At 46.4% G+C, this 140224-nt stretch overlaps 2 protein-coding genes and 1 long non-coding RNA gene across 3 annotated transcripts; 1 reads left to right on the forward strand and 2 right to left on the reverse strand.

The window, feature by feature from the left end:
* Window positions 1-23221: 23221 nt before the first annotated feature.
* Window positions 23222-33816, reverse strand: LOC123357440. The gene is made up of 5 exons (XM_045000675.1): window positions 33637-33816; window positions 28025-28073; window positions 27726-27780; window positions 26863-26952; window positions 23222-25258 (listed from the first exon to the last, which is right to left on the reverse strand). Exons 1-5 carry the CDS (start codon window positions 33781-33783, stop codon window positions 23323-23325), a joined length of 2277 nt encoding a protein of 758 aa, XP_044856610.1. The 5' UTR covers window positions 33784-33816; the 3' UTR covers window positions 23222-23322.
* Window positions 33817-48159: 14343 nt separating this feature from the next.
* Window positions 48160-94061, reverse strand: LOC123357439 (F-box only protein 16-like). The gene is made up of 9 exons (XM_045000674.1): window positions 93958-94061; window positions 82822-82965; window positions 80391-80426; window positions 73640-73846; window positions 72003-72167; window positions 70996-71228; window positions 64996-65101; window positions 51628-51853; window positions 48160-49168 (listed from the first exon to the last, which is right to left on the reverse strand). The coding sequence occupies exons 2-9, from the start codon at window positions 82915-82917 to the stop codon at window positions 49101-49103; spliced, it is 1137 nt and encodes a 378-aa protein (XP_044856609.1). The 5' UTR covers window positions 82918-82965; window positions 93958-94061; the 3' UTR covers window positions 48160-49100.
* Window positions 94062-94311: 250 nt separating this feature from the next.
* Window positions 94312-107837, forward strand: LOC123357441. The gene is made up of 3 exons (XR_006575554.1): window positions 94312-94391; window positions 100877-101398; window positions 107708-107837. It is a non-coding gene; the product is annotated as an uncharacterized LOC123357441 (long non-coding RNA).
* Window positions 107838-140224: the final 32387 nt, after the last annotated feature.

Here is a 140224-nt window from a genome sequence, read left to right on the forward strand (position 1 = left end):
CGTCCCACCCTCCCTTCCATGGGGCTGTGTCCAGGCAAGCTCTGCTGAGAGCGCAGGACGGCTAAATGTTGGGAATCACAAATTTACTTCTAACATAAACCTTAAGTTATAAAGTAACAATTAACAATAAATCAATAAATCATTTTTCATATAAACCATGTTTAATATAAACCTTTTTTAATATCCCTACATTGGCACTCTCAGTTGGGTCCCGCCAGAACCAGCATCGTTACAGTTCCTCATAGACTTTAAGGCCAGGCGGGACCATTGGGATCATCTAGTCTGAGCTCCTTCACCTTGTAGGCCAAAGAACCTCACCCATCCCCTCCTGTAATAGACCCATAACCTTCCCGGGCCTTTATGGCTTGGGGCAAACCAAGCAGTACTTGGTGGTGTTATAAATTGATCTCATCAGGTTCCTTGGGCTAGATACCTCAATAATTCCCAGGCTTGAGAAGCTCCTTGTAGAGGTATCAGCTACAACACCTTCCCTGGACCCTAGTGCCACCCCATCCAGCCTCTCCCTCCGCCCAGTGATGCTGGGAATGGCTAGCCAATGGGTTGCTTGTGCTTGAGGCTGCTGTCCCTTTAAGGCCGGAGAGTCCTGCTGTAACAGTACCTGCCTCTCGAAGGGGGTTAGGAGAACCTTCTCTCCAGCCACTCAGTAGATGGCTCATGTTCTGCTCTCCAGACCTCGGCCTTGCTCCGTTCCTGGGCTGCAGGTACTCGAGCCCAGGAAGCTCAGCTAATATGTGGAATGCAGGTGCAGTGGACCGGGGTTTAAGTTGCAGGGCACCTCAGCTATCCATGCCTCAGGTCTTGCGATCTGTTTTCCACAGCCTGGCTGTGGCCATTCATTATACTAAAGCCTCCTTTAATTATTAGCAACTTCCTCCCCTGCTCCGACACCCCAGCCCCATGACATCTCAGCTCTTGGATGGTGTGCTGGAGAGAGGGGAAATGGGGGTCACAGTTGTTGGTGTCACTAGGCATAAATCTAGGTAACTCAGGAGCATAGGCGGCAGATTTGTATAATTTTTGGTGGGTCCCAAAATGGTGGTGCCCCCCCGCTCCCGCCCTGTAAGCCGATATAAAATGAAGCTACAACGCGTCAGTGCCACAAGATTACAAGGGTCAATTAAAAGTGGAAAGTCAGAAGCAGCACTTGCCTACTTCAATATACAGTATTATATTTTGTTGCACCTGTTGTGATGAAGTGGGAATGTTCTTTGTCTGAATTAGCTGGGGGTTCGTTCAAGCTTGGTATTGAGTGAGGAAAAGACAGGCAGGACCAGGGTAACACTGAAAAGCCAAGTGGCTGCGTTTATTTAGGGATTTTTACAACTTGGGCTGGGGGAATAGGCAACTTTGGCTGGGATGGTATCAAAAGTACAAACACACCCCAAAACACAGTAATAATACACTTTATACTGCTCACCACACCACACCAAATAGGCAGACACACCAATCACACAGATAGGAATCGGGTTCGTCAGGGCGGTGCCCGGTGCAAACACAGAAAAGAGACCCACAGGCCACTGCCTCAGCCACCCTTGCTTTCACACAGAGGGTAAACCCAGAGTGTGGTGCAGCTGCAGCTGGGCAGATTCCACTCACTCAGACCGCGGGGACTGGACCCCCTTGGTCAGCCACCCTCTAAGTAGAGGCAGCTCCCCAGTTAAACACACACACACTGGACACAGACAGAGCAGTGATTCAAACACATAAAGCAGTTTGCAATTAACAATTCAATAACAAGTATACAATTATACAAGCTAGCTAAGCAATTGTGCAATTCTGAGCTCACTAATACAATCCTGATATTCTGAGTAGATATTTGGTACCAAGTTAGGGAAGGAAACAAATAAGAGGCTAAATAAGCTAACTGTCAGATATCAAAAAGCAAATACTGCACTCCAGGCGCAGCTGACCAGCAGAGCAGACACCAGGAGCATGACGAGCTGACGGAAATGGATCCAAAACGACACGACACGAGCTAGCAATACCGGGAGGAGACCCTGGCTGAAAGGTTGATCCGGTCCTTCAGCTGACACGCGGATACTCCACACGAACACGAGCTAGCTATTACCGGGAGGAGACCCTGGCCAAAAGGTTGATCAGGTCCTTCGGCTAACACGCGGATACTCCACCAAAAAGAAAATGGTCAAGACAAGATTTTCTGGGGGGAAACCTAGTTTTATTGAAAGGTCTCACTCCCTCGTGTCAGCATCTGATTGGCTCCCTGGTCCCTCCTCCCTTCAGGATTTGAGCTGTTGCCACCCCACGTCGGAAGGATTTGCACACGGCACACTGGAGTATCTGGGCAGAATCAGGTCTCTGTATACAGTACTCTGGAGTTGCTGGGCAGAACCAGCCTGACCTCCAGACGACCGGGCCCAAAAAGAGCGGGAAAAATGCACACAGCACCAAAATGTTGCACACGACACTACAAGTTGCTGGGCAGGATCAGGTCTCTGCACACGGCACTAGCCTGACCCTTAGATGACCCAGTAAAAAAAAAGGAAAAAGCATACACAACCAGTGTTGCTGGGCAGGATAGCATCTCTGCCCTTCAACAAGAACTTGGTCCAACATGGAGGCTGTCTTGTCCTTTGAACAGGTTCAAGATGGCCGTGGACCGACAAGTGGCCATACATAGCCATAACTATGAATCGGATTGCGACATGCCCCCATGGCCGATTGGCGGTCCATCACGGGAGGGTCAGCTCACCTAGGAGGGAACGAACCTAGGGAATATAAGGGAAAAACCAAATTCAAACAGAAAGCTCAGAGTCTGACTGGTTGTCAGCTGACGTGAAGGCGGTATAGTGCACAGTCTGGATAGGAAGTGCTGACACAGCTCTGTTAATCGGGGCTTTAGTGCAGGCAAGGCTTAAGCAGAAAATAACAATAACTACTGCTGCTGCAATTAACCAATATTTTAAGGATTGTGCCCATTGTCCAAGTCCCCAGCCTGACAAGGTAGTTTGCCACCAGTCCCAGGATTCACGGTCCTCACGGATACGGACAGCCAGGGACGACAGCTGCTGGGTGATGGCAGAGATGTTGTTCCACCCAGGACGCAGGCGCAGGCAACATTGTCCCTCAAAACGAGAATCAAGGTTCTCCAGGGCTTCGCAAAAGTCCTGATGCAGCAGAGTCTGTATCATCAGGCGATTCTGCTCAGCATACTCAGCTAGGATAGTAAGGGAATTGTCTACCTGTTGGAAACCAAGGGCTGTGAGATTAGTAAGGGTTTCTAAATTCCTAGATAGGCTACGGATCTGACCAAGAGTGAAAGCATAACTATAAGGGTTAAACTGTACATAGCCCCAAAAGAGGGTTTCAGTGGCAGATTTGAGACGAGTCCACCAGGTGAGTTCACGCTTCTGTGGACCAAATATGGGGGGAGGCCTGTGGAAAACACCTCCTCCTTTAATGTAAACCTGACCAAGGGCGCAGATGCCCTTGGGGAGGCGGAGATGATTATACGCTATGCCATTGCCACAGAACCAATAAATTCCAGGAGGGGAATGCAGGCTAAGGGTATTGCTTTCATTTACAGCTGTGGGGTCGTGGGCAACTGCAATCCAATAACGATGTGCCCAATCGACAGCCCTAATGCCAACCGTTTCCTGTCTAGTACCAAATGCACGGCTGGGAGTGCCAAATACCCGGCTGGGAGAGGATAACCACGAAATAGCATCAAATATAATAACAGGGAGCTTAAGTTGTTGAAGAGTGACTAAAGTGGACTCAAATGCCTGGCAATACCAATTAGGGGAAGTAGGTAGCTGCCAATTGTGTTCCTCACTGCATTTATAGTGGTTACCACACCACTGACAAGGGGCTGGGGGCATATAAAAATGGGAACAGTTAGGATATGACCCCCAGGAACGGAGAGATTCAGGGCCCAAGAACACAAAACAGGGACCAGCTGGTGGCCTGGGGTGAAACACAGAGATAGGGGCACTAGGGGTAGTAAAGCGGTCTGATCGTATGGAGTTACAGGTGAACAGGTGCCGCCAAGGCCAGCTGGGATCATTACATTGAGAAGCAGGCTCCTCATGAGTCACATTATGAATGGGAAGGAATTTGAAGAAATAAGGAGGTTTCTTGGGGTCTAATAGGGACCCTGAGCATACTACACAGTGGTGGTCTGGAGGAATGGAGGACACATCACTCGAATTGGCAGCCAGAAGTTCCTGACGAGCGTAAGCCAAAGTCCAGTTGACCAGAGGGTTTGGATGGGGATGGCGTCGCTGTGAAAAAACCTGCAATGACAAAGGGAGAGGATAGGACGAGCCCTAGGGCAGGTCCTGTTAGGATCTCCGGCTAAGCCAGTTATGGTGGACCAGCCGACTCTCTGACTGGCCATTGCACACGACATGGTATGTGTTAGGAAAATGACCAGGCTTGGACACAATGGCTGGAAGGGGTTGTGGATGCCCAGATGCCACTGGAGCAGATAGCCATACTAGCTCCTGGGGGGAGAACACTGGTTTCCAGACGGGAAGAGGCTCTGGATCTATATCTGGCCATCGGCTGTAGGCTGCATTCAGGGTAATTAAAGCTTTGGATAATACCAGATGCCAACCCTTGTAGTCTGGCTTTCCAAGAATGGCACGGAGCTGTGTCTTGAGGATTCCAATGCGATGCTCCACAACACCGTTGCTATGGGGCTGATAAGGGAGGTGAACATGGAGTTGAACACCCCACTTAGTAACCAAGGTCTCAAAACTCTGGCTGGTAAATGGAGGACCTCCATCTGTTTGCACCTCAGAGGGAATGCCCCAAGCAGCAAAAACCTGAAGCAAGGCTTTATTAACATCTGAAGCTGTGGTTCGCTTCAGGGGGGTACAGTGGACTTGACGGGAACCTAAATCCACAACCACTAAACCTTTGGGGAAAAATTTAGCCCCAGCTAAAGGACCGATTAAATCTAACTGCCAGTGGTGTCCGGGTCTGAACAGTTGGGGCCGTAGAGCTCCGTGGAAAACAAAGGGTCGGGACGTAAGACGGGTCGCCTGGCACTGCTGGCAGGCGCGCAAGATATTAACGCAGTGCTGACGGGTCAATTCCGGTTTCCCGTGCCCGCGTACCTTAAGAACCCGGTAAAGGGCCTTTCCAGGCAAATGCCCCCACTCCTCATGCATCCAAGTCAGGAAAGGATCCTGAGGACCAGGAGGAGCGGCAACAGATACCTCAGGCCTATCACAGGTCTCAACCTCAAAGGCACAAAGGCGTCGGTCAAGGGTAGTGTGAAGTGAATTGCTGTCAGGCCGGTGAGAAGGACAATGAGTAACAAACCAAGGGAGTTTAGTTTTGGACATGAGAGCGAAAATTTGCTCCCACAAATCCTCATGGGCTCGTGGCTGTCCCTCACGAGTGAGGACTGATACCCCATAGGCAGAATCGATGCCAAGGACAACCCGGGTACGAGGATGGGCACGGGCAAGGTGAGAAGCGGCTAGGAATATTCCCTGAACTTCAGCTAACTGAGCTGAAGTGTGGCTTGGGAGAAATTCAGCATGAAACAGGTCACACCGCTGACAAAGGATACCAGCTCGAGGGGAGGGGGCCGTGCCCCCGTCAGATACAATCCAGGGATTAAATGCACTGAGCTCAGCTAAATTAGGATCCTCTTCCTCAACTACAGAACTCGAACATAACTTCCACTGACCAAAAGCTTCCTGAGCTATGAACACTAACTTTTCCCAGGTAGCCACTGAGCCATGAAACTGTGGAGCTGGAGTAAAGGATAACCAGGAAATGAGCTGTACATGGGGACCTTGGAGTGTACCATAAGCTAACCGAGCCCAAGGGGAAGCTAGCTTAACTCCAAGGAGCATGTGTCCCACTGATCCATACCTGTATTCTGGACCATTAAAGGTGTGGGCACTGTGGTACACTGGGTGATCTGCCTGACTAACAGAAATGCTTACACTATGAGCCATGACAGATAACACAATAAGGATGGGATTACTGGGATCCCACCGATAGAGAACAGGGTTGGAATGGAGCCATCCTGCTAAACTATTTGCAGCTTGATCAGCGTCCTCAGTCCAAAGCAGTTTTTTGCTTTTTGCAAACTGCTGGACTGTGGACAAAGCATCAAGCAAACTAGCTGGAAGGAAAGCTCGATGATAGTTAACAATCCCAAGTACCCTTTGGATTTGTTTGCGGGGGGGGGCACACTCCCACCTTAAACTGAAGCTGCAGGGAATGGTATGAGGAGTGCTGGAGAACTCCCTCCTCAACATCAAACCCCAGAAACTGAAATGAGGTGGATGGGGACAAACCGCTTTTTGCCTTATTGACTTCCCACCCATCTTTGTCTAGGGTTTGAAGGACCTGATCAGTAAGGGTTTGGACAGAGTCAGGATCGGGACCACAGATAAGGATATCATCCACATAGTGAACAACCTTAGCCTCCGAGTGGGGTGTAACAACTTGCAGGGTTCGAGTCAAGGCTTCAGTGGCACAAGCAGGTGAATTCCGGTACCCCTGGGGACATACCCGCCACTGATATTGGGCACCCTCATATGCAAAGTTTAAGAGCCCCTGTGGGTCATGGAGGGGTATTTGGAAAAACATGTCCTTGAGGTCAAGGGTACATGCCCACTTGGCCTGTTTGTTAAGTAAAAGGCGTTCAATTGTGGGTAGGTCCCACTGGCTGGCAAAGACAACTGCTTCAATATGCTTATTAGCTGATCTATAATCAATTACCATACGGTAGTCGTTAGGCTTGTGAGGCTTTGGGATGCCCCATGCACTGGACAGGTATTTACTGGTAGCCACACGACAAATTCGCTGGGCTATTTCAAGCTGCTTTATGAGCTGGCTGATTGAAGCTTTTCCCTGGGGAGGAGTAGGGATCGGTTGGTACCTCCAGGGGGTAGGATTACTCGCTTGGGGCTCATGGGGTTTTTTATTCAGAATGACTGGCAAAACGGAAGCAATAACAGAGGCCAATTTAAAAGCTTTTAGTTCACGGACTCCAAGGAGTGCCTGGCCTCCCAGGAGGGCTGTAAACTGAATGGGAACGCCCCGAAGGGTGGCCTTAACCCTAACTTCAGGCCGAGGTTCAATACTATTGAGCCCCTGGATGTAAATAATGCGGCCTGTGCGTTTATGGGGGACAGATGGGGGAATAATAGATACCTGGGCCCCAGTATCTAACAAAAACGGAACCTTTTCACCATCAGGAGTGACTAAAGAAAAATACGGCCTGGCATCATCGGACCGGGTGTTGGCCGTCATTACACACTCGGTCCTATCGCATTTCCCTGGTTCGAGTTCCTTGACTGTTCCTTCCACCCTAGAGCTATTGCTAGCTCTTTCTGCTGTGCAGGGCTTAATTTGCGGATAATGTCTCTACTGAGTGCTCCCTTATTAAGTAAAAACCCAAAGATCTTCCGCTCTATATAGGAGCGCTCAGGGAATTTGGACTTGGGCGCGGGGGGTACATCGCCCGCAGCTACGGCAGGTGGTTGAGGGGCCGGCCACTTCAGGCGATCCATAGCCTGAAACAACGACGTTACCGGCCGCCCCTGGAACCCCCGCATCCACAGCAGCGTGCTAGTGTCCCCCAGAGGGCTGCTATCAAGGGCCACGTCTATCCCCTGCTCTTGGATGGGAATAGCAGCTGGATCAGTAACATAGCAATAAGCTTCAAATGACCGAAGCTGTTGCTGCGCCAGTGTTAAGCCTAGGGGGTTTTGTGCAGGCTCCCACCAAATAAGAGATGCTCCCGCGATGGTAAAAATGAGATCGCGTGGGGTAGTGATCCCACTGGGAGGTAGCTGAAAGGCTACAGCACTATTTTGAATCTGAAGGAAAGCAGCTGCTGGCACGGAGATTGGCCAGACAGGAGCAGCTAACAGTACCCCTCGGCCCGTTCCCCTTGACCAGGCAGCACTCCGGGAAATAAGGGTTGCCTCCTCCTGATCAATAAGTTCCTGACCATATTCTAAAATAAGCCGTCCTAACCAGGTGAATACAGGTTCATTTGGTCCCCGCCCTGTGTCCTTGATAAACTCCTTCATCTCTGCCTTGCTACGTGTACGCCACTCAAAAACGACATTCTGTGCCCCTGTGGGGTCCACCTTAGTCCAAGTGATTTGTACTGGCATAGCTGCGGCAGGATTAAGAGCTACCTTTTCGGGGGTCAATGATGGCAGGGTCGGGTACAAGCTAGGCGCTGTTGGATATGGTGGAGGGAAGGGTTCGGGGGTTTTAGGAGTTGGCAGAGAGGGAGGAGATGGGGTTGCAGGTAGGGGTTGGGTTGTACCGGGATCATCAGGGGTATCAGCCATCTCCCGAGCAGTGGACGCCAGAGCCCCCATAACAACGGTCAATTTGTCCAGAGCCAGACCTAAAATCTTGTGATAGGTACTGGCAACGATCTTAGATTTGTACTGGTCAGGGAGGAGCTTTCTGGACTTTTTCCCTTCCTCTAACTCCTGCACTAGCTGGACTACCAATTCATGTGCAGGGCCCCCACTTGGGAGTCTCGGGGGAGTAACAGTTGATGGACAAGTGCCCCCGGCTGCTTTTAAAATCTTTCGGGCACCTTTCCACAGCTGGACTGGATCAGTCCCAGCGCCGGCTTCCCCCGCCTTAATGCACGCTGGCCGGTCACTGGCTTCCGTGGGGGTTAACCGCAGACCCATATGGCATGTCAGAAGACAGCCTGCAGCACCAACAGTTAAGCTGGCAGCATAGGTTCGGCTCAAGTGGCCCTCCCCAATAATACAATTCCAGCCAATTGCCTCTGACTGCCCCCTATCAAGGAGAACGTGGTATTGAAAATGATTAAGTTCGTCCTCTGGGGTCTTGTCAGTGACCCTGGTACGCCATGGACAGACAGACTGTACAGATGACCGGGAAGGATTTTCCTCACTCAATCCTGTTCGTGACGCCATGTCTGAATTAGCTGGGGGTTCGTTCAAGCTTGGTATTGAGTGAGGAAAAGACAGGCAGGACCAGGGTAACACTGAAAAGCCAAGTGGCTGCGTTTATTTAGGGATTTTTACAACTTGGGCTGGGGGAATAGGCAACTTTGGCTGGGATGGTATCAAAAGTACAAACACACCCCAAAACACAGTAATAATACACTTTATACTGCTCACCACACCACACCAAATAGGCAGACACACCAATCACACAGATAGGAATCGGGTTCGTCAGGGCGGTGCCCGGTGCAAACACAGAAAAGAGACCCACGGGCCACTGCCTCAGCCACCCTTGCTTTCACACAGAGGGTAAACCCAGAGTGTGGTGCGGCTGCAGCTGGGCAGATTCCACTCACTCAGACCGCGGGGACTGGACCCCCTTGGTCAGCCACCCTCTAAGTAGAGGCAGCTCCCCAGTTAAACACACACACACTGGACACAGACAGAGCAGTGATTCAAACACATAAAGCAGTTTGCAATTAACAATTCAATAACAAGTATACAATTATACAAGCTAGCTAAGCAATTGTGCAATTCTGAGCTCACTAATACAATCCTGATATTCTGAGTAGATATTTGGTACCAAGTTAGGGAAGGAAACAAATAAGAGGCTAAATAAGCTAACTGTCAGATATCAAAAAGCAAATACCGCACTCCAGGCGCAGCTGACCAGCAGAGCAGACACCAGGAGCATGACGAGCTGACGGAAATGGATCCAAAACGACACGGCACGAGCTAGCAATACCGGGAGGAGACCCTGGCTGAAAGGTTGATCCGGTCCTTCAGCTGACACGCGGATACTCCACACGAACACGAGCTAGCTATTACCGGGAGGAGACCCTGGCCAAAAGGTTGATCAGGTCCTTCGGCTAACACGCGGATACTCCACCAAAAAGAAAATGGTCAAGACAAGATTTTCTGGGGGGAAACCTAGTTTTATTGAAAGGTCTCACTCCCTCGTGTCAGCATCTGATTGGCTCCCTGGTCCCTCCTCCCTTCAGGATTTGAGCTGTTGCCACCCCACGTCGGAAGGATTTGCACACGGCACACTGGAGTATCTGGGCAGAATCAGGTCTCTGTATACAGTACTCTGGAGTTGCTGGGCAGAACCAGCCTGACCTCCAGACGACCGGGCCCAAAAAGAGCGGGAAAAATGCACACAGCACCAAAATGTTGCACACGACACTACAAGTTGCTGGGCAGGATCAGGTCTCTGCACACGGCACTAGCCTGACCCTTAGATGACCCAGTAAAAAAAAAGGAAAAAGCATACACAACCAGTGTTGCTGGGCAGGATAGCATCTCTGCCCTTCAACAAGAACTTGGTCCAACATGGAGGCTGTCTTGTCCTTTGAACAGGTTCAAGATGGCCGTGGACCGACAAGTGGCCATACATAGCCATAACTATGAATCGGATTGCGACATTCTTAATATTTTCTCTGAATACTGTGTGGGTGCCTCAGTTTCCCCTGCAAGATGCCAACTGAAGGTGTTGGGGACAAAGAGATCAGGTGGCCTCCTTGTCCGGAAGAGACACAGAGGCCAGAGGAGGGAGTGTCAGTTTGGAGCTGGCTGGGTAAATGGGGAGAGACCCAGAACTTGGTTCTGGGCTCCCCACCCCCCAAGATGGACCTGACAGAGGGGTTCTGTTTTCTGTACCAACAAGCTCTGTTTAAACTGTGTTCCCGTCATCTAATAAACCTTCTGTTTTACTGCCTGGCTGAGAGTCACATCTGACTGCGGAGTTGGGGTGCAGGGACCTCTGGTTGCCCCAGGACCAGCCTGGGCAGACTCACTTTGGAAAGTGCATGACGTGGAAGGGCATGCTGCATGCTCCGAGGTCAGACCCAGGAAGGTGTAAGCTTCTTGCCCTGGAGACAGTATGCTCCAAGAGAGGAGGCTCCCCCAGAGTCCTTACTGGTTTTGTATGGAGTTGTTCCAAAGCATCCCAGCATTCCGTTCCACACCGTGCACTTCCCAGAAGTCCACACAGGCACTGACACTCCCTCCTCCGGCCTTTGTCTCTTTTCCAGGCATTAGGAGGCCACCCGATCTCTCTGTTCTCCAACACCTTCAGTTGGCACCTTGCAGGGGAAACTAATTTGGGAGAAATGAAGTAAAAGCTGCCCAAACCGAGCTTGAGCACTCCTGAATTTTGAGGTGTTCAAATCTGGAAGGCAGGTGCTGGGGGTGGGAAAGGGCTGTGGGCTCCATGGGGGAGCATGGCAGCAACTGACTGGAGCTGCACGGAGCCAGACACGCTGGTCTGAATGGCACAGTAAGCGGTTTGGGGGTTGGAGAAGAGGTAGGGAGTTCCGGGGGGCAGTCAAGGGACAAGGAGCAGGGGGGGTTGGATGGGGCAGAGGTTCGAATGGGCAGTCAGGGGACAGGCAGCAATTGGATAGGCATGGGAGTCCAGGGGGTTTATCAAGGGACAGGTAGGAGGGTCCTGGGGGGAAGTTGGGTGGGGTCTCAGGAGGGGGCAGTTGGGACAAGGAGAAGGGAGGCTTAGATAGGGGCTGAGGTCCCAAGGGGCAGTTAGGGGCAGGGGTCTCAGGAGGGGGTAATCGGGGAACAAGGACCAGTGGTGCTTAGATAGGGGGTGGAGGTCCTGATGGGCAGTTGGGGCAGGGGTCTGGGGAGGGGGCAATCAGCGGCCAGGGGCTGGGATTCAAAGGGCTCTGGGCTGCTGGCAGCCGCGGGGATCCCTTTAAATCCCAGCCCCGGCTGGGAGTCAGAGGGCTCTCAGCTGCCTGCAACAGCGGGGAGCCCAGAGCCTTTTAAACCCAGCCGCAGCTGGGAATCAGAGGGCTCTGCGCTGCCCGCTGCAGCGGGGAGCCCAGAGCCCTTTAAATCTCAGCTGCGGCTGGGATTTAAAGGGCTCTGGGCTGCCTGCAACCGCGGGGAGCCCGCAGCCCTTAAAATCTCAGCCGTGGCTGGGATTTAAAGGGCTCTGGGCTGCCTGCAACCGCGGGGAGCCCACAGCCCTTAAAATCTCAGCCGTGGCTGGGATTTAAAGGGCTCTGGGCTGCCCACTGTGGCAGGGAGCCCAGAGCCTTTTAAATCCCATCCGCGGCTGGGAATCAGAGGGCTCTGGGCTGCCCGCTGCAGCGGGGAGCCCAGAGCCCTTTAAATCTCAGCCGCGGGTGGGATTTAAAGGGCTCTGGGCTGCCCGCAACCACGGGGAGCCCAGAGCCTTTTAAATCCCAGCCGCGGCCGGGGATCAGAGGGCTCTGCGCTGCCCACTGCGGCGGGGAGCCCAGAGCCCTCTGATTCCCTGCCGCGGCCTGGATTTAAAAGGCTCTGGGCTGCCGGCAGCGCAGAGCAGGGGAGAAACCTAGCCCCAAATATTGCTGGAGCGGAGCCCCTGTCTGTGTATATTCCTGGGGCTAAAGCCCCAGGAGCCCATATAAGTTGGCGCCCATGCTCGGGAGGATGAAAGACCACGAGTGTCGATGAAGTCTTCTTGCTCTAGGCCTGAGTGAACCAAAGTTCTTCCATGTTGTGAACTTTAACCAGCCGAAACTGCTAACAGCCAAAAAGCAAAAATTTGTAACTGTCAGCTTTCTTAGCTCGCAGCTGCAGTACAGCTCGAAACAGCAAAAAGCGGTAGTGATACGGGGGAAAAGGGTGGGGGGAAAGTCTGCATGCGTCTGTGTCGTAAAGGCCAGAGATAAACATGCGTATGGGAAGGTTTCTAACAAGCTACAATTTATTGCTTAATGTATCTGCTGCAAGGGGAGGGAGGAAGGGGGAGACAGGGAGAAACAAAGGCCAGTACAGACAACTTGGAATATAAAAAGGGGAACTTGTTTTTATCAGTGCGCTTGATTTGAGATATTGCTTCTCCTAGTGCCTTTTCAAGATCTTGCATAAACTTGGTTTGCTTCTCCACCCTGGTGTGTTAATTAGTGCGACGCACACCGGGCAACGAACCCTGCTGTTGCCCCCTCGGGCCCTCTGGGCCGGCAACACACATACTCCAATTGGATGGCACTCCCCTCGGGTCTGTGGCAGATCTCGCCTTCTTTCGCTCTTTGGCTCTTCCTTCCTGCCCCAGCCCCTTCCTCGGGTCTTGTGTCTGCCAACTTGGAAATGCCAAACTCCATCTTTCCATCACCCCAGGAAAGCCCTGCCCCTTATCTCCTAGGAAGTTTCTCTTCTGAGCCCTGTGCAAACCAAGTGCCCCATGGAGTCCCCTGCTTTCCATCCGCTAGTATAAACATCTCTGGGGCATTTCACCCCACTGCTGCCTCCCTTCGATGCCTAACAGCAGGTCAGCTTCTGAAAACTTAGAGGGTTTGCTGTTCTCCTCCTCCATGGATTGTTGGCTTTTATTCACACATGTAGCCAAAACATCTGTAAGGAAGAGACTTTGGCCATGCATCTGCCTAGGAAGGATTGATTCTTGAACCAGAGGAGGTCAAGTAGCAAATCCAGTGAGCAGTTCACACCATCAGTCTCGTCCAAGCCCCAGGCCCCGCTTTCATCTTGGAATCCGGGGTTAAACGTCACACCCCAAGGAGAGTCTCTTATACGTCAGTCTCTGTGTCCCAGGACAACACGCCATTGTTCTCAGCCACTTTGGCCCATGCTTACCAGGCCCGCTGGATGGTAGGGAGATGGTGGAATTTGTGGGCCCTTCTGTTAGTGGGCCTGCTGGCAGGGTGGGATTCAGTAGCATGGGAACCGGAGGGAGTATAAGGGCCCTTCCATCAATCAAACCCTAACCCTGTCCCTTGGCCCCTAAACCCTGCCCCTTGACCTCTTAAGCCCCGACCATCTGTCACCGGAAGTCCCACCCATGGGGGATATTACTTCCGGGGTCGAGGCGGACACATGACCAGAAGCAAAGTGTGTCATGTGACCTCTCTAAGAACTCCTCCCACTGCCCTCTACCAATCAGGATGGGCTTTGCCCCGTAGGCCCGCCCTGAGAGGAGATTTGACCAATCAGGGGTGTTCTGGGGTGGGGTGACTCATGCGGAAGTGGTTCGTGTGACCTCTCTAAGAACTCCTCCCACTGCCCTCTACCAATCGCAATGGGTTTCAGCCACATAGGAGCACCCCGAGAGCAGGTTTGACCAATCGGGGGTGTTCTGGGTTGGGGTGACCCACCCAGAAGAGGGTCGTGTGACACCTCTAAGAATTCCTCCCAGCGCCCTCTGCCAATCAGAGTGCAGCACCATCACCCCATAAGTCCCAGCGCCGGGGCAGAAGAGGGCCTCTTTTACCCAGAACGTGTGCTCTGGAGATCATGGAGATATGGACTCCTTCACCACCCCCGTGAGAACGTCAGACTTTGTTTTAGCCCCGAGGCCTTTGGACTTGTGTGGGAAAAGCGCTACATCAGCAAGAGTTGGGACGAGGGCCCTTTGACTCAGCCGTTGATAGATACACCGGAACCCGAAACCCAGACCCTCGTGAAGCACCCCAATGAGCGTGACCACCTCTCATTGTCTGCCCCTCTAGAGGGGGAAGGCGAATGCAGCTCGGGGGAGTCTCTGGAGGACAAGGTGAACGGAAAAGATGTCACTCAGGTAAATGAATGAATAAGAAGTGATGGTTGATGATGGGGTCATAGGCGGCAGGTTTGTATAATTTTTGGTGGGGCCCAAAATGGTGGTGCCCCCCCGCTCCCGCCCTGTAAGCCGATATAAAATGAAGCTACAACGCGTCAGTGCCACAAGATTACAAGGGTCAATTAAAAGTGGAAAGTCAGAAGCAGCACTTGCCTACTTCAATATAAAGTATTATATTTTGTTGCACCTGTTGTGATGAAGTGGGAATGTTCTTAATATTTTCTCTGAATACTGTGTGGGTGCCTCAGTTTCCCCTGCAAGATGCCAACTGAAGGTGTTGGGGACAAAGAGATCAGGTGGCCTCCCTGTCTGGAAGAGACACAGAGGCTAGAGGAGGGAGTGTCAGTTTGGAGCTGGCTGGGGAAATGGGGAGAGACCCAGAACTTGATTCTGGGCTCCCCACCCCTCAAGATGGACCTGACAGAGGGGTTCTGTTTTCTGTACCAACAAGCTCTGTTTAAACTGTGTTCCCGTCATGTAATAAACCTTCTGTTTTACTGTCTGGCTGAGAGTCACATCTGACTGTGGAGTTGGGGTGCAGGGACCTCTGGTTGCCCCAGGACCAGCCTGGGCAGACTCGCTGTGGAAAGTGCATGATGTGGAAGGGCATGCTGAATGCTCCGAGGTCAGACCCAGGATGGTGTAAGCTTCTTGCCCTGGAGACAGTATGCTCCGAGAGAGGAGGCTCCCCTAGAGTCCTGACTGGCTTTGTATGGAGTTGTTCCAAAGCATCCCAGCATCCCCTTCCACACCGTGCACTTCCCAGAAGTCCGTACAGGCACTGACACTCCCTCCTCTGGCCTTTGTCTCTTTTCCAGGCATTAGGAGGCCACCCGATCTCTCTGTTCTCCAACACCTTCAGTTGGCACCTTGCAGGGGAAACTGATTTGGGAGAAATGAAGTAAGAGCTGCCCAAACCGAGCTTGAGCACTCCTGAATTTTGAGGTGTTCAAATCTGGAAGGCAGGTGCTGGGGGTGGGAGAGGGCTGTGGGCTCCATGGGGGAGCATGGAAGCAACTGTCTGGAGCTGCACGGAGCCAGACACGCTGGTCTGAATGGCACAGTAAGCGGTTTGGGGGTTGGAGAAGAGGTAGGGAGTTCCGGGGGGCAGTCAAGGGACAAGGAGCAGGGGGGGTTGGATGGGGCAGAGGTTCGGAGGGGCAGTCAGGGGACAGGCAGCAATTGGATAGGCATGGGAGTCCAGGAGGTTTATCAGGGGACAGGTAGGAGGGTCCTGGGGGGAAGTTGGGTGGGGTCTCAGGATGGGGCAGTTTGGGACAAGGAGAAGGGAGGCTTAGATAGAGGCTGAGGTCCCAAGGGGCAGTTAGGGGGAGGGGTCTCGGGAGGGGGTAATTGGGGGACAAGGACCAGTGGTGCTTAGATAGGGGGTGGGAGTCCTAGGGGGCAGTTGGGGCAGCGGTCTGGGGAGGGGGCAATCAGCGGCCAGGGGCTGGGATTCAAAGGGCTCTGGGCTGCTGGGAGCCGCGGGGAGCCCAGAGCCCTTTAAATCCCAGCCACGGCCGGGAGTCAGAGGGCTCTGGGCTGCCTGCAACCGCGGGGAGCCCAGAGCCTTTTAAATCCCAGCCGCGGCGGGGAGTTAGAGGGCTCTTGGTTGCCCGCTGCGGCGGGGAGCCCAGAGCCCTTTAAATCCCAGCTGCGGCCGGGAGTTAGAGGGCTCTGGGCTGCCCGCTGCGGCAGGGAGCCCAGAGCCCTCTGATTCCCGGCAGCGGCTGGGATTTAAAAGGCTCTGGGCTCCCGGCGGCTGCTGGCAGTCCAGAGCAGGGGAGAAACCTAGCTCCAAATATTGCTGGAGCAGAGCCCCTCACTGTGAATATTCCTGGGGCTAAAGCCCCAGGGGCCCATATAAGTTGGCGCCCATGGATGGGGTGTAATGGGTTAGGAACCGTGGGGTTGCGTAAATCTAAAAACAAGCAGTGGAGGGCTTACACTGTTTCTTTTTCTGAAAATCTCTCAACAGCTCGATGTCTTTCTAGAGGCCTTTGAGAACTTACAGATCGGTAGCCCCGTGGGAGTAAATATATCATGCATCAGCTGTTTTTGCTCATGTCTGAGACACAGATCTCAAGAGGAAAATCCGGAAAAGGATAAAATGGAAGAATGAACCAGCTCAGACTCCCTTATGGCAGGGGTCGTGGTGTCCGTTTTTACAGGCAGGCGGCTCTAAAAGTTCGTGTTAAACCAGGCGATTAATAAAACGTATTTAAATATGTCAATATGAATGTGTCCCCCTTCATATTTGTGTTAGTAAAAGACGGTGCCAGTAACAGTCATGTCTACACCGGCAGCTCTGTTAAAGAAAATATATTACACCCCCTGGGAAGTTGGGAGCTTCGGCGGGTGAACCTTCTTATTCAAGTGGGCAAAAAGCCTTGTCAAATGCTTACACTTTACATAAACCGGCTCAAATACATTTTAAAAGAAACAAGACCATTGGGTCAGATGTGGATGCGCAATGGCAGGCAGATTCGGTGAAGATGCATCGGTTCTCCAAATGCAACCTAGGTTTTAAGTCCATCTTAACAGTGATAGACATTCTATCCAAATCTGCCTGGGCCTTAGGCCTAAAAGACCAGACACGTGGTGAGGTATCCAAGGCCTTTAAAGCTATTTTCAGCAAAGGTCGCATGCCTCAAAAATTACAGACCGATCGGGGGAAAGAATTTTTAAACAAACCTTTAAGCAGATTGTTAAAGCGGCATGGAGTTCACCAGTTTGTTACTAATAAGGAAGTCAAAGCAGGGGTTGTAGAGGATGTGGAGATATTTTACAGCCCATATCACCCTTTGCTACATTGACGTGTTACCTGAGTTTATAAAGAGTTACAACCAGTGTTTTCACAGAACTCTACGTACCAGACCCGCTGATGTTAGCCCTTCAAATTCTCTGAAGGTATGGAAAACGGTTTACAGAGATGGTTTTAAAATAAAACCGGTTGTTGCCTCTTTTAGAAAAGGCGACCATGTGAGACTATTTAAAACCAAAGGAGCTTTTCAAAAAGTTATGAACAGACGTTTACCGATGAGCTATTCCTTGGGCATGCCTAGCCTTGCTCAACACGTGCTTCAACAAGCCCAGACGTGTATTTTGCAATGATTTTCATAGCCCTATTACCCAATAAAGCCCCCCAGGGGAGGGGATTAAAGACAATTGATGTTTGGGGTTTGTTTTTAAAAAATAAAAATGACCAATTCAGAAAAAAGGACACAGATTATTATTTTTTTAATAAAAATAATCGCTTGTGAGGTCCCCTAAATAATCCTCCAGTCAGTGTCGTGGTACAGGCACCGCTCTTGCAACCTGTCTAGGAGGTTGTATAGTTCTAAGCGGGCATAAGCGGTGGTGAAACAGGCTATGAAGACGTTGGTATTGCCAGAGACAGAGTACTGGTCTTTTGCGAGCTTCCAAGACACACACGCGGTTTCATCGTTGATAAACTCGCACGATGAAACCTCGTAACTGGGGGAAAACAGGTACTGAAAGAGTATCAGAGGGGTAGCCTTGTTAGTCTGGCTCTGTAAAAGCAGCAAAGAGTCCTGTGGCACCTGATAGACTAACAGACGTATTGGAGCATGAGCTTTCGTGGGTGAATACCCACTTCGTACCACTTTCAGGTACTGAAAGCGTTCATCAGGGTCTCTCACCATGCAGCTGTTGGGTAGGTTTGTTCTTTGGCCAAATTTACCCCACAGAGAATTTAAAAACAGTTTAGCCATTTGGCGTTTAGGGTTTGTCAGTTGGACCGTGTGCTTGATTGTTTGTTTGAACAGTGTGAATTGGGAGGCTTTGTTCCAGGTGGGACCTGACCCATGGGTGAACCTTAAGGACTGGTTAGGAAGATATGTAAATTAATAGAGCTTTGAAATGCAAGTCTGCATTGTTAGCGGTAAAAGGGTAGATGTTTGCTCCGGGCTTGTGATGTGAGCAAACAAGTCTTGTCTATTGCTATAGTTTGAATTCAAAGATCAAAAAAGGAATATTAACATTTAGGAAGATACTTGAGTGAAATAGTCTTATTGTCTATGTGTCTCTTTGAAGGTTGTGGTAACCTGTATCTGAACTGTTTAATGGATAAATTACCCTGTGCTAATTGCCAGGATGTTTGGGAGAAGGAGAGGTAAGCCTATCGTTTTCTCAGGCCGAAAGGCTGCTGGAAATGTATAAAAACCCTGGGACACGATCCTGCTTCATCCCAGATCTGCTTGGGGTTTCAAGAGGGGGAAACCTTAAGCCACAAGGACTGAGATCCCCAGTCACTGACTGGAGTCACCCTGAATACGGACATCGGACTATAACCTATGGACTATTTCTAAAAGGACTTTTGGCAACTACAAGCTCATCTCTGCTATGTATCTGAACCTCAAGAGTTGAATTCAAGTCTGTCTGTATCTTGATCTTTTAACCAACACTCTCTCTCTTTTTTCTTTTTAAATAAATTTTAGCTTAGTTAATAAGAATTGGCTGTAGCGTGTATTTTGGGTAAGATCTAAGTTATAATTGGACCTGGGTGTGTGGCTGATCCTTTGGGATTGGAAGAACCTTTTCTTTTATATGATGAGATAAGATTTTCAGGACTCATCAGCATATCTGACAGGTGTGTCTGGATGGAGGCCTAAGACTGGGCACTTTAAGGGAACTGCGTGGTTTGGACTTCTGAGTAACCAGTAAGGTACTACAGAAGCTGTTTTGTGCTGGTTGGTAAATCTAAGTATTGGAATAACCACCAGCATTTGGGGTTTGTCTGCCCGGTTTGGTTTCCAGTTCACCCTGATTGAGTGACCTCAGCTGGCTCCCGCGGGCAGCACCGTCACAATGATACATCTGAGAGAAGGGAGCAGAAGGAGACTCCACCAATTGGAAGGCACGAGATGCACTGTCCTAGGGATGGGGGGTTCCACAACCACCGCTCCCAAGAGAAGGAGAAGGGTGGTGGTGGTTGGGGACTCCCTCCTCAGGAGGACTGAGTCATCTCTCTGCCACCCCGACCGAGAAAACCGAGAGGTGTGCTGCTTGCCAGGGGCTAGGATTCACGATGTGACGGAGAGACTGTCGAGACTCATCAAGCCCTCAGACGCTACCGCTTCCTGCTTCTCCACTTGGGCACCAATGATACTGCCAAGAATGACCTTGAGCGTATCACTGCAGACTACGTGGCTCTAGGAAGAAGGATAAAGGAGTTTGAGGCGCAAGTGGTGTTCTCGTCTATCCTCCCTGTGCAGGGAAAAGGCCTGGGCAGGGATCGTCGAATTGTGGAAGTCAATGAATGGCTACGCAGGTGGTGTCGGAGAGAAGGCTTTGGATTCTTCGACCATGGGATGGTGTTCCAAGAAGGAGGAGTGCTAGGCAGAGACGGGCTCCACCTAACGAAGAGAGGGAAGAGCATCTTGCAAGCAGGATGGCTACCCTAGTGAGGAGGGCTTTAAACTAGGTTCACCGGGGGAAGGAGACCAAAGCCCCGAGGTAAGTGGGGAAATGGGATACTGGGAGGAAGCCTGAGCAGGAGAGTGCAAGAGGAGAAGACTCCTGTCTCAGACTGAGAAAGCAGGACAATCAGTGAGTTATCTTAAGTGCCTATATGCAAATGCAAGAAGCATGGGAGAACTGGAAGTCCTGGCACAGTCAAGGAGCTATGATGTGATTGGAATAACAGAGACTTGGTGGGATAACTCACATGACTGGAGTACTGTCATGGATGGATATAAACTGTTCAGGAAGGACAGGCAGGGCAGAAAAGTTGGGGGAGTTGCATTGTATGTCAGAGAGCAGTATGACTGCTCAGAGCTCTGGTATGAAACTGCAGTAAAACCAGAGAGGCGGAGACCATGAAATGGTCGAGTTCAGGATCCTGACACAAGGAAGAAAGGAGAGCGGCAGAATACAGACTCTGGACTTCAGAAAAGCAGACTTTGACTCCCTCAGGGAGCTGATGGGCAGGATCCCCTGGGAAAATAACATGAGGGGGAAAGGAGTCCAGGAGAACTGGCTGTATTTTAAAGAATCCTTATTGAGGTTGCAGGAAAAAAACATCCCGATGTGTAGGAAGAATAGTAAATATGGCAGGCGACCAGCTTGGCTTAACAGTGAAATCCTTGCTGATCTTAAAGGCAAAAAAAGAAGCTTATAAGAAGTGGAAAATTGGACAAATGGCCAGGGAGGAGTATAAAAATATTGCTCAGGCATGCAGGAGTGAAATCAGGAAGGCCAAATCACACTTGGAGTTGCAGCTAGCGAGAGATGTTAAAAGTGACAAGAAGGGTTTCTTCAGGTATGTTAGCAACAAGAAGAAAGTCAAGGAAAGTGTGGGCCCCTTACTGAATGAGGGAGGCAACCTAGTGACAGAGGATGTGGAAAAAGCTAATGTACTCAATGATTTTTTTGCCTCTGTCTTCACGAACAAGGTCAGCTCCCAGACTGCTGCACTGGGCAGCACAGTATGGGGAGAAGGTGACCAGCCCTCTGTGGAGAAAGAAGTGGTTCGGGATTATTTAGAAAAGCTAGATGAGCACAAATCCATGGGGACGGATGCGTTGCATCCGAGGGTGCTAAAGGAGTTGGCGGATGTGATTGCAGAGCCATTGGCCATTCTCTTTGAAAACTCCATGGCAATCGGGGGAGGTCCCAGATGACTGGAAAAAGGCTACTGTAGTGCCCATCTTTAAAAAAGGGAAGGAGGAGGATCCGGGGAACTACAGGCCAGTCAGCCTCACCTCAGTCCCTGGAAAAATCATGGAGCAGGTCCTCAAGGAATCAATTCTGAAGCACTTAGAGGAGAGGAAAGTGATCAGGAACAGTCAGCATGGATTCACCAAGGGCAAGTCATGCCTGACTAACCTAATTGCCTTCTATGAGGAGATAACCGGCTCTGTGGATGAGGGGAAAGCTGTGGACGTGTTATTCCTTGACTTTAGCAAAGCTTTTGATACGGTCTCCCACAGTATTCTTGCCAGCAAGTTAAAGAAGTCTGAGCTGGATGAATGGACTATGAGCTGGATAGAAAGCTGGCTAGATCGTCGGGCTCAACGGGTAGTGATCAATGGCTCCATGTCTAGTTGGCAGCCGGTTTCAAGCAAAGTGCCCCAAGGGTCGGTCCTGGGGCCGGTTTTTTTCAATACCTTCATTAATGATCTGGAGGATGGTGTGGACTGCACCCTCAGCAAGTTTGCAGATGACAGTAAACTGGGAGGAGTGGTAGATACACTGGAGGATAGGGATAGGACACAGAGGGACCTAGACAAATTAGAGGACTGGGCCAAAAGAAACCTGATGAGGTTCAACAAGGACAAGTGCAGAGTCCTGCACTTAGGATGGAAGAATCCCATGCACTGTTACAGACTAGGGACCAAGTGGCTAGGCAGCAGTTCTGCAGAAAAGGATCTAGGGGTTACAGTGGACGAGAAGTTGGATATGAGTCAACAGTGTGCCCTTGTTGCCAAGAAGGCTAACGGCATTTTGGGCTTTATAAGTAGGGTCTTTCCAGCCCTCCTTTCTTTTAGACCCCCTGAGGATATAGCAGCCACCAGTATTCTGAACAAAGCATCATATTTTCCCCAAATCTTCATCAGTTTTCTGAATGAAGCATCATACTTTTCCCAAACACAAGACTATGGGGAAGCTGTGACGAGCTTATGGTGTTGGGAGAATGGTTTGTCAGTCCTTGGTTTTTTATTCACAACCCCTAGAGCGCGTGCTCCGGGTTTGTGAATATGGGCATTTTCGCACACACAGTTTTCTCAGGGCTTGGTGTGGTGGTGGCCGCTGAGGAACTGGAGTTGTGTTTGTGTGGTTGGTTCTCAAAGGCTTTGATAAAGGCATCATCGAGCTGTTGAGAGATTTTCAGAAAAGAAACAGTGTAAGCCCCCCACTGCTTGTTTTTAGATTTACGCAACCCCGTGGTTCCTAACCCATTACACCTCATCATCAACCGTCACTTCTTAATCATTCATTTACCTGAGTGATGTATTTTCCATTCACCTTGTCCTCCGGCGACTCCCCCGAGCTGCGTTCGCCTTCCTCCTCTAGAGGAGCGGACAATGAGAGGTGGTCACGCTCATTGGGGTGCCTCACGAGGGTTTGGGTTTCGGGTTCCAGCGTATCCATCAACAGCTGAGTCAAAGGGCCCTCGTCGCAACTCTCGCTGATGTAGCGCTTTCCCCACACAAGTCCAAAGGCCTCGGGGCTAAAACAAAGTCTGACGTTCTCACGGGGGTGGTGAAGGAGTCCATGTCTCCATGATCTCCAGAGCACGCGTTCTGGGTAAAAGAGGGCCTCTTCTGCCTCGGTGCTGGGACTTAGGGGTGATGGTACTGCACTCTGACTGCAGAGGGCACTGGGAGGAGTTCTTAGAGGGGTCACAGGACCCGCTCCTGGGGGTGTCACCCCGCCCTGGAACCCCCCGATTGGTCAAACCTGCTCTCAGGGCTGTCCTATGCAGCCAAAACTCATCACGATTGGTAGAGGGCAGTGGGAGGAGTTCTTAGAGCTGTCACACGAACCACTTCTGGACGGGTCACCCCGGCCCGGAACACCCCCCGATTGGTCAAATCTCCTCTTGGGGCGGGCCTATGGGGGTGATGCCCATCCTGATTGGTAAAGGGCAGTGGGAGGAGTTCTTAGAGGGGTCACATGACACACTTTGCTTCCGGTCATGTGTCCGCCATGGGTGGGACTTCCAGTGACAGGTGGTTGGGGCTTAAGGGGTCAAGGAGCGGGTTTTGAGGGGTCAAGGGGAGGGGTTAGTGTTTTATTGATGGTAGGGCCCTTATACTACTACCAGACACCCTTGGAGGCCCTTGCCTTCCCAAGGGGTGGCTTTGTAAATTTAGCATCAGGTGTTCTTGAATCAGAGTCCTTGGACATTTGGGACTTCAGTTTGTTCTGAAGCTTATTGCAGGTTTTCTTGAGGCACATTAACATCCGTTTGAGAATTGTAACTTTGCTTCTTGAAGGGGATGATGTCCTAGCTCTAGAGGCCTTTGGTGACTTTGGGGGAGAACCGTCAGGACTCCCAGTTGTTTTCTCCCCAGCTTGCGAAAGCCCTGTTGTACTTGTAGCAATGGACACCATCTTTGGTTGCTTACTGGGAGCCGTTTTCCCCATTCCATCCTGCGTCTTTCTCCTGTCTGCTGGAAGGAGCCACACCACTGGCATCTTTTTGTGGTTGGATGATGCTGAAGAGTCTCCTGGAGTCCATCGCTGTGGGATTCCATGGGATCTTCCGGGCAAGTCAGCACCTGCAGAGCCAGCTGGTCTCTTCCGTCGAAGCTTACTGCACTTCTTGCAGACACTAATTGGCAGCTGATCCCTGAAGAGCTTCGAATTCACAGTTCCATCGAGCCCATGTGGTTCCATGTCGTCTCGAAGACCATGCAGCTCAGCAGATGTCTCCTCCTGAGTTTTCTTACCCTTCATCTTTCCTGGATATGTCTTACGGCACTGCTGGCAGACTGAGACCTGGCCCGCCAAGGGGCGGGAGCTGCTCAACATTTCCATCAGGTGCTTCAGCTGCAGGTTGTGTGCAGCCTGCCCAGCAATGAGAGAGTCAAGGGTGGATCTTGTTAGCTGCTCAGAGCCTGGGGCCTCTGGGGCAACCTGGTGGCTTTGGGTCCTGGGATGATCTGCCCTGCCCTCACCTGCCTGTGCCCCTGGCCCCAGACAAGAGCCTTCTCCCAAGAGAACCTTCCTCTCCATGTGCAGCTCCAGCTTCTCTTCAGTCCCTTTGGTGCCGCTCACACTGGTAAGGGGCTTTCTCAACTCGCTCCTATAGAGGTGGAGTGTGGCTGTGAGCGTCTTCTCTGCTATTGCCGTCTCTCTCACGAGGGGAGCATCTCTGTGCGACTCTCTCACCATCTTTGGGAACGCCTCCATTTGGATCTCTGAGCATTTCTGAGCAATGTGTTCCTGCAGCTTGACCACCACCGTGGGCACAAGCCTGGCCAGGATGGCATCAGGGGATGCCAGGATCCTGTGGGCCTTTTGAGGCAGGGGTCCAGAGGGGCAGACACACGGCTCCTGGATCGCCTGTGCACGCTGAGGGCTGGTGTTGGATCTGAGGGGCTCCGGGACCTTTGCTGGAAATCCACACTTGGGCCGATCTGTGTCTAATATCAATTGCTGCTTGGTGTCCCGCTCACCCAGCAATGGCTCCCCCGGGATGGGGGTTTGTGGAGCTGGAGGCAGAAGAGCTGTGTGGGGTTTCTGGGGGGTGAGGGGTAAGCCCTGCTCATGCTGGAGTCTCTTTGTAGAGTCCAGTTCCTCCAGGACTTCACAGCTTAGGAAAGGGACCCTGCTCATGTTGAACTTCACCCTGGGGTCTCTGTCCGGTGGGCGCAGAGCGGGGACGTTAGGGATCATCTTGGCCAGTGACTCTGTGTATGGGGTAGGAGCCCCCAGTTGACTCTGCAGATGCTTCTGGCGGATGTTGAAGTCTAAGCCACGGATTGACGTCTGGTCCAGACCCATGGTCTGCTCTCGCCGGTCCCGTCTGCTGTGGGCAGGAGGCCTGGTGAGAGGCTGGGCTTGGATGGGATGAGCGGATCCTTCCCAGCCCCCGACAGGCATGATCTCCCCCGTGTGGCAGAGGGGCTCTGATTGAATCATGGTGACTTTTCTCAGGGAAAAGGAGCTGGGACTCCAGAGGGCAGAGGTGGTGGATTCCCTAGAGGAGTAGGAGAACTGGCCCGTGGCAGATGTCGACACACTCGGCCTGTGGGAGAGAGCAGACAGGGACAGATGGGACATGGCTCTGCTGAGCAAAGGCAGGGCTTGGGCACAGTAGTGCAATGGGGCAGTGCCTAGGCATGCATTGCACACCACACCCCGACACAAGGACATCAGCTGGGTAACAAAGGACTGAGAGGGGGAGCTGGCACTCATTTTATCTAGAACGATAACCCCTTCGTCACACGCACATGTGCAGCACCTAGAACGATGGGGCCTTGAGCATGATCAGGGATCTACTGCTATTTGAATAGAAAGATTAGCTAACAACAATTGGTTTGGGGGAGGAAGACGTGAGCATATGGGTGTAACCCTTGCCAGAGGATGTTGTGAAGGCCAAGACTATAAACTATAAAAGGAATTAGATGAATTCATCTATGGCTATTAGCTAAGGTGGGCAGGGATGGTGTCCCTAGTCTCTGTTTGTCTGAAGCTGGGAATGGGCGACAGGGGACGGATCATTTGATGATTCCCTGTTCTGGCCATTCCCTCTGCTGCACTGGCATTGGCCAGTTTTGGAAGACAGGATACTGGGCTAGATGAACCTTTGTCTGACCCAGTCTGGCTGTTCTTATGTTCTTACATTCTAACCCACTGGAAAACTGTCCTGTTCTATTGGCTGATACCCTAGAGGCTAACAACTTACTATTGCTCCCAGTTAATGGAGTTTCTCCGGTGGTGGAGGTCTGTGCTATGGTCCTGAAAGTCCTGGCTGATGACTCGTGTTTAGGGTGTATCACGTGGTGTCCCACTCACTGCTTGTCTGGTGCCTACTCTGGGGATGGGATTAGCTCTCGGTGTCAATGCCCCTTCCAATTGTCGCATGTGGTCACTGTCACTCCCACAATGACCCAGACAGTTTTCCTGTTCACTGCCCCGCCGGTCCATGCCATGCCCTCGGGGGCTGGTAGGGAAACCTGGGCCCACACTTCATACTGGGCTCCAGGCCACGGACCCTCAACCCAGCAGTTCTGGGCTTTCCTTTCCCAGTCTGGACTGCTTCCTACTACTCCTGGTTCCCCTCCTTGCTCTGGGTGCACCAGCTCCAAACACTCCCCCCTCTTTCCAGGGAGGAGCTGCCCTTTCCCAGCCGCAGCCCCTGTCTCTTGCCAGCTTCCTGGCTTTATAGGCCCCATCTGTTCCTGCTAGCTGAGCCTGCTTGGAATCAATTCCCTGCTCCCTGGCTCTTTCTGCAGGTGCACCCTGTGGAGTTCATGGGCCTGCCTGGCCACCTGAGCCCCTTCCAGTGCTGTGTGGGGTGGACACCCCCTCGCAGGGTGTCATTGGATTGCTTTGTCTTTCAAACACAGCACGGGCAGGTTCTAGACAGTCGCCTGCTGGCAGATATTGCCCTACAGAAGGATTTGATCCTACTCACAACCCCAACTTGTAGTCTCTGCATTTAATTTCTGATCATCCCTCACCTCACTTTCACTGGTATCTCACCTTGGAAGCTAAAGCCTCTTAGGGGCTTTTTCCCTGTTATTTTAGGATCCTGGAGGGTCTGGTTTTCCCTGCTCCCTCCTCTCTACATTCACTCTCCCCTCCCACCCAGACCCCAGTCTGGTGCCCCCTGGTCAGTTGCCTTACGGTATCAGGTGTCTGGCCACGTACTGTAGATTCCTCTCAACCAGCCTGAGGCGCTGAGCCAAGCGGAGCTTCTTCGGGTGCACAGAGCAGCTGTGGAACAGAGAGAGCAGATAGCTGAGTGCAGGCCCTGCCCTCAGGCCCTCTTTTACCCAGAGGGGAGGCACCGAAAGGCTCCCTGTCCCATTCTCCACTGAGGCGGCCTCCTCCCCTGCAACACCCGGGCCTTGGATGTTCTGGTTTGGGGTTAGCTGGATTGTTAGGTGAGCCCTGTCTAGTGCTGAGGAGGTGAGTGTGTATCCTACTGGCAGCGTGTGTGTCATGTCCCGCCCACGGAAGCTAATCAACATATAGGATAACAGCCTACTATAGCTGCCAACTAATACAGCTACCTCTTCAGCTCTAAGGGGTGTTTTATGCTGCAGAGCTGAAGGTCCAGGGTTCAAATCCTGCTGGGGGACTGGAGAAGGGGCCGTTACACAAGTGCTGCTGGATCCCTTTCACCCTTCTCACTGTACCAGAAAGGCCCAGCCTTCCTCCTGATCTGTCCACCTCACCTGCACGGGGCTGCTCTAGAAAAACATTTTCTCCCCCTCTTGGGAGGGGAGGATGGTCCAGTCCAGTCGACACAATCTACCCCCCACCACCACTGCCCCAGGTTAAATGAACTGTATGATGCGTGGGGGTGGATTAAAGATGGCAACTTCTGCTGGGTGGGAATGAATTGCAGGAGTCTAAAGGAGAAGAGTTCCTTGCGTGGTACATAGGTCGGGGCAGGGGAGGGATTACTCGGGTGGGGATGAATTGCATGACACTAAAGGAGAGGACTGACCCACTGCAGATTGATGGAGGGGGGCATTGCTTACCATGTCTCTTGGGATGCACCAGCCTCCTCCAGCTCTTCCTCACAGCACCCAAAAGCTGCCAGAAGTGAGACATAAAGGAGCCATTGAGCTGCTTGGGCACTCGTTGCTTCCTAGCACCCTAGAGCCCCAGATTTCAGGGGCAGCCTGTGAACGGAGCCCCAGCCAGTGCCTCTGCACGACTCTGGGCACGACTGAGCCTTCGCAGGAAGAGGGGGGCAGGTGGGGGAATAGACCCTATTTCTCTGCTTTGCATGGGGCCTGAGTCTGCCACCGCAGCTGTGGGGTCAGGGGCTGCTTACCTTTTGGTTTCTGCTTTTTCTTTCGGTGTTTCCTCTTCCTCCGAAGAGCCTGCCACACACAGAGAAAACAGCAGGGTTAGAAGAGAACTCCTCAATAAACCTGAGAGAACAATGAGCCAGAGGTGATTGCCATGTGGGGCCAGGGGGAAGTTTTTCTTTGTGGAAGAGTATTGCACTATGAGGCCTCCTGGGTAGGCATTGTGCTTTCCTGTGATGCAGACAATGTAGGGCACACAGCACAACCCATAACAGGGGTCACTGGAACAATCCAGTGGTTGGAGAAACAGGGATTGCTGGTACCCGGAGCCTGCAGAGTTTATAAGCATTGAAGGAGAGAGCCTGCAAAGTTCTCTCTCCTGCAGAGATGACAAAACTCTGCAGGTTTTAGGATTGCAGGGTATGCAACTAACCCCAGATACCATGCACGGAATTCAGACCTTGGGGGAGAAATCCGACCTCTAGACAACAGTGTTTCCTAGATACATATTTAGGGAATGCATGCTATCGGGGTTTTATCTGTATGCATTTGGGATGGCCATGCTACTCCTGAGTGGTGAAACCATGAATGGGTTATTCAAATGCACCCAAACAAGTGCTGATATAACCCCAATATCATCCTTAAACGGCAGCTCTTTTACACCAAACAAACAACAACAACAGTTTGGCATGAGTTCAGCCCACTTGCCTGGGAGCTGCAAAGTTTCTTCAAGGTAAACCACACTGCTTGCAGCTTAACTAGCCAGGTATTCCTTTCACAGGCTAGATCTTTCTCGCCTGGGCTCAGCCCCTGTCCCCCTCCCCCACAGTTTAGTTCCTTTATTTCTCCAGGTGTTTTCAGCAGTCTTCCTTTCGGGGGCAGCGAGGTGGTGGAGAAGAGCCTAGATTAACTCCCTTCCATGCCTTAAATAGGGTTTGGCTATGACAGGAATCCTTTGGCTCCCAGTTTGACCCCTCACTCCCTCCTAGTGGAAAAATACCGCCAGTCCCAAACGATGTCCATCTGAGGGAACTGAGATAGTTTAGTCCGCAGAAGAGAAGAATTGGGGGGGGGGGGGATTTGATAGCCGCTTTCAACTACCTGAAAGGGGGTTCCAAAGAGGATGGATCTAGACTGTTCTCAGTGGTGGCAGATGACAGAACAAGGAGCAATGGTCTCAAGTTGAATGGGGGAGGTTTAGGTTGGATATTAGGAAAAAACTTTTTCACTAGGAGGGTGGTGAAGCACTGGAATGGGTTACCTAGGGAGGTGGTGGAATCTCCTTCCTTAGAGGTTTTTAAGGGCAGGCTTGACAAAGCCCTGGCTGGGATGATTTAGTTGGGAATTGGTCCTGCTTTGAGCAGGGAGTTGGACTAGATACCTCCTGAGGTCCCTTCCAACCCTGGCCTTCTATGATTCTATGAGGTGACATGATCACATGACGCTGCAGTGTCAAAGCAGCATCCCAGGAAACTTCTCAGGAAGGAGGAAGATTAGTATCTTCCAAGTCCTATTGTCCTTCCTAATGGCCCATCCAGGCTGATTGCCCACTGTTTGGGGGCATTCCCCCGGTGCAAGCACTTTTGTAATTGATACAGAGCCCATATTCCTTGCTTCAGATACAGAAATGATACATCCATACAGACAGGATAATCCCATTCAGTAAATCAAAACCTTTCCAATGATATCTCACATAGCCCATCTTGAATAAAACATACCTTAGTTATGCCATATTCATAGAACAATATTTCTATGAAGTGTATGGAGCATAATGTCACAGGGGTGAAGAAGCATGTGGACAAGGGCTATCCAGTGGATATAGTGTACCTGAACTTTCAGAAAGCCTTTAACAAGTTCCCTCATCAAAGGTTCTTAAGCAAAGTAAGTTGTCATGGGATAAGAGGGAAGGTCTTCACATGGACCAGTAACTGGTTTAAAGATAGGAAACCAAAGGTAGGAATAAATGGTGAGTTTATGAAGAGAGATAAATAGCAAGGTCCCCCAAGGATCTGTACTGGGACCAGAGTTGTTCAACATATGCATAAATGATCTAGGAAAGGGGGGAAACAGTGAAGTGGCCAGATTTGCAGATGATACAAAACTAAAGATCGTGAAATCCAAATCTGAATAGGCCCTCCTTGTTCCCAGATGTATAACTCTGTGTTGGGCTGTGTGAAAATGCATTTTGTTTGAATGGGCCCCATTTGCCAAACCAACTCTCCGGAACTCTCTGTATGACTGCCCTGTCCTCATCGTTATTTACCATTCTGCCAATCTTTGTGTCATCAGTACATTTTTATCAGCAGCAATTTTGTATTTACTTCCAAGTCATTGAAAAAAATGTTGAATAGCCTCAGACCTAGTACTGATCCCTGCAGAGCCCCATTAGAAAAACCCACATTCGAGGAGCCCTTTGACAATTACTTTTTAAGATCTGTCAGTTAGCCATTAGCCTGTTCTCAATCCCTTTAACCTGTGCTCCATTGATATTGTATAGTGCTGATTTTTAATCCAAATGTCCTGCGGTACTTGTATGCATAAACAGGGGAATCTCAAGTTGGAGGAGAGAGGTTATTTTACCTCTGTATTTGGCACTGGTGCAACCAGTGCTGGAATCCTGTGTCCAGTTCTGGTGTCTAACATTCAGGAAGGATGTTGATAAATTGCAGAGGGTTCAGAGAAGAGCCATAAGAATGATTAAAGGATTAGAAAACATGCCTTGTAGTGATAGACTTTAGGAGCTCAGTCAATGTCGCTTAAAGAGGTTAAGGGTGGTTTGAGGAAAAGTCTATAAATACCTACCCGGGGAAGAAACAATTACAAATGGGCTCTTCAATCTAGCAGAGAAAGGTCTAACATGTCCAATGGCTGGAAGTTGAAACTAGACAAATTCAGACTGGAAAGAAGGCGTCCATTTTTAACAGTGAGAGGAATTAACCATTGGAACAATTGACCAAGATCATGGTGGATTGATTCTCCATCACTGGCAATTTTTTAAATCAAGATTGGACATTTTAATAAAAGGTATGCAGTAGGCATTATTGTGTGGAAGTTCTTTGGCCTGCGTTAGACAGGAGGGTCAGATTAGAAGATTCCAATGGGCCAATCTTGCCTTGGAATCTATGAAAAACAACACCTTACACAAGTCTAAGTTTGTCACATCTATGTTTGACCTGGCCCATTTTCCATAAAACGTTGTTAACCTGCTTTAAATATATTCCCGTCCTTTAATTCTTTATTGATTAATTCCCATATCAGTTTGATCCGAGCCTGCTGATTGAAAAATACTTATGTTTGGTTCCTGCATTCAGCTGGCATCAATCCAGCTTTTCTATCTCTCTAGGAGTCTCACTTACCTCAGATCTGGCGAGCCTCAGCACAGCATAAAAGACTACAAAGAGCAGATAGAGGAGGAGTGAACTCATTTCCCCGGGCTCAGGCACTAAGACACTCTCAACACAGGCACTCTCAAAGCAGCAACAAGTACCCAGGCTACACCTGAGGGCAGGTTGCTGCTCTGACATCAGGCAGGCGCTGATGTCATCTCTAGGTCACAATGGGGTTGGCCTCCTGCAATCTCCCTCTAGTCTGTGAGGTGTCAATGCTGTACTTAGATCAGGAGATGGGATGGGGCAACTGCCCAAGTGGGCTGAGCTCAGAATAAGGCAGGAGAGAGGGCATCAGGTTTCCCAGGAAAACCCTGGGTCTTTTCCGAGCTCTATGACTCTCAAGCCCTTAGGCAAGGGACATTTTTTCCCTACTTGTGGGAACTCCTAAAACCCTTGTGACTGAGGCAGAATCTCCCAGCCTGAAGTGAGAAGCAGCCCTGAAGTGATTCTCTAGTGCTACCAGTGCAGAAAAACGTTCATGGTATCACCAGCCCAAGCATTCCAACACCATGAGCTGGGCCCCACCAAAATCATGAGATTGGCTTCAAAATAATGAGATCTTCAAAAAACATTCATCTGGGGACCTCTTCATTTGCCTTCTGGTATCTGAGCCGCTAGGGTGCACTCAATTCATGTTCTCCAGCGTCTCTTTGCAACCACGAGGGCTTAAAATTGGTTAACAAATAAAATAAAATAAAATAAAATAAAGAGCAGAGATTCTCAGATAAATCACTTGACTCCAGCAGTGGGCGCTTTAAGAAAAGCACCCTATATCATAAGATAATAAAGAGCCCTAACTCCTATCTAACATGTTCAATCAGTAGATCTCAAAGCACGTTACAAAGGAGGTCTGTAGCATTAGCCCCCTTTTCGAGATAGGAAATTGAGGCACAGAGAAGAGCAGTGACTTGCCTAAGGTCACCCAGGAAGACAATAGCAGAGCCAGGACTAGCACTTAAGTCTCCTGAGTTCCATCTATTGCTCTATCCACTAGGCCACAATGCATTTGAAGTAAGGGGTCATAGTCAATACATTCCTGTAGCGGTTATTTTGGGCTCTTCCAATACCATTGTTATTGAAGTTACACATGTTAACCTGCTCAGACTAAACAAAAAAAAATCCTTCTGTTGATAAGATGACAATCTGTGGGTTAACTAAGACGCCTCATAAATTGAAACATGCTCTTATCATTACAGCAATACAGCACATACCAGTCCAAGAAAAACAACAGTATCTAACATACAGATTTCTTCAGTACTGAAAGGTACACGGGCCACTAATCCTATGCATTGAAAGCATGCGCTGCTTATTTGGCATTTATGTCCTCACGCCCTCCTTAGCTGACCAAGCAGCAAGCACTCTGTTCTTTGAATAGGCTGGGATCCTTCTCCTGGCAGTTATCTGCTTGCTGCAGATAGCCAAAGCAGGCCTGCGAACATCAACCCTCGGGGAAGAGATCTTCAGCGCCCTTCCAATATGGCTGTCTCTCTCTAGGGCTGGCTGAACTGGCGGAACTGGAGGTTCAAATCAAGTCTCTGGAGTACATCCACAGCAGGGATCGGTCATCAGTGCTATGTTTAGATGGAGTTGAGGCATCAGCCTTTTATAATCTCTTGCCAAAAGATTAGGCACATTGTTCATTTTTACAGTTCTTGGTAATAGCAGCACATTAGATACAAAAATTACCATTAGCAATAACAACAAATTCATTGCAAGTGTCCATTTACAATCATTTTTGCTATGCCACACCTTTGGCTCAATACCATTGGGGTTTGAGGAACCCCAACTGACCAAACCCAAAGATCTTTCCTGGATTCCCCCTTTCTTCCCACACCTCTTGCCTGCCCTCTCCCTGGCTGGCTGGGAGGCCAGGGACCCGGAAAGCTTGTGGCTTTGGGCGGGAGCTGGGAGGGTTTGTTCAGCTTCCCCCAGCGGAGGGAAATAACTGGCCAGAGCCGGCTTAGTGCCAGGGATGCCAGGAACCCTGGGACCACGAGGGAGAGCCCTGGCATTTCGAGCACTAGCCGGTGGTCGGAGCCGTAAGGAACAACCAATGAATGGAGCCACGAGCTCTGTCTGTGGCCCTGTCTCTCTCTGTGGATGTGCCCCGTCAGCTCAATAGGGCCTGGTCAGAACAGGGGCCCTCGGGCCCTCCCACCCTCCCTTCCATGGGGCTGTGTCCAGGCAAGCTCTGCTGAGAGCGCAGGACGGCTTGGGGCTGGGGGGGTTGGGGAGGGTCCTCCTACCATCCTGCTTCTCCAGGAGAAGCTGTGCTGCGTCGCCATGGCCACCCAGATGAACAGGACCAGAAGGACGCAGGTGTATATCACCCAGGAGCTGTCCCAGCAGGCACAGAACCAGCTCTGCAGGATCCCCACTCCAGCGTCAAACATGCTGGGAAGGACGGTCTGGACGCACACTGGGGGTGGAGATGCTACACTCCCTGCTGCTGCTGCGGCTGGATCTCTCCAGAGGGGCTGTTTGGTCCAGTGACGCATCATAAAGGGCCAGGACCAGGCAGGTCCTGACATCACAAAAGGACTGCAGGCATCAGAGGTGGGCAAGACCCTGGCTCCCTGCAGTCCCTCCCCAGCACCCCATGAAGGTACTTAGAGACTGTGACTGAGTCACCCCGTATCCTTCTCTTCATTAAGCAAAAGAGATTGAGCTCCTGAGTCTCTCACTAGGCGGCAGGGTTTCTAACCTTTGAATCAGTCTTGAGGCTTTTTTCTGACTTCTCTTTCATTGATAACATCCTTCTGGAAGGGCATTCACCAGCATAAGCCCTTGGAGAATGGCATTAAATTGGAGTAACACCACAGTGAATCAGGCAGGCGCTGTGAGGCTCTGGATGGGACTGGTCCCCAGACCGGGTGTCTGTCTGTCAACATCCACCAGATGTTGGCACCCTCTTTTTTTAAACTTGGGAGTGGAATTGGCCCTCCACCCTTGGAGATGCCCTACTGAGCATATGTGACCCAAAGCACCCTCTAGTCACACCCTCCATGTGATGGTAATAATCTTTGTACAAAATATGCCTTGAGAGGTACCATTTGAAAACTAACAACTCTCTGGTCAATAAGATCATGATGCAACATTACATAGAGAGTTATGAGTTCCCCCTGTAGGACATTACTTGTGAAAACCCGAAAGCCCCTCCTAGGCAACTGCTGTTAAAGAGGTGTGTCCTAAACAAAGGAATGGGGGGTTCTATAAGCAGCAAACAGGGTCATCAAGACAGCAGGGGAAGAAGATGGTAGTGAACAGAGCAATTTACAGTTCAGCAAACACAAGTAGTGGGGTGGGGGGGAAGAAGAGCACATGTAATGTTGACAGACCCAGGCTGTTGGCAGGGAGGATCAAACCTGGGATCTCTGGGGCTTAGTGCCTGATCCTCTACTGCATGAGCTAAAAGCCAACTGTCTCTTAGGGTACGTCTACACTACGGGATTATTCCGAATTTACATAAACCGGTTTAGTAAAACAGATTGTATAAAATCGATTGCGCGCGGCCACACTAAACACATTAAATCGGTGGTGTGCGTCCACGGTCCGAGGCTAGCGTCGATTTCGGGAGCGTTGCACTGTGGGTAGCTATCCCATAGCTATCCCATAGTTCCCGCAGCCTCCCCCGCCCCTTGGCATTTCCGGGTTGAGATCCCAGTGCTTGATGGGGCATTAATCATTGTCGCGGCTGGTTCTGGGTACAGCCTCACCCCTCCCTCCCTGAAAGCAGCAGACAACCGTTTCGCGCCTTTTTTGCTTGGTGAACTGTGCAGACGCCATAGCACAGCAAGCATGGTCCCTGCTCAGCTCAATACCGCAATCGTGGATGTTTTAAACACCTCGCGCACTCTCGTGCAGTATATGCTAAACCAGGACCTTCAAACCGAGGCGAGGAGGCGGCGGATACGGCAGCACGGTGATGACAGTGATGAGGACGTAGACACAGAATTCTCTCAAACCGCGGGCCCCTGCGCTTTGGAGATCCTGATGGTAATGGGGCAGATTCTATCCATTGAACGCCGATTTTGGGCCCGGGAAACAAGCACTGACTGGTGGGACCGCATTGTGTTGCAGGTGTGGGACGATTCCCAGTGGCTGCGAAACTTTCGCATGCGTAAGGGCACTTTCATGGAACTTTGTGACTTGCTTGCCCCTGCCCTGAAACGCCATAATACCAAGATGAGAGCAGCCCTCACAGTAGAGAAGCAAGTGGCGATAACTCTGTGGAAGCTTGCAACGCCAGACAGCTACCGGTCAGTTGGGAATCAATTTGGAGTTGGAAAATCTACTGTGGGGGCTGCTGTGATGCAAGTAGCCAAAGCAATCACTAAGCTGCTGCTACGAAAGGTTGTGACTCTGGGAAACGTGCAGGCCATAGTGGATGGCTTTGCTGCAATGGGATTCCCTAACTGTGGTGGGGCGATAGATGGAACCCATATCCCTATCTTGGCACCGCAGCGCCAGGGCACCCAGTACGTAAACCGGAAGGGGTACTTTTCAATGGTGCTGCAAGCACTGGTGGATCACAAGGGACGTTTCACCAACATCCACGTGGGATGGCCAGGGAGGGTTCATGACGCTCGCGTATTCAGAAGCACTACTCTGTTTAAACGGCTGCAGCAAGGGAATTACTTCCCAGACCAGAAAATAACAGTTGGGGATGTTGAAATGCCTGTCGTTATCCTGGGGGACCCAGCCTACCCCTTGATGCCATAGCTCATGAAGCCATACACAGGCAGCCTGGACAGTGGTCAGGATCTGTTCAATTACAGGCTGAGCAAGTGCAGAATGGTGGTGGAATGTGCATTTGGCCGTTTAAAGGCGCGCTGGCGGACATTACTGACTCGCTCAGACCTCAGCCAAACCAATGTCCCCTATGTTATTGCTGCTTGCTGTATTCTCCACAATCTCTGTGAGAGTAAGGGGAAGACCTTTATGGCGGGGTGGGAGGCTGAGGCAAATCACCTGGCCGCTGATTACGCGCAGCCAGACACCAGGGAGATTAGAAGAGCACACCAGGAAGCGGTGCGCATCAGAGAAGCTTTGAAAACGAGCTTCATCAATGGCCAGGGTACAGTGTGACTGCTGTGTTTGTTGATGAACACCCAACCCCCTTGATTGACTCAGTCCCTGTAAGCAACTCCCCCACACCCCTTCGAGTACAGCTTACTTATGCAAATAAAGTCACTCTCATTTAAAAAGCATGAATTCTTTATTAATTCATTATAAAAAGAGGGAGAGAAGTAAGGGTGTGGTTTGGGTGGAGGATAGGAAGGATGGAGAAGGCCATTAAAAAAATTTCACATTAACGACAGCCATCTGGTTGGGCTGTCCACGGGGGTGGAGTGGGCGGGTGCACGGAGCCTCCCCCCACGCGTTCTTACACGTCTGGGTGAGGAGGATATGGAACATGGTGAGGGTTGAGGGTGGTTACACAGGGGCTGCAGCGGTACTCTGTGATCCTGCTGCCGTTCCTGAAGCTCCACCAGACGCCGGAGCATGTCAGTTTGATCACGCAGCAGCCCCAGAGTTGCATCCCGCCACCGCTGATCTTCCTGCCGCCACCTCTCATCTTGGTTGTCCCTCCTGTCCTCACGTTCACTGGCCTCTTTCCTGTAATTTGATACCACGTCCTTCCACTCATTCAGATGAGCTCTTTCATTGCGTGTAACTTCCATAATATCCGAGAACATCTCATCTCGCGTCTTCTTTTTCCTGCGCCTTATCTGTGCTAGCCTTTGGGATGGAGAAGGGACGCTTGAAATATTTGCAGCTGCATGAGAGGGAGAGAAATATTTAAAAAGATACATTTTACAGAACAATGGTTATACTCTTTCACAGTGCACAGAACTATTCACCTTACATAGCCCATGTGATTTCCCTACAAGGTCGCATTTTTCATCTTAATATTGAGTGCCTGCAGCTCTGTAGTTACAGATCTCACAGACACAGGTCCAGGCATCAGAATTCAGCTTGCATGCGGCCATGGTAAGCCACTGTCTTTCGGCTTCTGCAGTGATTTACCCCTCCCCCCAATGCATGGCTAATACTATGCTATCTCCCTGCTAATCAACACCCTTCCCAACCCCCCCGACCCACTGCGTGGCTGGTAGCTTGGGGAAGCCCCGCTGGCCAAACACAAAAAAGATCATCGGCATTTCATTCCTCCCCTCCCCCCGCTTGGCTACGTGGAGGAAAGGATTTTTTTTAAGCTGCTGCAGTCCACGAACCCAGTAGGAAAATGGCCATCCACCTTACTTAAATTCCTGATTTTTAACCAGGTTATCCTGAACGATATCACTTTGCTAAGGATAACACAGCGAGATAAAGAGCGGATGCTTCTTGAATGCCAGCAATCACCGGGACCATACGCTGCTATGCTTTGCCACGCAATGATACCGGACTACTTGCTACATGCATGGCGTGGTAAAGTGTCCTACCATGGTTGGCGGAACAAGGCTGCCTTGCCCAGAAACCTTCTGCAAAGGCTTCTGGAGTACCTACAGGAGCACTTCATCGAGATGTCCCTGGAGGATTTCCTCTCAATCCCCGGACATGTTAACAAACTTTTCTAAGTAACTATACTGTCTGCGAATGCATCCCAAGTCCTCAGGGCAAATCAATCATTAAAAAACGCTTGCTTAAAAAACAATGTTTGCTATTTACAAAGGTACACTCACCAGAGCTCCCTTCCATGGCGTCATTGTCTGGGATACTTGCTTGGGAGGGCTGGGAGGAGGGTAATTCCGTCAGGGTGATAAAAAGCTCCTGGCTGCTGGGGCTCACGGAGTGCTGTGTGCTCTCTGCTCGGTCTTCCTCCTCTTCTTCATCTTCATCTTCCCCGTCTGCATAATCCTCAGCCATGGCAGAGATTACAACCCCCACCTCGGAATCCACGATCAGGGGTGGGGTACTTGTGGCGCAGCCCCCTAAAATTGCATGCAGCTCAGCATAGAAGCGGCATGTTTTTCGACCTGCCCCGGACCTTCCGTTTGCTTCTTTGGTTTTCTGGTAGGCTTGTCTGAGCTCCTTAACTTTCACTCTGCACTGCACTGAGTCCCTGCTGTGGCCTTTATCTGTCATAGCCTTAGAAATTCTTTCAAATACTTTTTCATTTCGTCTTTTGGAACGCAGTTCTGTTAGCACTGAATCCTCTCCCCATATAGCGATCAGATCCAGTACCTCCCGTGCAGTCCATGCTGGGGCTCTTTTTCAATTCTCAGGAGACTGCAAACCAGCTGTTCCAGTTATGGCTGATCGCTCTGCTGGAGAAGCACGGTGCGGCCCGCCTAGAACATCCCCGCTAGACCGCAGAGCCCAGCGAAGCAGCAACATCCCATCTAGAACCCACAGTGCAGGCCTTCTAGCACACACGCAACTGGGCGCCACTGCATCTAAACTAGAACCCGCCGTGCAGGCCTTCCAGAACATCCCCGCTAGCACACAAGCTGCTGGGGTGGCAAGCATCTAAACTAGAACCCACCGTGCAGGCTTTCTAGAACATCATAGCTAGAACACAGAGCAGCTGGGCTACAGCATCTAATCTAGAACTGGTAGGGTGGATTTTCTAGAACAAAGACCCAGCTGGGCTAGAACATGTAATATAGAATCCCTAGCAGCACCCTTCTAGAATTGGGGGTCACAACCCTCAGGGGTTGCAAGGTTATTACAGGGGGGCTGTGAGCTTTCAGCCCCTATGCAAGGCGGAGCTGACAGCCTGAGCCCTTCCAGATTAGCTCCACCTCCAATGAAAGGTTGCCAAAATAGAAGTTTGCCCAGGGCACTGTTTTCCCCCAAGGCCCACTCTGGGCCTGAAACAACATTAAAGGTCTTGATTATTCAGTAGCTGAGGAGCTGCATTAAATTGCAGACTAATCAGAATACTGAGGTTGGCCAAAAAAACCCAAATTTATAATTTAACAGTCAGGCAGGGACAGGGCGGAGGGCTATAGTCACCCCAAAGTTTACCTTAACCACCCCTCTCAGCGCAAAGGCAGGGCCACCTCTGGTTTTTTTGCTGCCCCAAGCGAAGAAAAAAAAAAAACAAAAAAAACCTGCAGGGCGGCTGGAGCCAGGGTGCAGGGGCAGTCCCTGCGCTGCAGATGTCAGACGTGCCCTGGATGGAGAGGGGGGCGGCCAGGGCTTCAGTGGGGCCCTCACTACACGGCCCCAACCGCTACGCCACCTGCCGGGAGGGCTCCGTGCTGCTCCGGTCGGCGGGCAGGGAAGGACACGGGCTGCCCTGCCAGGCTTCCTACAGACCTGGCATGGGCTGGGACAGACAGAGCGCGTGGGGTGCCCCCCTCCTCCGCGCCACCGCCCCCTACAGGGCGGCCGGAGCAGCAAACAAAACAAAAAGCGGCCGTGCCGCCCTAGGATTGGGCGGAATGCCGCCCCGTAGAATCTGCCGCCCCAAGCACGAGCTTGCTCGGCTGGTGCCTGGATCCGGCCCGGCGCAAAGGTCAAATGTTATGCAGAGGGAAGGATGGCATGGTATGGTGTTGCCACCCTTACTTCTTCAGTTCTGTGCTGCTGCTGGGGGCAATACCTTCAGAGCTGGGCTCCTGGCCAGTGGCTGCAATTCTCCAGCTGCCCAGCTCTGAAGGCAGAGCCTGCTGTCGGCAGCAGCACAGAAGTAAGGGTGCCAATGGGGCACTAAGTCTGCTGTGAAAAATGATATTTGTACATTTGTTAATATCACATTGCCCCTAGTGCCTCCCTTACTTCTCAGCTGCTGCTGGCCACTGCCTTCAGAGCTGGGAGGCTGTGAAAAGTGATATTAACAAACATACAAATACCACTTTTCACAGCCTTCCGGCTAGCTAGCAAGTCTGCTGAGAAAGGTGATATTAACCAACATACTAATACTGCAGCAGCAGCACAGAAGTAAGGTTTGCAGTGGAGAGCTAAGGCTGCTGTGAAAAGTGACATTGACTGAGTTTCCCCCCCCCCCCCCCCCACACACACACAGATAGCAAATGTGAAAAATCGGGGGGGAGGGGGGGGAAATAGAAGCCTATATGAGAAAACGACCCAAAAATCAGGACATCTGGTCATCCTAACACACACACACAGAGCAGTATTAAACAGTAGCTATTTTAAAAATTAACTTTTCTGCTTATAATAATTCAATAAAAATGTGGTTTAGGCTTAATTTTAAAATGGTGAGAGAGGGTAAATCCATTTTCAACAATGGGGTTATATATTTAGCATTTAAAATAGTGTTAAATATAAACAATGTGTTTTTAATTCAGAAGGGGGGGTCCTCCTCAGAGGCTTGCTGTGTGAAAGGGGTCGCCAACACAAAAAAATTGAGAACCTCTGGTCTAGAACATTTTAACAAAAACAGAGAGAGTAGCTGAACTACAGCATCTCAGTAGATTTTCTCCAGCCTCTAGACCCCAACCTGTCATAACACTCTCTTTGGCAGGGAGCCTGCTGCCCCACAAGTTCGATAACATTGGGGATCACATACAGGCTCTGCATCACCCACTGTGGTCAGAGGAAGCCTCTTTGGTTTGGACTCCCTGCCCTTCTTTGTTGTCTGTCACTGCTGCACCACTTGCTCCGTCTGATTTCCAGGGAAAGCCCATCTCTCACCCCACAAAGAGGCTGGTGGTTCTGATTGTGTCTGAAGCAGCACATGGATTTGTTATAACTGACTTCAGTGGGTGCAGGATTAGGCCCAGGGCAGGTTTACAGTTACACAACAGATGCAGAGATGCTGGAGATGAAAAAGACATACTAGGTGCCATCTAATGCCTGGTGGTCAGTGCAGAGATGTTCTTTACAGTCGATTTGCCAGTGTTTTATCCAAGTGCATTCTGACTAACTCATGTAATGAGGTTTCCACCACAATGGGTTACTTAGGAAGGTGGTGGAGGTTTTTAAGGCCCAGCTTCACAGACTGGGATGATTTAGTTGGTATTGATCCTGCTTTGAGCAGGGGATTCGACTAGATACCTCCTGAGGTCTCTTCCCACCCTGATATTCTATGATTTCACTTGGGAAAATATTGCACAATCTAGATCTCACCATTCATACCTATTAGTTCCTGATATTCAGTTTAAAATGTCCATGTTTTAAATTCTTTCCAGTCTGTCTACTTCTTATTATTCTTGTTATTTATTGTTACACCTAGGAAGCTCAACTGCAATTCGGGCTTTGTGTGCTAGCAGCTATACAATAAGAAAGAGAGGAATTGTTTAACATAGTAAAAGAGGTTTGTCTCTATTTTATCTTCATCTGTAGCTGATGAAAGCTTATGCGCAAATAAATTTTGTTAGTCTCTAAGGTGCTGTCTCGGAGTCCCCGGGCGATGCTCTGGAACTGCTCCCCATAAAGCCAATCAGGACTTTGGGAAGCCTCCTCTCCCATGGAGCAGACTGTTTTCAGGGCAAGAAGCTCACACGGCTTTACCTCCTGGGTCTCTCCTTGGAGCATTCAGCATATGCCCCTCCGTGTGCTTCCCACAGCGAGTCCGCTCAGGCAGGGTCCTGGGGAAGCCAGAGGGTCCTACACCCCCACTTCGCAGTCAGACGTGACTCTCAGCCAGCCAGTAAAACAGAAGTTTATTTAGATGACAGGAACACAGTCCAAAACAGGTCTTGCCGATACAGACAACAGGAGCTCCTTTAGTTAGGTCCATCTGGGGCCCCTAGGGAGGCCACAGCCCCGTTGGGAAGCCCAAGCCCTGCAACCTTCCGAGGTCAATACTCCCCACTCAGCATTCACATAACGCATCAAGAACATTCCCACTTCATCACAGGTGCCACAAGTACTCCTGTTATTTTTGCGGATACAGACTCACACGGCTGCTACTCTGAAATCTCTATCTTAGGTATCTACAGCCTTCAGATTCTTGCATGCAGTCATATTGCTGCTTTCAGCTCCTCAGTGGTCCAAGAGCTAATCTATCCATATATACAGCTTTTAATTTTTCTTCATAAATCAGTCATGACTGAGTTCACCATCGAAGACCTCCACATTTTAAAGTTAATATACACTTTTATCTATTTACCAGACTGGGTGTTTAATAATATTAACTCAGCACTAGGTGGCAGCAAAGTATTTAAATTGGCAAGAGCAGCTCAAATCTTGATTCCTCCATAAATATATTAACTAGTTGAAGAGAAGGGGTAACAGCTGGAAACCTGGTGTAAAGGGGCAGGATATTGGGGGGAGAGAGGGGCAAAGGATGCCTGGAAATTAGGACAGAGGAAGAGATAAAAGTAGCAGAAGTATCTATGAAGGTAGGTGTGGTAAGGCAAGTGGTTCTTGGGGAGCCATCCTAGTACCCCTGGCTGTTCGTGTTTGGAGAAAGTATTTGTTGTTGGATGGATACTAGGATGGCTCCCCAATATGCCAATCTCTTCATGGGCCACTTTGAAGAATAATGTTCTGGACAAATGCACCACTAAACCAATGATATACATCAGTGATAGTTTCATCCTCTGGATAGACAACTTAAACTTCCTCATTGATTTCCCCCACAATGTCCATAACCATCACCCAACCTAAACTCTCCCTGGAACAGTCCCACACTAGCATCAACTTCCTGGACACCACAATCATCTTCACCAATGGAACCCTGCCGACATAGGCGCCGACTTCTAATGGCGCCAGTGGGTGCTTGACCCCCCTGACCCTGGCCCCGCCCCAACTCCACCCTTGCCCCCTCCCACCTCCATTCCAACCCCTTCCCCAAAGTCCCCACCCCAACTCCGCCCCCTCCCTGCCCCTATTCGACTCTTTCCCCAAATCCTTGCCCCAGCCCCACCTCTTCCCCACCTCCACCCCTGAGCATAGCACGTTCCCCCTACCCCCCCCCCCGGAGCTTGCTACAGCTGTTTGGCAGTGGCAAGTGCTGGGAGGTAGGTGGAGGAGCAGGGACACGGCACACTCAGGGGAGGAGGCGGAGGAGGAGGTGAGGTGGAGTGGAAGGGGCGAGGCGGGGAGCTGTCGGTTGGTGCAGAGCACCCACTAACTTTTCCCCATGGGTGCTCCACCCCCGAGGCACCCCTGGAGTCGGCGCCTATGCCTACAGACAACTACATACAAGAAACCCTTGGATCACCATCCCTACCTTCATAGATCCAGAAATCACCTCAAAGACACAAAGAAATCTGTTATCTACATCCAGGCACTCAGGTACCACAGAATATGCTCTGAAGAAAGTCCAGGATACAAACCTTAACACACTCAAAACACCTTTACCAAACAAGGACACTGCACCAGAGAAATAGATAGCATCATGGAACAGGCCACCCACATACCCTGAGAAAACCTGCTTCAATACAGAAATAAAACCTTCTCTAACTACACACCCCTAGCTGTCACCTACCACCCTACACTGGAACCCATATGGAGGATCATCAAACAGCTTCAACATATTCAATGGGGAACTGATCCTGAAAGAAATCTTTCCTAAACCCCCTCTTCTGGCCTTCAAACAACCCTGCAACCTCTCCAAGCTCATCATCAGAAGCCAACTTCCCACAGGTCAGGACATACCAACTCAAAGAGGCACCAGATGCCAGAACAACAGATGCGAAACCTACAAACATATCTTCACTGCTATAATGATCAACACCCTCACAATACCACCTTTCAAGACCCAGGGGTCCTACCCATGCCTATTATAAAGTGGTGTACCTCATACAGTGCACATAGGGTATGTCTACACAGCAACTAGACATATAGGCACCGACTCTGTGAATGCTCCAGGGTTGGCGCATCCGTGGAAAAAAATTAGCGGTGCTTAGCATGCACTGGCAGCTAAGCTCTGCTCCTACCCCCAGTGCCTCCCGCCCGCCGGCAGCCCCACAGATCAACTCCTCCCCCTCCCTCCCAGCGTCTCCTGGGGGGTGGAGGCGGGGCTTGGGGGAAGGGGTGGAGTGGGCCTGGGGCGGAGCAAGGGCAGGAAGACGTGGGGTGGGGTGAGGGCTTGGAGGAAGGGGTGGAGTGGGGGGTGGCCCTGGGTCAGGGTAGAGGTCAAGCACCCCCCCAGGTAGAGAGGAAGTCGGCACCTATGATTAGATGCCTGTGGCTGGCCCTTGCAAGCTGACGCGGGCTCACTGGGCTCAGGCTCCTTTATTGCTCTGTAGATTTCTGGGCTCAGGCTGGAGCCCAGGTTCTAGGACCCTGCAAGGTGGGAGGGTCCCAGGGCTCAGACTCCAGCCCATGCCTGAAAGTCGACACAGCAACGAAACAGCCCCGCAGCCTGAACCCCTTGAGCCCGTCGGCTGGCCCAGGCCAGCCGCAGGTGTCTAGCTGCTGGGCAGACGTACCCTAAATGCCCCACTAACAACTATGTGGGAGAAACCAGACCATCGCTACGCTCGTGAATGAACTCACACAGGAAAATGATAGCAGGCCAAAAAAAACCTCTCGCCTGTGGGTGAACATTTTTCACAGAGCGATCACTCTGTTTATAGCTGATCTATCGGTCCTCATCCCTAAAGGAAACCTGCACAACACTTTCAAAAGCCAAGCCTGGCAGTTTAAATTAATAACTTTGCTAGCCCTGGTCTACACTAAGCTCGGGGGTCAAACTAGGGTACGCGAATTCAGCTACGTGAATAACGTAGCTGAATTCGAACTACCCTAGTTCGACTTACTTACCGTCCAGACGCCGCGGAAGCGAACTCCGCGGCTCCAGGGTCGACTCCGGCAACTCCTCCTGCCGCGGTGGAGTACCGGAGTTCGAACTAGCGCTTCAGGGGTTCGAACTATCGCGTCTAGATCAGACGCGATAGTTCGAACTCCGAGCAGTCGAACTCGCCGCGTCGACCGTCCCGGTAAGTGTAAACGTACCCCTAGACACTAAAAATTATGGTCTTAATAAAGATGCTGAATTTGTGGCTGAGTCCATCTGTAATCCACTAACCCACATTTTTGCCCTGTGACTACAGAGGTGTTCATGGGCCATTTCATCTTGAATGATCCCTTACAGACGTGCTAATGCTAACCTGTCTGTTTGATTTTGTATTTAGCTGTGACACTCTAGACCAGGGGTGGGCAAACTTTTTGGGGCGAGGGCCACATCTGGGTGAGGAAATTGTATGCAGGGCCGGGGCAGGGCGGGTGGAGTGCGGGATGTGGAGGAAGGGGCTCAGGACAAGGGATTGGGGCAGAGAAGGGGTGCAGAGTGTAAGAGGGGGCTCAGGGAAGGGGGTTGGGGTACAGGAGGGGTGCGGAGTGCAGGATGGGGCTCAGGGCAGGGAGTTGGGGTGCACGGGGTGCAGGGTGCAGCAGGGAGCTCAGGGCAGGTGGTTGGAATGCACAGGAGTGCAGAAAGGGGCTCAGGGCAGGGAGTTGGGGTGCAGGGTGCAGCAGGGAGCTCAGGGCAGGTGGTTGGAATGCACAGGAGTGCAGAAAGGGGCTCAGGGCAGGGAGTTGGGTGCAGGAGGGGTGCGAGGTACAGGCAGAGGGCTTAGGGCAGGAAGTTGGGGGGCGGGGGGCAGGAGGGGTTTGAGCTCCAGCCCGGTGCCGCTTACCTAAAGTGGCTCTGGGGTGGCAGTGGCGCACACCAGGGCCAGGGCAGGCTCCCTGCATGCCTGCCCTGTCCCCACGCCACTCCAGGAAGTGCTGCGGCCCCTGGGTGGGGGGGGGCAGAGGGCTCTGCGTGCACACATGGAGCCCTTTGCCTCCCGGCCCGGGGGCTGCTTCTGAGAGCAGCGCCGGGCCCGCAGCACCACCAGGGGTAATCCCGCGGGCCGGATCCAAAGCCCTGAAGGGCCGGATCCGGCCCGCGGGCCATAGTTTGCCCATCCCTGCTCTAGACCATACATAAGAATGGCCCTACTGGGTCAGACCAAAGGTCCATCTAGCCCAGTATCCTGTCTTCCGACAGTGGCCAGGGCCAGGTGCCCCAGAGGAAATGAACAGAACAGGTCATCCCCTGTCACCCATTCCCAGCTTCTGGCAAACAGAGACTAGGGATACCATCCCCGCCCATCCTGACTAATAGCCATTGATGGACCTATCCTCCATGAATTTATGTAATTCTAGTTTATCTAGTCCATGAATTTGTCAGATACTCCGTGTCTGTAAGCACTTTTCCCAGACCTGGATAAGAGCTCTGTGTAGCTCAAAAGCTTGTCTTTCTCACTAACAGAAGTTGGTCCAATAAAAGATATCTCACCCCCTTGTCTCTGTAAACAGGAGCTGGCAGAGTAGACTGGTGGCCACAAGCAGAGGCCACTGATTACATGGCATATATGCTACAGGAGGAACAGAACTGTGGACCTACAGTCTTTGAAGGGCAAGCTTCTGCTATTTGAGCTAAAGGACACTCTCCTTTAGCTAGCCCTAGCATTGGGGCTTAGATCACTGTTTCCCTACACAGGCAGTGTTGCTCCCACCCCAAAGCTGTGCTAGGCTAAGTAAGCATGGGCGCGGAGCAGAGCTTCACTGAGGAGTGGCCACGGAATACTGCATGAGCCACAGATCCACTAGCGCTGTCCCCTTCAAACAGGCGTCTGTTGTGGGGAAAGCAGCAGGCAGGCATCTGAACGCCACCTGCCTTTTCTCCCTGGTCACACCTTGGCCACTAGAGAAGCCATCCAGGGAAGCCGCTGCTGACGTGTACATGGTCATAGGCTCACACAGTATCCTGCCCGCTCAAGCTTCTCTTTTTCTGAGACATTCAGCTCACTCATGCAGGGGATACCAGTGGTTGTTCCCATCCAGAGCCACACGTATCCTGGTGAATGGGGGAATGTGGTAGGGGAGCAGGAGGACAAAAAACAAGTAGAGCCACAAATAGAGAGAGAGAGCCACAAAACAAAAGACAACGAGAAAAAACAAGAGGAAACAGGAGAGCAAGTGGACAGATAGGAGAGATGGTGGCAGCTGTATATGGGCCTGGAGGAAGAAGGTGCTGCAGAAGGGCGAAAAGAACAGCCACTAGTGGGCATAGCTCAAGGGCTTTAATTTTCCCCATGTCCACACTGGCTTATGTCCCCTTCCTTGGAGCACTTTTTAGGCTGCTCTCTTGCCTTAGACCAGGGTTTTCAATCTAGCTGGCCGGTGGGGGATGACCATCTGGCCCTTCCCATATTGCTAAATGGCAAGGACAACCTAGTATGGAAAATGTTGAGATCCCTGCTTAGACCAAATGCTCCAATTGTTACTGTGACATATTCTTCATAGAGATATTATTATGATACGAGTATGGTATAATTATGATGTATTTTATGCAAGATGGGTCATGTGAGATATCATCGGAAAGGTTATGATTTACTGGATATGATTATCCTATTTGTATACATGTATCACTTTTGTATCTGATTCACCTTCTCTGTGCCAATCATATTGGTATCAGCGCCACATGGAAAATCTCATGCAACTATTTTAGCCGCAGTCTGGGGTCTGATTCTGCTCTCACGCTGGTGTAAATCAGGAGTCACACCACTGAAGTCATGGAGTCAAACCTTGGAGAGGGTCTGTCTTCAGTGCAGAGTTAATCTGAGCTCTTAACTGGCTTTTAGCCCTAACCCCCCTTCCCATCCATGCACAAACCTCTCCCTGGAGTTCAGGGGCATTTCAACCCAGCTGGGGGATAAGTAAGGCCCTGGGCTCCACATTCACTCAGGCTGTAACCACTCACTTTGCAGTGAAGACACAGTGTATGGGCTTATCTAGACAATTTATCGTGTCTAGACTAGACAAGCGCTCGCCCATCGACTCCAGTACTCCACCGGAGCGAGAGGCACAGGCGGAGTCGACAGGGGAGCGTCAGCTGTCAACTTACCACAGTGAAGACACCACGGTGAGTAGATCAAAGTATGTCGACTTCAGCTACGTTATTCACGTAGCTGAAGTTGTGTAACTTAGACCGATCCCCTCCCCTAGTGTAGACCAGGCCTAAATCACTCCAGTGCTGGTAATCCTGCAGTGTCGTCCCACAATCCCCCCTGCGCCCAAAAAGACAGACAAATTCTCCCACAATTCATTGGGAAAGAATCAGTGTAGCTCAGCATACTGCAGCACACAGGACCATGGGATATGCCCCCGAAGTCCTTATGACATACACACGGGAGTTCAGCACCAGTGAGGACACAGTAAGACAGTAAGGCTTTGCAGTGTGGCAGCTTGCACCTGGGTTAGACTAACCCAGGTGCCAATTGCCCAAGTTAACTCTGCAGTGAAGACACACACTGAGTGAAAGCAGAATGAGGCATCAGCATCCAAAGCAGCAGAAACTAGAAAACATACTGAAAAAAGGCAAGATAGCAAACAAGATACTGATTCAAATTCTGAGCTCACCCTAGTTTTGCATGACTTATTTGTATTATGGCAGCACCTGGAGATCCCAACCATAGTGAGGGCCCACTCTGCAATGTGCTGTATACATAGTAAAAGATAGTCCCTGCCCCAAAAACCCTTCAGTGTAAACTGGCTGCAATGCAGTTAGCCCAGAGCTATACTAGTAAATCTCCCTCAGGGTCTCCACATTCTCCGCATTGTATAGTGATTTTATAGCCATTGTATAGTGAGTTCAATGAGGGTTGGGAGGAAGTCTCTTATTGTGACAAGTAATATAAAAAAATGGAGCTGGATCCTTGAGACTTTGAGCATGATTCTTAAATGTCAGTACCATCCGTTCTTCATGGTAACTCAGGGATGTGATCGGCATCTTCTGAAAGCTGGGCAGATGAGCCGGTTTGACTGGGATGAATTGCACTGAACCTTCACTCCCTTACTCTGCGTCAGATCCATGGTCCGATGGAGGAATTTGCCAGGGCTGAGCTTCAAACAGTGGGGATGCTAGAATGGATAAAGAGAAAATCCTGAGACTAGCAGCTGCTACAGATTGTTTTAGTCACTGAATGGACGTGTAGATTATTTCTAAACTGCAAAATCAGTACCTCATTTTGTAGAATTTGGTCCTGTTACAAATATCCCTAATTCTACTGCCTGCACTTCCAGCGTCATGGGAATATGGCAAACTACTCTCATCTTGAGAGCTGAGTCTAATGTTGGTCAGCTCACCGTAAGAAAGGCACAGAGGAGATTGCAGAGATCCAGAAGAGGTCCCTGAAGATGTGAACGGTAAAGAAGAACTTGGCTGTCTCGCTTTTACAAGGGGTTATGTAGTTTTGCCCAGCAATCAACCTATATTACACTTAATACAGCTCATCATTTCTTGTGAAATCCTTATAGTCTAGTGGGGATAATTCATCTGTCTCCTTTACAAGATGCCTGGAGACAGTAGTTCCCCTTCTTCCCCTTTCCTCTCAGCTTATTTTCTAAGAGTCTTCTCTGTGTGGATCAACTCCGCTTTCACTCTCATTTTCCTGTGTCCTTTTTTGAACTGCAGTACTCAAGAGTGAGTGCAGTATTGCCCCAGGAGCCAGAACAGTGTCAAACAGAGCAGGATAATTGTCGCATTTGATGGACGTGTGATATGCTAATTAATTAATACAGTTGAAGGCCCCGATCCTGCAATGAGCTTCTCATGTATGGACTGCAGACCAATGCAGAGCCTCACTGGGGCTCTGTCCATGTGACCGCACTGCTGGATCAGGGCCCTATTTTATATATAGGCACTGTATTGTTGATTTATATGCAGTGTATCCCTACCTCTATAACCCTCTGACTGCAGTCTGGGGTGCCCCTCCTCCCGTTCATATAGATGCATTTGCATGTTCCTTCCTACATGCCCCACTTCTCGTTTGTCTCAATTCCACCCCCTTCTCCAGCGTATCAAGATTGGATGGCATTTAAATCCTACCCCCCACAAAGCCAGTTGCGATCACACCAAGTTCTGGATCATCACCCTTGGCTCCTAGTCACAAAGGAAGGCTCTGAATGGTATGGAGCTCAGAAGGGATCCCCACAGGACTCCACTCCATACCCTCCTCCCATAGGGATTCATTAATAAATGCTGTCAATCCACTTCCATTTACTGCACCTGCAGTTTCTCTTTGAAACTGCTACATGGCGCCATATCAGATGCCTTCTGCTGTGCCCGCTCCGGTTTCTTTATCTACTGAACCGGTTACTCTCTTAAAAAACATAAGGGTCAAATCCTGCAATCCTTAATCTAGTAACCCCCCACTGGCGTCAATGGAATTTTTGCCTGATTACGTTCCGAGGACCCGATGCTGCCAGGTGCTGAGCGACACCTGGAAGATGCTCACTGGAAGCTGAGGTTACTCTGCATGATGCTCAGCATGTCACAAGGGAAGGCCCTGTGTAAGGACTGCACCAGCTAGTCCTAGGCTGGCATGGCAGAAATTGCTTTTGATGATGTCACTCGACTGTTTTAACAGCGGTTCGAAACCTCTCCCCAGGACTGGTGGTAAAAGTAGCATTTTCTTCTCTAATTCCTTGAGGGGACCCTTCTTCCAATCTGTCGTTATCAATCCCCAGCCTAAGGCATCCATCCAGGGCCTTGTCCAAAGCACATCAGAGTCAATGGGCTCTGCACCAGGCCCCTAGACACATATATAACAAGGTGTTAAAACATCTGTATTCACATTGGAGACAAACCCCCTGCCCTACAGGGGAACACCCAGGAGTTCATGTCACACAAAACTCTTGCCAGCATTTAGGCCAAGTCTACAATACAAAGTTTTGCTGGCATGCCTACGTCGACTAGGAGCATGAAAACCATCACCCTCACTGGCACGGGTATGCTGGGATGGACACATACACACAAGCAGGCACGTACCCCCTCCCCCATTCTGGCCAAAGATTCCATTTGCCAGGTAGTTTATGTTGGTCTTGGAGATGCTTTATCAACACCGACAAAAGAACTCCTTTGACAGGGATTTGCTGCATCTACATTAAGGAGCTCTGCTGGGATAGCTGTACCGATATGGCTGTCCCGTCAAAGCCTTTATAGTGTAGACTGGCCCTGAGGTACTGTGACAGTCATGAGAGACAGATAGGGTGACCAGATGTCCTGATTTTGTAGGGACAGTCCCAATTTTGAGATCTTTTTCTTATATAGGCTCTTATTACCTCCCACCTCCTGTCCCGATTTTTCACATGTGCTGTCTGGTCACCATAGAGACAGATGCCATAGGAAACTGCTACGTGTGAGTCTTTGTGCCACATTTTAGGGCTGGTAAATTACAGTCAGTTCGGTTCACACCATCTAAAATGACTGCTGCTTGCTTGGCATGAGGGAACATAGTGCCAATGGCTCCCCAACTCCAAACTCAGAGAGCTGTCGTCTCTCTGGTAGCTTAAGCAACGAGATAGAGCAGCTTACTAACATGGAGAACTTCTGCTCATCCTTGCAAAGGCCTTCTTCCCTCTTTCACTCAGCTTTGGTACTGGAGCGCGAACAGGGGCTGGCCGTATCCCAGCATTCCACTGGGCACTCTGAGCTAGGATCTTAGCTGTTGCTTTGGTAACAGGGTACCCCGTTGATTGGTGAGTAGCCCAACTTGGGCGAACTGGTCCTTTGGGGCTAGAGCCAAGGTCTGCAGATAAGGACAGCTGGGAAGAGAAAAACAGAAAGATCATATTCTCCTAACAGCCACAAGGGGATAAAAATGTCTGAGCCCTTCGAAAACGATCTAGTATCCTTGGTTTTTAAATGACATACAATTATAGTTTTGTTTTGCAGCAGTGACCTACGCTATGTTACTACAATTCCACAGATCTGTGTAGTAAGCTACACAAATAAGAGCACTTCATATATTTAGGGGGCGGGTTGTGGAGTGGAAAAAATTCCAGCCTTTCATGAATGACAAAGGAAGCCAATTAGAAGCAGCCACTAAAGGAGGCTTGCCCACATTAACTGAGTCTCCACAACAGCTCACACTTTCTGGCCGAATTTTGTCCTCAGACATATGTGCACGGCTCCTATTGAAATCAGTGGGCAAACATCCATGGGCAGAACTTGGGATGTAGTGAACCAGACTGATCTCCTTTATGGAATCAATGTATTCATTTATATTATGAAGGATTCCAGCTGGCAAGAAGTTAGCTGTTTATAGCTGAACCTGTGCAGCGAGCAGCAGTTTGCATTAGCACTAATCATACTTTGCACTTCTACAGCCCCTTTCAGCTCAGAATCACAAGGCCCTTTACAGACGAATTCAATCTCACAGCAGTCTGTGCAATATGCATGGGCTAGACTGATCTTTTCCAACAACAATGAAGTGCAGCCATCTCTTGGGTGCCCTAGCAAAGCAGAACAACTTGGCCCCATAGCCGAGGAGAGGAAGTGAAGAGAACAAGGTGGAACTGAATCTGCCGGGTGGGAGTTAATAATAAACACTCACAATCACCAGCATGGAATTTACCTCCACTAGAATTTGGCCAAGATTCCGGGGCTAGTGCTCCTAGTTTTATCAAAAGAGCCGTGGAAGCTTTAACCACCACAAGTGGCCAGGACTTGTGGTTTATGTCTCATCCAGAAGAAAGCAGCTGTAGTCTCCTTGCAGCAGGTGGATGCAGACCTGACTCAGAGGGAACTGCACCAGTTACTGAGTCCCCAGCACCACTTCCTGCAGGATTCTTTGGAGGTCTCCTTTCCAAGTGCTGACCAGGCCCAACCTTGCTTCCTTTGTGAGGTCTGAGGCACCATAGTGCAAAGGTAGATCAGGCATAGAATTTATACACAATGGTCAATTTTTATCTTTTCATTTTACTAGTCAATGTCTATGATTAATTAGAAGTAGCCAAATATATTCCTACCATTACAGTGATTGTTTAGTCTTTTAAAGAAATCCCATAATGTTTCAAAAGCAGCTCGTGAGAAGCTGCCTGCTAGCAATCTAGCCCTTGTTAAACTGATCCAAATCATTTGTTTATCCCTTGTTTATAACACTGAAAAACCATGAGTATAATAAAACATCTGCTTAGAAATGCACTATGAAGCAATGATGGCCGATGATGTTACTATAAGCAGACTATTGTCAAGAATCAAACTGTTGTACAGAAAATTTAACACGGTTTTGCATTTTCCTGTGATCACTTGATATGACTGCGGTGGATATTGTATAATGCTTAGTGCTTAATCCTCAAGTTAAAAATAAGCAGTCCAATGATTGCCAAACATCAACCCAAAGAGAAGCCAGGAAGTATGCAACAGCTTACGATGTCCTTGTGAGTGATTGAGCATGACAATGTAAACAAGGACATGACAGGTACAGTAGGTTTTTCTTCCAGTAGGGAAGGAAACACACGAAGGCGAGTAAGCAGTGGCTGTTGCAATGAGCTGACTGTACCTTGGTTTTGCACTCCTGTGTTCTTGGTGATTCAGCCGCGGAGTGCTTGAGGATAGGAAGGCAAAGCATGTTACACCACAAAGCTAGGCTGTGCTTTTTCAAGAAGAGTGAAATGTACAAAGGAGTTTGATACTGCAAGCATTACCCAGAGTAATTTTTGCTCGCATGACTAGTCCCAGGAAATTCAATGGTACTACTTGTGCAAATAAGTAATACTCAAATTATGAGTTGCAGAACTGAGGCTATAGAACTGAGGCTATATTAGTTGGCTAGAACTGAGATTTGCCACTGCCCGAGGCCTCGGCAGTGGCAGAAAGCTGGACATGTGGGAAATGCACAGCTGGCCCTAAAAGATGTTCCTTCCTCAAGTCACCAGCTCCCTGCCAATATGCGTGGGGGAAATTAATTCCTGACCCCAAATACTGTGATCTTATCACCTTAGAATACAGGCAACAGTAACTCAAGAACATTTGTGGGAGTGGAGCAGCCACTCACACAGAACAGAATCTAAAGCATGAAAGGGGAAAAAAACAGCCATGATTGCTGAGGCTGTAATATTTCTCACAGCTGTCATGAGCGTCAGACTTCGTGATTTTCATCTTGCTAATAAAATGGCCATGGTTTTGACATTTGGACGTTTTTGGCACGAGACCGATTATTCTGCTGAACAGCTGCAAAAACCTTATGTGGAGTCTTAGTAGATGAGCCCATAGGTTTGTAAAGGAGGCTGTCATTTGGGAGCAGTGACAACACTGCAGGGACCAAAAGGTCCAAATGGGTGGACTCACTATGGGGGCGCATGGCTCTGTATCAAAAAGGACAGGAGGGATGACCTACTGTCTCGGGCCCTGGACTGAAGCGCAGGAGACCTGCTTTCAATATGTGAGCTTGGACAAGTCACTCCATCTACTCTGTGCCTCAGTTTTGCATCTGTAAAATGGGGACAATACTTCCCAAGGTGATACAGTCCAGATAGTATGGGGCAAGCTTTAGGGCCCTGATCTAATAAAGCACTTAAGCAGGTGCTTAACTTTAGTCATGTATCAGAGGGGGAGCCGTTTTAGTCTGGATCTGTAAAAGCAGCAAAGAGTCCCGTGGCACCTTATAGACTAACAGACCTATAGGAGCATGAGCTTTCGTGGGTGAATGCATCCGATGAATTGGGTATTCACCCACGAAAGCTCATGCTCCTATAGGTCTGTTAGTCTATAAGGTACCACAGGACTCTTTGCAACTTTAATCATGTCAGTTAGTCCCATTGATTTCAGTGGGACTACTCACATGCTTAAAGTTAAGTGCCTGCTTAAGCACTTTGCTGGATAAGAGTCTACAAGGAGAGAGGTGATGGCAAAGCACTCCCAAAAGAGAAAGGGCTTGATTCATCACTGAGCTACTCCAGTTTTACACTGGTGTTATTTCACTGACTTCAATGGAGTTACACGGGCATAAAACAGAAGTAAAAAGTAATGAATCAGGCCCAAAGACTTTGGACCAAAAATTAAAACCTTACAAGAGTCATAGCTTACAAGTAGAAGCATGTGGGGGAGGGGAGAGCCAGTAGCTCAGTATATAAGAGGGTCATGATTCTCCCCAACAAAAATGATGGGCCCAATTCTATATATTCTCACATCTCCCACTGGAGGCAATGGGCATTGCATGTACACACGTGAGGGAGGGGTTTGGCCCTATAGTCAAAAGCCAGGGGCTTCAAAGCTAATTTTACTTGTTACCAAACAAATTTTGAGCTTTTCTTATTTGTTGCCATAGTTTCCAGGACTCGTGGCACTGTAACAATTACACCGTGGTCTTCCCCAAAATTTACTCTAGCAAATGCTACCACCCCACTGAAAAGAAACCAAGGGGCCAAACTCGGACCAGGCCCAGTGGATGCTATTCCACTGATTTTTAACAGAGTCTGGGTGTGGCCTGAAATTATTTCTTTCCTTTTGGTATCCAACACCCATTTTTTACTCTTGTGAATCTGGAACACTATCTCCTTTTCTCTTATATATTAACCCTTTCCACACCTTCATTGTTCAGTATAATAGTCTTTGGTTTCATTCACTTTCAGTGCATTCATCTTACATGTCTTCATTATAATTTTATCTTTTGGTACCTGGGGCATTTATTCTTTCAACATGCTTCCTTCTTTTCCAAAGGATTAATTTAAAAGGTTTGAATTATAAGCCTCTCTCTTTGGGCTTGGCTGACATGGGAATCTTTTAACAATTATATTTAAACAAGATTTCCCAACCTTATCTTTACAATCTGAAACCAAGATCTATTGACAAAGTGCAGCCAAGAGTATCCGAGCACTATCATTGCCAGGAGGCGTTAGAGATGGATCGGTCATGTGCTTCGGATGGAAACTGAGTCCATCACCAGAGCAGCAATAAGATGGACACCTGAAGGCAAGCGAAAACGAGGCCACCAGAAAACAACCTGGCGAAGAGCTGTGGAAGCCGAGCTGAAAAACCTGGGATGCAGCTGGGGAACCATTGAAAGACTTGCCAGAAACAGACAGGAGTGGAGGAGATTCGTCACTGCCCTAAACATCAGAGGCGTAACAGGAACATGATGATGATGATGATCTTTACAATAAACAGAAATTATTTTTTGATATTTTCTACTTGGTTATATAAATAATTTTGTCTCTTTCATCAGCCTAAGGAAAATATACTATTATCATCATAGTGTCATAATCAGCAATGGCTAGCAGGATTATAGACTGTCTGGGATAATGTGAAAGAGGAAGAGTAGGTTGGTTACTGAAACTGGGGACAGTCCAGGATTCAGGAATACCAAAACGTTACTCCTGGGAGAATTCTGCACCATCACACAAGTGCACAATTAATGTCCCCACAGATTCCTCCACTCTGCAGAATAATTGATTCTGACAGGGAGGCAAAGGGAAGCTGCAAGAGAAGTCATGCTGCAATTACATCTTTTGCACCAGGGGCTGATGTGACTCCGGAAGTGAGGGCAGCTGCAGAGAGGGAGGGATAGAGGCTGCCTTCCTCACAGCGCTCTGCCCATGGGGCCAGGCGAGGAGGCACTGGATATGGGGGGATGGACAGAGTGGGGCAAAACAGGCTGCTGGGGGGATCATACAGACTGGGGTTCAGAAGGGCTAGTGCAGGGGACAGACTGGGACAAGGGCACAGAAGCTAGTGGGGTGACAACATTGAGCCAGGGACTGAATGGGCGTGGGGGTGCAGAGCCATAGGGACAGGGGGGAAGAGGGAGTGCAGGGACACATGAGGATGGGGGTGGCTGAGTGGGAATGCAGGGACACATGAGGATGGGGGTGGCTGAGTGGGGATGCAGGGACACATGGGGACAAGGGCAGCTATGCCTGGCTGAATGGGACATGGGGGTGCAGGAATACATGAAGACAGGGGCAGCTATGCCTCGCTGAGTGAGGGTGCAGGGCCACATGGGGACATGTGCAGATATGCCTGGCTGAATGGGGAGTGGGGATGCAAGGACACATGGGGACATGGTGGGCAGATGTGCCTGACTGAATGGGAGAGGTTAGGGGCAGCCATAGTCTCCCTGGGGGAGGCTCCCCAACTCCCTAACAATCCCTCCCCCTCCCTAAAAAAACTGTTTCATACTTCTCCCACCCACACCCAACAACCCTCCACAGTTCACTCCCAGGCTCCTTCCCAGCAATTACTTCCCTCTCCCTCAGCTCCTCCATTACCCCGACTCCCCCAAGCCTTTGCACTGCTTCTGAGGGGTTCGGGAAATATGTTTCTGCATTGTAGTTTAAACAAATTATTTCTCGAAGTTCTGTACTAATATGCCTAGTAAGGAATCTATTTGTCAAAAAACATTTCCTGAATCTTTTATGTTGTCTGTATTGTTACAGCAGCAAAGAATCCTGTGGCACCTTATAGACTAACAGACGTTTTGCAGCATGAGCTTTCGTGGGTGAATACCCACTTCTTCAGATGCATCACCCACGAAAGCTCATGCTGCAAAACGTCTGTTAGTCTATAAGGTGCCACAGGATTCTTTGCTGCTTTTACAGATCCAGACTAACACGGCTATCCCTCTGATACTTGTATTGTTACAGACATACTTGCTGACACGTATTTTGAAATAAATTACCAAACTAATTGAAACCGGCATGATTATGTAGAGTTATTTTGACAAATAAAATAAGCAGAAATTTAAAATATTGTGTGCAGAATTTTTAATTTTTTGGTGCAGAATTCCCATAAAGGTCCCAAAACATCTAACACAATCTATAAGGGCTACCCTCAGTTCTTAACATGGAAAAAAAGCCAGTGCCTTTGAGAGAATCAGAACAAAAAGATATGGAGCCTTATTCTGATCTCTTTACACTGATGTAACTCCATTGACTTCACTAGAGTTAGTCAGGGCTGCCCAGAGGATTCAGGGGGCCTGGGGTCTTTGGCGGCGGGGGGCCCCCACCGCCGAATTGCCACCAAAGACCCGGCACTTCGGCGGCGGGTCCCAGGGTGGAAGGACCCCCTGCCATGGGTCTTTGGGGCACTTCGGCAGTGGGTCTCGGGGCGGAAGGACCCCCTGCCGCAGGTCTTCGGGGGACTTCGGCGGCAGGTCCCAGAGCGGAAGGACCCCCCGCCGCCAAATTGCCACCAAAGACCCAGAGTGGAAGAAGCTCCAGGGGCCCGGGCCCCGCGAGAGTTTTCCGGGGCCCCCGGAGCAAGTGAAGGACCCCGCTCCAGGGGCCTCAAAAAACTCTTGTGGGGGCCCCTGCGGAGCCCGGGGCCTGGGGCAAATTGCCCCACTTGCCCCCCCCTCTGGGTGGCCCTGGAGTTAGTACTGATTTAGTCTGGTGTAAATTCCCATCTTCCCTGTGATTGCTGTAATGTATTTACGTATTAATAATGCTTGCAAGGCCTGATTCACCACCCGCAAGATTTCACTGATTTCAACAGAGTTACAAAACAGTAATGCTGTGCTGAACAGCCCCCTGGTCTAGATGGTGCTTTTCATCTTCCAAGCGTTTTTACAGACAACAACTATCATATTTAATAGTAATAGTTGGCATTTCTATAGCATCTTCAGGAGCTGCTTTACAATCATTAACTGATTAAAACTCACTCACCCCTGTGAGGTAGTGTAATATTATCCCCATTTTACACATTGGGAAACTGAAGCAGAGAGACTAGAGATGATACTAACCTTGTGTACAGGGGCTGTGGCAGACTCAGCACAGCAGTACTTTTGCAGTTGTGCAAGAGAAGGATGGCTGGTGTTGTGGTGAAGCAAGTAGTCATAGGATTGTTGGGAGGATAAACTCAATGTTTGTGAAGCACTCAGATGTTACTGTGATGGCAGCTGTAGAAAGTGTTTGGGAATTCTGCATCTGCTGGGCTCAGAACAGTAGAGTTTTGTACCAGCTCCTTATAGGCCAGGTGTGGAGGAAGGACCTGGGAGCAGACCAGGCATGGCGAGGGAGTCAGTGGATGGCCAGAGGACCTCTAGTGGCCACAGATCACTGCATAAGGACCATAGAGAGTCAAATCCTATTCCAGTCCAGAGGCTGGTAAAACAGATGGCTGAAGGATAGATTCAGTCCTTACAAGAATTCTGTTTGCTCAAGATGTCTTTGTGAACATTTTGCTTGACCTAAAGGAAGATCTCTGGTAGCTGCCAGCTGTAGATATAACCTTAGGTCCTCTAAGCTGCAATCAGCCCAGCTCGGGTGATGTGTGTGCACATTCCCCACCCCCTATCCTGCTGACGATGATGTTGGTATCAAAAACTCCCATTGACACTACTGGGGAGAATTTCATCCCTGCGCTGGTGGATGGGCGTGAGGCTTGTGCCTCCCAAACTCAGGGGTGCAGAGTAGGGCCACCCTCAGGAATGGAGAGCAGCCCATGGGGACTATGTCATGGCAGGAGCTCAAGCCTTCCCGAAAAACCCTCAGGATATTTGCCCATCACTTCACTGATTCTGTAACGGCTCCAAAAATAAAACAAAGGTCAAATCATGGCCGTGTTGAAATGGAACTCCTGAGACTGTATTATAAAGCCCTGGAAAATGGCATTTCTAAGACAAAGGCTGACAAACTTTAACTAGAGCAACCAGTACAATAAAGGACATAATTGAGCTAGGAAAATAACCTGCACAAGAATTTGCCTGTCAGCCTTAGTGATCTTACTGTTAATCTCCTTTGTAGGCTGGAACATATGGGTTGTCTGGTTCTCATTACTTGGGAATCATTCTTCCAAGTTGGCAAAAAAAAAAATGCTCGCCAGAATCTGCTTATTGCAGCAGCTATTTGTTGCCCATATCCACAAAAGATTATCTCTAGGATGCTTTCTGGAAGCCTGCCTTTCTGGTACTGCTTTCATCTGAGGCTGTCCTATTTTATAAACTGTGACGGGAGCACAGTGAATCCTCAGTATTAACAGCTAGTGGTGCTAAGGGCTGGTCACTCTGACAAAATGCAATAGCACGAAGTATAAACAGAGATCAGACAGTGATGATGGAAAGTTGCGAGTGCAAGAGACTGCTTTAGGAAAAGATACCAGAATCTTGAGAAACTGATCCAGTATTTATAAAGTGCAGAAACTAAGACTGTCTACACTAGCACTTTTGTCGGGCCGGGGTATGAAAAAATACTCCCCTGTGCCGCTGTACGGTGCGCCGTATCGACAGCCTAAATGTCTGGATCCGGGGTATTACAGGAACTAACTGAAGAGCAGATAAAAATATCAATATCTACACAGCAAATTACCTCCCGTATCCACAGAAGTGAATCAGGACCAGATCCTCAAAGGTATTTAGGCACCTAACTTCCATTGATTTCAGAGGGAGTTAGGGGCCTTAATACCTTTGAGGTTTTGGGCTTCAGAGTTTTTGCCACTGATGTGTGATCTGTTCTAGTTAGGTTCTTCTGAGAGCAGGACTGGATCCAAAGAAATGAGACTGAAACCTGAGGAAACAGCAGCTGCTTAGCTATTGAAGGACTCTGTTTGGAACTGTTTTATTTAAACATGTCCTGAGTGGTATGTTTAAGAATAATGCTTTATACTTACCTAGCACTTTTCCTCCCAAAGCCTCAAAGTGCTTTACAAGCACAAATTCTTTCTTGGTAGTTATAACCCGCTCAGCACTATGGAGGGATTAAGCTTCCCAACGCCTCTGGGAGACAGGTATATTAATCCCCGTTTTACACTTGGGGAACTGAGCGCAGGGAAGTGAGCTGCCTGAGGGGGACACAGCTACTCGGGGACAGAGATGAGAACAGACAGCAGCAGCCTCATTCTCCTCCCACGTACACTAGTGCAAATCGGGAGTAGCTCAGCATGCAAGCCTCTTGCACCAGCTACTCGACAAAGGGAATAGATCTGACTCTCGGGAGGAGACTCAATGAGACCAACAGATTTGGAACCCTCAATTCACAGGAGGAAGCTCCCCCTGGCTTCCCTGGGGGCTCTTCACAGAGCATGAGCTGGTATGATGCCTCCAAAGAATGGAGGAGCATCCTCCCCGTGGGAATTGCTAAACTAGAACAGATGTAGCATTTGCATCCCCTCCCCCCACAGCACAGACTTGATGCCACCGGCTGGAGCACAGGATCTTGCCCCTCAGGAACACTGAGTGCAGCTGATGTGACAGCCACCATCTTATCACACTGGGGACAGAAATGGGGACCTCCAGAGCTAGCAGCATGAGTCTCTACAGCTCGAGATAAAGAGCCCGGCTTTACTTGCACCCTCCGTGGGTCAGGCACAGAGGGGGACACAACACACAGCCCTGTGGGTTACACTGGCCACCCCCTATTGCACTCAGGGAGCCCACCTTGTCTTCTCACACCAGTGTGACTCCACTGACCTCTGGATTGTAAGGGAGTCTGGCTGGAGTAAGTGAGAGGAGAATCAGGCCCAGGCAGCACAGCTGCCCGCACAGAATTGCTAAGGGAAGAAAGATGTTCCCTGCACCGTCACCCCCTGGCCAACGCAGTCACGCTGGAGCAGCCATCAAGCTTCTCTGCTCTAAGCATTTCAGAGCCGGGACTGATATTTAGTATATGTTTGTACAATGCCTGGCACAATGGGGTCCTGAGCTAGTCAAGGTCTATAGGCATTGCTGCAAGACAAATAATAATTAATAATCATAAATCTGGCCCCACATCAACAAGTTTTCTCCTAAAGTGGTTCTGCTTTATACCTAATTACAATGTGTTAATGGAATAAATCATTCCTAATAGTAGAATGGCACCTCCTAGACAGCACTGGAACTGGGATTTAAAATGTACGTTACGAGAAAGGAAGAAAATCGCAGTTTTAAAAGTTTACAGTTAGCAAAATCTTATTACGTCTATTTGTGAATCAAGGCACCAGCGATATCTACTGTTATATAAATGCTTTGGGCCAAACATATCCCTGGTGTAATAGATTTAAAATCATAGAATCATAGGACTGGAAGGGACCTCGAGAGGTCATCTAGTCCAGTCCCCTGCACTCGTGGCAGAACTAAGTATTATCTAGAACAGCCCTGACAGGTGTTTGTCTAACCTACTCCTAAAAATCTCCAATGATGGAAATTCTACAACCTCCCTAGGCAATTTATTCCAGTGCTTAACCACCCTGACAGTTAGGAAGTTTTTCCTAATGTCCAACCTAAACCTCCCTTGCTGCAATTTAAGCCCATTGCTTCTTGTCCGGTCCTCAGTGGCTAGGGAGAACAATTTTTCTCCCTCCTCCTCGTAACAACTTTTTATGTACTTGAAAACTCTGATCAGGTCCCCTCTCAGTCTTCTCTTTTCCAGACGAAACAAACCCAATTTTTTCAATCTTCTCTCATAAGTCATGTTTCCTAGACCTTTAATCATTTTTGTTGCTCTTCTCTGGACTTTCTCCAATTTGTCTACCTCTTTCCTGAAATGTGGCACCCAGAACTGGACACAATACTCCAGCTGAGGCCTAATCAGCAAGGAGTAGAGCGAAATGATTACTTCTCGTGTCTTGCTTACAATACTCCTGCTAATACATCCCAGAAAGATGTTTGCTTTATTTGCTACAGTGTTACACTGTTGACTCATATTTAGCTTGTGATCCACTATGACCCCCAGATCCCTTTCTGCAGTACTCCTTCCTAGGCAGCCATTTCCCATTTTGTATGTGCGCAACTGATTGTTCCTTCCTAAGTGGAGTATTTTGCATTTGTCCTTATTGAATTTTATCCTATTTACTTCAGACCATTTCTCCAGTTTGTCCAGATCATTTTGAACGTTAATCCTATCCTCCAAAGCACTTGCAACCCCTCCCAGCTTGGTATCATCCACAAACTTTATAAGTGTACTATCTATGCTATTATCTAAATCATGGATGAAGATATTGAAAAGAACCAGACCCAGAACTGATCCATGTGGGACTCCACTTGTTATGCCCCTCCAGCATAACTGTGAACCACTAATAACTACTCTCTGGGAACAGTTTTCCAACCAGTTATGCACCCACCTTATAGTAGCTCCATCTAGATTGCATTTCCCTAGTTTGTTTATGAGAAGGTCATATGAGATAGTATCAAAAACTTTACTAAAGTCAAGATCATAGAAGACTAGGGTTGGAAGGGACCTCAGAAGGCCATCTAGTCCAACCCCCTGCTCAAAGCAGGACCAATCCCCAGACAGATTTTTACCCCAGATGGCCCCCTTGAGGATTGAACTCACAACTCTGGATTTAGCAAGCCAAGGCTCAAACCACTGAGCTATCTTTCCCCTCCTAAGAAATATCAGACCTACTTCTTCCCCACATCCACAAGGCTTGTTACCCTGTCAAAGAAAGCTATCAGGTTGGTTTGACATGATTTGTTTTGAAGAAATCCATACTGTTATTTATCACCATAGTATCTTATAGGTGTTTGCAAATTGATTGCTTAATTATTTGCTCCATTATCTTTTGGGGTACAGAAGTTAAGCTGACTGGTCTGTAATTCCCCGGGTTGTCCTTATTTCCCTTTTTATAGATGGGCACTATATTTGCCCTTTTCCAGTCTTCTGGAATCTCTCCAATCTTCCATGACTTTTCAAAGATAATTGCTAATGGCTCAGATATCTCCTCAGTCAGCTCCTTGAATAGTCTAGGATGCATTTCATCAGGCCTTGGTGACTTGAAGACATCTAACTTATCTAAGCAATTTTTAACTTGTTCTTTCCCTATTTTAGCCTCTGATCCTTCCTTATTATCGCTGGCATTCACTATGTTAGATGTCCAATCACCATCAACTTTCTTGGTGAAAACCAAAACAAAGAAGTCATTAAGCCCTTCTGCCATTTCCACATTTTCTGTTATTGTTTCCCCCTCACCCCCTCATTAAGTAATGGGCCTACCCTGTCCTTGGTCTTCCTCTTGCTTCTAATGTATTTGTAGAATGTTTTCTTGTTACCCTTTATGTCTCTAGCTAGTTTGATCTCGTTTTGTGCTTTGGCCTTTCTAATTTTGTCCCTACATACTTGTATTAGTTGTTTATATTCATCCTTTGTAATTTGACCTAGTTTCCACTTTTTGTAGGACTCTTTTTCTGATTTTTAGATCATTGAACATCTCCTGGTTAAGCCAGGGTGGTCTCTTGCCAGACTTCCTATCTTTCCTACACAGTGGGATAATTTGTTCTTGTGCCCTTAATAATGTCTCTTTGAAAAACTGCCAATTGTCTTCAATTGTTTTTCCCCTTAGACTTGCTTCCCATGGGATCTTACCTACCAACTCCCTGAGTTTGCTAGCGTCTGCCTTCTTGAAATCCATTGTCTCTATTTTGCTCTTCTCCCTCCTACCATTCCTTAGAATCATGAACTCTACCATTTCATAATCACTTTCCCCCAAGCTGCCTTCCACTTTCAAATTCTCAACCAGTTCCTCCCTATTTGTCAAAATCAAATCTAGAACAGCCTCTCCCCTAATAGCTTTCTCCACCTTCTGAAATAAAAAATTGTCTCCAATACATTCCAAGAACTTGTTGGATAATCCGTGCCCGGCTGTGTTATTTTCCCAACAGATGTCTGGGTAGTTGAATTCCCCCATCACCACCAAGTCCTGTGCTTTGGATGATTTTGTTAGTTGTTTAAAAAACCCTCATCCACCTCTTCTTCTTGGTTAGGTGGTCTGTAGTAGACCCCCTACCATGACACCACCCTTGGTTTTTACCCCTTTTATCCTTACCCAGAGACTTTCAACAAGTCTGTCTCCTATTCCCATCTAACCTCAGTCCAAGTATATACATTTTTAATATATAAGGCAACATCTCCTCTCTTTTTTCTCTGCCTGTCTTTCCTGAGCAAGCTGTACCCTTCTATACCAATATTCCAGTCATGCGTGTTATCTTACCAAGTCTCTGTGATGTCAACAGGCCTTAGGCCCTGTGTTGATAAAGCCAGGGTCTAGAGATACTTGCCAGTGATTTTGCTTTCCGAAGCTTATAAGATGCACAGCTCGGTTTCCTTTTTTTCTCAAATGCTTGCCGGCTGAGGTCTGGGGTTAGTCCTCCTCCTTTCTTTCTACTGCAAAGTGGAAAGGAATAGTGTTAACTGAGAAGAGGGGAAATCCCTATTGAAATACAAAGAAAACTTAAGAGATAACCCAGATCTAGTTCAGGCTTCCTTTGCTAGCAATATCATCTGTCTCCCCAATCCCTTCTCATGCAATGTAGGCTTGAGAGTTTTCTTCTCTGCAGCACTTGCCATCTGTAACAGTCTTCCTGTATCTCTGTGGCTCATCCACTCTCCTGTTTTCTCCCTTGCCCTATCTAAACCTGTAAGCTGCTCTCTTCCATTACTATAATGTAACTCTTTAAAGCATTTTGGGACACAGTTTGTATTAAACATACAAAATAAAGTTGTATTGTACTGTAATGTACTGTAGTAGATCACACCTCTCTCCCTTCATCTCTCTGTGTGAAATGAAGCGTCAGTCATTTACCAGAAGGCAAAAACAAAGATGCTTTTGAAATGTGGGTTCTAATACTGCACACATTTAATGTACAGGCCATCTTAACTACACAGGCCTAACTCTCCACTCCCTGGCACCTCGTGTAGTGACATACACCTGTGCAAAGTGGGTGCCAAATACACTGGCAAGGGAGTGGAGAACCAGCCCCATAAAACTAAGCTGGCTTCTACCCCTTGTCTACGTTCCAAGCTGTACTGATTTAACTAAAGGTGTGTTTTCACATTGATTAGGTTAAACTGATACAAACCCCTGTGTGAACACTCAAAATTAGTTTAAACCTGGCTTATATCAAGTTAGCATGAGTCGACTCCTTACCGACTTCAACTAAATCAGTATAAATAAATGTTCACCTGGGGTGTGCACCAGTTTAACTAAATTGATTTAAGAACACACCTTTAGTTAAGCCAATGTAGCCTGTAGTATAGACGAGGCCCCAGTCTGCCAGATTCTCCTATGAATCATTGTTTATACAACCAGATAAATCTTCTTCTGTGTGTGTCTATATGGAGCTGTTATAAAAGCTACTATAATCAATTGGCAGGATGGGAATTTCCTACACTCTGGAAGCTGGATGAAGGAATATTGAATCTGGTCAACAGAAAATTTCCCTACATGATTGTACCAAACCTGGTTTCCTAGGACTTCAGAGCAGTCAGTATGCTGTACCCCGTGACCACCTGGAACTTCGCACCAACAGCAAGGACACAACCAGAGTCACATGAATACTGCAAACAATTTTCTGCAAATATTCATGCAGGTTATTCAGCAAATTTGCTTTGCCTACATTGATTCTCCTTTTGTGTTCAGTCTCTGCAAGTAGTCTAATGAATAATTTCACAGGCAGAATTTTCCACAGAAACAGCAAAATTTAAGGCTATAGTTTCCTATTCTGTCCAGATTCTTATACCACACACATCACCATCATATCTCATCTTACGAACAAATAAAAGCCTAAAAGGAACATTTTGAATTCAAAATCATATGACTTCATGCCAGAAACCTGATTTTAAGAGTTTCACTCATCCATCATGTGACTTGCATATCCTTCAAAACCAACTAACACAGTTCAGATATTGCATATTCACAAGGAACTGCTCACAGACAATCTGAACACCAAGAACCATTCACAGAATTTATTAGTCACATCACTTTAAATAACAAATTAAGAAAATCAAACTGTTTGCAGACAATTTACGGACAGCCAAGAGGTAAAATCCATCTAATACATCATTCATTGTGGAGAATTTGGTCAGCTTTCAACAGAACTCAGGTTCTCCTGGTCCTAAAGCACAGGCTCCTACCACTTGAGCCAAAGAAGAATCTTAACTAGCTGTTAAAAGTATTGAGCCTATGAAACATGGCTGGGCAGTTCTGATTCCGTCCTGTAAAGGGTAGTGACAGCACCCATATGAGCCTATTAATTTAAAATACATTATTAAAAAATAAAAGGAGTTATGAAGAAATGAAACAGTGACAGCCCAGTCTTCTACTCAGTTTATCCATCTGCCTAGCTCTAAAACACGGTTTAATCTGCACAGCCACGACAAATGATGAGTGCCGGGCTAGAGATCTGAGTGACAGGGTGTGATGTCACAATTAACAGGTCCAGTGCAATGGAGTTCCCTTCACACAAGAGCGATCCCTGTTCTGTGAGAAGCTGGGCCTAGGCTGTTGACAGAACAATTACTTCAAGTAATTATTTTCTTATTGGCTAAACACTCTGGCACAATATGTAATTGTTTTTAGAGCCTGCCTGTGTCTACAAATTATCTGAGTTAGTGTTAGCTTCCAGAGGCCAGAATGAGGGGGCCAGCCTTCATTTCAGCTGACCTGCCATCATGAGAAGTAGCAGGACTCCTTCCTGAGTCACTGGGCCACACACCTGGCAGGATTCCAACACTGCACTGGAATCAGAATGCTTTATCCACGATAAAATGGGAGAGAAATTGTTCATTTATTGGCAACAAGCTGCACAACACCAGATGCCTTCCAGCAGAACTGTGCAAATGGATTAAAGAAACTCTCGTGTTCCTTCCCAGTCAGAACGTAGTCAGAGAGATCTTGGACAGCTTGCTGACTCCGTTCCAAGTCTCCTATGAAAATGTATCATTTCATCTTTGCAACATTGCTTAATGCCCTAGAATAGACAAAACCACCCTCACTAATATCTGCTCTCCTTTGTACCTAAGTGAAAGGCTACCTGGAAGATTCAGGTAGAGAACAAGACATAGAAAGTATACTTGAGAGATATCACGATGATGACAGATTACACAGACAGATACGCAACAGTATAAATCACAGCTATAACTCCACCAAGGAATTTTGATAATACCTTCCAGGCAATCCATAACTCAACTCCTGCCATCATTTTGTCTCTTCCTCACTTCTCCCTCTGTATCCTTCACTCCCGCCTGACTTTGCGTCATCTCCCGCCCCACCCCACCCCACACGTCCCAACGCCTCTCATTTAACGTGCTCAAAGTTCTATCACCCCTCTCTTTCATGAAGCCCCCTTAAGCCTTGTCTGTGATTGCACTCCAACCCGTGACCCCCACCAGTCTGTTTGTTTTTATACAGAGCTGTGCCCTGCTGATCAGACAGCAAGAAGGACCCCCCAGAAAGCAGCTTGTTTCTTCCCACTGCCTTAGCTGGTCCCAGTGACTGAGAATCGAGTGGAGAAATGGAAGCCCAGCAGGACTCCACCATTAATAGCTGTGCCCTCCGGGACACTGAGGGGGAAGGAGTGGATTAGTTGAATGTTTCTGCTAGAAAGAGTCGCAGTGAAATGGATTACAATGTTACCATTTAAATGGCAACAGGTTGCTGAATTAAAACACCCTATGATGATGAATGGAAGTAGTTCCCGCATCTCTCAAGAACTTTGGTTTCAATCTGTCTGCGGATTCAGGAGGACGGCACAGAATCGGGTCATGGTTAGAAAGTTTTTTTTTTTTCAAACGGTAAAGACTAGAAACATTTTATTTTCTTAAATCTTAAAAAGACAGGAGGCCAGATCAATGCATAAAACAGCCTGGGAGTTTGAGACCTCGGTCTTGGTTTGCTCTCTCACTCTGCGGCAGCAGGCACACTTATGGAGCAATATTAACCATAATCATATGCGAAAACAGAGAGAAGTTACACGGGGGCAGTGCAAGGGCTTCATTCACGTGCAGATGTGACTCAGACCTCCCCCCCCCAGCACCTGCCCCCTACACCCTGCCTTCCAGGACCAAACCACGCCGCTGACAAACGACAGTTGCATGCTGCTGACATGACCACATGGAGGTTAAAAACAGAGGGTTTACCCAGTGACAGTACCCGGTGCTGGTGTGTCACTTCCTAGGACAACTGGCCTTGAGTGATAAGAAGCTAGGTAAGAAGTCTGTATCCATCCGTTGTCCTTGTACTTACATTGCAAGTGCTTTGGGGGCGGGAACTGACTTTTTGTTCCGTGCTTGTACCATGGCTGGTGCAGTGGGGTCCTGGTCTGTGCCCAGGGCTCCTAGGTTCTATGCTAATACAAACAGTAAATAATAGTAAGCAACTTCGACCCTGCGGTAGGGCCTGGTTTGCTTCCACAAGAATTTCTTTGACCGACCAGGGAACAGAATTGCCCAACATCGTCTCAGCCAGTCTTCCTGAGCCTAAAGGATGGTGGTCACGATATACAGCCTCAAGGGTGAGTAGCTCAGAGAAAGTACTGCAGTGGTGGATTCTGACAGTGATCGATCCATGGAAAAGAAATACCTAACTATGGGTTAGTCAAGCGAAAAGTCACATTGATACCTAAACCAGCACACTTGTGCTACTGCGTAACCAGAACAGGCATCGTGGAGAAGACCACATGGTAGCAATTACTTACAGCTTAAGTGATATTAAAGGGAGATCTTTGGTAAACAAGCAAATCTCATAGAATTCATTTCTCTCCTTGAAATAATCCCTGGTAATTACAGCTGGGCTTGGTAGAACATTGCACACGAAAACATTCTCAGTAGCACAAATGGTTCACAGGTTCAAACCCTGCCCAGGAGGAAGAAAAATACTCCCTAGACTTATTGCACCATTAGCGACTCAGAACCTACTCCATCTGTTTGAATGTTGTAGACACATCTCTTAGCCTCATTGTGTCTTTAGATTGTAAACCCTTCCAAGCAAGACTGTCTCTTGATTTTGTACAGCACCTAGTATAACATGGTCCTGATCCAGACTGAATAGTGTAAATCCTACCATAATCTAAATATTTACTACACCTCTACCTTGATATAACGCTGTCCTTGGGAGCCAAAAAATCTTACTGCGTTATAGATGAAACTGTGTTATATCGAACTTGATTTGATCCGCCAGAGTGTGCAGCCCCGCCCCCCGGAGCGCTGCTTTACCGCGTTTATATCCAAATTCGTGTTATATCGGGTGGTGTTATATCGGGGTAGAGGTGTACTACAAATAAAAAATAATATTCATCTTTAAGGACAAGCATCTCGGTTAAAGGAGGTTAATAAAGTCTTCAGTCAATTCTACCAAGAAGGATGAGACTGAGCTTTTGAAAGGTGCTAAAGAAAGAGGGTGAAATTGAATGCAGAAAGCTCTTTGAAGCAATGTTAAACCCTAGGACGAGGTGATGCGAATTAAAGATAATGATCCATAATAGGATTTCACTAGGAGATGGGGAATTTCTGAAATGTCCAGGACGGGTCCATCCAGCATAACTATTTTCAAAAAGAACCAAAGCAGGTACATTAGCATTAGCCCATACGGGTACTAGGTAGGACTGAAACTCACAGTAGCTATGCACCTAGGGTGAAATTCACCACTGCAGAGGGCCAACACAAGGTCAATGAACTTTGAGGGTTTAACTGGGACTTGCCTGGTTTACTGGACTTTTGTTGGCCCACTGCAGAAGGATGAATTTCTCCCCAGATGCATAGCTGGGGGTGGGATTCAAGACACTCTTGAGCCTCTTTTCCCAGGAACTGCTGCACAAGGACAGTCCAATGGTCCAGCTGAGCCATTATTCTTTCTCCAATAATAGCCACGGCTAGATGTGTCAGCAGAAACCATGAAACCTCTCGAATGCGCTTTGCTGTGAGTTATTATACCACGGGGGGAAGTGTCTTTCTGACCAGATAACGCCCTGAAGCACAAGGACTCATTGCTCCTGTAAGTCTATCCTAGACAGTGTAACTGCAGGTGCTATTAGTTCTTTTTTAGATATATGCATGTAAATCTCTTTTGAGCCGTCACGGTCCCACATCGATAATGTGTTCATTAGCGTCTCAGCAGTATGTTTATTTTTCTCTCTTAGTGAGAGCTGCACAATCCCTTAAACCTTGCTGCATTATTCAGAAATGCCCCTGAGCAGACACCAATAGCCTCCTTCTTCCTACTAGTGCCAGCTACCTTTACCGTGCCACAGAAAATGCAGAAAGGAAGGACGGGAGCTTCTTACGCCTGCCTCACTTGCTCGATGGGATCGTAGTTGTCTAGGTAGTTGAATCGGACAATGTCAGTGGGATGTTTATCCGAGGACCGCCATGGTGGGAGCTCTTTTTTCTCCTTGTCTGTCCTCTTTCCTAGCACAGATGCTGATTGGAAAACCGAGGAAGGGGATAGTTTTGTCTCTGGGACGTCTCTTGCTATTGGCTGGACATCAATGACCACGAATTCATCTTTTGGAGGGGTCTAGCGAGAGAGAAACAGATGGGGGAAATAAACCTCAGCACCCAGCCACATTCCCACCCACTGGGCATCGTTAGTAATGAATCTCAAAATAAAGAAATTACTATCGGGGAACGCACGGCCTCCCAGCTGACAGATCTGCCAGCTTTGGGGGAGGGATACGAGGGTGCTGTCTAATGGTATCTAATGACACGTGGCGTCTGGATACAGAGAGAGTCACCATCTCCACACCCAGAGAGCAGGCCAATGTACAGGCATTTTGCTTTTCCCCACCCCAGTCTCCTACAAAGTCTTGGAAGGAATGTAATTCAAATCACTGCCCCCTCCCCAGAGCTTAGCTGATGGGGGCGGGGATGATGCTGGGATCTCTTCTCTCTCCCTCTGCTGTGGGGAGACCCAAATCGAGGCGGGGAAGGGGAGGAGAGTATTGGGGGAGAGGCACAGGGCCCAAAATGCAGGAGGGGGAATCTTCACAACATTACCCCAAAGGGCAGGTGGGGAGAGCAGGGGGAGGCATTGGGGATGGGAGTCAATGGGACCAATCTTCCCTCGTTGCTAGGAAGAGCTTGACTCACCTCCCCAGGGGGATGGGAAAGTGGAGCAGCATATTGCATGGTAAGGAATGATATCGAGCACCAAGCAGTAATTTTAAGTAGCAAATCCTCTTCTGGTTTGACAAGTGTGATACTATGCAGTGAGAGGCAAACCAACAGAAGCAACCCTGACGCTCAGAGATTCTCTGCTACCACTCCATGTCTCCCAGAGCGACAGAGATACCTTGGGCCTTGTCACATGAAGCTCCTTCACCATCTCAATGTAGTGTTTCTTCCAGATTCCCTGCTCAAAGGGGGTCGGAGAGAAGTTGATGTACCAGCCAAAACGCAGGCACTTAAGCATCCAGAGCTGATCCAGCTCTGTCAGGTACTTCCAGTGCCAGCTCACCTGTGAATGTCAAAGGTGTAACTATTTCGGCTTACACGCTCATGTAACATAAAGCAGACTGCGAACCCCACCATGTCAACCACTTGCAAGAGTACGTCACAGGTCTTGGAACCCAGCAATGCGTTTAATTTAAATGGGCAGGGACTGCTGTGTAATTCACCCCATGCAGAAAGCCAGCCCCAGACATCGCCTAAATCCCACTTAAGCCCCACTGGTATGGCCCATGCTGATGCATGCTGAGGCGTCCATGAGACACATGGGCCCTGTTAGTGGGGTCTAAGTGGCATTTATGTGGGGCAGAGGCCTTGCACCAGCTGGCCCTCTGCACCAGGGTGACCCTCAGAGGTTACAGGCCAGGAGGGAAGAAACCAATTTGCCCAAGGAAACATCCCTGCATTGCCACCACGTGAACAGACTCCAGCCTGAACAAATCCTTCAGTATTTCCTATCTTAAAAAAACAAGACCCCCAAGTTGGACTGGCCAGTTCTGAAGGTTTTTCACCAGGGCTGTGTGCTGCTATATACTTCCCCAGGCATTTACTTTGCACATGGCATATCTTCAAGCCTAAGGTTAAATGCACCATTAACTTCCTTACTCATTAGTGACACTACCGACACTGCTGAGGCCCTCCTTTCTGGGTACGTCGTTTCCAAAACTAGCTTCCTCCTGGCCGTGCATGGACAACGTAGACCCCCTGGCACTGAGCGTCTTATTCAGAAGCTCCACCTTGAGCATTTCTGCTCCCCCGAAGCCAGCACACAGCACAACACATGCATTTCAAAAGATTTTTAAAGCAAGACAAGACAAGAGGGCAAGATTTTCAAAAGCAGCTATTTATTTTGGATGCCCAACTTCAGGTGCCTTAAAGGGCTTGATTTTCAGAGAGGGCCAGGCCCTCACCTTTGGAAAAATCAGCACTTTAAGGTGTCACAAGTTGGGCTCCTGAAAATGGAGGCACCCAAAAATCACTAGTCACTTTTGAAAATCTTGGCCACAGTGTTTACACTGTCTTAAATCCTAGAATCATTGAAATAGAGATCATCTAGTCCATTCCTCCACGATCTTGCAACAATTCTGTGCACTAGATTATATAGCCAAATAATTCCCTCTACATTGGCACTTATAAAGAGTCTCTTGCACTGTTAGGAAGGCCACTGGCACAAGTATATTGTAAAAATCAGGTGCTTCCTTACAGGTCCTCTCAAGCTGAGACTTGAGAGGGAAGGCTGGCTTGGCAGGGAGGGATAGCTCAATGGTTTGAGCATTGGCCTGCTAAACCCAGGGTTGTGAGTTCAATCCTTGAGAGGGCCACTTACTCAGGGATCTGGGGCAAAAATCTGTCTGGGGATTGGTCCTGCTTTGAGCAGGGGGTTAGACTAGATGACCTCCTGGGGTCCCTTCCAACCCTGAGATTCTATATCTAACTAACTTGAAAGTAGCTTTTACATTCCAGATACGTGCTGTTTTTTACCTGTGCACATCGACAGAGACTCCTGGGGTCCAGGAAAGAAAAGATGTATAAAGACAACACTCTGGGAAGCTTTGTGGTGAAATCCAGGGCTTCAACTGGAACTCGGTCCTGCAACTGCTTAGAACAGAATTTCTGCTGCGCCAGGGAGCAGCGTTCCAACAAATCTATTAGGATCCTTCGCCTCTGACCATCTGTCCACTTGTCAAACTGAAAAAGGGAAATGCAGGTTTTGTGGCACCAGAGATACAGCTTTTAAAAAATAAAATTAATATTCAAGGCAAGGTAAACACAAGTACATATGCCATCGCTTCTGGTGAATCATTCCAGGGCAAAGGATGTGGAAATCACAGACAAATGTAAAGGCTAAATTAAAAGAAACTGCAAATGCATGCAACATGTGACTTAACATCTTTAAAGATCCATCTTCCAGGGCCCAAATCTGGAAATACTTGTGTGTGTAAGGCACTTTATTCCCATCAGCAGTCCTGGGTGTTGACTTCAATTGGACTATTCACGGAAGTAAAAACATTCATGTATATAGTGTTTAAGCCTCAGGACACCTCTGTGCAGTACAGAAATACTATTATGCCCATTTTACCTAAGGGGAACTGAAGCATAGAGAAACTAAGGCCCAGATCCTCAAAGGTATTCAGGCTCCTAACTTCCATTGAAATCAATGGCCTAAATAAGATCACATAGAAATTCTGTGAGGGAGCAGGGACTTGAACCCACATCTCCAGCTAGGACCCTAACCTCCAGCCTGCCTCTCCTTAGCACCTCCAAGACAACATGCCTGTGACAGACGTGCATGGAAAGGGTTAAAAAGTTCTGGCCTTACCTGTGGGAAGACAAGCACATTTAGGTAATCAATCTATCACAAATTCATTGGGACAGAGGGCGATAAAGTGAGACAGTCCATAAGCAGAGCTGGGCTAGGGACGTGTAGACAGGGTTAGTAGAGCGGCAGCAATGAAGTATGTTTTTCTTTTTGTAAGCAGTAAAAGATGGAAAGGGAGAGCACAGCAGGAACTTCCTGCAGGGGCGGCTCTATTATTTTGCCGCCTCAAGCATGGCAGTCAGGCGGCTTTCGGCAGCATCCCTGCGGGACGTCCACTGGTAACACGGATTTGGTGGTGGTTCTGTGGGAGGTTGCCGGTCCCGCGCCTTCGGCATACCCACCGCCAAATTGCCGCTGAAGCCGCGGGACTGGTGGACCTCCCGCAGGCGCGCCGCCGAAGGCAGCCTGACTGCCGCCCTCACGGTGACCGGCAGGCGCCCCCCCGCAGCTTGCTGCCCCAGGCACGCGCTTGGTGTGCTGGTGCCTATAGCCGCCCCTGACTTCCTGTTGGGAATGACTCAGTCACAGGCAATCCTTGCACTTCATATCAGAAAATTCAAGGTCAGCCCTGTCCCATACAGCAAAAAGTGCCAAAAGTTAGAAAACATGTAAGAAGACCATTCCACAAACAGTTGGGACAGATGGGAGCTTGTAATCATTAGAAATGCAGCATTTAAAGATGGTATTCTAGGCCTGAAATGCTTCTTACCAGATTTTAAACTGATTACTACTCAATCCTGTTCCCTATCAGCAGAAATAACACCTGTTCTCCATGTTTACCCATGAAAGCTTATGCCCAAATAAATCTGTCACCGGACTCCTACCTGTTATCCAAATCAGCTCACTGAGAATGAAGCTTTCTGAGTTGTCTTTGGGGTGCTGCTTGCCCTGTTATGTTCTTAAACCTTTCCAGCATTGAGGACATATTCTCTACTGGCCAAATCCTGAGGTCTTTACTTGCTTTACTTAACTTCAACGGGAATTTGAAGTTCTCACTTAAAGGTGATCTCCAAGGAAACAAATAATAGGTTTGTTGGGTTTTTTTGTTTCTTTGTGATGGATAAGAAAGACTTAACTTACTGTTTTTTACAGCTGGATTTTTATATTAGAAATTCTACCCTGTTTTTCTTGGAAGATTCTATGGATACCTGGAGAACTGGTGGGATTATCATAACAGAGACACATGCAGATGAAACCTGATTAATTTAGAAGGAAAACAATTTATTTTCAGACTGTTTAAAACCGTTGTTTGATTGTTTTTAAGATGTATTTAATTCACTTATGTGAGAATCAGTTGGCAGAAAAGATGCCTTTGTTCAGATTCAATCAGCCTACTCCTTCTCACAAACACATCTCTAAGATCTCCAACAAGTTCTCCAGCAGAACCAGAAAAGGACAGACCTGGCATTCCTGACAGCTCCAAAATAAGGTACAAAACAAGCAGAAAAAGTTCCCACACTTTAAGGTTTTTTTATTCATCATAAAGTGCAAAGCAGGTAACCAACCCATTCCCGCCCCCCCCCCCCCATCTTTGCATATTACCTTTAACTCTAGGGAGATTTTGCCAGAGTACTAAGTAAAAATTGAAGAGGCACCTCACAATTTGCTCCTATAAAAACACGTTCGCTGAGATGATAAAACTGTCAGTCAATGACAATTCCCAATTTTCTATTCAATATAAATAATGAAGACAAAGAGCTAATTAGTTTACTGTCTTCCACACCAGCAGCTCGGTTTGAAGTGATCAGAACAAATTTAGCTCATTCTTTAATGGATCAGGAAGTTTGCTCCTAATTCACTCTTCACATTTTCTCATAATTTTGGAATAAAGTATAACTTCAGTATCCCCAGTTGTCCTAACTGCTTTGTTGTTGGATTTGCCAGCAGACTTCTGTACTTGCATTTTAAATGGATACTCTCCTGACATTAATGCCATATGGTCAGCAGCACAGGAAGCACACAGCTTCTTTTCCAAGGTGATATATTCAGCAGCAGTTAAGCATGCCTAATTTGTCTCTTTTTTCAGTATTAACTGTATAAGAATGACACAACCCTTACCCTTGTTTACCTTTCACCACAGCTCCTCCTCTTGCATTTGATTACATTAATCCAACCAGTTTAACTGGATTTATCTTTGCAAGGTGCTGCACCTTCTCTATTGCTCTACTGCTAAATATTTTTCCTTTTTGTGTGTCTTCTTCCAAGCACTTGAGAGCAAAGACTCCACAAGGACTATGTGATATAACATTATTTTGGATGTTGCACTAGTGAACGTACGGCTGTCTGCCTGTAATTCTGCACATATACAATACCACAGCATGTCAATAGCGATATCACCGAGGAGGACCTTCAGGACCGAAACAGAAGGGTCTCTCTTCACTTGAGCTGAAGGAGAGCTCCTTTCAAGTAGCAAGCTGTTACAGTTCCTCAGGCTAACCATTAGAGGCAGACATGATCGCATGCACATCACTTACTAGCTACAGGAGTTAGAACAGTGATACTCAGACTGAGGCTCGGGAGCCACAAGTGGCTCTTTAATGCACCTCCTGCGGCTTTTTGCAGCACATGATATTAAAAACACTGTGTGATTTAATTATTAATCAATCTAACCAATCAGGATGCTTTTACTGTGTTATTAACCAGTTGTAGAATACTTAGTTATTTTGCTGTGAGAATCATAGGCGCCGACTTCACCTCTTTCCCGTGGGTGCTCGACCTCACATCTGCCCCTGGCCCCGACCCTTCCCCAAAGTCCCTGGCCGAACTCTGCCCCCTCCCTGCCAATATTCCAATTCCTTCCCCAAATACCCGCCCAGGCCCTGCCTCTTCCCTGTCTCCTCCCCGAGCGCACCACGTTCCCGCTCCTCCCCCTCCCTCCCAGAGCATGCTAACACTGCCAAACAGCTGTTTGGCGGTGGCCGGGCGGGAAACGCTGGGAGGTAGGTGGAGGAGCACAGACGCGGCATGCTCATACGAGGGGGAGGAGGAGGTGGAGCAGGGAGTGAGGGGAGCTTGGCTGCCGGTGTGTGCAGAGCACCCACTAATTTTTCCCCATGGGTGCTCTTTTTCCCCATGGGTGCTCCAGTTACGGAGCACCCACAGAGTCGGCGCCTATGGTGAGAATAATTATATCTCTATGAGCAAGCGTGTGTGCGTGTGTGTAAATGAAACAAATTAACTCACACTACTGCGGCTCTTTTGGGTAATGCTGATCGTTAATTTGGTTCCTGAACCACTGAGGTCTGAGTATCACTGAGTTAAAATCACATGCATCCAGGCACTCAAACCTAGGACTGGAATCTCTGGCCACTGTGTCACATTCTAGCAGAGACAACTCTCTCATCTCCTGTGCCAATCACCCCCACTCAACCCCACTGTAAAGACTCATAGACTTTAAGGCCAGAAGGGACCATCATGATCATCTAGTCTAAACTGCACATTGCAGGCCACAGAACCTCACCCACCCACTCCTGTAATAGACCCCTAACCTCTGGCTGAGTTACTGAAGTCCTTAAATCATGATTTAAAGACTTCAAGTTACACAGAATACACCATTTACACTAGTTTAAACCTGCAAGTGACCTGTGCCTCGTGCTGCAGATAAAACCCGGGGTCTCTGCCAATCTGACCTGGGGGAAAATTCCTTCCCAACCCCAAATATGGCGATCAGTTAGACCCTGAGCATGTGGGCAAGATCCATCAGCCTGACACTACAGAAAATTCTTTTTTGGTAATTCAGAACCCTCCCCATCTACTCTCCCATCACTGGCCATTGGGGATATTTGCTTTTAATTGCAGTGTAAGCCTACCTTGAGAGGGGGACAAAAGTGGCCTTTTGAATTCTGGAGGTGGCTGGGGACTATTGCTGTGCTACCCATACTTCCCATGGAGCTGTCCAGCAGCATGGAATAATGAGAGCCCAGTGCATTCTGGCCATGTCTCCTCCCAAACCCAAAGTGCTCCAGCCACGCCTCCCACATGTCCTTATGCCATGAGCAGAGCAGGGGGTGGCCTACGTTTTTGTGTTTTACACTCATTTTTCACGGGTGTAAATATTGTTGAAAGGTGCAAGGCAGTGGAGAATCAAGAACAAAGGAACTAAGCACATAAGCAAAGTTACTAACGTATCATTTGCAGTGTCAGATCCTTAACCTTTCAGAAGATTGCATTGCATTTTGGGAGAAGGAAGCTTTAGTTTTTCAACTTTTACAGCCCATGGCTAGTAATATACGTGCTAAACCGTTTGTACTTTTCCTTTCAGATTTTCTGGGAACATTTTAAAACAGAAACTGCAATTTTCAAGATTCAATTTTTGTGTTTGGCAGTTGTTGAGCTCTGGTGCAAACAACTATTTTTGTACAATCAGAACTTAATTATTTTATTTCCTGAAACTGGAGTACATTCTTTATTATCTAAACATACATGTGCCAAATAGCTACACAAGGCATGTTTCCTGTAATTGTGAACAGTCACAATGAATTTAAATACAAAATATTTGTCCTTAACAGACCAGTTTATTCACAAAAGTTTTTAACACCTGTGACCTTTTAAATTTATATAGCTACACTAGTCAAACAGTGCTATTATGCAAGAATTGGGGATCACAACACAGTGGAGAGAAGCATCATCATCATTTTTATACTTCTATTTGACTTGTATATCTATGGGGCCACATACCCGACACCTATTCTTCTGGCAACATTTTGAAAAACCATGCAGTTACCATTGAGGATGACAAATATACATAGCTGAATTCATTCTTACTGAATGCTCCTTTCTTGTGTGTTTATTTCTGTTCATCTGGCACAGGATGAACATTACAGGTGCTCTCCCAGAACTGTTCCATTCATTTGATTTTCCCTTACAGGACAGGAAGGGTTCTCCAGTGGTTAGAGTGCTAGTGTGGGACTTGGGGAGAATTGGGTTCAGTTACCTTCTCTGCTACAGACTCTGTACCTCAGTGCCATATCTATAAAATGGGGATCATAGCACTACCCTGACTCACCAGCATCTTGTGAAGATAACACTAAAAGACTGACAGGTAATCACGTAAAAGGGCCATATAACTATCACGGATAAATCACACTTATTATCTATCTATTTCCAGTGTTAAAAAGCCTTCCAGGCCTTTTATAGCACTATCTAAACATCAGTACAGCTATGTTTTAGTCACAGGTACTTTTAATAAAAGTCATGAACAGGTAACGGGCAGTAAACAAAAATAAAAGTAAATACGGGAACCGTGGCCAATGGGAACTGTGGAGGCGGTGCCTGCAGGAGGAGGCAGCATGCAAAGCCACCTGGCCACGCCTCCACCTACGAGCTGAGCAAGGGGGATGTTACCTGAGGGGCTCCCTGGAAATGGCAAGCATCACCCAGAGCCCACCTCACCCCATCCGTGCCCCAACCTCCTCCCCCTTCCCACACCCAAGCTGCTGGTGGGGGATGAGGGCATGGTGGCCCAAGACTGCCCCAGCAGAAGCTGATGCGACTGGCACAGGGGCTGCCTGAGCTGCCCCTGAGCCAGGCGTACTGGCCGCTGCAGAAGTCACGGAGGTCACAGAAAGTCATGGAATCCGTGACTTCTATGACAAACTCGCAGCCTTAAACATCAGACATCTTTGCTGAAGACTTCTTCATAGACTTTTCTTTGGGCTTCCCATCCCATTACAAAACATTCTAAATACTGGGCCAGATTTCTCAAGTTCATGACCCCTCCAAAGTTATGCCAGGAATGAACTTGCTGCTTTATGTTTCACCAGAGGTTCAACAGTACACTCTGTCCATTTCTGACACTTATACCCTGAAAATTAGTCTCATTGTTTGAAATGTGAAATGTGTTCAAAATTCACATCCCGGTCATCTCTTCATTAGTTCTGAAACCAACACATACGTTTAAAGAGAAAACCTTACCCATTTTCCAAGCAAGGCTCTTCTTTCTTCAAATACCTGTTTAAAAAAAAAATCACAGAAACACATAAAGTAGAACACATAGAGGTGATTCAGTATGTTCTAGGGAAAAAACTCCAGCTTGAAAAAGGATCTACGTAGCCTGTAAAACATGAGTCCTCGATACCGCCATCTGGTCCTTGCAGGGAAATTCTTATACCGATATGGAGTCCACAGAAGTCAATAGGATCCACATGGGTCCACGTATTCCATTCACATTGATCAGGGCCTTAAAGGGTTCATTTGACAGTTATGCCCTTTATTCATTTTAGGGCTTGTTTTTTTTAGTGAATACAGTGCTCCCGAGAAGCTCCTGGGAGACAGACCTCAAGACCTCTCTTTGTCGCCTCAATAGCTACAGCCAGGCCAGCAGCAGTTCATATTTCCCCACATGGCATTGCCAATGTGCTCCAACCTTACGTCGGAGGGCCCACCCTTAGGAGTAAGAAAGGAGCTCAGTCTCCATGGCCCATGCCATCCACAGCCTCTGAAGAGACTACCACTCAGAGGCACAATTAGTGGCAAGTGTAGTGGTGGTTTTGTGATGTGGGCATTTATCCACTAGGACACAGACTGAAAGCATCAGACTCTTGCCTCTATCACTCAGGAGAGTGCAGTGGGAAGTAGAGAATACAGTAGCTATTCTGTCGTAAGGATCAAAGAGGAGACGCTCATTCACTCAACTCACAAGTGCACATTGAAACAGTTACTAACCATAACTAGGAAAATATTATTCATCATTGCAAACTCCAAACATGTTGTTTTGGCAGCCAGCAAGAAAGGCTCCTGCAGAGAAAGACAATATCCGTGCTGACATTTGGTACAGTCCAACTGTCAACCCTAACTCTGTCTCTCTCAGCAGGGGTGGAAAAATGGCATTTCTTTTCTTTGCATGTTTCCAGTTATTATTTGTTTTGTTTTATTTGCACGGGGCACTTGGCAAAATAATAGGCCCTCCAGTAAGCCTTTTATTGGCTCAACTTTGAAAACATTTGCCACAAGAAAATGATATATAGTCAAAGATCTAAGTTTTGGTTTGGAAAATTTAAGTGAAACGGGAGTTATTTCATAGCTGAAAGCAATGTTAATGGCCTCTGATCAAAGAAAGATACCGTGTTTGCTTTCAGTACTCTTAGGAATACAGCTGAGCCAACTCTGCCAAGAAGCTCTGCTTACTCCAGACATTTGGAAACAAATTACCAGAAATCAGTATAATTGTCCCCTGGCTTCCCCTCCTCTTCCACATCAGGTTTGAGCTTCTTGTCCTCTCTTTCAAGGCTTTGCATGACTCTGCTTTATCTTTACTCTGATCTCCTCCCACTCCTGTCCCTCACTGCCTTCTTTACTACAAGTCACCATCCTAAGCATCTCTTTTCTCTTCTCCAATCTTTCTACTTTACCTCTTGAGGTTCCTTCCAGCCCCACATTTCTATGATTCTATCATCAGGATTTCTTCTACTCTGCCCCTCAGGACTCAAAGTCCCTTTCTCTTCTCACTCTGATCCCTTTTAAAAGTGCAGACATGATCAGAAAAATGACTACATAAAAATGGCACTTTCTCTTTTGACAGATCTGCTCCGTGTGTGTACTAAGAGTAGTATCTGTTGGTTTTCGTGGTCATAAATATATTTTTTCTATTTTTCCTGCGTCAGCCCTGCAGAACCAGCACAGGTATGGGAAAGCAGATTATATTCTGGAACGTTATCAAGAGAATTCTTAACTAAATTCTGATGAAAGAATATTACTGGTGTGAGAGCCCAGCTGCACTTGCCCCAGATATAGCTGGTAGGGTTTGAAATTAGGGACCAAATTATTTTTACTCATAAACTGGGCACCTCCTTAAGACTTCTAACATATCTGGCACCCTTGGCGGCAATCTTAGCAGAGTAGCCACACACCATGAACCTCTCTGGTCCAAGATGAAGCACACTGATCGTTTGGTGAAGCCTACACTGCCCCTGTCTGTGCTGTACTTGTTCTGTGGCTCAACTGAAGACTTCGGTCCCTAAGGATATCAGTCCAGCACCTTAAACAATTCAAAGACATTTGTAGTTTTAAAGTAACCCAAGTGGCAAGAAAATAGAAGAAAAGACACAGGGAATTCTATTTTGAAAGTTTATGCACAATACAGCATAAATTAATATTACCGGGCTAAATCCTCCAGTCTTTAAACAATTATTACTGATTCCTTACTCAGGCAAAACTCTCAGTGACTTCCATGAGATAAAGGACTTGAAGATTTGGCTCATCCGCAGTAGAAAAATCTACCTTTAAATAATAGGATGGATTCTAACTATGGACTATATCATTCTTGACTGACTTGCATTAAAGTTTCCTCACATGAGTAAGGGAAGCAGGATTTGGCTTATATCTGACTCAGCTGTATGGGACTTACCTTGTCATTCATAAGCTGATGGTTCAGAGGTGTCCATGTGCTCATCTTGGTTTGCAGTTTGGGGCCATCCATGGTTTTGGGAGGTGCAAATGCCATCAGGAATGCAAGACTGCAGGCCACCCTGATATCCTTCTGCAGACGAGGCTACAACAATTAGAATAAAAGACCAGCATTATTTCTGTGATGCCCCATTGCAGATGCTAAAGTACATGTTAGTGACAACCATGAATTTAATCAAGAAGGAATGTAGAAGTGCCATGGCATAGCAATGAGTCAAGTAAAACTCTTCCTCAAAAACTTGAACCCTGCAAAGTAAAGTTAACATTTCTTATAGAAAAGGACAATTCTATGGTTTTAGAAGCTTTTATGATAAGATTTACAGATACACAAAAGAATATCAAGACCTTTTTCAATAAAATCCAGTTGGCAAAGCTGAATGAAGAAGAATCACAACACTTGGATGCTCAAATTTTCCCTGTGGAAATCCTACAGGCCATTCAGAATCCACCAATATGCACAGCATCAAGCTTATCTATCTTAGGGCATGTCTACACTAAAAACTTAAGTCAACCTATGTTAGGTAATTACTGTGGTGGTTCATGTCCACTCTGCCCTCCTTCCATCGGTGGTGCATGTCCTCACCAGGAGCTACTCCACCAATTTAAGAGGGGCTGTGGAGGGGGGGCTGAGAGCCTGGACTCTCAGCTCCGAGCATAGCTCCCCCTGGAGCCGGACTCCCCTGGGGCTCCCTGCCCAGGAGCTGCCCCGAGGCTCCCCGCTCCCAGACGGGCTCCCAGGTCTCCACTGGTAGCTTGGGGGCATCCCCTCCAGCTCTCAGCTACCCACTCCCTGCTAGGTGGCTGCTGTGCTCCCAGCAGGGAGCCGGGAGCCCTGGCAGCTGCCGGGCTCCTCATGGGGAGCAGGGAGCCCCAGGGAAGAAGCCCTGCTGGGAAGGAGGAAGCCAGGACCCCAAGGGGCAGCCCAGCCTGGCGCGGAGCCCCATGGGCCCAGCCTGGCTCTAGCTGAAGCCACCCACCCACCCAACTTTCCTGTCAATTTCAGGTTCTAGCATGGAGCTGTGAAATTGACAAGGCAGCCAACAGCCAATGTAAGTAACCCACAATGACACTGTGTCGCTGTAACTACACTGACATAAGCCCTATGCCTCTCCGGAGGTGGAGTTATGATGTCGGTGTAGTAGGGCACTTACATTGGTTTGAGCAAGGCTGTAGTGTGTACACTGACATAATTAGGTCGACATAAGCTGCTTTATGTCAACCTAAGGTTTTTGTGTAAACAAGCCACGTAAAAATCAAAAGCAACAGCAAAGTCCCTAGTGGATTTTATGGAATCTCTGGGTTTTCTGCTTGGGTTATTGGTTGAAGGTTTTTTGGTTTATTTGCTTGTTTCAGGCCCACGGGTATATGCAAATATAACACTACAAACCCAGAGATCTAGCTAGGTTTTTATATTGTGCTCATTACGTTAATATCTATATGCACTAATGGCCTGATCCAAAGTCACTAAAGTCAATGGGAGTCTTTCCATTAACTTACCTGGGTTCTGGATCTGGCCTTAATTCAGTTAGGGCTAGATTATAAACTAGGATTCTGCTCCTGGGGAAGACGAGAGGAAGAATTGTATCTCAGAGAGTCACAATCTGAGCAGGGGCAAATGACGGAGTCAGGATGGCCTTAATCCCCTTTTATTTCCTTGAACGTCTGAGTGAAGGCTATGAGAATCTAATCTTTAAGGAAGATTCCATGGAGCTTATGAGAAAAAAATCATTTCAATCTACTAAAAGAAAAAGATCAATTTAAGACCGATGGTGGTACGTAGTTAAAACTGTTGTTCAAAACAATTGTGCAGGAGGATATTTCCAGCACCTTCAACCTGTGGGAAAGGGTAAAGAAATCAAGGGCCTCCAGTCTCTATACACTGTGTTTAAAAGAGGGCTCAGAAGGAGAAAATCCCTCTGCATCTTTACCTGCTTTTTTGGAGGAAACCTTACCCATGTAAATGGGATCCTTTGCTGACAACAGACAGGGCTAGTCCTTCAACTGCAACTATAGTAAATTTATGACGCCCCACCCAACTCAGCAAGATTCTTAAGCACATAGCTAATTTTAAGCATGTGAATGGTCTCATTTACTTTAATGGGACTATTTAAGTGCTTAACATTAGGCATGTGCTTAAGAATACAGCTGGATCAGGGCCTTAGACTTCAAAACTTCTGGGGTAGTGGCTGTTCTTTATTTTATATGTCTACAGCAGCCAGCACAATGGGACCCTCAAGCCTGACTAGGTCTCTGTATGCTACTGTCATACTGCTACTGCTAACAAATAAATCAAGTGGGTCTTTCCAATCAGGAATTATGTTGAATGATTTCCCTTGTTTTTCGATCAGTGAATGACCAAAAGAGGTTTTGCAAGAATCAGGAAGCAAATAAGTTTTTTTCCCCAAGCTCCTGACGCTGCAGAGAAAACAAGCTGCAAAGATTTAATCTCCTTAAAGACAAATGTAATAACATTGGAGATACTTTTGCACTATTTTCCCTACTAGGTTATACATCATTTTAAGAAACATAAATGCTTACATTTAAACTAGCAGAATGGGATTCAAAATGGTTAAGAATTGAATGAAAGCTCCTATCTTCCTGCATTTTAGTGGATTTGTTTTTGGATGTTTGTATTGATTCTGTGGCTTATGGCACTGGGGTTTTTTTTACAACAATTGGAGACCTGAGGTCAAATGTGTCACTGCACTATGTTTTTTTTATTAATTCTCTCTTTTGTGGCACCAAACAAATGTCATCTCTACTGGTCTAAACTGTAGTGTCTTTATACAAATATTTGTCCAAATACGTGAAAAGCTTTCTCTTTATCCTAAATCCTGTAACAGGCTTTAATGGGTCTGCATAAGAGCCCATCCCCCAGGAGCCAGTGGCAGGATTGTAGTCTTAGATTCTAACATTCTGAAAATTGAATAATTTCTTTTAAATGAAGTGACATTAAAAATGTCTGAAGTCCTTAATATGGTTATCGGGTGCCTGTTCTGTAAATATTTCAGTATGTTTATTTTAAAGCTTTCATGATGGCAGGATGATTTAGGACTTGTGGAACAAAAGAAAAGCTAACTCTGATACAGTATATATTGCTATCCTGCCATAACTCCAACTACTACAAAAACCTTCAGCAAACACCTTTGTATAACACTTTGCCAATACAAACACGCTCTGAGGCTCACAAGAAAAACCTTACGGAAAACCCAGTCCTGCAGTCTATCCAGTCAAGATTCCCTTCTTTGCTTCTGAAAATGTGGCAGGATCAGCCCCAGCAGATCACCCTTTCCTTGTATTTTTCTATTTCTTTACAAATATGATGGAATCAGAGGAGTGAAGAGAACCGGTAAAACATACACACTTCCTGTCCTCGCTATCTTTTGATGCAATATGGTTTAATAGCTAGATCAGGAGACCCTCTGATAGGACTCCTAGTTCCTGGTTTCTTTTTAGTGTGGAGTTTCTTAAAGCAGTTATGTAACTAGATGACAGGTTGCAAAGTCAAGCACTCCAAAGTGTCTGTGTAACCTTAATTTGGCTTCCTTGTGCATTGCACTGATATAGTTTTAACCTACATGATAACATAATATTTTTTCTACAGCAGCCTGGCCTCATCCTCATCCAGTGCATAGGAAGGACAGTGCTTACAATAACACTGCAGGCTGATGAAGCAGTTCAGTACAAAACAAAACAAAAAAACAGGTTCAGGCAGTCATGTTCCTGTTCTGAGAGAGAAGTTAGTATCAAAGCATCAAAACAAAAACAAAAATAATCCCAACCCTGGTTTCACAGATGACTGCCTTCTTCCTACACAGGCTCTTCTTTCATAGAATCATAGAATATTAGGGTTGGAAGAGACCTCAGGAGGTCCAGTCCAATCCCCTGCTCAAAGCAGGACCAACACCACCTAAATCATCCCAGCCAGGGCTCTAGCTGGGCCTTAAAAACCTCTAAGGATGGACATTCCACCACCACCCTAGGTGACCCATTCCAGTGCTTCACCACCCTCCTAATGAAATAGTGTTTCCTAATATCCAACCTAGACCTCCCCCACTGCAACTTGAGACCATTGCTTCTTGTTCTGTCATCTGCCACCACTGAGAACAGCCTAGCACCATCCTCTTTGGAACCCCCCCTTCAGGTAGTTGAAGGCTGCTATCAAATCTTCCCTCACTCTTCTCTTCTGTAGATAAAATAACCCCAGTTCCCTCTGCATCTCCTCATAAGTCATGTGCCCCATCCCCCTAAGCATTTCCGTTGCCCTCTGCTCTTTCCAATCTGTCCACATCCCTTCTGTAGTGGGGGGACCAAAACTGAACATAATACTCCAGGTGTGGCCTCACCAGTGCCAAATAGAGGGAAATAATCACTTCCCTCGATCTGCTGGCAGTGCTCCTACTAATACAGCCCAATATGCCGTTGGCCTTCTTGGCAACAAGGGCACACTGCTGACTCAGATCCAGCTTCTCATCCACTGTAATCCCCAGGTCCTTTTCTGCAGAACTGCCGCTTAGCCAGTTTGCCCTCAGCCTGTAGTGGTGCATGGGATTCTTCCTTCCTAAGTGCAGGACTCTGCGCTTGTCCTTGTTGAACCGCATTAGATTTCTTTTGGCCCAATCCTCCAATTTGTCTGGGTCACTTTGGACCCTGTCCCTACCCTCCAGCATATCTACTTCTCCCCACAGCTTAGTGTCATGTGCGAACTTGCTGAGGGTGCAATTCATCCCATCATCCAGATCATTAATAAAGATGTTGAACAAAAAAACCGACCCCAGGACCAACCGCTGGGGCACTGCGCTTGATACTGGCTGCCAACTAGACATCGAGCAGTTGATCACTACCTGTTGAGCCCGACAATCTAGCCAGCTTTCTATCCACCTTATAGTCCATTCATCCAATCCATACTTCTTTAACTTGCTGGCAAGAATACTGTGGGAAACCATATTAAAAGCTTTGCTAAAGTCAAGATATATCACATCCACTGCTTTCCCCATTCCACAGAGCCAGTTATCTCATCACAGAAGGCAATTAGGTTGGTCAGGCATGACTTGCCCTTGGTGAATCCATGTTGACTGTTCCTGATCACCTTCCTCTCCTCCAAGTGCTTCAAAATGGATTCCTTGAGGACTTGCTCCATGATTTTGCCGGGGACTAAAGTGAGGCTGACCAGTCTGTAGTTCCCCAGGTTCTCTTTCTTCTCTTTTTTAAATACGGGCACTATATTTGCCTTTTTCCAATTGTCCGGGATCTCCCCTGATCGCCATGAATTTTCAAAGATGATGGTCAATGGCTCTGAAATCACATCAGCCAACTCCCTCAGCACCCTTTTCAGTTCCTTAAACAGCTGCTTTTATGATCCCTCCCTTAAGTACCTGTGTAAACCTGAGTTGGGAATGCCTCATCATACAGGGAGAAGATAGTATTAATTGAAAGCAAACAGAGCCCTGCAAAGCAACAGATAATCATCTTAAACCTCCACAGTGCATCGTCTGCACCAACCACAATCACCTCCTAGCATTACAAGCACTGCACTCCCAAGCATAGATACAAATATTAGTGGCTTCCAGCTTCAAATTGCTGCACTGCACCCCTCTAATAGCCCTGGTCTCTGGCTGTTCAAATTCAGTCCTGAGTGAAGCTTTCACCCTTCCCTTCAGAAATATTATGGAGAGTACAGCACACGGCTATAAGCATAGGAATATTGTCATCGGCCAGGTCCAGCTTCCCATATAGGCAGTGCCAGCGGGCCTTTAAACAGCCAAAAGCACACTCAACAGTCATTCTGCACTTGCTCAGCCAGTTGTTGAACCGCTCCTTGCTGCTGTCAAGATGCCCCGTGTATGGCTTCATACTTCATAAGTGATGGTGTTAAGGGGTAGGTGGAATCTCCCAGGATCACAATGGGCATTTCAACTTCCCCTACAGTGATCTGGTCTGGGAAGAAAGTCCCTGCTTGCAGCTTCCTGAACAGGCCAGTGTTACAAAAGATGCATGCCTCATGCACCTTTCTGGACCAGCCTGCGTTAATGTCCATGAAACGTTCACAAGCACCTGAAGAACCATAGAGAAATACCCTTTCCAATTAAGGTACTCAGTGCCTAGGTGGTCTGGTGCCAGAATTGGAATATGTGTGCTGTGACGGGTTAGATCACAGAGCCCCCTTGGGAGCTGCCAACTGATGTGCCAAGACTACTTCTGCCCCTGCTTTCCTGCCCTGGCAGCTTAGGACTTCAGTGCCCGGCCTGGTTTGAGCCAGACTCGCTAGCCTGCTGCAAACCAAGACCCAGGTCTGAACCACATGCCCTAACAGCTGTAGGCTTGACTGAAAGCAGCTTACAGAAGTGTTCTTGTCTTTAACACTCAGCTGTCCAACTCCCAATGGGGTCCACACCCCAAATAAATCCATTTTACCCTGTATAAAGCTTATACAGGGTAAACTCATAAATTGTTCGCCATCTATAACACTGATAGAGAGATATGCACAGGTGTTTGCAACCCCAGGTATTAATACATACCCTTGGTTAATAAGTAAAAAGTGATTTTATTAAATACAGAAGGTAGGATTTAAGTGGTTCCAAGTAGTCACAGACAGAACAAAGTGAATTACCAAGCAAAATAAAGTAAAACACGCAAGTCTATGTCTAATACATTAAGAAACTGAATAGAGATAAGATTTCACCCTCAGAGATGTTTCAATATGTTTCTTTCACAGACTGGACGCCTTCCTAGTCTAGTGGTATGAAAGGATTGGTTCAAAAAGTGCATTCTGGGATGTAGCTGTAAAACAGCGTCGGATATTCCACCGTGAGACGGGGACAGCTCCCAAGGTTCCCACCCAGAACACCTATAATTTCATTACCGACACTTGCTGGGGTAGGATGCTTTGCTCTGCAAGTGTTCAGTAACACAGACTCTCTTATTGCTTTTATTTGATTCTCTAACTGTTTTTTCTTTGCCCTGTGCTTATTTTTTCCTCTCTTTCTATTCTTTAAAAATCATCTCCCCAAATCTTTCTTTTTTTAATCTTTCTTTCTATTTTTCAACCTTTTTCTCTAAATGTGGCCAAACACAAGATGAAACAAGCCCCCTATTCAAACATGAAAAATAAAAAAAAATCTTTTTCAGAATGAACAATGGCACCAAACCTCGACACCAACGGAAAAAGATGGCAGGACACAAGCCCAAAATGGGGTGTGGAAACCTGTCAAAAGTACATGGTGAGAATGCTATCGAGGTATATAATACTTAGGCAATTGAACACTTTTCCATTGCTGTACTCATGTATTAAATCAGCAGGGCTAGAAACAGACTGTACATATTAGCAGCAAACTCCGTTGGTACCCCACATATGGATCCCTGCTGCTCTACTACATCCTGCCCCAGGATACAGTGAGGTGGGAGGAAAAGGTAGGTCCTCTAGGCCTTCCTAGAAAAGCCCACTTGAACAGCCATCTGGAAGCCACAGAGACCTGTTCCTCCAAGGGCTAGAAGGTCTAGTGACAGCCAATCAGAGCCCAGCAAGCTCAGATAAAAGCAGCTGCAGTCCTTTAGCAGGTCAGTTTTTGGGCAGGAGCAAAGGAGTGGGAGTTCTTCTTTGGCTGCAGGAGCCACACAAATAAGTAAAGCTTATGGTAGGCTGAACTCACAGAGAGATTGCAGAGAGAGAAGCCCCTGCGGATGCTGGTCCTGAGATAGGGCTGGAGATAAAAGGGCCTTGTAGGAAGAGACCAAGACAAGTACGTGGCTGCTGTGTCTAGGGTCCCTGGTTGGGACCCCCAGTAGAATACAGGATGGGTTCCCTTACTGATCACAGTTTAAATGGTGTAAGCCCCAAGAAGGGGCAGGCCTTAGTTAGAATTAACTAATTCTTAGTTGAAGCAGAATTTAAAAGGCTCATAGCCAGGGCGGAAGACTCTAGGGAGGGCAAACAGATTATTAGTTATTGACCTCTGTACTACTTGGGTGGAGGGCTGAGCCACTGAAGTCCTGCCAACCAATGTTGACAACCTATACGGGCTGCCAGAAGTGGGAAAAGGACTGCAGTACCACACCCAGCTTGATGAGTGAGGGTTACCCTTGTTGTCCCCTAGGCATTTCCTGAGTTGCTGTACCTTTATCAACTCTCTTCTTTGGTTCTTTCTGGGTCACTAAGACTTCTCTTTGACTAGGCAACATTTCTTCCCCAAGATGTCCAGCACCAGTCCAGTGGAGATTGGCTCTTGCAATGGTTCCTTCACAATTCAGTCAGTTAATGAATCTTTGTACAGTGCTTTGAAGGTTAAATGGGCCATACAAGTACTAAGGATTATTATGGATAGCCAGGGGTAACATTAATTATATGGGTCATATGCTTGGTGCTCCTTAGAATCCAGAACTATATTGGTATATGTGCTCCTTTGAGATAAGAATCAAGCAGACAAATCCTAGTGTTCTATAACATGATTTTATTGGTTGCTTTATGATACAGTTGTGCACTCCTAGCAAATGGAGTTGTTTACTACAGCAGAATGATTTCATTCCCCCGATCCAATTCACATTAAAGATAACAAAGACTTTCTGTTATTTCAATAGGAGCTGGGTCAAACCCTTTGTTTTAAAAAATAATTTGAATGCATTTAAGAAAGATTAATGCTATGTATGATCAGATCATATTAACTAAGGCATTAAACTCATTTCCTTTAGCTATGTTAATCTAGGCTTAACCCTCTGGAATACCATTCCCGGGCCTTTGCCTTCTGCAAATCATAGTCAGAATAAGTCTTGCAGAGGCACTGTTTTATTAAGCCTTCCTGGCTCATCAGAGACCCATGTACCCACAGGTTTAAAAACACGTTACATAGAAATAATCTAACAACCATAATCCACATGATGGTATAAGTGTGACTTTTACCTGGAATGAACTAACCAAACTGTAAGGCTTAGAAAGGAAGAGAGGACTGCTTGTAAATGATCATCCTGGGAGTCAACAGTAGTTAATTCACATATACACCTCTACCTCGATATAACGCTGTCCTCGGGAGCCAAAAAATCTTACCGCGCTACACGTGAAACCGCATTATATCAAACTTGCTTTGATCCACCGGAGTGCGCAGCCCCGCCCCCCCGGAGCACTGCTTTACCACGTCATATCCAAATTTGTGTTATATCGGGTCACGTTATATCGAGGTAGAGGTGTACTGTCGTCTGTGGATTTCAGCTGTTGCAAACCATAGTAATAGAAAGGTGAGCCAGAGAGATTAGAGTATATAGACCAAAAAGAACAAAGTATATGAGAAAAGCAACAAAGAGTCCTGTGGCGCCTTATAGACTAACTAAGTATATGAGACTCAGCATGAGAAACTGCAAGAGGACTGATCTGGGGAAAAATCATTTGAAACAGAGAGAGAAACCTAGAAAGCAGTTGAGTGGCTGGGCAGCAAAATAAGTACGAGTATAAGTTACAAGGTCTTCTTGCTGCTGCATCTCATTGCAAGGTGCTGTGTCCCCTCTGCCAACAACTACCTATGGCATTGACACCCTTCAGTACTCCAGAGTTGACACCCTCACACCCCCAGTGGTCTCAATACCTGTGAGAGCCCCATGCCCTATATTATCAATACCCCCTTCCACTCCAGGCACTGATACCCTGCTCAAGGCACTGATATCCCCAGTTCTACTCCCCATAGCATTGATCGTCTCTGTGCTTCCTGGTTGAAATGATCCCCCCCCAGGGCCTCCATGACATCAGTCCCTCCCACAGCCTCTACCTGTGACCCACAGCTTTAATGCCCCCAAACAGGGTACACTGATATCTCCTGAGCCTCCACAGCAGTGATACCCCACCACCACCCCATGCTCCCTGCACTGTGAGGCTTTGATACCACCAGGGCTCCCTGCACCCTGTGGCATTAATAGCCCTGCAGCCCTCTTCCCTCCCCCCTGAATGACCTTCGGCGGTGAAACTCCCCCGTTGCCCCCTGTTTTCTGCAGCATCAGTAGTCTTGCATACAGCCCCATAGAGTCGATACTCCCTACTGCCCTGCAGTATCTATATCCCCTTTGCTTCCCACAACATTGATAGCCTCTAGTGCCACCCTTGGCATCAATTCCTCCCAAGTCTCCTGCTGTGGCATGTGCCATCGATACCCCAGTGCTCCCCACACCCCTTGAAACCAATACTCCCTATTATTCCTGCAGTATCAATACCCCTCAGTGCCCCGGTACCCTATAGCATTGATACCCCCTGTGCCCTTCACAGTCTCTAACTCCCACAGCTCCCCATTGCCTTGGGGTATCTATAACCCCCACCAGTGCCCCATGGCACTAATCCTCTCCAGGATGCATCTTGGGCCTTGCAGCACTGAAAGCCCTATGCTCTTCATGGCATCAAAACCATCATCTCTCCTGCATTCTGCCAGCCTCCAGTGCCCCTGTGCTTTATGGCATCAGTTCCCTTCAGTACTCCCCCTTTCACCCTGCAGCACTGATATCCCCCTCCCCCATGGACCCAGTGCTCCCTGGAGCCTGACATCCCCCAGTACCCCTGCACTGTACTGTATATTTCCAGTTCTCTCCCTGCACCCCATGGGACTGATATGCCCCACAGCAGCCTGTGGTGCTGGTATCCCCCAATGGCCCCGGTGGTTCTAGACATTCCCAGTGCTCCCCTGCAACTAATATCCCCCTTATGCCCCGATATCCCCCAGTGCTCCCCCTGCCCCCTCTGGCGCCAGTATCCCCACAGCAGCCTGCAGCAGTGATATCCCCCGATACGCGCCCCCAGCAATGCCCATACCTAGTGCCCCCCCGCCCTGGGGTACCACTATCTCCCAATGCCCCCCATCCATAACTCCCAGTGCCCCCTCTGCACCCCTGGCGCGCCCCATGCCCCGTGACATCCACCCCCCACCCCCAGCTGGTAATCCCGAGTGCTGCCCCAGAAACCCTGCCCCCCGCGTCTCGGGAATCGATACCCCAGTGCCCCTGACCGCCATGGAGGCGATACCCCGAGCGCCCCCCCCGCCCCCCGTGATATCGATACCCCCCATCGCCACGATGCCCCTGGCGGGGATACGCCCCTCCCCCACGCTCTCACCTGGCCTCCTGTGCTCCGGAGCCGCGCCCCCCTCTACGGCCCCCCCGTCTCCTCTGCTCCCGGCAAGTTTATTCCCTTTGCCATGGAAACAGTTCCTAGCGCCCCGGGGGAAGCAGCCAATCAGGGCCGAGCAGCGGCGTGCCGGCTCTTCTACCTAGCAACCAGCTGGCTGCTTCTGATTCGCTGCTCTCCGGGGCGGTCCGAAGGGGCGGGGCGGGGAGTGGCGGCGCGAGGGGCGGAGGCGGGGCCGGCGTCCGACAGGGGGCGGGGCTGGCCGGAGGCCGCCGTTGGGGGCGGGGGGTGCTGGGGTTGGCGCTGCCGGGGGGGGGTCTGGGAGGCGCGGCCGTTACCTTCTTCACCTCCTCGCGCTGCGCCGCCGGCTCCGGGGTGGGCGGGGGGAGAAGCGAGGGCGGAGAGGCAGGGCGGGGGCTGAGGTAAGTGCGGTAGCCTGGGCCTCGGTGTGGGGGGGGTGGGCGACCCGCTCTCTTTCCGTTGGCGCTTCAGGGTGGAGGGGATCCTCCGAGGTGAGAGCTCACACACTGCCCCCGTGCAGGCGGGGCGGCGGGACAGCGCCCCAGTGTAGGAGGGCGCTGGGGAGGGGGAGACCCCGGTGCAGGAGAGGGCTGAGCTGGGAAATGGCTGGGTCAGAAGCGCCCCCCCCACCCCCAGATCCCGTGGGAGTGAAGAGGGAGAACCCCTCTTTCAGCAGGCGTGTGATGGAGAGCTTCTCCCCTCCCCTTGCCCCCACTCCCCACCTGGACCCGCAATGGAGGGCGGGGGGAATAGTGTGTGGCTCCCCCCCCCCAATCTGTGCTTGAAACGGAGTGTGTAGGGAAAATGTGGTTTGGTTCCCCCCCTTCCTCCCCCTCTCTCTGTCTGCCACGAGAATTGAGGGGAAGAATGGGGCGGGGGCGGGGGGGGGGGATACTGTACAGTGTGGTTCTCCTCTCCCCCTCTGTCTGTAACTACAGTGGGGAAAGATGTGTGGTGTGCGTCTCCCCAGTGTAATTGAAATGGGGGGGAGATGTGTGGTTTCCCCCTTAATCTGTAACAGAAACGGAGTGGGAGAAAACTGCAGTGTGGTTTCTCTCCCCCCTGACTGTAATTGAGGTGGAATGTGGGGAGTGTCCCCCGCCCCATTCCCCTTGTATCTGGAAGGGGGGGGGGTGAAGTTGCCATCTTGTTCCCCAACATCTATCCGCTTTGGGATTGCTCTCCATGAGCGCATCCATCTGTGTGATCTTCCCATTCTTCAAGTATGTTTGCTCTTCATCTCTTTTAGTATTAATTGTGAAACTTATTTGCTAATATTACTTTTACGCTTAAGAGTTAGTACCTGCCCTGTTGGATTTGCCATTTGCGATGTATGTAATAATACTGTAACTAAGCCTTTATGTATGTGCTTATAATTAGTATGTGCTTATAATTAGTCTTTTGAAGTCCATAACTAACTGGCTCACTAGTTACTTCCTGATCCTTTTGCTTGCAGTTTGTCTTTAGTGTCCCAGGGTAGGTGGGTTGGTGTCGCCTGATGTGATACACTGAACTACCGTATTTTAGTGATGTGCATGTATAATTATGTGTGTTTTATAGGCCTGATAAAGAACCAAAAAAAGTAGTGTGGTCAGAAATATTGCCACCAGGAAATTAAAAACTGTACATTATGGCATGTTCCTGTCTACACCAAAGAGTAGATCAACTGTATTTCTAGCTCTTGATTCTAGTTTAAAAATGGTTAGCATTCACAGTTGGAATACAGTCACATTCTTGGCTTTTCATATTGCAGTTCTCCTATTCTCTGCATTTTAGTTTTACTTAGGCATTTTCCTTTTAAAGGGTATGGATGGTTCAGGTAATAGGTTTTGTAGCCTATCTTCTCTAGCTTTTGCTTCAGGTTCAACCTACAGTTCTGGCCTTGCAAATAGTTTCTCTGAGTGTTATATTACTGTCTAGCACCATAGGATCTATGGGAGTTCTTCATAAAACAAATAGCAATAACAAAATCCCTAAAAGATTCAATGCAATTGTAACACCAACAGACCCCAGTCATGGGCAGATGGGATTGAACCTGGAACCTCTGGAGCTTAGTACATGAACCTCTACTGCATGAGCTAAAAGCCACCTTCCTGTTAGCTAAGACTGTAGAGCAGACTCATTTTATCTGTCTCTAAGTGTTCTTGGTACCACTAGATGGGACAACACCACACCCAGAAGGTGTGTGGGTTACACGATATCTGACTTTTTTCCCTTCTCAGGATAAAAACCCTACTTGTGTTATGGGTTTTTTGTTGTTGGGAGGGTTGTGGGCAGTCAGATTTGGTGGTGTTTGGGGATGTGAATATTGAGAGTGTCATTCTGGGTAAGGTGGAAAACCTTTTTGAAGAGGAAGGCATTGTAGTGTTTCTTGATCAGGGTTTGGTCTCTGGATTTGCCTAATCTTCATGCATCACAGTTTTAAACCAAACTGTGTTAGATCAGGATGAGACCTTATGTGGTGGATCTGCCTGCTGCAGGGTTCTTAACTTCCTCTGAAGCATCTGGTGCAGGCTGGAGGTGGGATACTGGACTACATAGTGCTTGAGTCTGATCAAATATGACAATTCCTAAACTACTCTGGAAGTTCATTCTGTGGCTGGATCCCATCAACCAAGGATGCATAGTTCTCACACACATTGTCTTGGGCGTTGTCATCTGCATTGTCCATTCCTAGACTGAAACATAGTTCCTAATGTATAGGGCTTGATCCATTAATAGTTTGTGAAGATTAGAAGTGAGGGCTCAGGTTGCCATCTGAAACTGACTGGGGGCTAGTGAAGGCTTTTGAGGAAGGCCTGTTGTGCTCATGGTGACCTGGACCATGAAGGTGATGATAGCATTTTATACCAGCAGACACCTCGGCCTCAATAACATAATGGTCTTGAAGAGACACATGCATGGATTACTATGGCTAGGTTCTTGTCCAGGAGGAAGAGGTGAAATTTCCAAGCAAGTTGGAGGTGAAAAGGCATGTTTATACACTGATGTTTAGATGACCAAGTAGTGTCAGTGCCTGGATGAATACTTGGTCATGCCAAGAGTAGGGAGGTGCGACAGGACCCTGAGGTTCAATCCACTTTGACAATTGGGGCTGTACACCTTGAGTAGAAGTTGGGAATGGTGTCTGGTTAGTTCTTCAAAGCATTTTCCTCCTTCTCACTAGCATTATTTGATTTTTGCCTGTGTTAAGCTTGAGACAGCTGCTCTTCATGCAAGAGTTGATCTCTTATAGTCATTCTAACATCTTAGAAAAGGTGGTGGTTGCATGACTGATGACTAATATGTAAAGCGAGTCACCAGCATATTCTTGATACCTGAGCGTATTGTCTTACTATCGCTCCCAGATATTGATGTGTAAGCGGGATATTATGGATCCCAGTGAGACATCACAGGTAAGGGCCTACAGAAAGTAAAAGCAGTTATGTCACCCTCTGAGTTCTGCTGGAGAGGAAAGAATTGGAGCCATTATAATGCTGTGCCATCTACTCCTGCCTCTTGGTCTACTGTGTCAAAAGCTACAGAGAGATCCAATGTGAGTTTGAGCATGAACATTAAGACCATTGACAGAGGCAAGATCTCAAGGCCATCCTCTTTTTTAGTATCACTAGGGCTGTCTCTGTGCTGTGCCTTGGTTGAAATTGAGATTGTGGGGCAGCCAAGATGTTGGCTAATACCACATGTTAGTAGAGCTTGGGGTTGCAACTTTCTCATTCATTTTGCCCATGAGTGAGAGGTTGGAGAGATCTTCATGGTCAAGTGATGGTTTTTTGAGGACTGAGCTGACTATTGCATTTTTCAGAAAGTTTGGCAGGTGTGCAACTGTTGAAGGCATTAACAATTTCTATTCGTAGAGGGAATGGTTTTCAGCAATCATGAGAGGTATAGATCCATTTCACTGGTGTGGCAGTGGCTCTCTATTTTCAGGGCTTTTTCATACCATCACATTTGCTGCAGCTCCTCAAAGTCAGTGTGACTGGGTGGGTAATACGATCTGGTCAAAGGTCTAGATTCATGAATGGTGTGGAAAAAGTGAATAGAGAGAAGTGTTGTTTATCCTTTCCCACAATACAAAAATCAGCAGTCACCAGATGAATTTGATAGGCAGCAGGTTTACTACAAACAAGAAGTACTCCTTCATATAATAAGAACGGCCATATTGGTCAGACCAAAGGTCCATCTAGCCCAGTATCCTGTCTTCTGACAGTGACCAATGCCAGATGTCCTGTTCATTCCTTCTGGGGCAAGTAATCGTCAAGTGAACCATCCCCTGTTGCCCAATGCTCAATTAACCCATGGAACTTATTGCCATGGGATGTTTTGATGGTCAAAAGTACAACTGGTCTAAAAAAAGAATTAGATAAATTCATGGAGGAGAGGCCAATCAGTGGCTGTTAGTTAAGATTGGGAGGGATGCTACCCCATGTTCAGGATGATCCTAAACCTCTGATTGCCAGCAGCTGAGAGGGGAAGACAACAGTGGATCTCTCCAAAATTGCCCTGTTCTATACACTCCCCCTGAAGCTCTGGTACTGACCATGGTTGGAGACAGAATGCTGGGCAAGATGTACCATTGGTCTGACCCAGTATGGCTCTTGGTTGCAAACCTGTTATGTTTGTCAGTTCTTTGGTTCTTCTCTGAAATATTAATGTGGCACTTGAGGTTCTATTGGAAGTCTTGTTTGAACCAACAGTTATCTGGGTGATGGCCTACATTGAATCTTTTGTAAATAACAATCTGGTTAGAGGTTTGAGTTCTGTGCTTTAGGTTTCCATTTCTAATACTCCTCCAGAATAAAGTGGTAGTGAGAACAGGGGCCCTCTAGACCTGTCTTAATATAATATATGGACTGGAAGGGACCCCCTGAAAAGGTCATTGAATCCAGCCCCCTGCCTTCACTAGCAGGACCAAGTACTGATTTTTGCCCCAGATCCCTAAGTGGCCCCCTCAAGGGTTGAACTCACAGGCCAATGCTCAAACCACTGAGCTAGCCCTCCTCCTCTTGTAGTCCTATGGTTTTCCTACTTCATTTTTTTTCCACTTTGGCCCCCATTCTCAAGGCTCAAACCATATTGGATCAGACTTCTCCACTTCTGACCCTTTCACATTGTGAAGGGAGAGAGAGAACCTCAGGGAATGACAGCTGCATAAAGGGGTTCCTCAGCCAGTTTAAAACTGCCAGAACAGCCGTACACTATTTCGTTCACTGCTCTCAGCCTCAAGATATTTTGGGGACAGGGTTGGGTGGAGTATGTTGTGCTCTGACTTATTTTCAGCTATTGCAATGGTTCCTAGAGGGTAAGCAACATGGTGCACTCAAAGCAAAAAGGAGATGTGGAAGGACCTGGGTGCCATTGCAGAGCAGGGCCTGATTGGGAGAGGCCTGAGCTCTCTGGATAGCCTGAGGCATATAGGAGCTCGCTCTTCTATGCTGAGGTACTCAGTGAACCAAGGAAGCAGCACTGCGAGAACCCTTAAAAGCTTCTGCCTTGAAGTATCAGCACTTTAGACTCCCTGCTCATGCCTCCCTAGTCAAACACACACTAGTCCCAGTCACATATATCACTGAGTCGTCTTTTTGCTCCCACACTTTGGTGGAGGTGAGGTAGAGTGAGTGGGGCTATAGGCTTTTCAAGAGATTAGTTAGGATGTGGTGACTATGTAAGAGAATGAAGTCATGTTGGGAGGCCTTGGCTGGGGGAATCCAGTGCCTTTGTGCCTAGGCATCAGTGCTTGAAGTAGTTCCCTGATGCTGCTGCCTTGGTTCCCAGGCCTATTGAGACAGCAGCACTGTGGTGTCATTTGATATGCTGATGCCTCAGAGCAGAGGCTCTTGCCTAGTCTGATGCTGCTTAATGTGCTGGTTAGCAGAGGCAGTGGTGCTAGGGGAGCTGTTAAGTGCCAATACTCCTCTACTTTCTCATCTTCTTGTTCTCTTCTAAAGCTCCTGTCTCCTCCAGGACCCTTTCACTTCCAGATCATCTGCCCAGCCTGCCTAAAGGTTTACCAAGAGAATAGGCAGAGCACAACTGATGCGTCAGAGGCAGGCCAGTATAATCTGGAAACAAAAGTATCTGATTTGAGCAATCCTGCAACAGCTAATTCCTCTTTCTCCCCCCCACCCCCCCAATAATTAGCTGGTTTGAGATTTATCGCTGTATAGGTTTGTGAATTGTTTAGAGAAACAAAAAAGCAAAACTTCAGAATTAAAAACTTTAAATGTTCAATCTGTGAACATGTGTAAATATTCCACTAAAAATAATTGCAAAGAAAACTCAGTTGTAATTCTTCAAAGGGCAGTTTCAAATTTGGAGGCTAAGTTCAGTTGCAGGTGGGAGCTCCACCTCTGAGCAACAGTAGCAAGGTCAGTGGAGATATTCTTCCATAGCCCTAGCTGTGGCTATGCTGGAGGTTAGGTTAGCGTAGCTGCCTTTTCAGGGGTGTGGGTGCTGTAGCTGTGTGGGTGCAAGTTTTAAGTATAGACCAGGCCTTAATGTCTCTTTGATGGAAATATTTAGGATTCATCACATAGAAACACTGTCACTTCCATTTTCCCTCCTTCCCTATAGGAAGAGAGAGCTATTTTTGGAGCATGCATCTGATGAATGGGTTCTAGCCCATGAAAGCTTATACCCCAAAAAAATTCGTTAGTCTCTAAGGTGCCACAAGGACTCCTCGTTGTTTTAGCCCTTTTCTGCTCAGACTGAAAAATCTGAACTGAAAATTGATTCTGGGTCTCTTGATTTAATTACTTGGCTTCAGCACTTACAAATAAATTACCTTAAATATTTATTGTGCTAATATTGTTCTATATTAATTAACTACATTTTTAATTTTGAAGTTAACTATAGTGGTTTTACTGTTTTGTTTGTTTGGTTTTTTTAGGCTGTTTAATAAAAGAAGAACATAGCTCAGCTGCTGTTTCAACAGGATGGGTTCTATCGTGTGGGAATGTGGTTAATCAGCTTGACACATTAACCTAATACAGCCTTCATAATGTGAAAAGAAAAGACAAGATGTCCCATCTGTCTCAAGTGTTCTGTCAGACTGAGTGAATAAGACTCTGTCAGCACAAATAGTATTTCAGTTTTTGAAGAAGCTTAACAAGCAGCAAAAATACTGGCATTAAAGCCAGACCTTCAGTACATGTATATCTGAAAGTGTACATTGAATAATCTGACAGGCCTCAGTGACTGGCTCCCATTCACATGTGGAAGGATGGCTACTTGCTTGATGTTCTGCTGTCTTTTGTTCTTGGAAGTTTTGGTGGGGCATACAAGTGGACACAGTTTATTTTCTTGTGAGCCCATCATCTTGAGGATGTGCCAAGACCTGCCTTACAATACCACCTTTATGCCTAATCTTCTGAATCATTATGACCAGCAAACTGCAGCATTAGCAATGGAGGTAAGAATTAATCTGCTTTCTTTCGAAAGTATGTATTTGGTAGGCCTTTAATTGACCATGGGATTATTTTTGGCAATTGGGAATTAAGGAGAAGGATGGTTATATAAAGGATATTTATAATACAGTTTCAGTATTTTGCTTAATGTCCTATTGTTTGAAAAGTGTAAGGCTCCCAGATGCCATTTGCCTTACAAATCATTCCATAAAATATACTGTTAAGAATTACTACAAATGTGTAACCACATCGTTCATATATACATAAATAAGTACAACTGTTTGCATTCAAAAGTACTCAAGGGTTCAAGCTTTAAATATTTTTGGCTGATGGAGAATGCATATTTGGAATAATATGTCAGCAAAAGTTAGTTTAAAGTACTTTTCAAGAAACTAGTTTATACAGTAATGCTAAACAACCAATGGAGGACTTAGTTATAAAAATATGTCCTTCTGATGTTGGATGGAAGATTATTTTTGCCTCCTTAGTTCTTACAGATTGTATTGTCTTTGTGTCCCACTAGTCTGATGGAAAAATATATGCATGTGCTTTCCCAGGTTATAAGAATATCTGTTGGTAAACCATTCCTTTAAGCTGCTTCTGTTCAGGCAGGGAATTGGTGAACTTAAACTTTCTTTGTTATTATAATTGTACCTTACTACTCTTTTTATCTATAGAATAAATCCAGATAAGACTTGTCCAGTTATCTGCGTTCATTTCCGTTTTCCCACCACCACATTTTGTTGGACTGCTGTACACTATCCACTTTATTCATTTATAGTATAATAATTCCCACTAATATGTCTGATCTGTTCTTGAATATCTCTTGTGATGGTGCTTCAGTCACCTACTTGGGAGTCTTTTCCACTGGCCTCTTGTTTATATACCAGGAATCTTTGTCCTTCCTTTTACAGTGTCTGAGTAAGTCCTTTTTGTAGAGCGTGGCTGTGATTTGATTAAAGCAGTGGGAGTTTGAATGCTCAGCAGCTCTCAAGATTTGGCTTTCCAATGCTACTGTGATGGAATTGCGCACACTAGGAGTTCTCAACCCTTTTCTTTCTGGGCCCCCCTCAACATGCTATAAAAACTCCAGGGCCCGGTGGGGAGGGGGGACTTGGGGCTCTGGGCCAAAGGTGGGACCCTTGGACACAGGTGTAGTTTGATTTCTATTTGGGAGGAGCTAGGGGACAAGGGCCAGCAGGGCTCAGGCTAGCTGTGCACTGCCACCACCCCCTGACTCACCTCAGCAAGCCACCCACCTGCCTGGGTCTGTGTGCCGGTAGCTGCTTTCTAAGGGCTCTCCTGGAGCCAGGTCCCCACCTGGGCAGCTCTGACCAGCTGCGTGAGCAGTCAAAGGGGGTTGGGAGCTGAGGAGCAGCTGCAACCCTAGGCACCAGCAGCAGACAGGGGAATGCCACGGCTGCCCAGTCCATGGCACCACCAGCCAGAGGAGCAGCTGCTCCGCATTGCCTGGCTCTGGTTTCCTGCCTAGGATCTGGCCAGAGGGTGGGGCCTGAGGGAAGCTGAGGGGGAGAGGTGAGGGGCTGTGGAGCTGCCCCCAGAACTGCCCCACTCTGGGGAAGGCAGTTCAGTTTTGGGGGGCAACACCCTCATGCCCCCTCAACTCTGCTCATGGGCTCAGGGCTTCTGCCCACGTTGGGGCTTCAGCCCCACTGCTTGCATCTTCATGGGGGAGAGGGAGGAGGAGCTCGGGATTTCATCTCCCTGCTGCTCCGACTTGAGTGGGGGAGAGGGGAGCTCAAGGTTTCAGCCCCATAAGTGAGGGTTGCCAGGGCTCGGGGTTTCAGTGGTGGGGTCCCACGGACCCCCAGTTGAGAACCGCTGGTGCACATGATCGTGTGTCTTCCTATATTCTAGAAATATAGTTTCCATGTTCTTGTATTGTTTTTGTTCCCTTTCTTTTCATATCTCTAGCTCTCCTATGTCCTTTCTAAATGGTGGGATCATGAGTTCTGTGTGTGATTGACACAGGTAATGTTAGTGCTTTAATCTGTAACATGGAATTTTATTCCATATTTTTGCCTCTATAAATGTACAGTTGTATCGCTAGTGCACTTTAATGACAATAGTATGGGCACTGTGGATAAGGGTTTGTTTGTCCCTTATGCATTCTCCCCATTTCTCCCATGAGATAGCTACAATCTGGTATTGATATTATGCCCAGTTACCAGCTGTTCAAGCAACAAACTATATTAATGCTGACTAAGATTAAGCTACTGTTTTGTCTTCATAGCTGGTGATATGTTAAGGAAACATGTTTAGTAACATGGGTTTCCTTAAAGAAATCACGTTTGGCAATGAGTTGAGGTGTTGATGACATAAGACAAGACAGATGCAGGTATAATATAGCATAGTACTTGATAAAGAATAATAAAGGTGGTTGAGAGGTGTTTGAAATTAAATAATTACTAATTGCTCATCTTTGCTCAATTTTCATTTGCAAATGAAAATAGGTTGAATAAAATAGTATTTTCATTTCCAAAATGTTTTTTAAATGTATATTATGTACTGTAAGACAAATACAATAAAGAAAAAAACCTCCTCAAACATGATACTCAGAAAGCGATAATACCAACACAAATCTCTATTGTAAAGTAAAAAATAGAGAACATTAAGCAGATTTTCCATCATTCTACTCCACAAAACTACCAGTACCAACTTCTTACCTTCTGCTCAAATTCTGAGCCAATAAATAAGGAGTTTGTCTTTGAGGTCAAAATCTTACATAAGGCTTTAGAATATTTTAGGTCTTTCTTCCTCTTTTTGTGAAGGTGTGGATGAGGGTCTGGCTTCGGTGGTTTAGTTATCCAGATGATTTGAAGTGGAGTATACTTTATTTACCTAATTAAACAGGGTACTTAACTTGTGTGGCATTAGGTAGGAAACACAACTGAGTCTCTGAAGGAGAGATTCTCTTTCCCTTGAAGAGGAAAAAATCCCTACTTAGACAGTTGTTGTTCCATTCCTTTTAGAAATTGTGTGTACAAAAGGATTCTATCTAGTACATAGGGCCAAGTTCTGCTCTGTTACACAGTGAAACTCCAGAGTGACTCCACAGAAGTCAGTGGAGTTATATTAGTGCAAATCAAGAGTAAATGAGAGCAGAATTTACTTGTAGTCTGAAATCTCTTAAAAATTATTTTCAGATTTAGGCTCATTAGAAAAACTGGCCAGAGTAGAGATTTTCACAAAGAGTTTAGACCAAGGATTTCCACATTTTGATTTAGCTGAAGAGTTTTTATTTCAGATCCAGGAAGCCGAACAGTCTTAACTTGAACATTGTCTACGTTTGAAAAACTGCACTAGTCTATCAACATCGGTGCAGTTACAGCGATGTAAATTTCTTTTAGCAGTTATCTGTCACAAAAGTTACAGGGATTAATTTAAAAGTTGAAACAGTTTAGCTAAATCAATTTGTGTGAACTCTTGTATTAATTTTAAACTGGCTATTTGAAGTGCAAGCTAAACTGATATAGGCAGGCTTAAACTTTTATACAAGTGTTGTACACAAGTTATACTGGTTTTAACTAAATGGGTACAAAATGACACCTTTAATTGGTACAACTTTATGTAAATAGGGCTTTGGAGTTTCTGGTGATAAACACAGCCTTCTGGTAGGACTAAAGCAGTTTCTCAGAGCCTCCTTGCTCCATTACCTCTTTGTACTTGGAAGCAGATACAAGCAAACACTTCATCCTTCAGTCTGAGCTTCCTAAGCTGATTTCCCTTCCTGTTCATATAGCAGCTTTTGAGCCCAGGTGGGAATCCTGTCTCCTGACCCAGCAGACTGAATACCATCTTCTGGGTGGGACAGCCCCCTGTCTGGTTCCCTTTTGAAGGGAGTTAACGCATTCCCTGTCTGTTCTGCTGTGATGTATGTATACCTAATCAGTGCTCTCATCCAATTAAAAAAAAAATTGTCCATTTAAGTAGTGATCTTACTGAAAGCACACTATGCCTCTGTTCCTTGATCCACACTGGTTACCACAGTGGCAGCCACATGGAACAAAGTGAAAAAGTGGGTTAGTCTCCCATGCTGGCTCTTCTGTGGAACACCAACGTAGTACTCTTTCTTGCCTAGTAGACTTAGTCTGTAGAATGATAGGAGTTGTGTATGTTTTATTTATTCCCTATGTTAACCTAGCAGAAATTTAACATCTGAATTTAGCAAGAAGGAATTCCTTGCTTTTTGTATTTAGCCTTAAAAAAAATTACAGGAACGATATTCTAGTAAGAGTATCTGCAGCAGGTATTTATAGACCTCTCCTTTCTTGAAAACTTGAAAACTTCTTCACCTCTGACTGATTTTTGCGGCTCTGTTCTTCAGTGTTCTGCAGTGCTGTAACCAGGGGCGGCTCTACGAATTCCGCTGCCCCAAGCAGGGCGGCACGCCGCGCCCTCGCAGGACCTCCCGCAGACATGCCGCTGGTCCCGCGCCTACGGTGGAGCTTCCGCAGTCATGGCTGCGGGAGGTCCACACGAGCCGCGGGACCAGCGCACCCGCCGCAGTCATGCCTGCGGGAGGTCCGGTCGTCCCGCGGCTCCGTTGGACCTCCCGCAGGCATGACTGCGGAAGGTCCGCCGGACCCGCCTGCCGCCCTCCCGTTAAAATGCCGCCCCATGCGCGCGCTTGGCGCGCTGGAGTCTGGAGCCGGCCCTGGCTGTAACTGATCTTATGTATTTTTATGGACGAGTTTTCCATAGGATCTTCTTTAACACCGCTACATCTGATCTTACTAGCATGTGAAAATCTCAGGATGCCCCAAACAAAATGAAAACTCAAATCTTGGAATCTGGCAGTCACTACAACTGCCAGATACACAATTTTGGAAACTATTAGTGAGACTTTGTAGGATTCTGTGAATTTACAAAGGGAAAGGAGAAATGTAGGGCTGGAAGGGCCCTTGAAAGGTCAACTTTTCCAGCTCCTGTACTGAGGCAGGACCAAGTATACCTAGATCATCCCTGACAGGTGTCTGTCTAACCTTTTTAAAAACTCCCATGATCAGGATTCCACAACTTCCCTTGGTAGCCTATTCCAGTGCTTAACTGTCCTTTAGTTAGGCTTGGCTATACTTGCAGGTGTGCAGCACTGGGAGTTACAGTTGTCTTCGTACAGCTGTGTAAGGAAAGCGCTGGAGTGTGGCCACATTTGCAGCGGTGTTGGGAGTGGTGCATTATGGGCAGCTATCCCAGCGTTCAAGTGGCTGCAACGTGCTTTTCAAATTCGGGGGGTGGGGTGGAGTGTGACAGGGAGCGTGGGGGAGAGAGAGAGAGTGGATTTTTGGAGCCGACACTGTGTCAGCTCCCTGCCTTGCAAAGTCTGACCTCTTCCCCCACCCCTCATTCACTCTTAAATGCAAATAGCCTTCAGACCAGATAAGCAGCTGCTCCGACGGATTCCCTTCCCCCTCCCCCTCGCCGTGCTGTTTCTCTCCTCAAGCAAACACTAGCTGTGGACATTCATCCCCCTGCCTGCCTCATTCACAGCAAACAGTAGCTGTGTTTGTTTTTTAGATAAGCAGCTCTGGGAGCCCCGAGTTCACAACAAAACAAAGAGAGGCATCATAACAAAACAAAGAGAGTTCTTTAGTTAAAAGCATTATGGGAAAATTCCGGAGGTCAGTTACAGCGTAGTAAGATTAATCACTGTTTACACTGGCACTCCAGCGCTGCAGTCGTTATTCCCCAGGCAGAGGTGAAGTACAGCCAGCGCTGTAGCCAGGGAGATACAGCGCTGTATGTGCCTTGCAAGTGTGGACGGTGAGTGAGTTGCAGCGCTGTAAAGCCACCACCAGCGCTGCAACTCTCCAGTGTAGCCAAGCCCTGCCAAATATATTTGGGCATAAGCTTTTGTGGGCTAAAACCTACTTCATCAGATACATGGAGTGAAAAATACAAGAAGCAGTATGTATATTATAGCACATGAAAAGATGGGAGTTGCCTTCTTAGCCAGTACTACCACCTAGTCAGTTATCTCCCATTTTGTACTTGTGCATTTGATATACATGTTTTTGTTTCCTATGTGTAATACTCTGCACATGTCTTTACTGAATTTCATCTTGGTGACTTCAGACGAATTCTCTAATTTGTCAAGGTGACTTTGACTTCTAATCCGGGCCTCCCCAAGTGCTTGCAACCCCTTCCAGCTTGGTGTCATCTGCAAATTTTATAAGCACACTTTGCACTCCATTATCCAAGTAATTAATTAAAACATTGTATGGTATCAGACCCAGGACAGGCCACTGTGGGATCCCACTGGATAATCTCTCTCTTCCCCCCCCCCCCCCTAGGTTTGACAACAAACTATTGATGATTACTGTGTGTACAGTCTTTCAATCAGTTTTGCACCAAATGTGATGCTTCCTGGAGTACCCAGGTTTGAGGCACCTTGCTACCACCTGCCCTTAGTGGGAGGAAATCTTGTCTGTGCGTGCCAAGAGTCAGCTCCCCCTGACTCCACCAGCTACAAAGCAACACAAGTTCACCCTCTCAGCCTATACAGGCTCCGTTGTCCCTCTGCAGGTAAGAAATAAGCACACTCCAACCCCTAAGCACTCCAGTTGTCCCCCTGGAATGTCCATCCCTTGTTCTATTGGACACTATCAGAATTCACAGAACTGCTGCTCCTAAAGGAACAGTATGCCAGCTTAGCAGTTTCACCTCCACATCACTGCTCCACTTAATTCGAAGTGCTTAGATTTGTGTATAGTGAAAAAAAGTGTTTAATAAAGAACAGAGATTTAAGGAGAAACAAGTAGAATTAATGGAAATGGTTACATATAAAATCATAACACTTTCTAGATACTGATTTTAACTAACAGGACTTCTCCAGTTTCATAAAGGATAACTTGCCCAGAGTTTGTTTTCTACCAGCATTAAATAGCCAGACCAGCTGTAATCCTCTGTTCATAAAGACAATCTAGTTGGCAGATTGTAGGTACAGAGCTACACCTAGGTGACAGATATAGTTCAAACTATCCATTGTCTTCCCTTGTAAACAGGGTATCCCCTGCTGTTTGTCTTTTCCTGGATGGAATCTCCCCTGAGCAGTCACTTGATTAGTATTTTGTTCAGACTGTAAATAGGCACTCATTGTGGAGTATTCAGTACTCAGTATACATATAACCAAATGAGCAAATAAAGACATTTCTTTCAGGCAGGAGATGATTCTCCTCTTCTGATGACCAGCCTCAACTTAAACATTAAAAGCATAACTTCTTTGTGTATACTTACACATTTTGCAGTGATGATCAGTGTGACACAGGCTTTCAGTAGCAATCTTACATGGCAACCTTTAACAAACTATGGAAACCAGATCCAAAGGATCTTGTGCCATTTGCCAGTGGGCACCAAGTGGTCCCTGAGTCACATCCACCTTCTAGTAATTTCCTCTAGACTACATTTCCCTGGCTTGCTTATAAGAATGTCATGTGGGACTATGTCAAAAGCCTTACTAAGATTAGGGGTATATCATGTCTGCAACTTCCCCTCCTATCCACTAGGCAAGTAACCCTGTCAAAGAAGGAAATTAGGCTGGCTTGGCATGATTAATTCTTGATGTATCCATGTTAGCTATCACCTATCCTCTAGTGCTTACAAATTGATTAATAATTTGTTCCAGTATCTTTGCAGGCATAAAAGTTAGGCTGACTAGTCATAGATTCTTCAGGTCCAATTTGTTCCTCTTTTTAAAAGATGGGTACTGTGTTTGCCCTTCTCTCATCTTGTACTTTTAAGCAAAATAAAATAGAAACAGCTGTCATTTCATTTGTTAAAAATACACTGTGCTCTCCTTTTCATATATTGTACTGCATATGCTCGATGAAAATGTTTGATAAGTTCTTCCAATGAAGTTTCCTTATTTATATACTTTGTAACTCAAAATATTAAATATATGGGGATATACCTATCTCATAGAACTGGAAGGGACCCTGAAAGGTCATCAAGTCCAGCCCCCTGCCTTCACTAGCAGGACCAAGTACTAATTCTGCCCCAAATCCCTAAGTGGCCCCCTCAAGAGCTGAACTCATAACCCTGCGTTTAGCAGGCCAATGCTCAAACCACTGAGCTACCCCTCCCCAACTACTGTCATTTCAGTTCCATTCCTTTAGTAGCTTTTTTTCATAACCATAAAGTGAAGATAATCCACGTTTTTCATGATGGGTTCCATCTCTCTATTTGCATCATCAAATCACCTTGACTCAACAAAGGAAAATGGAAATATTACACATAGGATGCTGAATGAAAGCTTAAGAATGGGAACTGTAATCGGATCCACCCCCCTTATTTACTTTCAGGAAAGATAAAGCTTTAGGCTTCCTACTGTGCTCCCTCAATAAGGCCTGTTCAATCTGGAAGGCAGTGGGGGGAGGATTTCATTCATTCAAGGGGTTAGAAGGTCATTGGGTCCTTGAGGATCTCTTAGCTGAATTGGTTCTTTTGACTGCTGACAAATGTCAGTCCAAATCCACTGTTAAATATTTGACCATGCTGAAAGCAGTTACATCTCTTCTCTCTTAAATGGAGTGATGGGAGACTGAATAGAATTTTCTAAATTTGTTTACAGTGAATAGTTTAGTAATTTGCAATATTAAGAAAAATAATTCTATTTGTGGGGCATTGGATTGTGTATCTAAATGGCAAATACTTTTCAAAGCACATTTAACTATTACTACTAATGAATAATAAAAACCCTTTGATGTGCTGCTCTGGAATACATCATATTGGTCACATTGAGCTGTCCAAATTGAGTGTAGCTACTAGGAGCTGTCCAGCACAGATCAGTACTAATTATTCATGCACAAATTTATAAATGTGTGCGCCATTTTAGGAGGGTTAATATTTTTATATATTTAAGGCTTTTTGTGTGTGTTAATGCAGAAAAGGTGTCTATGTACACAATCTGTAGATATTTTTCTCATTTGTAGCAGTTTTTATATGTGAAATTCTAGCAACGGATCCATGTTTTAAGGCAGGTGTAGTAAAACTTTTTCCTAATGTGGCTCAGACTAACATAATGTATCCTGGATAATCACCATACATGATAACATGGACCATCTCATTCTCAATTTGGAAAGGTGTTATCTTATGGCAATTACAGTAGGTGCTCACACATAAAAGTGACTGTAGCAAAATATTTTACTATAATTTTTAGATATCTTTTCATGCAATTTAGTATCGGTAGACAAAGATAGTCAAATCCAGACAACCAGCCTGTATTCTGTGAACTACTAGTGATCCATTCATCCGTACTGGTCTCCATCCTTATCCCTGAATCTATCAAGCTGAATCTACAACAGGGGTCGGCAACCTTTCAGAAGCGGTGTGCTGAGTCTTCATTTATTCACTCTAATTTAAGGTTTCATGGACCAGTAATTACATTTTAACATTTTTAGAAGGTCTCTTTCTATAAGTCTATAATATATAACTAAACTATTGTAGTATGTAAAGTAAATAAGGTTTTTAAAATGTTTAAGAAGCTTCATTTCCAAACCAGTGGCCAGGACCCAGGCAGTGTGAGTGCCACTGAAAATCAGCTCGCGTGCAGCCTTTGGCACGCATGCCATAGGTTGCCTACCCCTGATTTACAACCTTCAGTTCACATATTACACCATCTGTAATATGACATGTACACATGTATATTAATTACATTTAGGGGCATTTAATCTAAAGTTGCCCAAAGGTTTCTAGTGCCATTCCAGAATGTGCAGAATGGCTAGCCTTAAAACTCTGAAAACCAGGATATACAAAGTTAAGATACAGCCCATCCTTCCAGCACAACCTTAACTCAGCTCTCATTTGAGCAATGCCCCCAACATACCAGTAACACATTAGCACTCTACCGTCACAGATGCACAGATCTCATGAGTACTGTAGGACAAAGTCTAACATTATATCGTCTTGTCTGACCTCCTGCCTAATGCTGGCCTGAGAATTTCATCAAGTTACTCCTGGATTGACTCTGGTAACTTCGGATTGACTAAAGCAACTTCCCATAAGACATCCATTTTTGATGTGAAGACAAGAGATGAAGAACCTCTTCTCTTGTTAGTTTTGTTAACCTTTGCCACCACTATTACTGAACCATTTGTAGTGGCTATTGCCAGCTCCAAGCAGGGCAGAATTCAGGTTGCATTGCAGGGGTGGCATGTACCTTAACTTTGTGTTTATTGTTTTTTAGACGTTAAAGTTTAGCTGCTGTCTGCATTCTGGATGGGCAAGAGTGGTAAACCGTAGTTCTGTATTAATGAAGCTTTTGGGTACTTAACTTCCGTGGTATTATTAAAAGTAATCTCTCAGCATCTCCAGCTACCACATCCCCGCTCTCCCTTCCACTGCCTCTGATTCCTGGGCAAGGATTACCCCAGCCACAGCATGAATTGGCTGTATATTTATGCCTTCGCTGTGCCTGCATCATCTCCTGTCTCTGCCTGTCCAGCACAGCCTATCTCTTCCTTCTCTCCAGAGTGAGGTGGGTGTAGGCATGAGATCTGCAAATTGAGGAGCTGGGCAGGCAATACTGGGATTAGCATGGAGTTAGTGGGCTTTTTTGAAAGTGGAGACAGATGGGAGACATGGATATGGGATTTTTCAGAATACATGTTTGGGAAGGCTTCTTCTAGCTACTGCACAGGTCTGACCCTGTTCCCTACACTGCTTCAGTGCCCCGTGTTGCTTTCAACTGCTTAGACTCTACCTCCTCCAATGTTTTTTTTTGTCTGCTTCTGCCTGTTGCTCTGGCCAAACCTTCTGCTTTGAGATGATGTTCCACCCCTACCCCCCTACCTTGCCACTTCATAACATGGATGAGTTTGGAGGGGAAATGGGAAGGTGGTTGAGCTGTGACAGGTGTGTTGCTTAAAATAGGGCCAGGAAGGAAATTGGAGCTATAGTGTCCCTGCCTCAGTTCTGGGCCTAGTATAGGGGGTGGGAACTCTACACGTTCATTTGCTGCATAGGGTCTCATTGGTGTAAAGTGGCCTGCTCATCTCCGTATGGTCTCAGCTGGATGAGACCATTGTATAGAAATGAATACAGTATGAAACAATAGCTCCAATCGCTACAAACTGCTCCATCCATCTCCCTGGGCATTTTCATCACCTCATCTCTGCCATTTAGTATTCTTGCGCATCCTTAGGGGCAAGAGCGGGGCCTATACTTTCCCAGAGGGGTAGAGCCATCCAGGACTCTGGCTTACATGGTAGGGGGGAGATAAAGAGGGATTTGGGACCCTTAAAGTGACAGATACCCCATATTCCAGCTCAAATTGTGAGAGACAGGAGAGAGGCCTCCTAGATCCTGGCTCCCTGCTCTCCCTGGTTCTGGGGGTCAATTCTGCCCTTTCCCTTCTTCTTTTGTGTGATGCTCCACTATATTATAGCCCTGAGATATGGGGCTGTGAACAGTAAGTATCTTCCCCTACCCCACTTAATCCTTCCCTCCCCTCAGCCAGGACAAGGGGGCGGGGGGACATGGGGCTGACAGGCTCCCATCTTTATTCCCATTAATTTCTCTCCACCTCATAATTCCCACTCCTCTGCTCCCGAGTTGCCTCCCATCCCTAGACCCTCCTAGCACTACTCCATCACTTGTTTCCATGTTTCCCCTCATCACTTTGACTCCCATATTTCCTGCTCTGCACCAGAAAAGTTTTAAGAATCTAAAAATGTTATGAGCATCTATTCCATATTAGGGAAGCTGTGTATAAGAAACTCCTTGACCTGATAACTGAGCGACTTGCTTGCCTTTGATCACACTCAGTTCCATTGTTCTGGAAACATGGTACATTATCCTTACTGTGTATTAGTCTTCCCTCTGTTAATCAACGCAACTTTTCTTGACAGTACTTTTAAAGTAAAATCTGAGTTTACATATGGTGTTTTGAGCACTTAAAAATATCGCTCTTAAACCAGGTATTTTGGTCTCTGGGCAAAACTTCCAAAAGGAGCCTCTGCAAAATGCCGTCAGAAAGCAAGGAATGTGTACAAGGCATATTATCTGGAAACTATCAAGGGTAGGGCTTGAACCTACCATGCAATGTAGAACTAAAGCTCAATGACCACACTGTGACAACAGCCTGCCTGGGAACCTTGCTTCAACAGAGCCACTCTTGAGTCAGCATGTGGATTATAGAACATCTAGAATAGGTTTTTGTTGTTAAACAGTTAGCAACACTCATCCTATTTTAAGTTTAAAGATCAAGACAGAAAATACAAAATGAAAACCCAGATTATGTGGCTGGATTCCTAAATAAGGAGCAAAGGGGAAAGAGGTGGACTGTTGCAACTGAAAAGCTTCTGTAGGTTGTGGTAGGCCACAAACAGAGTAAAATCCTGCCATAAATTTAAACTGTAATATGTGGGGGAAAGGCAGCTATTATGGTGCTGCATGCTGTCTTTTGCCTGTTTGAGAGAGGGTTTGTAATTCTGGCAGACTGGTAAATAGCAATTCATAGAAGAAGATGGAAGCAGTGAAGGACAAGAGGTTATTACTGAGGTGGTGACATAGGAGCCTACCCAGAACTGAAATACTAAACCTGATGAACTAGAGCACTCTATAATTCAAGGAGGACTTAACGTGAAATTCTATGGCTAGAGTGGTTTAACAACCACAGGAAAAGTGGAGGTTACCTTGCATTGTGAGATGGATGGAATCTCAATTTAATATGAGCAGTTACAGTAAGTTGCATAGAGAGCCATGATCTGAGGATACCGGTATAATTCAGGGAAACTGGGGTATCTAAAGCCAGAATTTTCAGGGCTGCAAGGTGGGGAGGAGCATTTCTCTGTCTTGGAGACAAACTAAAGATTTCTCATTTACATTTTCAGATTGTTAGGTGCTGTGATAACCTACACACTACAAAACTGGGCAGGTATTGTTAAATGGCCTTGGTTTCCTTCTCCTGACCAATCAGCATTCTTCATCCCACTGAAATGCGATAATATTTTTTTCTTTAAAAAGAAAAACAAAAAAACTTAGTGTTCTGGTCTCTTGGACCCTCAAGTTGGGAGGGTAAAGTTCTGCATAAATTCTTCTTGCACAACTGTGATAAAAAAATCTTCAAAATACACACAATAAGAGGCATTGTAGAAAAGTTCATTTTAAGAATTTTTTTTAAATAACTGCACTATTGTCTACAAATGATGGAAGAATGGAAAACATACTCCTGGCGTGTTTGTGCCTTCCCATATACAAAGAAGGGGACAGAATTCTGCATTAAGATTTAACTGGAAATATGGAAACAGAATTTGGGTCTTAATGGATATAAGATCTTTTGGACTACAATTTACTATAAGCACATGAAGATCATTGGTTTTCTTTAAGAATGCAGTTTAAAATAGATCTGCATCTTAATCAACCTCTATTCACAATAGGCTTATTTTCAGGGTCATGGATGGAAGCAGATGGGATAGCACTGGGGCTAATTCTGCAGCATCTGGCAGAGGATTAAAGAAAGGAAAAATTATTGGGAAAGGTGGGACACACATACTAACTTATTACAAATAGTCAGATGATTGCTTAACATAAAATATAGTCAAATTGTGCCACTCGTGGGCTATCTGCCAACTGATATCTCTGAAGCAATAAAAAAAAAATCCATGTGATGTCTTGCAATGTTCCTCCCAATGCCATAAAGGATGATGATCCAACCATACTTAGTCTTATTTCCCCTGTCCCTCCCCACACCACACTCGCAGCTTTTCCCTATCAGGAGAGAAATCTTTATTTTAGTTGAGGGTAATATCAAAGTCAACAGTTTGAATCTGTCTTTAAAAAAAATCAAATTGCTTCCGCTTCTAGAGAGTGCAGGGGGATAACTTGTTGGGTTGCAGTCTCTCTTCCTGAACACTTGTGGGAAAACCTTGCTTTGGTGAGTTTGTACATTTCTTTTTGTGTCTTGTAGTGTCAGCTAAACATACATGATGTTGTCTTTAGATCCTTGGTATGCTAAGAGCAATAGTAAAATTTAAAGCTGCTATGAAGACTGGAAGTCTCCCATTGGTCTCAGAGAAAAATCTCTAGCTCACTTAAAAATGTGGATAAATATCTGAGATTACACTATCTCACTCAATAAAAGGCCTGCATGGGGCAATAGTATAGAATTCACTTTACAAGTTTCTTGATGCTGCAGTTAGTATTGTAACTGCCTGGTCTTTCCTACTTCGTTAACGAGATGATCGGTACATTCCAGACTTACTCCAAAGATTATATTTTTTGCTAAACTTTTTTTAGTAATACAAAATGGAATGTTATGCAGCGCTTCAGATTTTATTTTTCTAGATGAACAATAAACTTGGCTATTTCCCTTTTTCGTCTGAAGAGAATTTAGACCTTGAGATTAAGAGAAATTCCAGTTTCTCAAACGAGGACTTGTACATATGTTTTTTCATAGTTTACTAGAATTGAGGAGGACAGTTTAAAACAAAACCCCGAAGCTATCAATATAAATAATACAGAACTTGTTTGTGTTTAGGTTATTTTAAAACCTTATTTGGAGGGATTTTTGTCATTGATAGAAGAGATTTCTTTGCTCAGTTTTTGACTTTTTTTAGTTTACAAATTCCACTAATTACCATACTAGACGTTTTTCATGACAGCCGCCCCAGGAAAATGTGCATAAATTGACCTACCTAACCAACGCCTGAGTATTCTCCCATTTTGCATTATAATCCACTGCAGGTTATATTCATTATGCTGACTAGACAATCTGTGTCTTATCTCTAACAATATGTGGAATTTAGATGGGATTTTTATCAAGTTTTTCACACTAGATTAGAACTGGATTTCTTATGTTTTGGTTCCCCCCTTACTCTTATGATGTCCAAGTATCCGATTCTGTCCATCCTTCTTTCCCATCAAGTTCCAGCTATTTTTAGTCCCAGCTACTGTAAAACCGTACCCCTTTCTGTACATATCCTCCTGGCAATTGAGATTATCTAGATTCCTCAGGTTTATTCTGTCAGCAGGTCATTTGTAGTGGAGGATCTCTGACTCCTGAAACTCTCTTCACTTGGTATTTTACTGGAGCCTGAATTGGTTGTCCTTCAAGATATTGTGTAAAGTCCATGTTTACCTAGGCCTTTGCCTGAATATCTGGCTTGGCTGTGCAATTATGATTTATTTGCTTCTGAATACTTCTTATAGTTTCAGAACTTTTTCCTGTTCAGTGAGAGAATTTCATAGACTCTTAAAGTGCAGGGGAGAGACCTCTTAGGTTGTCATTGTTGTTAGCACAATGATGCTTCTAGGTGCAACCACAACGTAAATGACTAAGTGCTGTACAAACAGAAAATGATAGATCCTGCCCCAAACAGCTTACGGTCTAAAACGGATTCTCAAACTTCATTGCACCATGACCCCCACTTCTGACAACAAAAATTACTACATGACTCCAGGAGGGGGGACCGAAATCTGACCCCTGCTGCCCTGGGAGGGGGTGGGGGTGGTGATGGGGGGGGGGAACAAAGCCAAAACCTAAGCCCTGCCCCCTGGGGGGGGCAGAAGGGGGGCAAAACCCATGGGCTTCAGCCCCACACAGGGGGCCTGTAACCTGAGCCCTGCCATCCAGATCTGAAGCCCTCTGGCTTCAGCTTTGGCCCCGGGTGGCAGGGCTCAGGCTTCAGCCCTGGACCCCAGCAAGTCTAATGCCAGCCCTGGTGACCCCATTGAAAAGGGGTCACGATCCACTTTGAGATCCCAACCCACGGTTTGAGAACTGCTGGTCTAATATGATCCACAACTGGTGAATGAGAAAGAAATGGCTTGGATGAAGGAGACAGGGTTACAAATAAGAATTGTCTACATCTTAGCCACTCAAAAGTAATTACAACTTGCCATGTACCTTGCCATTATCAGGTTGTAGTTTACTGTATGCACCATTAAAGAGGCGAGTTTTGATGGACTTTAAGGCAGGCAAGATGGTCTGATGGTAGCTTTATGGATTTTAGTTTTGAACAAATTTTGTATGAGTGCTCTTGTGTGGCTGCAAAATTACTCTAATCTATGGCAGTAGCAGGAAAATGGTTTTGAGACAGGAGTGCATAGTTAAGTACCTTATTAAAATGCTGAGGCTCGTGCTCAAGTTCTTGTCTCAGACATGCTTATTCTTCACCTATGCATCCCCTCAAATCCCACCCTCATAGCTCCTCTTTTGTACCCTGCCCACTTTCAAGAAAGGAAATGAGTGTGCAGGGGACTTGTAACTCTACTCATTGAGGAGACTATGCCTAACTCCCATCTTCCTTGCAGACCAAATAGAGCACCTACATGCATGGGCATGCGGGATCCTGTGTGACACCTGGCCTAGATTCTTTGAGGTGCTGAATACCCTCTCCTCACTCACTGAAAATGAAAGAACTCTGCACCTCTGAGCAGTGCGCAACCCTTTGCAGGGTTGAACCCTTAGCCTCTTGGAATGCCACACTTTCTATCTATAAAATAAGTTATTGTTATTTATCTATTAAAAAGTGAATTTTAACAATTACATACAATGTGAACTTGGAAGGGGTTAGGCAAATATGTTTCACGAAAACAAGTCACAAGAAAGATGTGATATAATTGTGTTTTTATATAGAAGATCTACATGATCATTACACTGATCACATTTTAACATACCATATATGAACCCAGCCAGCCAAATTACTCCAAGAGCAGCAGCAATAAGGATAAAAGAAAAAACTGGACCCTTGATCTTACATTCCAAATTAGTGGTGCATACTCAGGGCCGGTGCAAGGATTTTTCGTGCCCTAGGCAAAACTTCCACCTTATGTCCTCCCCCGTCCCCAAGCCCCCGCCCTGAGGTGCCCCCCCCGCAGCAGCTCCCCACCCTCCGCCCTGAGGCGCCCCCCCCTGCCCCAGCTCACCCCTGCTCCGCTTCCACCCCGAGCACGCCGTCACTGCTTCACTTCTCCTGCCTCCCAGGCTTGCGGCGCCAATCAGCTTAGGCGCCGCAAGCCTGGGAGGCAGGAGAAGTGAAGCAGCCACGGTGTGCTCGGGGCAGGGAGTTCCCCTGCATGCCGCCCCCGCCTTACTTGCTGCAGGCGGCCCTCCCCGCGTTCCCCTGCCCCTGCTCCCTCTGTCTAAATGCTGGTGGCAACCGGGACGGCTGAAGATCCGGCCCCCGCGGTCACTGCCGAAGAAAATGCCGCCCCCCAAATCCTAGTGCCCTAGGCAACCGCCTAAGTCACCTAAATGGTTGCACCGGCCCTGTGCATACTCAATCTTTATTTTAATAGGATTCTCCTTAAGGCAGTCTATTCCTATGTATGGCCCAATTCTGCAATGTTCTGAGCTCCTCTTGATACTAAACACCCTCAGCTCTCGCTGAAGTCAATGGAAGCAGAGTGCTCAGCATATAATGCAGGCCCATAGGATACTGAGATTTGTTGGGTCTTATTCTCCACTCTTACACCAGTTTTGTATTGGTATAACTGTAGTTAACACCTTAAAAATATGTTGACATAAAACTGATATAGTAAAGTGTATATTCGGGCCTATAAGGTTTTTAAGTCGTGTTCAAAAACATTATTAAAAAAAAATTCCCAGAGTGAAGCTTGAAGTAAGCATGTGTGTTTTTAATGTTTGTGTATTTAATAGCACCTTCCGCATCTTGTTTTCCATAATGAGAATTTGGCCATGATACTCCTACCACTTTCTCTGTTCTGCAAAGCTCAGTTCCTATGGTTACCCAGCCCTTTTGTGGTGTGACAAAGGTTGGCATTCTGATTCTCATGAGCCAAATTCTGCCCTTTGACTCTCCCCTTTTCACACCCTTGCTAAGCTTAGGCCTGTTGCTAGGCTTGAAGGCCTGACAGCAAGGGGGTTCCCATGGTAACAGGAATGAATCTAAAAGGAAGGAAAGAGTGAATAGAGGCCACAAAGGCCTGGTTAATTTGAATTTGAACAAGGAAGGAAGGCTTCTTGTAGTTCATCTTTGTGTATTGAAAGAACCTGAAATTTATCTTTTTTAAAAGTTGCTTTTCAATTTGTAAACTTGTTTATATTCCCTGTTATTTGATTTATAGAACAAAAGTTGTCATGTGTGAGGCGTAGAGCAACAAAAAAAACTTTCTCTTTAAATTCAAGGACAGGATTCTGATCGAGTATGTTTTCTTTTTTCTCCATAGAAACCAAAACAAATTTGATTTGTATCATCTTTCTACACCATTATATGCATATATGGCTTTTGATTCGATATTAGTTTTAAATATGTTTTTGTTTGAGATGCTTTCAATGTAAATTTTTTTGTGCAGCCTTTTTTCTGCTTTTGTTGTTTTTATGAAGTAGTAAATATCAATAGTTCAGAATCTGTAGAAACTTACAAGTAAGTTCCCATGTAGTTAGATCCCTCCTGGTGCAGAATCATTTCCTGCTGTATGTCTAATGTTTTTTGTCTAATCTAGACATGTGTAACTCTGTAATATAATTGCATGGAAAAAAGGCGGCAACTGGATTTTGGTCTCAAGCTTCTGGAGGTTTATTGTGAACACTTAGGAAAAATATATTTTTAAAAATTATGAAATATCAATTGCCTTTGAAACTTCTTAGCTGCATATGTTATCGAGATGTAGGTTAACAATTCAATAGTTAAAGTTTGTGTTGAGGTTTGTAGTTAAAGCAGGACTAAAATCTAGTATGTTCTGGGCATGTTTTTAACCATATTGCAGAACTAGTTGGTGATACTTTTATTTTAATCTAAAGAAAACAAGCATTATTTAATCTAAAAGTGTGTAAACCAGAATAGCCTTTAGCCTTAAGACTTTTCTCTTTGAATAGCAGCCACTTTTTTCAGTTTATATATTTGTTTAGTACACTGAAGACTTTCTCTGCCTTAACATTTCTGCTGTATCTTTACTTGCTGAGGCAACGAGGCCCATTATAGGGAATGGCTTCTCTAATTGTTCAGTAATTAAATACTTTAAACAGAATAAAAATTTTATTAAAGCTAATGTTACTAAACTTGATCTTAGCTCTGAGGAATGTGTATCATGGTGGACTCCCTTTCTTTTAGAAGTAGAAAGTAACCATTTCAATCAAATGGGCTCCGTTTTCAGCTAGGACATTTAGGCTTACTTGCAGGGAGTAACAGTCTGCAAAACTCCTTCTGACTAGAGACTAAGGATTAAAATTTTCAAAACTGCCATCTCTTAGCCATTCCTGAAAATTTCATCCGGTGTCCTTGTGCTTGCCTGTACAGCACTTGTTGCGCAATAGGGATTACTTGCATAATAGCAAGATTTGAAATGTTGATCCACAGATTCAGATTGCCAGATCAGTTGTCTTTATTTTGGATTCCATGCTTATGGAAGCAACCAGTCATATTGTATTCTACTATTGTAAGTAGGTTCTGTGCCAGCTACACTACTCAGCATAACCTCTGTTATTGCACGCTCTGCACATATGGACGTACAATGTTTTGTTGGAACATAAGCCCTTTGGGACAGGACTGGGCCATCTCAGGAGTTCTGTTCAGGGAACAGCATATTGCCAACACTCAATAAAATAGTGACAATGACTTGTACTCCCTTATTTTTTGCTATTGATATAATTCTCCTTTGTCTTTCACATGAAGCTGGAAGCTTTAATTTGTGCAACAATAGTAAAACAGTTTTTGTCCTTTTGAGGCTTTTATGTCCAAAAGCTACGAGGAAAACCTTTATATTTAATTACTGTTAAAATAGCAGGGGCATTTAAAATAATGTGGTGATAATGGCCAGTCAGTCTTATTTAGCCTACTGCAGGATAGTATACTGTGTATGGAGCCCCTTAATGGACATTGGAGGATGCAGTTCATTATATAATTTCCCAATCTTTCAAGGTAAATGTACTAGTTTACTTGAGTACCAGTATGTGCCCACTTCCTCCCTTGTGTGTGTTTTTTCTCTTTTTCACTAACAGAAGTTGGTCAAATAAAAGATATTACCTCATGTAACGGTGCTGCCTTTGGTGGGACACAACTGAGAGTACCAATTCAGGACAAATTGCTTAGAGCAGGACAGCCACAGCCCAAGGCTGGGGTCCTTTGCACACCAAACCAGTCAAACAGAGAGGACTTTAGTCTCACCCCAATGGCTAACCATAAGTCATACAAGCAATTGCCTTAGACACTCCAGTTTTCCATGATCACCACCAGTGCCACTCATTATGGGGACGAATGGTTATGAAAACCAATACCCCAGTAAAAGAAAAAAGGTTCTCCCAATACCAAAAGACCAATCCCCAGACCCAGGTCAATATACCAGTCAGATCTTACCCACAAATCACGCTGTTGCCAGTCCTTTAGAATCTAAAATATAAAGGTTTATTCATAAAAGACAGAAATATAGATGAGAGCTAAAATTGGTTAAATGGAATCAATTACATACAGTAATGGCCATGTTCTTGGTTCAGGGTTGTAGCAGTGATGGAATAAACCGAAAGATTGAAGACAGGATGAAGAAGATGCAGCAGCCTTTTTTAGTCTCTTGCCATATGGCCTCTGCTTTATTTGTTCCAGAGACAAGCTATCCAGCACAAGGCATGGAAAAACCTAGAGTTCTGTCCATATGCATGTCCCTGCATGCCTTGCTGAGTCACAAGGTGTATCTGCCTTCTCTCAATGGGTCAGTTATATAGCTGATGGTCCTTAATAGGCCATTAAGCAGGCTAGACAGTGCTGATGCCAAATTGTCTGGGTGTCACCCCCGAAGAATAGCACAAGTTTGAAATAGAGACAGTATAGAACCAATACTTATAACTTTAAATACAAAAGTGATACATGCATACAGATAGCATAATCATAACCAGCAAATCATAACCTTGTTTATACACCTCACATGACAACCTTTGTACAATATTTGCTACAAATATATAACAATGGTTGCAACAACAATCACTACGGTCACAGTTTGTCAATAACATCATACCTCACCCACTCTGTGTCTCTAATATCCTGAGACCGATGTGGCTACAACTACCATGCATACAAAAATGAGCTAGGCTACTTACAGAAATAAATATAGTCCTTGTTCCAAAGTCCTTACAATCTAAATTAACTATGACCATCTGTGTCATATTAAGTAATATTACTGAGCTACTCAATAAGGCTTGTACACATCTTGTTTCATGAAGCATGCATGGGCTGCTTGCAAAACTAGGATTAGGAGATGCTTTGGTTTCATTGTGAATTAGATCATAGCAGACAGCAATGGTGCACTGGACTCAGGCCAAGGGTTTTTTTGAAGGACCAGTTCATCTCTTGTTAATAATAGACTCCCATTTTTCTTTAGTGGCAATGGAATTATTCCCTAAAGTAGGGTCAGAGAGCCCAGTGCAGGCATTTGGTAAAAGCCTGACGTACCAGTGGTACTCAATGGTTCCAGTACTCAAGTTTGCTCTTTAAAGGGTCTATGGTGGAAAAGTGGTGTTGGAAGCTGAGTAGAATTTAGTGGATTTAAAGATTCTCAATTGCAAAGGATGAATATGGTTATAGCCTAAAGATTCAGTGAATGACAGCTTGCTTTTAAAATATTTGCTTAAAAATGGAAAATTAATTGCTACCAGTAGCATTCCAGTTGCAGAAAACAAAGTTGCTGACTCTTGTGATATTTGTTGTTTTAAAGCCCCAGCCCCTGCAGTCAGATTGATTAGGTTGGTTAATTTTAATGTTGTCAACTGGACAGTATAAAGGCCACCAAAAGCATTGTGCCTCCATGATGTTCTGTCCTGAGCCAAATTTGGTGCATTATGGGGTAGGATGCTTGTGAGAACAGATGTCTGGAAGGTGTCAGACATTGGGTTTTAGGTCTTCCCACAGGTGCCAGGGGACCATGGGTTTCTTCCATCCTGTTTTCATTGGGTCAATGAGTTAGTCTATGGTTTCAAAAGATAAAAGTTGTTGTAATCTGTCAGTGCTGAATGTCTTTTAGGGCTAACCCACGTTGACCCTTGGGGTCTCTGCATCTGTTTTGTAGCTCTGAGCCTGAGAGAGTCCAAACAGCAAAAAAAAGAGAGATGTTACTTGTCATCTATCCTTATTTCCTTCCAGAATTCAAACTGATGGGACAAGCCCTTTCTTTATGTAGCTTGTTCATGGGTGTGCAGGGGCAAAGTCTTTGTATTGTGATGTCCCACAGTGTCCCATTTAGTTTTTATAGTTCTTCCTGATGGGCAAGAGGTAATTCCTTTAATAGAAATTTAGTATTTTGCACTAGTAAATTTTTTTTCTTGTTTTGAGTTGTAGTTCAGAACAAACATTTTAAAGTATTACCTTATAGCATGGGATACAGACATAAGCAGGGTTAATACATGCAGCAACTTACAAGCACTTCATAAAGTCTAAACACATTGTTATAAGTCCAATACCCATCTTAACCATACTAACACACAGGTGAGCTGGGCTGGTTTCCAGCAATGAATTTCACTGCTCAGCTAAGGCCTAAAGTTTGGCCTGCTTTGCCAGGGCTACACTTTAAATGTCTAAGTTCACAACTGGTCCATCTATTTTCACCCTTGTATTAATTGTTCCTTAATTAATGTGCATTGAGATCTGCAAGCAAATCAATCATTTTTCTAATTCATTAAGGCCAAATTCACCACTAGACTTAAGTGGGAATCAAAAATGTTGAAGTCAATGAATTTAGCCCTTTAATTTCTCTCTATGCTTATATATGTGGTTTATAACCATAAAGTAGCTATTTGAAAACTTCTCTTTTTAATGTTCTAAACCTGTGGTAATTCATATCTTTTTGAAAACTTTTTGTATGCAGCTTGAAGTATTGCATATTAGGCAATTTGTATTTGAAATACAGTATACTAGTGTGTTAGCCTTCAAGGTGAATCACTTCCTATGTGATTGGTACTGCGTAAATCATCTTTATCCTGTCACTAATAAAAATGAAACGCTTTGGTAATCAAACATTTTCAAGTGTACTTCTTCCCTAACAACTTAACCAGGGGCTTAAAAATTTACCTAACACCAACTAGTTCGTGGACTAAGCCTGGTTGCCAAACTGAAATACACTGATTCCCCTTCTGGCCCATCTCCTGCTTTCTAGGCATTCCTTGGTCCTGAAGACTGTCCTGTTGGCTGAACTGTGCCCCAGTTTAATGCCAGCCTCCCACTTCCTCACCACACTTGTCCCTCCCACACAAACACCAAATAAGTCATGCTTCTTCCTCCCTCAACGTAGAATTTATTTATTTTATTTATTACTGGGCATCCTCCAAAAATAAACCAGCTTATGCTACTCTCCCCTCTCCTCCCTCAAGTCCATAGAATCCTCTGCTGGGTGGCAGAAGGGAGTACATGCTCTCTTCTGTGGTGGGTAGTGTTGGTGGATGGCTGTGATATGCAGAACTGCGTGCTGGGGTGGTTCCAGGGGTGATACCTCTTCCTCCAGGGATTGAGGATAACATGCTCCAATCGCCCCCAGTACTCAACTACTGTAGCAGATCCCATCTCCCAACCAACAGTCACTGCATACTGGAGGTCTCTCTGCAGACATGACACTGGTTACACACAGATCATGTTTGGAGGTTACCTTTACAATCAAAGGGATAGAATTTTTTTTTTTTTCATTTAATGGAAGTTTTGATTCTGCAGAAGTTGCTAGCTCTTTCCCAGGAAAGATTCTTACTGGTCCTGGGCAAGTGGATTTTTCAAGCCCTGTGTTTAACACTATATGAAATAATGCCCAATGGATACTAATTTTGATATTAATTGGATGCATTGTAGGCTTTTTTTCTTCTCCCTCTGGTACTTGAGGAATTCTCATGAGCCCATCACATCATGGGTGTAGAGTGAGAAGAGGAGTCTCATCTGGCTGATCAGAACTCTAACATGTATCTTAGCAAATGAAAATCGTTACCATGACAACACATCAGCATTCATCAGCTCCTAAAACATAAAGACCATATTTAATAGAAGTGCAAATTAAAAGATGAACCACTACCCTTTTCAGTACCTCTAATCAGGCTGAAGAATTAAAAATTAAGTGAGAGAGCCATTCTGTTGTGAACAGATGGCTTTTCTTTATAGTCCTATAGGCACAAATTAAACGTGCATTTGCTGCCTTTTGACCATTTTGATCTTTACACTTTCTTTTCAAAACTAAGATTGTGCTGTACAGCAACTATCTACAAAAATTCCCCATATATTAGAGCACTCGTTTATTGTGAGCTGCTGCCATGTATTGTGAGGTGCCATCACTGCTCTCAGGAAATTGTGGGAGTTTGGGGGCAAATTCCCATAAATCCCTTTGTTCCATTCCATAATCTACTTTTTTTTTGCACCATTTTTCTTTCTCAGGCTGTCATCTCACTACCAGCTACATGGATGCCATATTAATTAGCAGAGCTGTCCTGTCTGTTTTAAAATACAAGGCAGGGCAACTTTTTGGTGTTTGTGCAATCCAAAGTAGTAATACTGAGTATGACTGCAAGAGAGAGAGACTGGTAGGGTTATGAAGCAACCAAAGCAGGGACTGCTGCACTGGGGGAGGGAGTAAAATAGTGCCCAGCTGGGCTCGCCCATTCTGGACCCAGAACTGTGGCAGGGAAGACAGTCCACTCAGGGAGCACTTGGATCTCAGATGTTTCCTCCCCCCTCCCACCCTGTGACCTGAGAGAAAACTGCAGAGTGGAGCCATCCAGACCCTCCAGGTGGTAGTGGCAAAAGCAGACAAAACAGGGGCCTTTTGGCCCTTTGGATATTCATAGAGACGCTCTACAGTTTTTTGACTGGACCTTTTCTGCCCTGTGCTCGTTGGCTGTTTGTGCCCCATCTTCTTCCCTCAGTCTCTTCACCTCACTTTACTCCATACCTGCCCCTGTTATCCTCTTCTACCCAGTCCTGTTGTCCTCATCACCTTTCCCTCCCTGAGGTAACCCCTCTTCCCCCCCCCTCCCCCAGAAATTGTGGAACTAACATGACATTTTCTGTCATCATGTGGGTCGCTGTGCTTTTATGTTGTACTCTTTCCCCATCCTGTGTCTGTCTGGTCTATCATAGATTGTAAGCTTTTTGAGGCAGGGACTGTTTACTACTGTTTATATAGTGCCTTGCATAATGGGGCTCCATTTTTGGTTAGCCCGTAGGTACTACCATAATAAATAAGATCATGAATAACCAGAGTACCTGAGATATTTGTTGACCAACTGTCATCACAGGGTGGAGCAGTGGTTTGGGGCCCATTTTACGAGCATAGGGTGATAGGTCTGGATTGTGATGTAGGTCTGGGAAAACCAACAGCGCCTCCAGAGCTTTTGGATGCAAAAGGACACTTTCCTGGAGTCGTGTGATGAGCTCACCCCAGCACTGTAGTGCACAGATAACAAAATGAGAGCTGCTCTTACAGTGGAAAACTGGTAGCAATCACTGACTGGAAATTTGCAACTCTGGATTACCGGCAATCAGTTGGGGGCTGGAAAATCGCTACCATGGAGGCAGTCGTCATCCAGGTGTGCACAGCAGTTAAGCATTTTCTGCTCCTCAGAGTTGTCATGATAGATGACAACTAGGAAATAATAGATGGATTTGATGCAATGGGCTTCCCTAACTGTGGTGAGGTGATAGACGAGATGCATATTCCAATATTGGTCCCCCTGACCTTTCCTCTGAGTATGTAAACAGAAAGGGGTGGTTATGCAAGTGTTGGTGGATTACTGTGAATGATTTACTGACGTCAGTGAAAGTCCACGGTACTCACATTTTTAGGAACACAGGACTTTTTGGAACATTGAAAGAAGGGACATACTTCCCAGACTATCCTATTGACATTAATGGGATTGCAATGCTAATTGTGATTCTCAAGAGTCCTTTGTTTCCCAGGCTCATGAAGCCATATACTGAGCATCTGGACAGAAGCAAGGACAGATTTAACTATTGTCTGAATTCGTGCAGGATGGTTGGGAAGTGTGCTTCTGGAAGACGGAAGGAGATATCTCAGGATGAGTGTAGACCTCAGTGAGGAAAATATTCCTTTTATTGATGCATATTGTCTATTGCATAACATCTGCAAGGCCAAAGGTGTGGGTGGGGAGGCATGCTTTTGCCAGAATGGAGGGATGAGATGGACAGGCTGTCTGCTGACTTTGAGCAGCCTGACACGCAATCAATTACTAGTGCCAACCACAGGTGCTGTGTGATTGAGGGGAACTTTAGGAGCACACTTTGGCAGTATGCAGTAGCCACACAGTTGTTACTTTTGTGTTGGTGCATATACAGTCATTGGTTTATCAATGGGGTTTTTTATTGGTGTGGACATTGCTTTGGGGGATTTTCATCTCTGTTGGGAGGCAAAGAAAATCTGGGGTTTCACGAAGCAACTTTTTTAAAGCATCATTTACAATATTTTTTTTTAAAGTGCAAGGTGAGATACAGCTGCATCACAGTGAGCAGCAGGAGTGTGTGTGTGTGTGTATATATATATGTGTGTGTATGTGTGTGTGTGTGTGTATGTATATATATATATATATAATAATGGTTTTCATCATTGTTCCATGGTGTTGAATGCCAGGGATACTGCTGTTGGGAGGATTGGAATTCTGGGGCCCTTGGGGCAGGGGGAAGTCAAGGGGTGAATGGCACCAGCCAAAAGGAATTGTTTTCCAGGATGTGTAGTGGCTGCTGAGTTGCTGACCGTGTGGGTGTTTTGATCAACTAGGGGTTCTAGCATCTGGGTCTGTTTCAAGAACATCATGATGTCTTTGGGCACTCATTGGTCCTTCTGTGGTTTGAAGCAAGGACATTTCTGGTGTTATGTTTGGTTGGTTGTTTCTTTTGGGACTGTTGCCTAGTACTGCCATTTCATGCTCTTGAAATAAAGCTGCCAGTTCAGAACATTGCATGTGGCCATGTGTGGCTGCCATTTTGAGAGGGAGAGTTGGGGGAATGGAAAGGAGGGAAGCCCTTTTTCAGGGGCAAACTATGGCCAGCACTACTGGGGCAGTTCTACTAAATTACACCTACCTAAGACCCTTTTGACAGTGTTTACTTGGCTTTATGGGTCCTGCTGTGTCTGAAAGAGCACCTGGTTCTTGATCACAGCAGCATCTGCATCCCTGTTCTAAGCAATCTCTTTAGTTGCCAGTTCCGGATTGCCCTCCAACACAAGATGTCTGCATGCTTTGGCAGGAAGGTGGTGAGGTCCTGACTAATGGTATTCAGCTGTTCATAATAGGGGTATTTCTTGGGGACAACAGACTAGAGATTATACTCCTTTTGTTTTCTGGAAAGCCAGCTGCAGCCTGACACTGGCCATGCTGTACCCATGGGCCTCTGTGCCCTTTAAAATTTCCTGGTACATATCTTCATTCCTGCAGGAATTCTGCAGCTGTGCTTGCTCACGTTTCTCCTTCATACAGGTCAAGGAAATCAAGAACCTATCTCAACATGTAGCAGCATGAGGGTGAGCTGAAGCCATACTGGGTAGATGAGCATGCGAGATGAGCTAGCAAGAAAACAGGCATTGCCAAAACAAATTGGGGATTTTAAATGTGGAGGGCAAAAGGAGGGGCTTTTGTTTGCTGTGGCTATGTGTAGGCTGTTGTATGTTTACATTAGAATGCTACAGAAGTGAAAGGGACTCTTTCATCACTAGAGGAAACCCACCTCTCTGAGAGGTGGTAGCTAGGTTGACAGAAGTGGTGTCTACACTGGGGTTCAAAAAAGAACTAGATAAATTCATGTTGGATAGGTCCATCAATGGCAATTAACCAGGATGGAGTCCCTAGCCTCTGTTTGCCAGAAACTGGGAATGGGTGACAGGGGATGGATCACTTGATCATTACCCGTTCTGTTCTGTTCATTCACTCTGGGGAACCTGATATTGACCACTGTTGGAAGACAGGATACTGAGCTAGATGGATCTTTGGTCTGACCCAGTATGGCAGTTCTTATGTTCTTATGTTTAGGTCAGCTTAATTACATTACACAAGGCTTGAATTTTTTCACCGACCTAGCTTTGTGGTGTAGACAAGACTGCATATTTTAAAAAAACCATGGCTGAGAGTCTGAGTCTGGGTCTATAGACTCAGGCTTGTGCTACCATGTTAAAAGTAGCGGTGTAGACATTACAACAAAGGATGGAGTCTAGAGAGAGGGGTGGGCTTCACCAACCAAGCTCCAGCCCAAGTCGCAACGTCTACACTGCTGCTTTTAGCATCATAGTGTGAGTCTATAGACCGGGCTCTGAAGGCTTCATTGGCAATAAATGAGGGTTTTGTCAGAAAGGATTCAAAACTGAGAGTGGAGGCTTGCAAAGCTGTGTTAAGTGTTTTGTTTCAGCAGGACTAACTACATCCTTGCTTCCTTTGAGCTGTGACTTGGATTACAAACAAATGGAGAAGAGTAGGGCTGCCAAAATGTTGTCATTCTTGTCATGTCTAATTTGGAGGAGGCACAGAAGGTTACATTCACATACCAGTTTTTCTTGCTGTAGTAGTAACATACTGACATAATTAGACTTGCTGTAATTCTTCTTTGAGTGATGGCACATGTCCATATCCACTTCAGATATGTGCCCCCACAGCACCAGAGTCAGATTTTTTTCCCCCCTTAGCAGTAGCTGTCAGGCGGTAAATGCACCTTATATTGCCTCCTGCTGCTCCTTGATGGTAAAAGGGCGGAGTTGCCACAGATCCCTCTGTTCCTTTTTACTACCTAAGTCCATAGTTGGAGAGCTTTACCTTGCTTCTGCAAGTTTCTCCCCTTATAGGTGTTAGGGACTGAGACATGGTAGTCATGCCTAGTGGCTGGAGCAGGAGACAGCAGCTGGGAATTTGGAGCCAAGGTCAGAGCCAGAGTCTGAAGCTGAATGCCAGGGTTTGAGAGCCAGAGCTAGAATCAAATTCAGAGATTTGAGCCAAGTGTCAGAGCTGCATCTGAGTCAGAGAACGAATGCAGGGATCAAGATCATGGCTGGAAAGCAGGGATCAGGAGTCAGGCAAGAAAAGCAGGGTCCTATGTAGCAGTGACCAGTTGCATGGACAACTTCTTATGCCCCCTTTCTATCTTAAATAGAACAGCCAGATTGATGGATGGGGCCAGGTGCTCCTCCAATCAGGACTGCTATGGGTAGTGCCTCTCTTAGGTTAGGGTTCCATTATCCACTGGAGCCTGCCAGCCCCGGCAACTCACTGGATGCCATTGGGGAATACGGTGATTGCCTGAAGACCCCAGGACCTGGGTTCAGGACCCATGGATCCTCTCACTTAGGCATTTATCTTCTTTCTGTAAATAATTCGTGGTATTTGTTAGGATTAGTATAGGTTTCCTTTATTTCTTTGGAGTGTTGGTTCCCCTCTTATTTACAGGTGCTGACACCTGATACTGAGTTATGCCTCATCTCAGTGTTTAAGCCTTGTGCCAGGGCAAGAAATCTATGCCGGTGATTCACACTTATTCTGCCTTCTTTAAGTTGCCTTGGGAGAGGATCACATTAGAGATTACTGCGAGATTTGAAAGGATTCCAAGCCCCAGACAAAAAAGTACAGAGAGATGGCACAATATGGGGAGGGATAGCTCAGTATGGGGAGGGATAGCTCAGTGGTTTGACCATTGGCCTGCTAAACCCAGGGTTGTGAGTTCAATCCTTGAGGGGCCACTTAGGGATTCTGGGGCAAAAATCAGTACTTAAAAGGGGACTGGATAAATTCATGGTGGCTAAGTCCCATAAATGGCTATTAGCCAGGATGGGTAAGAATGGTGTCCCTAGCCTCTGTTCGTCAGAGGATGGAGATGGATGGCAGGAGAGAGATCACTTATTAACATGAACATAAGAATGGCCATACTGGGTCAGATCAGTATCCTGTTTTCCAATAGTGCTTGGTGCCAGATACTACAGAGGGAGTGAAGCAAGCAGGGCGATTTATCGAGTGATCTATCTATTCCCTGTTGTCCAGTCCCAATTTATACCATCTCCAAGATCTTAAGCAATTTTTGCAGCTTTTTTTGGTTCAAGTTCCTATATCAGACATTTGTAGAGCTGAAACTTGGTCATTGGTGCATATCTCACTATTTCAGAGATGATGCCAAGTTTGGACAAGTGATTCTGCAGTTATTGTTGAGGTAGATTCCAAAACCCACTTCCTGATTGAACTGCTTGTTAGTCACCTGAAGTGCAATGGACATGCGCAATTACTCGAAGAAAAAACTATTAAGCTGTTTTGTAAGTTTTGTTCTTCAAGATATGATGCACATGTCCATGCCATGACCCACCCTTCTTCCCCTCTATCAGAGTTGGTCTGGTAAGAAAGAACTGAGGGGGGTCTGGGGCAGCTGTACCTTTCATACCATTGTGCATGAGAACAAGGCAACTGGGCGCATGTAATGCCATGATGGAGATTTTTTCCCTAGTGGTACCCAACTCTAGTGCACTCAGTATGCACGTACTTGAATGGATGTGTGCAAAACATCTTGAAGAACAGTAGTCACAGTACAGGTTAGTAGCAGTGTCAAAAGGTCCCATGAGTCCACATAGTGCTAGGTGCTGTACAAACATAATTAGATATGGTCTCTGTCCTGAAGAGCTGGGCTCCTAATTAAAGACCAGCCATAAGTCTTACCCCTGGTTTCCCATAGTTATTTCTGTTCCTTCCAGGTTTCCAGGAGAAAAAGATGTGAGGTCCACTGCCTGTTATTTTTGTCGCCAAGAAAGCAAATAACTTGTCAGGTTTTTAATTTTTCACCTCTGAAATCCACTTTGACAGCCTTGTGTTGAGTTAATTGTGATAGATTTCCTTTCAGTGCTGTAGTTAAGCATTGCTGTCAGTCAGTATTACTTATGCCTGTCATGAGGTGATACACGAAATGAAAACATTGGTTTTGCCCCCTACTTTCTTATTTTACCCTCTAACTCTGATTTCATGGCCTTACCACTTATTAATGCTTTCTCTCCCAAAGAAACTCAAATACTTGGCTGGTCAGTAATTGTGACACATCTAACATGGTGTCACAATAACTAGATTTACTTTTTGCAGGTGAAAGGAAGTTAGCCTTTCATATCCACTGGTGAATTTATAGGAATGACCGTGACTTCAAGTCATGCTCAGCCCAGTTCCCATTTAGGGATACAGTTGTGATGACAGCTGAAATTTCAGCTGCCTGGCCTGGAGTATGCATAGTTGGTTGGGTAAGATGAATGGGAAAAATAGAATACAAAGTATCCTCCATGTTGTACTTTTGCAAAAGCAATAAAAATGCAGAGTCTAGCTCTGCTAAACAAAGACTAAGGGAAGGAAGTGAATACGTGAGGATGATTATATCCGAGATCATCAGCTTTTGACTAGGAAGAATGTCTTTAAAATCACAGTATATAAACCATGTCATGTTTCCTTACCCCAAAGGGCAACCTGCATTGTTCAGCACTCTTGAAGGTGAGTGGGACGTTACGAGTAGAATTTAACCTGGGGGATCCTAGTAAGTAGGCAGCTGTGGTGGATCTGCACTTTATAGACAGGCAAAAAAAGAAAGCAAGTGTTTTTGTTTTTTTTTGGTTTTTTGTTTGTTTGTTTTTCTGGAGGGAAGGAATGTTAATTTTCTTAGAAGAGCAGTTGATACTGTTGTTTAGCGATGGGATTTCTTTCTTGCTTTCTTTCTTAATGCTTATATTTGCGTTAAGTGAAGCCTGGCATATGTGCATTGTTATGATGATCCCAACTTCCATAAGGCAGACTCTTGGTTGGGAGAATGATGGTAAAGGCTAGAATGATTTCATAAGACAAAGTATGGTTTACTGCTGATGTTTTCCACAAAACTGCAGTCTGCCGCGTATTTAATTATTCTTTTCTTTTCTAGCGCATTTCATCCTATGGTCAATCTGGAATGCTCCAGGGATTTTCGACCATTTCTATGTGCCCTATATTGCTCCAGTCTGTATGGAGTAATGGACGTGTCACTCTCCCATGTCGCAGGCTTTGTCAACGTGCATACAGCGAATGTTCCAAACTCATGGAGAATGTTTGGCGTCTCTTGGCCAGAGGATATGGAATGCAGCAGGTTAGCAGATCTGTTTTTTCAGAACCATCATCTAAAAAATTTAATGTGTTCCAGGATGTTTTTAAAATGTCTCTTTATCCAGTCCAGCAAGCATGTTTTCCACTACAAACAATAACCCTATTTTTCCTTCCTTTGTTTAGTGTATCCTCTTGTTTCCTGGAAGGAAACTACTTTCATATTTCTCTCATTTCCCCACACACGCCCACATGCTGAAAATATCTATATGTGATTAGGGGTAAATTAAGTGTGATATTTTAAAGGGAATTAGTGTGCCAGTTCCATTTTATTTTCTTCCCCCACACTGTTTTGACCAGTGCACCAGTATGGTTAAAGCTGTACTAGATAGCCATAGCTGACATTTTATACCATTTTAAACCAGTCTTGTAAAATTGTATTCAACTGAAGTAGGTGCATTTTAGTCTTTTGTGTTTTAAAAATATTTATTTAAAAAAAGCAAGCACCCCTGGAGAGAAAACGCAAACAAAACATTTCTGTTTTACTTTAAGGAGGTTAGCTTTGTGGCATATTGAGCAGATAATGATCACAGTCTGCTTAGAGATCTGTAGATCTGTGGTGAGGTTAAAATCAAGGCAGACTAGAGCTTGCTTTTTTTGCCAAAGCATTGGTATTGTACTGTAAGGGCTCCCTTGTGCTGATGAGAATCCAGGGGAGACTTTGAGAACCTAATGGCAAAGACTGCCCCAGTTCCAGACTCTGGAGAGGGGTCTAGTTCCTCCAAGTCATCCTATTCCTCAGGTCCCCATCCAAGAATATGGGCATCCATTCCCTACCTGCTGTGTCCATTAAGTCCCACGCACTCCATCTGCTTTCACTTATGGCATTAGGGGAAGAGAGCTCAGGATTTAGGATTCCAGAAATCCAGTGGCAACTCTTGTTTGAGCTACTTTTTAACAGCATGTAACGTTTTTCTCTGTAATTCCGCTATTCTTTAGTTCATCTAAAAGTGGTATTGGTCTATACAGATGGCGATCCTACTGAGCATATCTTTGCCAGTTTCAAGTATATGTAAAAGTTGGGGGGGAGGGCTGATTTTTTTTGTTAGTGACTCATTCCTAATTTTCCAAAAAGACTGTTTTTTAAACGTAGATCTTGCTTAATCTAACTTTCCCATTACCCCTACTACCATTACAACTACAATAGTACTGTTGACAGTGTTGTTAGTGCCAAGCATTCAAAAGTCATGAGTCAGACCCTCAAATTGTGAGGGTTTTTTTAAATTGTCTTCCAGTTTTTGAATTACTAACCGCAATCAATTCATGTCTTTGGTGTGTCTCTCTGCAGGTTCAAAATAATGGGAAACCTTAAGCACATTAAAAATTGGACCTCCCTTGCTGAGCTGCTCAAATAGGATGGGGCTCCACTTAACTGTCTCTGCTATCACTCTCGGGGATTGTGAAGGCTGGCTATTCTATTAGTCCTGTTCCCTCTTCCCTAGTGTTTATGCTACAGATCCTCACGCCCTCAGACACCGCTCATTCGTCCTCTTGTACCTCTTCAGTTTGTCCCTCCATGACTTTTCGATGTTCTTGTGTTCTACCCTGTTTTCCGCTGAACCCCACTCAACCTTGTTTCCCTATCACAATCAAATATTTTCCATATGCCTAGACTATGCAATTACCCTGGACCCAGTCAGGTGCCCCCCCCCAATATTTTTTTTTTTTTTTTTGTTCGGCCAGTAACACATTTCATGGGTTGTTCTAGAAAGAGCATGAGCTGGAGCGCCAACAATTACTCACCTAGACACCCACCCCCCCCCAGGGCGGGCTCCAGGCGCCTGGGACGCAGCACATGCGTTACGGGGTTCACAGGCAGAGTGAGGATGGGTGGCGGTGCATTTCGTCCATTCTGCGAGAGTCTCGGCACTTTTTTGGGTTTTTTTTGGCACCAGTTGCTGGGCAGTGGCGAGAAGGGAGAAGCCGGTGGGAGAGTTTATTTTTTTAACAGAGAATGCACTGGTAGCCATGCAGCCGCGCCCAGAGTTATTCTGTGTCACCAGGCAAGGACATGGGGCCACGGGCGTTTCTCTCTGGCTTGAAGCCCGCGGCCCCGCACCTGCCAGGAGACCAAGAAAACTCACCGTCAGCCTATGCAGCCCCGGAGTTCTCAGTCCTCAGCAGGTGCGGTGCGGAGGGCTGCAAGCCTTCTCTTCACCATGCTGGGCACTAGAAGGTGGGCGGCTCACAATTAATGCCCTGGCGGGTGCCATGGTGCCCACTGGGCACTAGCAGAGTTGGGACACCACTTCCCTGGACCTATTACCCACGCTTTCATGTGCCTTGGCTCTTCACATGCTCCAGTAATCTCCACGTCAATCTCTTGCTCGCAACCATGTTTCACCTGCTGCGTCTCCTTTGGCTTTTCTACTGACTACCTGGCAGAATTTCCTTGTCTCCTCAAGTGTCTGTCTAGAGATATGACACTAAACCATAGGGTGGGCGCAGACTTAGTCTTATTTGAAAAACGGTGAGAGTTGGTGAGACTCGTAAGTTACTTAGACAGCTATACTGTCTCCAGAGAATCTAACCATCTACTTGAGCAGAGACACATTCTCATCAGGTAAGTTGGCAACTAAGTTCTCTTACCTGAGTATCATACCTCACACTCAGAAGAAGAAATGGGAGGTGTTACACCTTGGATAGAAAGCGGATTCACTTTCGATGAGAAGGCAAGGCAAGAAATGGGAGGATCAATCGATAGTGACAAGATTTAAAGAGTTACAAGGACTTGGCCCATAAAATTGAACTTGGCAGACACTGGGTAGAGAGTTTTTTTAAGAAAGGAGAGTGGTGTAGACTGCCAGTAGTACTTAGCTGAGGCTATCAAGAGATGCGGAAAGGGAACTAGAGAAGAGCTCTGCCTTAGTAACTATGGATTGCTGACTGCGCAGCCCAACTACCATAGATACTATTAGGCTTGTAGCCAACCTTTTTTAAAAATCTAAAACTATGTGTATAAATGTATTACATCTTGTTTAAGTGGCAATTAATTAAAGGCTCAGTCATTCTTGACAAATACACTTGTAAAACTGATTGCATGATGAGGTAGACTTAATATCCTTGTGTGTCTTACAGCACTAAGCATCCCTGACAGGCAGCTTATAGTCCTAATTCGGCAAAGCATTTATTGTACAATTGGGCTAAAGGGGGGGCATTGTGGAGTAACCCTATTGATGTCACCTTTGTGAGACCTTAGCAACCACAGCTGTAAATTTAAGCATCTGCTTAAAATGCATGTGCTGAATCAGGCATGGTAGCCAGTAATAGAGAGGGAAGAAAATCAAATTATGTCCATATGATTCGACGGATTACCTTATTTTGTGTAGGGTTAGATTTTTAGTTTTCGTCATTCCAGTTGTTTTCTAAAGCCAAGAGACATAGAAGAGCGAGAACAGGGATATTCTAGAGTTTGGGGTAAATATACATATGATAATTCCCGAATAATTGTGTTTTATTTTTTATTTTTTTAGATTCCCGGACTGTGATGGAGTCCTTACCCTCGTGCTGCGGATAGGGCACCTCAATTTAGCTGAGATGAGCCCACAGAAGAGAGAGCCCCGAATGGCAGGCTGCAGAAGGGGACCTATTGGCCTTTTGGTGGGATCCGCCGAGGGGATGTTGAAGAAAATAGGGACCTGATCTGGGAGTTGAGATTCTTTTACCTGAGGGTACGGGAAGAAGCTGTCTCCCCTCCTTGTCCAAATATGTAGACTTGTGTTGTTAGGCGTTAGATCGATGATCGCTACTCCTCCCAGCATCCCCACCCCCCCCTCATTTGGCCCGATATTTTCCATCGGAGTGATTTCCATCGTCTGCCTTTCTGCTAACCTTGTTTTAACTTTTTTAAACCTTTTCTTGATTATGATGTCACATGAATGTTCCGCTATTCCATGAAAGACCCATTATATTCTTATGCTTGTCTGTTTAACATGAATGGTGTCATTAATTTTCTTCATTTGGCTTTTTGCTTGGCAGGACGATGAGTAAGCATTGCAATGCATCTAAGCCCTGCACAAGGTACAAGGCTTCCATGCAGATGACTCACAGGGTCTCTCCATAAACAAATGCTTTGCACCATGACCCTTCGACATCTATGGTTCCTGTATTTCTTTACCATGGCTGGTCAGTTGTTTGGCTGGGTTTCATGTCTCACCCTCCTATGCCATCAACATGGTTCTTGGCTAGCTATGTGCCTAAAGTGGGGCAGTGGAACGCAATTGAAGAAGAAAAGCGATTTTGCTCTTCCATGCAAGTTGCATGGGGCATTCCAGAGAACTCTAACCAATGCATCCTTTTAGCACAAATGAATAAAATTGAAGGTGACATATATTAGTTGGGCGTGTGGTTTTGTTGGGCCTCTAGTATGATGTGGATGGCTTTACGATATTTTGTTTGACTGTGCCCCCCTCTGCCTAGATATGTTGTGGTTGGAGTTTCCTCTGCTGCTAGCCTGAGCAGTTTATGCTCCCTATCAATCGCGGTTCTGCTATTGGAAATATCCCATTGAAGAAAGTAAGGAGAACCAGGAACATAGGATGTCTGGTGCAAAGTTCAGATTGATCCCGGGGATTGGCGTTTTCAGTGTTCTGTACCTGGTTTCCACTCTAGCTTGGTTGTAATTGGCTGCTTATTTCTATTGTAGCAAGGCTTTCCAGAGGGGGTGTGTGGAGGAGGACAAAACCATGGATACAGTACGTTAGAACGCTTCGCAGAGAATATCACATCCCATGCCCTCTATATCAGGGGTGAGGAAATTGATACGGGATATGTCATGCGAATAGCAAAGAAATGAGAAGGGATGGGGATTCTGTAGGTTATTTAACATATCTATTGCTCGAAAAGTCAGCTGCTACTCCTGGTGGGGAGAGGATTTTGCGTTATTTAACTGCAGTTTCTGTTAATCTATGCAGTTTGAGGTTTAATCATCAAACAAGGCTGTTTACAGGACAGAAGTTTTATGGATGCAGCAAAATGTGGACAGTAGACGACCTTTTAGACAGATGCTGTGGAGAATTCTTACCTCTTTATGGCTATACACTGACAATTTGATTTAATAGTATGCTTTTCTCATTGGCGTTGTTCCTAGTGGTGGGTTTTTTTGTTATATGGGGCACCGCCACAGAAGAGAAGCAGATAAGGAGCCCTTTTATAGCAATATTCCTAGAGCTGGGGTCAAGGGGCTGATGCTATGGTTGGAAAGGGGTGGAAGTTTTAAAGGGTTTGTTTTCAGAACCTGTGACCCTAAAGGGAGGGAGTCGTAATGCTGCAGAATGGAATTTCATCAGAAGTGATCTGCTTGTTAACAATTCGTTCTAAGAAGGGTTTTGTGGTCTTCTGTAGCATGTACGTATTGGATAGTATTTTGTGATGTCCTCCTAACAGGGGGTACGCTCAGTTATCCCTGGGGGTATGCAAGGAGGTGCGTCCAGGGGAGATACGCTTAATCGTTCATTCTTGTATATTTGCCTAGTTTTCCACAATGGGCTACATTAAGTAAAAGCGAATAGTCTTAAGTCCGTAGCAAAGAAGACTAGAATTTCTTAATAGATCCTATGTACTTGCATTTTCACTAATGTCTATAAATATTATACACGAGAAATGCAGTAGTACAATATATTATATTGCCAAGTGATTATATTAATTTAGCTATGATTAGAAAAAGAGAATAATGGAGTAATGAAGGTAAGAGAACTTGTCAGTTGTAGTGTGCACTGTCAGAACAGCATTTTTGCTGTATTTTTCTATTCTACCAAATTTTGTAGAAGCTAGTAGCCTGTTAACTAAGGTTGTAGTGAATCTGGGGGGTACGCATAGACAAATCTGACTCACTGAAAAGAGGTACTAGTAGTCTGGAAGGGTTGAGAGCCACTGTGTTTTTCAGAGCCAACTAGAAGTTTCCATGTACACCTTTGAGTAGGAATACCCATATTTGTTTAAAAAAACGAAGAGTGTAAAATACTTGGAGATGATAAATTTACTCTTGGTACTGAACGTCAGTGCCTTGTAGATTTCATGGCAGGTTTATTTTTTAAGACAGTAATACAGGTGTTTGATCGTAAAGGTTAGGACCAGAGTTATGTTTAAAGAACAGGGTTTGGCTTGCTCAATTGTTTGCATATCAGTGTCGTTAGTGGAGAAGCAAAAATACCATTAGATAGAATTCTAGATGCCAGAGAATCTCCACTGTTAACTCCGAGTTTCGGTTGGTGAGTGTAAGATTAGAGTTAGAATAGAAGAGGACAAATCGGGGCATCTGAGTGAGTAGTTGAATCAGACTGAAGACCTTAGTTGTCTTTTATTGTGCTAAAGGATGGAGGGGGTGGGCAATCATTGTGTTTCTGAGAGTGACATTTTTTCAGTGGTGTTAGGATTGCTAGAGCAGTGCTCTCTGATTTTGAGCTCATATCAATGGAATAAGCATTTACTAATACAAAAGGACGTTTATTTGAAGGAGAGGGGTATGTAACAACATGGGTTCCATTAGGGTTGCTCTGGCATTCTTTCACTTAGTATAATACCAAGTGTCAGGTGGTTCAGCTCTAAAGCAGTTGAAAAGACCGTCTGGGTTACCAAAAGTTTCACAGTGGTTTTTCCAGATGCTCATGTAGATAAATGTCACTTAGAATAGTTGTGGAATACTTTTGTATGGCTTGGATGATTACTCCTTTATTACTTGTAAAACCTTTAATGTGGTTGTTTCTTAAATAATCAAAAAGTAATAGCAAGCAAAAAAAGAAATAATTAAGGTTCATCAGAAGCAGGATGCCTATCTATAAATAAAAACTGAGGCTCACTGGATGATTGAGATGCTAAG

Source organism: Mauremys mutica, unplaced genomic scaffold (genome assembly GCF_020497125.1).
Source record: "Mauremys mutica isolate MM-2020 ecotype Southern unplaced genomic scaffold, ASM2049712v1 000624F_np12_subseq_113676:253899_obj, whole genome shotgun sequence".
In the NCBI taxonomy this organism is placed as follows: domain Eukaryota; kingdom Metazoa; phylum Chordata; order Testudines; family Geoemydidae; genus Mauremys; species Mauremys mutica.

Coding starts and splice junctions, on each gene's coding strand:
- LOC123357440 (XM_045000675.1), bottom strand. CDS start 33,783: ATGTTTGACGCTGGAGTGGGGATCCTGCAGAGCTGGTTCTGTGCCTGC. Junction 26,953..27,725: donor GGTGCATCCCAAGAGACATG/GTAAGCAATGCC, acceptor TCTGTTCCACAG/CTGCTCTGTGCACCCGAAGA. Junction 25,259..26,862: donor GTGGCCAGACACCTGATACC/GTAAGGCAACTG, acceptor TCTCTCCCACAG/GCCGAGTGTGTCGACATCTG.
- LOC123357439 (XM_045000674.1), bottom strand. CDS start 82,917: ATGGCATTTGCACCTCCCAAAACCATGGATGGCCCCAAACTGCAAACC. Junction 80,427..82,821: donor ATCAGCTTATGAATGACAAG/GTAAGTCCCATA, acceptor TTTTTTAAACAG/GTATTTGAAGAAAGAAGAGC. Junction 51,854..64,995: donor TTCGGAAAGCAAAATCACTG/GCAAGTATCTCT, acceptor TTCTCTTCCCAG/CTGTCCTTATCTGCAGACCT.